The sequence below is a fragment of the Micromys minutus genome (assembly GCF_963924665.1).
Source record: "Micromys minutus genome assembly, chromosome: 7".
Taxonomy (NCBI): Eukaryota; Metazoa; Chordata; class Mammalia; order Rodentia; family Muridae; genus Micromys; species Micromys minutus.
The window spans coordinates 74,184,762-74,328,940 of record NC_137976.1 but is presented as its reverse complement, the minus strand read 5'-3'; the positions used below and the strand labels follow the sequence as shown (position 1 = coordinate 74,328,940).

Sequence of the window (144,179 nt, the reverse complement as noted above, 5' to 3'; positions counted from 1 at the left end):
TTTCCATAGTGATGTTTGTGGACTCTATCCTATAAAACTGGGAGCCCCCAAAGTCAGTGGTTCCATTTGTAAGAAACTTTGATCATGTGTTTTAACATGACAGAAGATTATAAATTAAATCAGAAATGGGCCTAATTATTAAGTAGATGGTGGAAGGGAAATGTTCAAGGGCAGCAGGGAACCAAGACTCAAACCCTCATTGTTATGACCCACTGCACTATGACTGTCACTAGGGCTGGACAGAGTGGTCATGGCAACAGGTACATGATATGGCTAAGGAATAGGATTCTAGACAAAAATTATGAACTTTCACACAGGACCATACATCCAGTGACCGTGTTATGAGGACTATGCAGAGAAAGAAGCTCGGTATGGTAGGCTGGCATACCTCAGGACCAAGCTTCAAGAAGTCATTTTCTATTACAAATAGATACATCGTAGACACAAAATTACTTCAAAAAGTTCTAAAGTAACTTTGTTCCACAGTTTCTTCTTCCATTGATAATTCAAAAATGGTGTTTGCTAGTGTATCAATCTACTGCCACTGATTCCTGTAAACTAAACTTCAGGTATCCTGACAATGCAAACTGAATTGGCCCCAAAGAACTATTTCTAAACAGGTCCACATCCTCCTTTGCCATGTTAATCTTTCCTTTCCAGTACCTATGGTGGATAATAGACTAGAAGGGAGTTTAAAGCATTTAAGTAGATTTATTAAAATGGGTTTTAAAAATATAAGTCTAAACAAAGAGTTCCAGCCCAAAGACAGAGCTGGCTCACCTCCACCAAGACTCACAGATTGCTAGGCAACCAGAAGAGTCACAGGAGCGCTCTCCCTCCTGAGTCCACGGGTGAGTTCATACTTCCTCTCCACTGACAATCCAGAAAGAGACTGCCGGGAACTCTCAAGGTGCAGATAAAGCTGTGCTGACTTAGAAATTACAGTTCCAGCCCAAAGCCAGAGCTGGCCCACTGACATCAGGACTAACAGCATAACCACAGAGAGTTGAATGCCTAGAAGTAATCTCCTTCCTGAGCCCACAGGCCCTTAGACCAACAGGAGAGACAAGCTCCAGACAGAAACAAAGTCACCTAGTATCACAGACAACAAGATGGCAAGAGGCAAGAGCAAGAACCTAAGAAATGGAAACCAAGACAACAGCAAACCCAGTTCTCCCACCACAGCAAATAGTGGACATCCCAAAACAACAGAAAAACAAGATTTGGACTTAATATCATACTTCATGATGATGATGGAGGTGCTCAAGAAGTGCATGAATAACTTCTGTAAAGAAGTACAGGAAAACACAGGTAAACAAGTATAAGCCCATATAGAGGAAACACAAAAAATTACTTAAAGAGTTACAGGAAAATACAACCAAACAGTTGAAGAAACTAAAAATTGAAATAAAGACAATAAAAAAATCACAAAAGGAGACAACCCTGGAGATAAAAACCTAGAAAAAAGATCAGGAGTCACAGATGTATGCATCACCAACAAAATAAAAGAGATGGAAGAGAGAATCGCAGGGGCAGAAGATACCATGGAAAACACTGACACATTAGTCAGAGAAAATGCAAAAATAAAAAAACTTGTAAACCAAAACATCCAGGAAATTCAGGACAAAGTGAGAAGACCAAAACTAAGGATAATAGGTGTAGAAAAAAGGGAAGACTCCCAACTAAAAGGCCCACTAAATATCTACAACAAAATCATAGAAAAAAACGTCCCCAACCTAAAGGAAAAGGTGACCACAAACATATAAAAAGCCTACAGAACTCTAAATAGATTGGACCAGAAAAGACACTCCTCCTGACACATAATAGTCAAAATACCAAACATTCCAAAACAAGAAAGAATACTAAAAGCAGTAAGGGGAAAAAGGACAAGTAGCATATCAAGGCAGATTGTTCACATTTACACTGGATTTCTCAACAAGATTATTGAAAGCTAAAAGATACTGAACAGACGTCATGAAGACCCTAAGAGAACAAAAGAAAAGGGGGGGGGCAGGTTAATATATCCAGCAAAACTTTCAATTACCATAGTTGAAAAACCCAAGATATTCCCATACAAAACAAATTTACAGAATATCTGTCCACAAAACCAGCCCTACAAATGATAATAGATAGAAAACTTCAACACAACGATTGAAACTACATCATAGGAAAAATAAAATAAAATAATCCTCTTGCAACAATCGCAAAGAAAGAAAAGCACACAAACAAAATTCTACCTCTAACAAAAAAAAAAAAAATAACAGGAAACAATAATCACTATTCCTTGATATCTTTTAAAATCAATGGGCTCAATTCCTCATTAAATATATATAGACTATCAAAGTGGATAGGTAAACAGGATCCAGATTTTTGCTGCATACAGGAATCTCATTGACACAGACAGACAAAACCTCAGAATAAAAGGCTGAAAAAAAATGTCCAAGTAATAGTCCCAAGAAACAAGCTGGAATAGCCTTTCTAATATTGAATAAAATAAATTTTCAACCAAAAGATACCAAAAAAAAAAAAAAATAAGGAAGAACACTTTTTACTCATTACAGGAAAAATCTATCAAGACAAGCAATCAATCAAGAACATCTATCCTCCAAATACAAGGGCACCCAAATTCAGAAGAAAAAAAAAAACTCTACTAAAGTTCCAAGAATTTATTGCACCACATGCAAAATAGTGGCAGAGTTCAACACCCCACTCTAATCAATGGAAGCAGAAACTAAACAGAGATATTGTGATACTAACAAAAGTTATGAGCCAAATGGATTTAACAGATACTATAGATCATTTTATTCTAAAACAAAAGAATATACCCTCTTCTCAGCGCCTTTGATAACTTCTCCAAAATGGACCATAAAGTAAATCACAAAACAGGCCTCAACAAATAAAAGAAGGATAAAATTATCTCATGCATTTTAACAGATAAAGATTAAGGTTGGTCTTCAATAACAAGAAAAACAACAAAGAGAGCACATACATGGAAGTTGAACAAACCTCTACTCAATAATAACATGGTCAAAAAATAATAAAAAAAGAAATTAAGGAAATTTTAGAATTTAATGAAAATGAAGGCACAACAGACTCAAACTTATAGGACACAATGAAAGCAATACTAAGAGGAAAAAGCATACCTCTGAGTGCCTCCAAAAAGAAACTGGAGAGAGCATACACTAGCAGCTTAACAGCACACCTGAAAGCTCTAGAACAAAGGGAAGCATATACAATGAAAAGGAGAAGAGGAAAGGAAGTAATCAAACTCAAAGCAGAAAACAATCAAGTAGAAACAAAAGGAACTATACAAAATATCAACAAAACAAAGAGTTGGTTCTTTGAGATAAATCAACAAGACTGATAAATCCTTTGCCAGACTAATCAGAGAGCACAGAGAGATTATCCAAATTAACAAAATCAGAAATGAAAGAGGATATATAACAACAGAAACTGAGAAAATTCAAGAAATCATCAGATCTTATTACAAAAGCCTATACTCAACAAAACTAGGAAATCTAGAAGAAATGGATGGTTTTCTAGACAGATACCAGGTACCAAAGTTAAATGAGGATCAAATAAACCATCTAAACAGCCCCATAACACCTAAAGAAATAGAAGCAGTCATCAAAAACCTGCCAACCAAAAGAAGGCCAGGAACTGATGGGTTTAGGGAAGAATTCTAACAGATTTATAGACAACTAATAATAGCAATAGTCTCCAAAATATTCCACAAAATAGAAACAGAGGGATCACTACCCATCTAATTCCTCAAAGCCACAATTATGCTCATTCCTAAACCACACAAAAATCCTACAAAGAAAGAGAATTTTAGACCAATTTTGCTCATGAACATTGATGCAAAAATACTCAGTAAAATTCTTGCAAACTTAATCCAAGAACACATCAAAATGATCATTCACTATGATCAAGTAGGCTTCATCCCAGTGATGCAAGGATGGTTCAATATACAGAAATCTATCAGTGTTATTCACTATATAAACTAGCTCAAAGAAAAAAAAACCACATGATCATATCTCTAGACAGTGGGAAAGCATTTAACAAAATGCAACACTCCTTCATGTTAAAAGTCTTGGAAAGGTATTCAAGACAAATACTTGAACATAATAAAATCAATATACAGAAAACCAATAGTCACCATTAAACTAAATGGTGAGACTTGAAGCAATCCCACTAAAATCAGGGAAAGATAAAGCTGTCCATTCTCTCCCTACCTATTCAATATAGTACTTGAAGTACAAGCCAGAGCAATAAGACAACAAAAAGAGGTCAAAGGGATATAAATTGGAAAGGAAGAAGTTGAAATATTACTATTCGCAGATGATATGATAGTATACTTAAGTTACACCAAAAATTTTACCAGGTAACTTTTGTCGCTGATAAACACCTTCATCAAAGTGGCTAGATATAAAATTAACTCAAGAAAATCAATATCCTTGCTCTACTCAAAAGACAAACAGGCTGAGTAAGAAATTAGAGAATCAACACCCTTCACAATAGGCACAAAGAATATAAAATACTTTGGTGTGATCATAACCAAGCAAGTGAAGGATCTGTATGACAAGGACTTCAAGTCTCTGAAGAAGGAAATTGAAGACCTCAGAAGATGAAATGATCTCCCATGCTTGTGGATTGGCAGGATCAACATTATAAAAATGGCCATCTTGCCTAAGGCAATCTACAAATTCAATGCAATCCCCATCAAAATTCCAACTCAAGGAGCACAGAACAGAGCCCGGCCCATCTCCACACGAACCTCCAGACCCTAAAGGGTGAAAAACTGGTGAGTAGGAGATCTGGGCAGCCAGGGAGCAGAGAGATCTCTGCGGAGTGCGCACACAGGGTGCACCCTCCGACCTGCCTGATCCAGGGACCAGGAACAGAACTTTGGAACTTCTGTTTCCACCCGGCGACTCTGAAGCATAGAACAGGGCTCCGCCCATCTGCCACCTGGACCAGTGGAGATCCAGAGACACAGACCAGATACAAGGGAAAGGCAAGAACATATCACTGACAACAAAATGGCAAGAGGAAAGAGAAAGAGTATATCCCAAGGAAACCAAGACAAACTGGCAACACCAGAACCCAGCTCTCCCATAACAGCAAACATCAGAATTCCAAACACTCCAGAAAAAGAAGACACAGACCTGAAATCATACCTCAAAATGCTGATAGAGATACTTAAACAAGAACGGGAGGAAAAGCAAAAAGATTCAGAAGCTTTTAAAGAGGAAGCAAGAAAAACACTCAAAAAACTCAAAGAACTAGAGGAAAACAGAACCAAAGAGACGAAGGAATGGAAGAGGGAATTTAAAATGGAAATTGACACAATAAAGAAAACACTAAAAGAGATAACCCTAGAGGTAGAACACCTAAAAAAGAAATCAGGAGTCACAGAAGCAAGCATTTCCAATAGATTACAAGAGATGGAAGAGAGAATCTGGGGGCAGAAGACAACATTGTAAACATAGACAAAACAGTCAGAGAAGATGCAAAAAACAAAAAGCTCCTAACCCAAAATGTCCAGGAAATCCAGGACACAATGAGAAGACCGAACCTAAGGATAATAGGAATAGAAGAGGGAGAAGAGTATCAACTAAGAGGCACAGTAAATATCTTCAACAGAAATCGTAGAAGAAAACTTCCCTATCCTCAAGAATGAGATGACCAGGAGCATAAAAGAAGCCTTCAGAACTCCAAATAGGTTGGACCAGAAAAGAAATACCTCCCGACACATAATAGTCAAAACACCAAGTGCCCAAAGCAAAGAAAGAATACTAAAAGCAGTAAGGGGAAAAGGTCAGGTAACATATAAAGGCAGGCCAATCAGAATCACACCCAGTTTCTCAACAGAGACTATGAAAGCTAGAAGAGCCTGGACAGACATCATGCACACCCTAAGAGAGCACAAGTGCCAGCCCAAGCTGCTATATGGAGCAAAACTATCAATCACCATAGATGGAGAGATGAAGATATTTCAAGACAAATCAAAATTTACACAATATCTGACCACAAACCCAGCACTAAAACGAATTATAGGTGGAAAACCCAATACAATGAGGGAAAATGCAGCCTAGTAAAAACAAGAAAACTCCTAAACAGAAAACTAAAAGAAGAAAAAGACACAGACACAACTCAACCCACAAAAGCAATAATGGCAGGAAACAGAAACAACTATTCCTTGATATCTATTAACATAAATGTACTCAACTCCCCAATAAAGAGACATAGGCTATCAGACTGGATACATAAACAAAAGCCAGCCTTTTGCTACATACAGGAAACTCATCTCAGAGACAAAGACAGACACTATCTCAGAGTAGAAGGGTGGGAAAAAAAACTTCCAAGCAAACAGCCCCAAGAAGCAAGCTGGAGTGGCTATTCTAATATTGAATAAAGTAAATTTTCAACCAAAAGTTATCAAAAAAGATAAGGAAGGACACTTTTTACTCATTACCAGGGAAATCTGCCAAGAGGAACTCTCAATTCTTAACATATATGCTCCAAATAAAAAGGCACCCACATCCATAAAAGAAACCCTACTAAAGCTCAAAAAATACATTTCACCCCACACAATAATAATGGGAGACTTTAATACCCCACTCTCACCAATGGACAGATCAGGGAAACAGAAACTGAACAAGGACACTACAAAACTAGCAGAGACTTTGAACCAACTAGAATTAATAGATATATACAGAACATATCATCCTAAAGTAAAAGAATACAACTTCTTCTCAGCACCCCATGGCACCTTCTCGAAAATTGACCACATAATTGGACAAAGAACGCGCCTCAATCGATATAAGAAGATTGAAATACACCCATGCATCCTCTCAGATCACCATGGTCTATGGCTGGTCTTTAACAACAACAAAGACAACAAAAAGCCCACATACACATGGAAACTAAACAACGCTCTGTTAAATGATATCAGGGTCAAAGAAGAAATAAAGAAAGAAATTAAAGATTTTCTAGAATTCAATGAAAATGAAAACACAACATACACAAACCTATGGGATGCAATGAAAGCAGTATTGAGAGGAAAACTCATAGCCCTAAGTGCTTCCAAAAATAAACTGGAGAGAGCCTACATCAGCAACCTGACAGCACAGCTAAAAGCCCTAGAACGAAAGGAAGCAAATATACCCAAAAAGAGTAGACGGCAAGAAATAATCAAAATTAGTGCAGAAATAGACCAAATAGAAACAAAAAGAACCATTGAAAAAATCAACAAAACCAAGAGTTGGTTCTTTGAGAAAATCAACAAGATTGATAAACCCCTAGCCAGACTAACTAGAGGGCAAAAAGAGAGTATCCAAATTAACAAAATCAGAAAGAAAAGTGGAGACATAACAACTGAAACTGAGGAAATTCAAGAAATCATCAGATCCTACTACAAAAACTTATACTCCACAAAATTGGAAAATCTGGAGGAAATGGACGAATTCCTAGACAGATACAAGATCCCAAAGTTAAACCAGGACCAAGTAAACCATCTAAATAACCCTATAACACCTAAAGAAATAGAAGAACTCATCAAAAGCCTCCCAACCAAAAAAAAGCCCAGGTCCAGACGGGTTCAGTGCAGAATTTTATCAGACATTTATTGGGGATATAACACCAATACTCGCCAAATGATTCCAAAAGATAGAATCAGATGGTATATTACCCAACTCATTTTTTTTGAGGCTACAATAACCCTCGTACCTAAACCACACAAAGACCCTACAAGGAAAGAGAAATTCAGACCAATCTCACTTATGAACATTGATGCGAAAATACTCAACAAAATTTTTGCAAACCGAATCCAAGAACACATAAAAACGATCATTCATCATGACCAAGTAGGCTTCATCCCTGGGATGCAAGGATGGTTTAACATAAGGAAATCCATCAACGTAATCCACCATATAAACAAACTCAAAGACCAAAATCACATGGTCATCTCACTAGACGCTGAGAAAGCATTCGACAAAATCCAGCACCCCTTCATGTTAAAAGTCCTGGAAAGAACAGGAATCCAAGGCCCGTACTTAAACATAATAAAAGGAATATAAAGCAAACCAATAGCCAACATCAAACTTAATGGCGAGAAACTTGAAGCAATCCCACTAAAATCAGGGACTGGACAAGGCTGCCCACTCTCCCCCTACCTATTCAACATAGTACTGGAAGTCCTGGCTGAAGCAATTAGACAGCAAAAGGAGATCAAGGGGATACAAATCGGAAAGGAAGAGATAAAAACATCACTCTTTGCCGATGACATGATAGTGTACTTGAGTGACCCCAAAAATTCCACCAGAGAACTCCTACAGCTGATAAACAAGTTCAGCAAAGTGGCTGGATACAAAATTAACTCAAACAAATCAGTAGCCTTCCTGTACTCAAAGGACAAACATGTGGAGAAAGAAATTAGGGAAAACGTACCCTTCACAATCATTACAAAAACTATGAAATACCTTGGTGTGACTCTAACTAAGCAAGTGAAGGACCTGTATGACAAGAACTTCAAACCTCTAAAGAAAGAAATTGAGGAGGATCTCAGAAAATGTAAAGATCTCCCATGCTCATGGATTGGAAAAATCAACATCTTAAAAATGGCCATCCTACCAAAAGCAATCTACAGATTCAATGCAATCCCCATCAAAATTCCAACCCAGTTCTTCATGGAATTGGAAAGATCAATGTGCAATTTCATATGGAATAACAAAAGACCTAGAATAGCGAAATCCATCCTCAACAACAAAAAAACATCTGTGGGAATCACTATCCCTGACCTCAAGCTATATTACAAGGCAATTGTGCTGAAAACTGCATGGTACTGGTACAGAAATAGGCATGTGGATCAATGGAATAGAATAGAAGATCCAGAAATGAGCCCTCATGTATATTGTCACCTGATTTTTGACAAAGGAGCTGTAAACATTCAATGGAAAAAGGACAGCCTATTCAACAAATGGTGCTGGTCCAACTGGCACTCAGCATGCAGAAGAATGAAAATAGACCCTTTCTTATCTCCTTGTACAAAGCTCAAGTGTAAGTGGATCAAAGATCTCCACATTAAACCAGACACACTGAAACTATTAGATGAGAAAGTAGGAAAAACTTTAGAACATATAGGCACAGGAGAAAATTTTCTGAACAAAACACCAATGGCTCAAGCTCTAAGGTCAAAGATTAACAAATGGGACTTAATGAGATTGCAAAGTTTCTGTAAGGCTAAGGACATTGTCAAGAAAACAAAACAGCAGCCAACAGAATGGGAAAAGATCTTTACCAACTCCACATCAGATAGAGGCCTAATATCTAAGGTATACAAAGAACTCAAAAAGCTAGACACCAGAGAATCAAATAACCCTATTAAAAAATGGGGTACAGAGCTAAACAAAACGTTCTCAGTTGAGGAATATTGAATGGCTGAGAAATATCTGAGGAAGTGCTCGACATCCTTAGCCATCAGGGAAATGCAAATCAAAACAACCCTGAGATTCCACCTCACACCAGTCAGATTGGCCAAGATCCAAAACTCAGATGACAACAGATGCTGGCGAGGTTGCGGAGAAAGAGGAACACTTCTCCACTGTTGGTGGGGTTGCAAACTAATTCAACCACTCTGGAAATCAGTCTGGCGATACCTCAGAAAATTGGACATAATACTACCTGAAGACCCAGCTATTCCACTTCTGGGCATATACCCCAGAGACACTTTAATACACAACAAAGATATATGCACCACGATGTTCAAAGCAGCTCTATTTATAATAGCCAGAAGCTGGAAAGAACCCAGATGTCCTTCAGAAGATGAATGGATACAAAAATTGTGGTACATTTACACAATGGAATACTACTCAGCCACCAGAAACAATGACTTGACCAAATTCTTAAGAAAATGGCTGCATCTAGAGAATATCATTCTGAGTGAGATAACCCAGTCACAAAAAACAGACATAATATGCAGTCACTGATAGTGGGATGCTAACCCCCAGAGGCTCGCACTGCCCCAGAAACAACTCACAGACTGTATGAAGTCCAAGAAATAAAGAAAACAAAACAAAACAAAACAAAAAAATCTTTACACAACAAGAAACCTTTGATAATTTCCATGTTACATTTTGTTTTACATGTACTTTTTGGTCATTGTAACTATTAAGTTTTCAATGCATACTATCAAACCTTTAAAAAAAATGAAGTACTGACTAAAAAATATATTCATATAGTTTTATGTAAAAATTATTTTAAAATCTGAAAAAAAAGTACTGACAAAAATGTATTGTATAATTTTATGCAAAAAATGCTTAAAATCTGTACATTTATCTTTGTTTTGTAAAATAAAGTTGTTTGAAAAAAAATTCTAACTCAAGTCTTCAAAGAGTTAGAAAGAGAAATGTGCAAATTCATTCAAAATAATAATAATTTTTAAAAAATGGATAGCAAAAACCATTCTCAACAATAAAAAAAACTTCTGGGAGAATCACCATCTCTGACCTCAAGCTGTATTATAGATCAATTGTGATAAAAACTGCCTGGTATTGGTATAGAGGCAGGCAGGTAGACAAATGGAACAGAATTGAGGACCCAGAAATGAACCCACACACCTATGGTCACTTGATCATCGAGAAATAAGCTAAAAACTTGCTTTTTTGAGATATGAATATATTTATTGTGATGTCTAAACTCAGACACATGGAAGGTATGTTTAATAAGCATCATCATTACGTGATTTAAGAATTTTTTTATCTCTCTTACAACTTTATTTAAAAGAAAAAAAAGGGGTACATATACAAATTTTTAAAGGCATTTTGGCATAACACTGTATGAATATTTTTGTCAGTACTTAATTCTTTTAGAGGTTTGATAGCATGCATTGAAATCCCACTAGTTACCATAAGCATAAAGTACATGTAGGACAGAACATAACATGGAAACAGATTTCTTGGTGAGTAAGATAAAAAACTTTCAATGGAAAAAAAAGCTTTTTCAATAAATGGTGCTGGTTCAACTGGGAGTCAGCATGTGGAAGAATGCAAATTGATCCTTTCTCATCTCCTTGTAAAAAGCTCAAGTCCAAATAGATCAAATATCTCCACATAAAACCAGGTACACTGTAACTAATAGAACAGAAAGTGGGGAAGAGCTTAGAACACATAGGCACAGGGGAAATTTTCCTGAACAGAGAACAGCAATGGCTTGTGCTCTACGATTGAGAATTGACAAATGGGACCTCGTAAAATTCCAAAGCTTCTGTAAGGCTAAGGACACTGTCAAAAGGTCAAAACAGCAATCAAAAGATTAGAAAAAGATTTTTACCAATCTTACATCTGATAGAGGGTTCATATACAATATATACAAAGAACTCAAGAAGTAATACCCTAAAGAATCAAAGAATTCTATTAAAATTGGGGTAGAGAGCTACACAGAGACTTCTCAACTGAGGAATATTGAATGGCTGGCTGAGAAGCACCTAAAGAAATGCTCAGCATCCCTAGTCATCAGGGAAATGCAAATCCAAACAACCCTATGATTCCACCTCACACCACTCAGAATGGCTAATATCAAAAACTCAGGTAACAGCAGATGCTGGCAAGGATGTGGATAAAGAGAAACACTACTTCACTGCTGGTGGAATTGTAAACTCGTTCAACCACTCTTGAAATCAGTCTGGTGGTTCCTCAGAAATTCAGACCTCATACTACCTGAAAATGCAGCTCTTCAACTCCTAGGCATATAACAAGAACACATGTTCTACTATGTTCATAGCAGCCTTATTTATAATAGCCAGAAGCTGGAAAGAACCTAGATGTTTATCAACAGATGAAAGGATACAGAAAGTATGGTACATTTACACAATGAAGTACTACTCAGCTATTAGAAACAATGACTTCATGAAATTTGTAGGCAAATGGGTGGAACTAGAGACTATCATCCTGAGTGAGGTAACACAGTCACATAAGAACATACATAGTATACACTCACTAACCCTAGAAATCTCTGAATACCCAATACCCAAGAAACAATTCACAGACATTATGAAACTCAAAAAGAAGGAAGACCAAAATGGGATTCCTCAGTTCTTAGAAGAGAGAACAAAATTCTCATGGGAGGAAATGCAATGTCAAATAGAGGAACGGGGATTGAAGAAAAGATCACTCACAAGCTAACTCACCTGGGGATCCACCACATATGCAGTCACCAAATCCAAGCTCTACAGCTGATCCCAAAAAGTACTTACTGGCAGGATCCAGAATGAGATGTCTCCTCATGGACTATGCTAGAGTCATATAGATACAGCTGAGCATGCTTGCAGCTAACCATCGATCTGAACTTGAGATCCCAATGAGGTTGCCAAAGAAAGGACCTAAGGAGCTGAAAGGTGTTGCAAACTCATGGGAAGAACAACATTATCAACCAACCAAACCCTCCAAAACTCCCATGGACTAAAATACCAACCTCTGTGCACACATTGAGAGACCTATTGATCCAGTTGCATATGTAGCTGAAGATAGCAGTGTCTGGCATTAATATGAGAAGAGTCTTTTGGTCCAGGGAGGGCATGTTTTCCCAATGTAGGGGAATGACAAGGCAATGTGGTGGAGAGGGGGATCAGAAGGGAGTGCACCTTTGTGAAGGCAAATTGAGGGGGAGGAAAATGTGAGGGGGTGGGGAAAAGGAATAATATCTCAAATGTAAATACAGAGTATCTAATTAAAAAAGAAAATAGAATGGTATCAGAAAAGGAAGGAAAAAATGTCTAAAGTATTCTCGGTCCTGGACTAGCCTTGTATGAGTGGCAGTGCTGACAACCTTGGAATTTACCTGGGTTTTAATATCCTTCTACCCAGCCAAAGAAGACAGGGTGATGTAGAGCTTGTGAATTTCTAGGCTTTCGTCAGAGTAAACTTCAGAAATCATTCTCTCTTATCCCAAATAAACAGTCCATTACTGCAAAAAAAAAAAAAAAAAAAAAAGACCCCAAACTTCATCCACTGTTTGCCTGTTGTAAGCTTCTATCTGAGTCTGCTGCTAGGTGGAGCCTTTCAGAGAACAGTCATGATAAACTCCTCTCTGAAAGTATGACAGAGCATCATTAATGGTGTCAGAAATTGGTGTTTGCCCATGGGATTTGACTCAGATTCAGCCAGTTATTGTAGGTCATTCCCTCGGTCTTTTTTCTATCCACAATCCCTGCATTTCTTATAGACTTGGTGTCTTTCTCAGCTTGATTATACTTTGAGTAGAGAAAGGCTACTGATTTATTTGAGTTAATTTTATATCCAGCCACTTTGCTGAAGTTGTTTATCAGTTTTAGGAGTTCTCTAGTGGAATTTTGTGGTCAGTTAAGTTTACTATCATATCATCTGCAAATACTGATATTTTGACTTTTTCCTTTCCAATTTGTATCTGTTTGACTACTTTTTGCTCTCTGATTGCTCTAGCTAGGACTTCCAGTACTATATTGAATACATAGTGGGAGAGTGGGAAGTCTTCTATAGTCCCTGATTTTAGTGGGATTACTTCAAGCTTCTTACCATTTACTTTGATGTTGGCTACCAGTTTTCTGTATGTCCCGACCCACAAGACAGTCAACATGAACCCGGGATCATCTAGGAGATAATGGGGGACAAGAGATGCAAAAGCACAGACAGAAAGAGAAGAGGTCTGATCAAGCTGACAAATTTTTATTTTTCACATGCTAGTTTTATACAGGTAGAAGAAGGAAGCAGGGTACAGGGCTAAGAGACTTTCCACAATACTCTTTGCTCTGTGTACCAGGATGTTAGCTAGGTAAAAAGATCAGCAGGAAAAACAGAGCAGGATATGTTACTTAGCAACCTGACATCATGATCTAAATCTAGCAGTTCTAGCTAACTGATAAGTTTCCATACTGGTGGCCTGAGGGGCCTGGTGATTTCCCACACAAGCTAGATTATTGAAGCTGAAGTAACCTACTAATCTAAACTTAATTGTGTTTTATAATGGATAAACATCTCCCCCTTATTTCTTTACTTAGCAGACAGTAGGTCTGAGTACAACAGCCACAAGAATTGGAGCCTCAGTCTCAAGTTTTAAGTGGTACCTGTCTTAGGATCGACCTGGGGGTCTCTATCATCCTTACCCATCTCTGGGGTCCACTACTAGTCACCAGAGCCCCTGTCTTAGGTGGGCATGGGCCCAGGAAGTTGTTTGTCATCAAATGACCACTTGTCATTGTGAGGAAGTTACTTGTAGAGCCTTTTGCTGGGTCTCTCAACTTAGCTACTGACTGCAATGTAAATTTGGACCCTATTTTTTGGTCCATGGAACAAAGTCCCATCTTTTGGGTTGGGTGGAGATGGTTGATAGGAGCCCCAGCTCTGAAGCTTCTTCATCTATACCTAATTGATCTTGCATTGCTAGCCTATGATAATGTGCTTGAATTGGTTTTTCTGCAAACTTATCTATTTGATGCTTTATAAAGTTGGTTCATCTATTAAAGACCCAGGGGCCAATAAAAATAAGCAAAAGTAATCCTACAAGGGGACCTAAAATGCTAGGCAAGAGTGTGGACAGCCAAGGTGAGGTTGAGAACCAATTTTTATACCAATGCTTTTCTTTCTCTCTTTCTCTCTTTCTTTTTTCTAGGCCTTCTCTGACCTTTTGAATGCTTTCTTTAACCACTACTGCTTTATCTATGTAAAAACAGCACTCTTCCCTGAGGTCAGCACAAAGACCTTCCTGTTGGAGGAACAGGAGGTCAAGTTCTTACCTGATTTGTAAACCAAAGAAGAGAGGGAATCAGATAGGTCATTGATCTCCTGCTGGAGACGCTGGGTGTCCTCATTAATGGTCATCTGTAGTTCTCTGTATCTGGAATGTGAAAGTATGAGAGGGGAAATACTGCTCTGGTCCCTACGGCCCCTAGGCCAAAGAGAACAGATATAGTAATAGCCAAAATGGGTTCTCTCCTTTGTCTAAGCAGGGTAGGAGAGGTGTCTGAAGACTGGTCTCATAGATGGAAAAATTTATCAGAGTGGTAGTAAGTTAATTGGGGCACCATCTTAATGAGAATGCAAAAATCAGGGTCATCCTCATAGAAAGTAGAGGTGGTCAGGCCATCCAGGCAAATCCACCACATATCATTAGGAGGAATGACATAGGTGTGAATCTTGTCAGGGGTAAAGGTTTAATTGCAGAGGCGGGAATAGTCGGGAGGCGGCAGAAGGCAACACAGACCCTGAGGCCTGACACCTGTGATAGGGATATATTTTGCATCTTTGAGGGTTGCCACCGACATGCTTGGGAACTATTGGTATAAACAGAGTCACTGAAGACAAAAACAGCTTTATAAAAGGGTGGCTAACAGAGCCAGCAATCGTCTACCACATCAGGTGAAGTACCATTAAGGATCAGGTACTTCTGATTCACTAAGGTTATGATAAGGTTTTTGTGGGAGCTGAGAAAGGGGAAGGTAAGGGATAGTGGAAAAGTCAGTGGAAGGGATAGGTGAGCCTTGATAGATCTGGGGAAGGCTAAAAGTGAAATGACAGCAATCTTCAGGATATACGGGCATAGTAAAGAAGCAGTCTTTCAAATCAATAACAACCTTGAAGAAGTTATCGGGGATAGTGGCCAGAGATGGAAGCCTAAGTTGTAGGGCTCCTATGGGGATCATTGTCTTATTTGTTATCTTAAAGAAGTCTCCATTTGCCCAATTTTTTTTATGACAAAAATAGGAGTATTCCATGGGGAGGAAGAAAGTTCTATGTGTCCTTCAGTGAGCTGTCCCTGCCCTAACTCTCTGACTGCAGAAAGTTTCTCTTGAGTTATCGGACAGTGATGGGGGAAGGGCATCCTTCCAAGTGATTTTTTCAGCATAAGCCTGGGGGGCAGGAATGACAGTGGTCGCTAGGATAAATTTAGTCTGAGTAGCCTAGACCTTTTTAATCTAATTTTTGGTTGATTTGAAAGGGCTTTCAAATGCCCTGTGCCTGTCTACCCAATATTTGTCCAGGCAGGAATCCCTGGGACAGCATCTGTCTGGCAACTGCTTCATATGGGCTGGAACATAATAACGTCCATCTGGGACAGAACATCTATTCCCCACAGGCTGATAGGTAGGTCTGGGATAACATAGGGGGTGACTGTTCCAGAGTTGCCTTTTTGATCTGTCCAAGTCAGGGCCTGGGAGATAACCTTAGGGTTATTAGACTGACCAATACTCTGAAGGTTGGTGGTCGAGGCAGTAAGAGGCCAGGCCTTCAGCCAAAGTCTGGAGAAAATGACTGTGGCATCAGCCCCAGAGTCAGGCAGACCATTGAAGATTTTGCCATTTAATCTTAGAGTGAGCATGAGCTGGGAGGAGGGCATTTTTTGAGCCCAAAAGACATCTGTTATGCCTGTCTCACCAGGGTCTCTAGAATCTTTATGGTAGGGGTTCTGTAACTTGGGCCTGGGCTGGAGGAGGAGTTGGGCAATGGGTTGCTGAGGAGAGAGGTTTATAGCACCCTCTAATACTCTAGCTATTATTGTAATCTCCCCAGGATGTTCTGGGTCAATAGGAGTAGGTATCCCTTGAAATCTTTTGAGGGAGAAGGAAGCTATTCCAAGTATTAGTCCAAAAGTATTGTGGGGTAGGGGACCAAAAGTTCCTGTTGCCAGGGTATGAACTCCATCTTTGGGTCTCAATATTGTGCAGGAAGAGGAACAGAGGTTCAATCCTGGGCTTCCCTTAGTAGCAGGTCATAATTGGGTGCTTGGGTTTGGTTTTGGAGGTGGGACTGCTAGGGCAGAGGATACTGTGGCTGTTGCAGAGGCTGTTATTGTTGAAAGACAAACTTAAGTAGCCTGGGGACTGTCCAAGAGGTGGGGAGTGGGAAGTTTCCTGATTGGTGGGGTAGGGAAAGTGAATGACCCTGGTCTTGAATCTGCACTCATTTGTCCAATGATGTTCCCCATGACAACAAGGGCATAGGGTAGTCAGGGTAGTGCTACCCAATGGTCGTTGTCCCTGTGGCTCGGTCACGGGCTCTCTGTTAGGTCTGGGATAGGGACATTCTCATTGGAAATGTCCAGGGTGCTTACAACTGTAACAGGTCTTAGAGGAACTACCAACGCCAGCTTTCTGTAAGGCTGTGTTGATTGCAAGTCCTATGGCAAAATGTGGACCCACTCCTGCACAAAGGCAGACGTATTCAGCCAGGAATTTTGAACGGTGGTGTTTAAGGACTTTCTGGCAAGTGGGGTTAGCATTTTCAAAGGCAAGTTCTTTAATGAAGGGATTTTCTGGGTCTAGAGTGCCAAACTAGTGATCTGCTGCCTCAGTTAGGCAGTCGATGAAAGCACTATAAGGCTCACTCTCTCCTTGACAAATTTTGGTCACAGCCACAGAGGGTCCTGAATTAGGTGGCAGTTTTTTCCAGGCTTCCAGGCAGATCTGGCAAATTTGAGCCAACAAGACTGGGAAACATTTTATCTGATCCTCTATGGTATTGTAAGACTTGCTGAAGAGGGAGAACCTCACTCGAGTCCTAAGAATCGACGTGCACCCCACAAACCACTGAAGTCGGGACTTGATGCAATACAGCAGAAGGTTTTATTCAGGAACCAGCTAGCTGGGGCTCAATTTGTGCCTCACGCAGGAGGAGAGGAGAAGAGCCCCGAGCCTAAAATTACACAATCTAATAAAGGCAAAAATCACAAAACCTGGGGGGAGGGGGGGAGTAGGGGCTTTCCAAGGGGAGCACTTCTCTCGGGCTATTTCCAGGTGGTCAGGATATGGCACATCAGTAACTGGATTTATGTCCTTTATCTGGCACACACACACAGCTGCACTTCTCAGAGATATCTTGCAGGTTTCTACCCTCAGGGTCCATAAGTTTAGGTTCTCAGGCCCAAGTGAAGAAGGGCCAACTTAAAATTTTCCATCTTTACATTCCCCACTTTTTCTTTTAGTAAGTTCTAATCATTGAACTTCTGATTCTTCTCTAGACTTTAAGACCTGGTACTGTTGGTGGATCATCATTATCTGGACAGCACTTTTTCTCTCTGACAAAGCTAATGAGATGATTTAAAATGCAAGGTCCTAAAGTGAGGAGCAACAGAAGGATAATGAGGGGCCCCATGAGGGAGGAGAGAAGGGTGGTAAACCAAGGAGATTTGGGTTACCAACTCTCAAACCAACTCTGCCCTGTATCTCGGTCTCGATGTCTTCTGTCTAGTCCCTCTCTGAGTTTGTTCATGGAGTCTTTTATTACTGCTGAATCGTCTGCATAAAAGCAACATTCTTCTTAAAGAGCAGCACATAATCCTCCCTCTTTGAGGAATAGCAAGTCAAGTCCTCTCTTGTTTTGGAGCAACACTTCTGACAAAGAGGTCAAAGATTCTTCTAATTTGGAGATGGAGTGTTCGATGGCTCTGAGATCTTCAGTCATGGCTGTTCTAAGACTTTCATAGGAGTGGGGGATCTGTATCAAAGCTTCAGTGCCGGTTCCTACACCAGCCACTACCCCTATTCCTAGGAGGACTGCTAGGATCAGAGTAACAGGCTCTCATTTATATCTGGTCCAATGGTCAAACTCATCTACAAAGGAACTGTCATCATGATAAAGGAGTCTCGGCACCAGATGAACTAACACACAGAAATCTCGAGAGTGGTTAAAGACAGATGTAATACACAAGGGATGAGGCCTGTGTTACAGGCCCACCAGGCTTCAACTGGGGGTACCAAGTAGTAGTTAGACTCAGAACTATTGATAGTAGCTGTGTGATTACAAAGATGAGTCTTATCAGGGGAGCCTTACCTATACAAAGTCCAGACCCAGATACAGCAGACAAGGTCAACCTCTTACCATTTTGTCAGCTGCAAGAAATATCCATGACAATATTGTAGGACCTCGTAATACCTATCCCCTCATAGTAAGGGGAGAGGGGTTAGAGGCAAAACACAGCCAACAAGACTGGGTGGCCCCTGGATTGGAGGAATTTAGAAGCTGAAATGTTCCTTGTATCAGATTGAACATATGTTGGCTCATCCTTGGAAGGGGTGGAGATGTGGGATGTAGGGTGGCAGGACTAAGGGTAGGTGAAGAGGTGGCTAGGAGAGGTTTGGGAGCAGGTGGATGTCATGTGACTATATCAGTAGGCCCTAAGACAGGATTTGGGCCCACCACCACTGGAGTAGGGGTCTCAACCTTAAAGTCTACGGGAGAAAGGGATCCCAGGGTCCTGGCCAGAGACATAAAACCGGAGTCCCCACATATATCCTCTTGGCCATTCTTTTAATTCTTTTTACTTGTTTGTGAAGAGGATAACTATAGGGTTGAATGAGCCACTGTTGCAGGTACTCTGTTAGGTAGGAACATATCTCCTCCACTGAGGGCAGTGAGGGGGTTCAGAATGATTTTGGATACGGTTATTAAATCCCAAGAGGAGGTAGGCTTCCAATAGGTGGTTCCTGATATCTCGCAACCCCAAGCCTGGCAGTAATAACCTCTCTCTCTCTTCGGTGCTGAAGAGAGCCTGGAGGAGTTGCTGACAGTCGTCCCATGTGGGCTGATGAGAGAACATCAGAGACTCCACGAGACCTGTAAGTATTTGGGGGTCTCCTGATAAAGGTGGGTGGTTAGTTTTCCAGTTATACAGATCAGATGATGGAAAGGGCCAACATTGGAGTGGCTGCAGGGCAGGACCCTGGCCATCCTCTCCTGGCACTGGCAGGGTCCATAAGCCCACAGTGGCAGGGTCACAACCGGGTCAGAGATGGAATCAGGGGTGGCCGTCCGGTGGCTGCGAGTCCCCTGAGTGGGACCGTGAGCCGAGGGTTCCGGCTGCACTGTAGGGGGAGGTGCGGGAGGATACAGGGGCAGAGGATAGAGAAGGAGAAAATCCTCCTAAACCTCAGGATAGATTTTCTTCAGAGGAGCTTGTCGGGAGAGCTCCTCTGTGGAACTCTGGACCACCAAGACTTGGAAGCTTCACCCAGGGAGGAGGATTCTGTGATAAATCCTCCCAGACCATAATATAAGGATGCTGATCCGGATGTCCGTGTGGTCCCGCCTGAAAAACAATATCTTTGGCCAAATGGATGATGTCTAGGTCAAAAGTTCTGGTGGCCAGCCTGCATCAAAGTAGGCCATTCTGAGGCACAGTGTGTCTGCCATGGCCCTTTGTGGATTTCAGTGAAGATATTATGGGCCCTACGCTTAACTTCAGTCCAATGTTCAAGAGTCAAACTAAGGTGTCACAGTCCCATCGTCACTTGGAAAGTCAGATACAGAGAGAGAAATAAGAATATGAAAACAACACCAAACAGACAAAAGCGACTGCACTTGCTAATCCACAGAAAACCAAATGTTTCAGACGGCACGAGCAGACCAGCAGGGCAGAGCCCCAAATCAGAAGAACCCAGTCCGATCCTCTTCAGAGGAGACCACCAAGTGTCCTTGGCTCTCTCTGTTCCTCCTGGGGCGTCTTCCAGGCAGCCTGGGGGTCTTCCTGGCATGTCTACCGACCACGGCTCGAGCGTTCTCACAAATGGTCAGGCGGCTGCAAATCAAACCTAAAGTATCCAAGGCAGAATGAACAAACAGGAAGAACTGACACACACATACACACACAGAAGGCGCCTTTCTTACCTCCAAGGTCGAGTTTGTGGGCAGAGAGTGGTCATCAGATCCCGGATGAGCCCCCAAATGTAAGATTCCCTGAAAAGGGAGAGCCTCACTTGAGTCATAAAAATCGACGTCCACCCCACAAATCACTGAAGTCGGAACTTGTTGCAATACAGCAGGAGGTTTTATTCAGGAACCAGCTGGCTGGGGCTCAACTCACACCTCATACAGGAGGACAGGAGAAGAGCCCTGAGCCTAAAATTACACAGGCTTATAAAGGCAAAAACCACAAAATCCGGGAGGGGAGGGGGAGTAGGAGCTTTCCAAGGGGAGCACTTCTCTCAAGCTATTTTCAGGTAGACAGGATATGGTCCACAAAACCCTGGAGGGCAGGGAAAGTAGGGACTTTCCAGGGGGAGCACTTCTCACGGGCTATTTCCCATGAAATAGGTGGTCAGGATATGGTCTATCAGTAACCAAATTTATGTCCTTTATCTGGCACACACACACACACACACACACACACACACACACACACACAGCTGCACTTCTCAGGGATGTCTTGCAGGTTTTCACCCTGGAGGCATTCCCTCAGGGTCCATAAGTTCAGGTTCTCAGGCCCAAGCGGAGAAGGGCCAACTTAAAATTTTCCATCTTTACAGTATTATAAGGGGACTCTCTCAAAATCTTTTTTGCTGTCCAAGACCGAGTCTCAGCATGCAAATGGTTTTTGACTTCGATTTCATTAGCCGCTATAGCCATCTCAGATTTCCATATTACATAATTGCCTCCCAATAAGGCCACTCTGGTGAGCTGAGGACACTCTTTTGGCATGAGCCAGACTTCTGTAAGTGACTCTGGGAGAGTGAGAGTAAAGGGAGCCACAGGGTCACAGGTCACCACTGATTTCAGTTTCTCTAGGACTTTAATGTCTAGAGATTATATAAATATATGGAGACTGGCGGGCCAGACAAGCAGCTTGGGGGTTATCCATTGTGCTCTGCTCGGGTGGGTTATCTGGTGCAGCAGCCTCTGTGGTAGTTTCTAAGTCCTGACTATTGGGTGAGGTTTCTTTTGTCTCTTCTTCCTCATCACATGTCTCTAGGTTCTGCGCTTCTAGAGGGGCAGTTGTCTCAGGAAGAAATGTAGCCCTGCTACTGAGGGTTAGAAGGAAGGCAAAACATTTGGGTTTTTCTTTTTAAGTTTTTTTTTTTTTTTCTCTCCTGTTCTCAAAGGGGAACCTGGGAGGGAGATCAGATCATCTAATTGTGAGTCTAACTCTTTGAGAGCCATGAGAAGTTGGATCTGTTCTTGCCTGGTGGCAACCATGCAGCAAAGTAAAACCAAATTTGTTGTTAGTTGCCAGCAAGTGGCAGAAATTGGCAGGGATTCACATAGTATTAAAAGTTCCATATTGGGGAGGTGGATTGAACGGTGGGAAGAATAAATCATCCCTGACTAGAGAGGCTGTAACAAAGGCAATTGTAGCCACCTTGGGCTGTAGCAATCAAACTCATAGACAGAAGCCTCTTCCTCTAGGCCTGCCTCATCTCTAGGAGAAAGAACATTGAGCCCTAGACCCAGTGTGATGTCTCTAATGTAGGGGTACAATCGTCTGATAGATGGCTTGGATTGATTAGTCAAGTGAGTGGGGGCTGTGCGGGGTCTGTCAGGCTGTGTAGCTAATGTTCCCTCCTCTATGTCAATAATCACAGAGGCGTGAGGAGACCCGGGCAGGTTGCCATTTTTTCTTTGTTACTAAAGGGGGACAGGAAGCAGTCTCCCTGAGGGACTTCATCCCTCTGACACAAACTGTTGTAAGTCTGGCCACTCTGGGGTAGTCCTAAGTATGTCATTAATAAGATTGCAATAACTGAAGGCAGTGACTGGGGTCTTTGGGGGGCCAAAAGTGGAATAGTAATCTTTAAAACAGTTGCCAGCTCTCTGCCAGGTTCTCTCATCAATGGTCCCTTCTTGAGGGAACCAAAGACATATGTCGCCAACAACATCTAAAAATTTCTTAAAGTCTTTTTTCTTAACCTAGTTCCTTGGGTCTTGGGAGACTCCTTAAGTCCCAAAATGAAAAGGGCCTTTTGAGAGAATGCTTGTCCCATCACTTTACCTTTGAGGATCTGCACCACAAATGTGTTCTCCGAGCCAAACTACCAAACTCGTGTAGTCGTGCACTTTCTTTCTGGAACAATGCAGAAGGTCCTCCTCACTGGATTGTGGCATTCTCTCCAGAGAGACCCCAGACAGCCCCACATTGGGCACAAATTGTCCCGACCTGCAGGACAGTCAACGGGAACCTGGGACCATCTAGGAGAGAATGAGAGACAAGAGATGCAAAAGAACAGACAGAAAGACAGGTCTGATCAAGCTGACAAATTTTTATTTTTCACATACTAGTTTAACACAGGTAGAAGAAAGTAGGGCAAGGGGCTAAGAGACTTTCCACAATATGCTTTGTTCTGTGTAGCGGGATGTTGGCTAGGGAAAAACAAAGGTCAGCAGGAAAAACAGAGCAGGATATGTTACTCAGCAACCTGACCTCATGATCTAAATCTAGCAGTTCTAGCTAACTGGTAAGTTCCCATACAGGCGGCCTGAGGGGCCTGGTGGTTTTTCACACAAGCTAGATCATTGAAGCTGAAGTAACCTACTAATCTAACTTAATTCTATTTTTATAATGAATGACTCACTGCAGATTTATTATGCTTTTACTATGGTTAAGTATGGGCCTTGAGTTCCTTATTTTTAAGACTTTTAACATGAAGGGGTGTTGAATTTGTCAAATGCTTTCTCAGCATCTAATGAGATGATCATACGTTGTTGTTGGTTTGTTTTGTTTTTTTTTTAGTTTGTTTATATAGTGGATTACATTTATGGATTTTTCATATATTGAACCATCCTACATCCTTTCCATGTGGTCCACTAGGCGGCTAGTTACCATGCCTGACACACACACATCTCAATCCTTTGGCCTCACACCAGATCTGCAGGCTTCAGCTTCCTCTCAGCCTTTGCTTTCACACACTGTCCTCCACAACCCAGGAAAATCATGACTCAATAATCAATAATCTAGCATTAAAATTTATGTTAAATTCTCAGTTCACAATAAATCCACACAATAAGCTTACATCCAGCTGACAAAGATATAAACCACCCACCTAGATAAGATAAATTGACCTATTGAAATCTATCTCTTAGGGAGTATACTTAACTACCTATGGTTACTCAGAGTTGAGTGAACGAATAGGTCATCTTTGTCTTCCATGTTGGGTCTCCCTTCTCCTTCTCCTCTCCTCCCTAGACATTTTCCCCACCTACTCTTTCTTCTTATGTAAAGATAGGCTTCACCTTATCTTGGACCTGCCTTGTACCATAATGACATCATCCTACAATCCCATGTATCCTATAAGATTATCATGGACTAAGACTGGTCTTCAATAACAATAAAAACAACAGAAAGCCTACATACACATGGAAGGTGAACAATGCTTAACTCAATGATAATTTGGTCAAAGAAGAAAAAAAAGAAAGAAATTGAAGACTTTTTAGAATTTAATGAAAATGAAGGCACAACATAACGAAATTTATGGATCACAATGAGAGCAGTGCTAAAAGGAAAACTCATAGCTCTGAGCACCTCCAAATATAAACTGGAGAGAGCATACACTATCAGCTTGACAGCACACCTAAAAGCTTTAGAACAAAAAGGAGTAAATACACCCAGGAGGAATAGACAGCAGGAAATAATCAAACTAAGGGATGAAATTATCCAAATAGAAAAAAAAAATGAACTATACAAAGAACCAGCAAAACCAGGAGCTGGTTCTTTGAGAAAATCAGCAAGATGGATAAACTCTTACCTAGACTAACCAGAGAATATAGAGACAGTATTCAAATTAACAAAATAAGAAATGAAAAGGAAGACATGGCAACAGACACTAAAGAAACTCAAAAAATCCCTTCCCTCTCCCATTTGATTCCATGAAGGTGATCCCTCTCTCAACTACTCCCTCCCACCTCAGCACCTTGGCTTTCCTCTACACTGGGTAAACAAGCCTTCCCTGGACCAAAGACCTCTCCTCCCATCTATGTCAGAAAATGCTATTCTCTGCATAATATGAAACTGGGGCCATGGGTCTCTCCATTGGGAACTCATTGCTTGGTGTTTTAGGCCCTAGGAGCTGTGGTGGGTTTGGTTAGTTGATCATTTTGTTTTTCCCATGGGGCTGAAGACCCTTTCGGTTCCTTCAGTCCTGTCTCTAGCTCCCTCAATGGGGTCCTCGTGTTCAGTCTGATGGTTAGCTGGAAGCATCCTCCTCTGTATCAGTATGGCTCTGGCAGAGCCTTGAGAAGGCATCCATGTCAGGTTCTTGCCAGTAAACACTACTTGGAATTAGCAATAGTGTTTGGGTTTATTGGCTGGATATAGGGTGGATCCCCAAATGAGGCAGTCTCTTTTCTTCAATCCCTGCTCATCTATTTTGGAATCTCATTATGTCCCTTTATTTTCTCCCAAGAACATTCTGTTCTTGCTTCTAAGAAGAACTGAGGCATCCATATTCTGGCCTTCCTTCTCTTTGAGCTTTATAAAATCTGTGGATGGTTTCTTGGATATTCTAAGCTTTTGAAGCTAGTACCCACTTATAAGTAATATGATGAGTGTTCTTTGTGAGTAGAATACCTCACTCTGGATGATAGCTTCAAGTTCCATCCATTTTCCTAGGAATTTCGTGAAATCGTTGTTTTTAATAGCTGAATATTACTCCAATGTTTATATGTACCATATTTCTGTATCCATTCTTCGGTTGAAGGACATCTGGATTCTATCCAGCTTCTGGCTATTATAAATAAGGCTGCTATGAACATGATTCAAGTGTTCTTTTCAAATGTTGCAGCATCTTTGGGGTATATGCCCAAGAGTGTAATTCCTGGGTCTTCAGGTAGTACTATGTCCAATTTTCTGAGAAACCGCCAGAATAATTTCCAGAGTGGTTGTACCAGCATGCAACCCCACCAAGAGTGGAGGAATGTTTCTCTTTCTCCGCATCCTCACCAGCATCTGCTGTCATCTGAGTTTTTGAACTTAGCCATTCTGACTGGTGTGAAGTAGAATCTCAGGGTTGTTTTGATTTGCACTTCCCTGATGACTAGGGATGTTGAGCATTTTTTAGGTGCTTCTCAGCCATCAATATTCCTCAGCTGAGAATTCTTTGTTTATCTCTGTACCCCATTTTTAATAGGATTATTTGATTCTCTAGAGTCTAGCTTCTTGATTTTTTATATGTATTGGATACTAACTCTCTATCAGATGTAGGATTGGTAAAGATCCTTTCCCAATCTGGTCGCTGCCATTTTGTTTTCTTGACAGTTTCCTTAGCCTACAAAAAACATTGCAATTTTTTTTGTCAGTGCTTGGCTTTTTTATTTTCCCAAAGGATTGATAGTGTGCATTAAGGTCTTACAGTTACAATGAGCAAAAACTACATGTAAAACAGAGTGTAACTCAGAATTAGTCAAAGTTTTCTTGGTGTATAAGGATTGAGCATAATGTTTTGTTTTTGTTTTTTTTTTCTCAAACTTCACGCAGTCTATGAGTTATTTCTGAGGTGTTCAGAGCTTTCTGGGGTTAGTATGCCATTATCAGTGACTGCATATTATGTCTGTTTTTTGTGACTGAGTTATCTCACTCAGGATGATATTCTCTAGATGCAGCCATTTTCTTAAGAATTTGGTTAAGTCATTGTTTCTGGTAGCTGAGTAGTACTCCATTGTGTAAATGTACCACAATTTTTGTATCCATTTATCTACTGAAGGACATCTGGGTTCTTTACAGCTTCTGGCTATTATAAATAGAACTGCTATGAACATTGTGGTGCATGCATCTTTGTTGTATATTGGAGTGTCTCTGGGGTATATGCCCAGAAGAGGAATAGCTGGATCTTCAGGTAGTATTATGTCCAATTTTCTGAGTAATAGATCAACTGATTTCTGGAGTGGTTGTATCAGTTTACAATCCCACAAACAGTGGAGGAGGGTTCCTCTTTCTCCACAACCTCGCCAGCATCTGCTGTCATCTGAGTTTTGGATCTTGGCCAATCTGACTGGTGTGAGGTGGAATCTCAGGGTTGTTTTGATTTGCCTTTCCCTGGTGGCTAAAAATTTTGAGCCCTTCTTTAGATGTTTCTCACCCATTCTATATTCCTCAATTGAGAATGTTTTGTTTAGCTCTGTACCCCATTTTTTAATAGGGTTGTTTGATTCTCTGGTGTCTAGCTTTTTGAGTTCTTTGATTACCTTGGATATTAGGCCTCTATCTGATGTGGGGTTGGTAAAGATTTTTTCCTAATCTGTTGGCTGCCATTTTGTTTTCTTGACAATGTCCTTAACCCTACAGAAACTTTGCAATTTCATTAAGTCCCATTTGTTAATCTTTGACCTTAGAGGACGAGCCTTTGGTGTTTTCTTCAGGAAATTTTCCCTGTGCCTATGTGTTCTAAGGTTTTCCCTACTTTCTCATCTAATAGTTTCAGTGTACCTGGTTTAATGTGGAGATCTTTGATCCACTTACACTTGAGCTTTGTACAAGGAGATAAGAAAGGGTCTATTTTCATTCTTCTGCATGCTGAGTGCCAGTTGGACCAACACTTTTTTGAATAGGCTGTCCTTTTTCCATTAAATGTTTACAGCTCCTTTGTCAAAAATCAGGTGCCCATATACATGAGGGCTCATTTCTGGATCTTCTATTCTATTTTATTATTCCACGTGCCTATTTTTGTACCAGTACCATGTAGTTTTTAGCACAATTGCCTTGTAATATAGCTTGAGGTCAAAGATAGTGATTCCCGCAGATGTTTTCTTGTTGTTGAGGATAAATTTTGCTATTCTAGGTCTTTTGTTATTCCAAATGAAAATTCACATTGCTCTTTCCAACTCAATGAAGAACTGGCTTGGAATTTTGATGGGGATTGCATTGAATCTGTAGATTGCCTTGGTAAGATGGCCATTTTTAAAATGTTGATCTTTCCAATCCATGAGCATGGGAGATCTTTCCATTTTCTGAGATCTTCCTCAATTTCCTTTTTTAGAGGTTTGAAGTTCTTTGTCATACAGGTTCTTCACTTGCTTGGTTAGAGTCACACCAAGGTATTTCATAGTTTTTGTGACTATTGTGAAGGGTATCTTTTCACTAATTTCTTTCTCCACATGTTTGTCCTTTGAGTAGAGGAAGGCTACTGATTTGTTTGAGTTAATTTTGTATCCAGCCACTTTGCTGAACTTGTTTATCAGCTGTTGAAGTTCTCTGGTGGAATTTGTGAGGTCGCTTAAGTACACTATCATGTCATCTGCAAATAGTGATGTTTTTACTTCTTCCTTTCCAATTTGTATCCCTTTGATTTCCTTTTGCTGTCTAATTGCTCTGGCCAGGACTTCCAGTACTATGTTGAATAGGTAGGGTGAGACCAGGAACAGCAGTGAGCCAGCAGTGGTCCAGCAGACATCCAGGGACAAAGGGCTGGAACAGCAGTGAGCCAGCAGTGGTCCAGCAGACATCCAGGGACACAGGACTGGAACAGCAGTGAGCCAGCAGTAGTCCAGCAGACATCCAGGGACACAGGACTGGCAAGGAGGCATTCTGACTAGCTGGGGTTTAGAGAGAACTCTGCCGAGCGCGCAAAAAGTGTGGTTCCCCCGGTTCCCCCTCCCTGCCCCAGCTTGGTTCAGGGAACCAGTAACCTGGCTTCAGGCTATTCCCAGCTGGACAACACTGAGTACAGAATGCGCACTCAGACCATCTGCCACCAGGAACAGCAGAGACCCACCGGTGAGCCAGAGGTGAGCCAGCGGTGATCCAGGGACATAAGACTGACAACAAGATGGCAAGAGGAAAGGGAAAAAACGTACCACAGAAAAACCAAGACAACCTGGCAACCCCAGTACCCAGCTCTCCCATCAGAGCAAATAACGGAATGTCAAACACACCTGAAAAAAAAAAGACAGAGACCTAAAATCATACCTCAAGATGATGATAGAGATCCTTAAACAAGAACGGGGGGGGGGGGACATAATGAATTAGAAGCTTTTAAAGAAGAAACAAGAAAACACTCAAAAAACTCAAAGAACTAGAGGAAAACAGAACCAAAGAGATGAAGGAATGGAAGAAGGAATTTAAAACCGAAATTGACACAATAAAGAAAACACTAAAAGAGATAACCCTACAGGTAGAACACCTAAAAAAGAAATCAGGAGTCACAGATGCAAGCATTTCCAATAGACTACAAGAGATGGAGGAGAGAATTTCGGTGGCCGAAGACAACATTGAAAACATAGACAAAACAGTCAGAGAAAATGCAAAAACCAAAAAGCTCCTAACCCAAAATGTCCAGGAGATCCAGGACACAATGAGAAGACCAAACCTAAGGATAATAGGAATAGAAGAGGGAGAAGAATATCAACTAAGAGGCACAGTAAATATCTTCAACAAAATCCTGGAAGAAAATTCCCTACCCTTAAGAATGAGATGACCACGAGCATAAAAGAAGCCTACAGAACTCCAAACAGGTTGGACCAGAAAAGAAATTCCTCCAGACACATAATAGTCAAAACACCAAGTGCCCAAAGCAAAGAAAGAATACTAAAAGCAGTAAGGGAAAAAAGTCATGTAACATATAAAGGCAGACCAATCAGAATCACACCCGATTTCTCAACAGAGACTATGAAAGCTAGAAGAGCCTGGACAGACATCATGCAGACTCCAAGAGAGCACAAGTGCCAGCCCAAGCTGCTATACCCAGCAAAACTATCAATCACCATAGATGGAGAGATGATAATATTTCAACACAAAACTAAATTTACACAATATCTGACTACAAAACCAGCACTACAACGAATTATAGGTAGAAAACCCAATACAATGAGAAGAACTACATCCTACTAAAACAAGACAACTCCCAAGCAAGGAAAACAAAAGGAGAAAGAGACACAGGCACAATTCAATCTACAAAAGCAATAATAGCAGGAAACAGCAACCACTATACCTGGATATCTATTAACATAAATTGACTCAACTCCCCAATAAAAAGATATAAGTTATCAGACTGGATACATAAACAAAACCCAGCATTTTTCTGCATACAAGAAACTCATCCCAGAGACAAAGACAGACACTATCTCAGAGTAAAAGGTTGGGGAAAAAAACTTCAAAGCAAATGGTCCCAAGAAGCAAGCTAGAATGGCTATTCTAATATCGAATAAAGTAAATTTCCAACCAAAAGTTATCAAAAAATAAATAAATAAGGAAGGACACTTTTTGCTCATTACAGGGGAAATCTGTCAGGAGGAACTCTCAAACCTTAACATATATGCTCTGAATACAAAAGCACCCACATTCATAAAAGAAACCCTACTAAAGCTCAAAAATACATTTCACCCCACACAATAATAGTGGGAGACTTTAATACCCCACTCTCACCAATGGACAGATCATGGAAACAGGAACTGAAGAGGACACTGCAAACTAGCAGAGACTATGAACCAACTGGAATTAATAGACATCTACAGAACATATCATCCTAAAACATAAGAATACACCTTGTTCTCAGAACCTCATGGCACCTTCTCGAAAATTGACCACATAATTGGACACAGAACAAGCCTCAATCGATATAAGAAGATTGAAATACTCCCATGCATCCTCTCAGATCACCATGGTCTAAGGCTGGTCTTTAACAACAACAAAGACAACAAAAAGCCCATATACACATGGAAACTAAACACTGCTCTATTAAACGATAGCAGGGTCAAAGAAGAAATAAAGAAAGAAATTAAAGATTTTCTAGAATTCAATGAAAATGAAAACACGACATACCCAAACCTATGGGATGCAATGAAAGCAGTACTGAGAGGAAAACTCATAGTTCTGAGTGCTTCCAAAAAGGAGAGAGCATACACTAGCATCCTGACAGCACAGTTGAAAGCTCTAGAACAATAGGAAGAAGATACACCAAAGAGGAGTAGATGGCAAGATATAATCAAACTTAGGGCAGAAATAGACTAAATAGAAACACAATTCACCATCCAAAGAATCAACAAAACCAAGAGCTGGTTCTTTGAGACAATTAACAAGATTGATAAACCCTTAGCCAGACTAACTTGAGGGCAAAGAGAGAGTATCCAAATTAACAAAATCAGAAAGAAAAGTGGAGAAATAATGAGTAAAACTGAGGAAATTCAAGAAATCATCAGATCCTACTACAAAAGCCTATACTCAACAAAGCTGGAAAATCTGGAGGAAATGGATGAATTCCTAGACAGATACAAGATACTAAAGTTAAACCAGGACCAGGTAAACCATCTAAATAAACCCATTACACCTATAGAAATAGAAGCAGTTATCAAAAGCCTCCCAACCAAAAAAAGCCCAGGTCCAGATGGGTTCAGTGCAGAATTTTATCAGACATTTATTGATGGTATAATACCAATACTCGCCAAACTATTCCACAAAATAGAATCAGATGGAACACTACCTAACTCATTTTCTGAGGCTACAATAACCCTTGTTCCTAAACCACACAAAGACCCTAGAAGGATAGAAAACTTCAGACCTATCTCACTTATGAACATTGATGCAAAAATACTCAACAAAATTCTTGCAAACAGAATCCAAGAACACATCAAAATGATCATTCATCATGACCAAGTAGGCTTCATCCCTGGGATGCAGGGATGGTTTAATATAAGGAAATCCATCAATGTAATCCACCATATAAACAAACTCAAAGAACAAAACCATGGTTATCTCACTAGATGCTGAGAAAGCATTGGACAAAATCCAATACCACTTCATGTTAAAAGTCTTGGGAAGAACAGGAATCCAACGCCCATACGTAAAAATAATAAAAGCAATATACAGCAAACCAACAGCCAACATCAAAATAAATGATGGGAAACTTGAAGCAATTCCACTAAAATCAGGGACTCAGCAAGGCTGTCCACTCTCCCCCTACTTATTCAAGAAAGTACTGGAAGTCCTGGCCGGAGCAATTAGACAGCAAAAGGAAATCAAAGGGATACAAATTAGAAAGGAAGAAGTAAATACATCACTATTTGCAGATGACATGATATTGTACTTAAGCGACCTCTCAAATTCCACCAGAGAACTTCAACAGCTGATAAACAAGTTCAGCAAAGTGGCTGGATATAAAATTAACTCAAACAAATCAGTAGCCTTCCTCTACTCAAAGGACAAACATGTGGAGAAAGAAATTAGTGAAAAGATACCCTTCTGGATTTTTGTATTGTTTGGAATAAATTTCACTAAGGTGAATGTAGAACAGACTTTACATTTTTTCCTTTTAAAGTTCTCAGGAGATAATGACTAGGATTAGGAGCTCTCAACAGCCAGAAAACGTTATTGCTACATCCAATCCAAGAGATAGCTGAACAGAGGACAGAAAGGACAAAGTACCTAGTGAATACCCCTCTGAAGTCATCGTGAAAAAGTGAAGTCATTTTCTAGTGTTTCAGCATTTTCACTAAATGGTGTGAGCACTTCCTGGCAGATGGAAGATATAAAGGAAAGGCGAGTTTGCCAGAACGAAGAAAACATAAAAAACTAGTAGGTAGAAACTGAGATGAAAGACTGCGTGGTTTAAAGGAAAGTATATGGAAACTTTTAATCCTCATTGCTTTCCACATGACATGCTTTATGGAATCTTTTGAACTGATTAAAAACGATGAATGGGAAAAGAAAACCTGCTAAAGTCCTTTGGAATTTACACGTTTCTTATTCTACTACAAGGAAGCATTATTGGGTACAAATGTGTTTGTGGGTGCACGTGAACAGTATATATATATATATATATATATCCGGATCATGTTGTGCTGTGTACAGGTCTTTACAATTCTTCCTGAAGGTTAAAACAGTTCATTAGAATTCAAAGTGTATAATCATCTGTAAGTTGGCACTTGTTAGGTTCTTGGCAGCATTAATGACTGGCATGTTTTATTGCAGCCCAGTCCCAGTCAGAGTTTGCCAACTTGTTACAACAGAAGTCCAGCCATAGGTGGGTAGAGTGTAGGAAAAACAGTGCCGTGTTTCTCAATTGGAGACCCTCAAATAAGTGAAGTTACTAGCTATTGGATAAACATCACTCAAAAGCAGTTTCTTGGCTTCCACAGCAGGCAACTTTCCTTTTAAATTCTCTGTTTCTGTCTTCCCTCCACCCTTTCGCAGCATCTACATTTGCAGGTGAGTCTGCATTAGGATCTGCCAGCATAGAAATGACACTAATCATGATGGTTTCCACAGTATGGATAGGCAGCCAGCGTTCCTCTGGCTTCTCATAACCATATTTATCCTCCCCGGGCTCATGACGAATAGAAATGCAAACATCACCATTTTTACCAACATTTGGGTGACAAATCTCTGTAATGAATTTTATCTTAGGAGGCCGGAGGAGTCAATCTTTAGGGAAAGTGAGATGAGCCTTAAAAACACCACCTTTATAAAGTACATCTGGAGGACCAGTAATAAGGACTTCCCAATGATAGAGATCGTTGTCGTCTCTTAACAGCTGCTGAAGAGCATTCCACCTGGTTTCTGTTGAGTTCTGCCAGCTGTCTTCGCAGTAGCAGCGCCTACTGCAGCTCCCGCATCTTCCCAACAAGAGCCCGGGCTGCTACCGGGACTTCGACAGACTGGGGACACGCTCTGGCCGTGGCTGGAGCTAGGTGTGTTGGAGAACCCGGGGCCCCGCGCCTGGAGTGCCTGGATCACCTGGAGCATCTGGAGCGCCTGGATCACCTGGAGCACCTGAAGCGCCTGGATCACCTGGAGCACCTGAAGCGCCTGGATCACCTGGAGCACCTGAAGCGCCTGGATCACCTGGAGCACCTGAAGCGCCAGGATCACCTGGAGCACCTGGAGTGCCTGGATCACCTGGAGCACCTGGAGCGCCTGGATCACCTGGAGCACCTGAAGCGCCTGGATCACCTGGAGCACCTGAAGCGCCTGGATCACCTGGAGCACCTGGAGCGCCTGGAGCACCGAAGTCGCCGGAGGCCGGTCCTGGGAGACCCGAGAAGCACCTCACCACTCCGCTCTCTTCTCAGCGCCTCACGCCCGAAAGGAGGGACAGTTTAGAATTTTAAGTATAAAATGTGAATAAGAAAAAAGGAAGGGACGTTTGGATTACATGATACCCTCCAGGCTTCAAGCAACCGCTTTGTATTTATTTACCAAATGTGTCCTATGAACAAAATTGAATACTGTAGAAACTAAGTGGACACGCTAAGAGTGGAAGATCTTGAATGCAGTCACTTTTGGAAAGAAGAGAACTGACTTATGCACTCTTTAAGCCTCTGTTCTATCCATGGATGACGACTAAAAATAAGATACTGTTGAACTCGTAGTTATTGAACTTAAGTTAAAACAACCATATTTTCTGGTACCCTTTTCTCTAGCTGGCATGTTTTTGGGTTTTTTGTTGTTGTTTTTTTGTTTTGTTTTTTGTTGTTGTTTTTTTGTTTTTGTTGTTGTTGTTGTTTTAGATATGGAAGGCTGGAGACTCACGTTTCTGGGACACTACTGCCATCATGCGGAAAGAACTTCAAAACTGGCATCTTTAAGCCTCTTTCCCATGATTCCTAGCAAGAAGTACCTGAGCTTATTATCAAGGCTTTCGTGACTTCGCTCAAAGACTAAGGAGAGACATGGAACTGGTGTGACTTCTCATTTTACACCTAGAAAGTGAGTTACATAGAGTAGACAGGCCCTTGCCAGGACACTCAGGAAGTTGCGTAGTGGGACCTGCGGTCTTCCCACTGTGAGTCTTGAGGACTCCTGTTAAACACTAGCACTGACACTCTGGGGCTCCTGTTTCCTGTCCCGGTCTCGTGGAACAAGAATTAGAGAGGGCTTTGGATTAATTATCACTATGCTAAGCACTTTGGTCCCCTCATGGCTTCTGAGTCCACTTCACCGGGCTGTGCCTTCAGTGCCTTCTCTTTTAAAGAAGGCACTAATAGCCCGATGGCCAGGTCTTCCATTTGCCTCCCTCAGCCCGTAGCCATCTCACTCCAAGGCTTCCTCATGATGTCTCATTGTCTTCTGAATGTGGGACTCGGAATCCATCCTATGTGCAGACACCAAATCCCAGCACTACCGCTGATGGCATGCGCTCCCGGACAGGAGCCTACCCTGGCTGTCCTCTAGAGGCTCTGCTGACCTGACTCTAGAAGTCTGCCCAACACTGGGAAAGCTGCAGGCGCAAGGTGTACTGTCTCCTTTGTGTTTTTATTAAGAGACTGTGTTGCAGTTTGGTCTGAGCTATGTATTGTAATGCTAAATTCTGTATAGCAAAGTCCGGCTTCCTCGAGACACCTTATACTCAAGGGTGCCCGCTTTTATTGTGCAAATCTGGCTCTTTAACTTACAGCTATTGGTTGAACAAAGATATGGATTTGGAGACCTTGAGTCACTGTGCCTATGAAAAGCCTAGGCACTGGCAAAATAGTACACGCCTTGGATTCCAAGACAGTGAAGGAAGCGGATCTCAGAGCTCAAGGTCACTGTGTGATAAAGCAAGTTTTAGATCTAGGGGTGGTGGTACACCTTTAATCTGAGCCCCACCTTCTGCTGGAGGCCTATATAAGGACATTGCAAGAAGGAAGACTCTCATCTTCAACCACTTGCACTTCCTTGCCAGCACATCTGTTGAAACACATTTTTACAGAAGGCGGACAAAAAATCCTGAAAGCAATGCTGAGCAGAAAACTGATAAAGGGATTCCCATTTTATTCTTTATGTTGTGTTAATAAAATCAATATGATATGGCATAAAACAAACATAGGGACCAGTGGAAGATCCAAACGTAAGTACACACAACTTGAGCCATCTAAAATTTGACAAAGAGACCAAAAACATACACTGACAAAAAAGAAAAAAAAAAGAAAGCATCTTAAACAGATGGCTCTGAGAAAACTGGATGTGCACATGTGGAAGAATGAAATTAGAACTGTGTCTATCGCCTTACACAGAAGCTAACCCCTCAATGAATCTGCTGGGAGAACCCGTGGACAGACCCTGCATGACTGAGTTGTACGGCAGGACTTTCTGAATAGGGTGCACTTGCCTAAGAATTGAGGCCAAACATTGGTAAGTAGGAAGCCATAAAACTGGGAAGCCTGTGCACAGCTGAAGGAACAACTGGGCAAATAGAAGGACACACAGTGACATCTGGCAAAGGATTAATTTCCAAAATATACAAATAGCTCAAAAAAGAATTTAAAACAAATTATTTTAAAATGGGATAGATGTGTGTGTGTGTGTGTGTGTGTGTGTGTGTGTGTGTGTGTGTACAGATTTCTCAAAGAAAAGTAAAAGTGGCTAAGTAATATTACAAAACAAGCTCCTTAGCGATGGAAGCTGCTCACTCCCTCTGCTCACGTTTTCTTTATTGCTTCTATTTCTGTTTTAAGGTCTTGAACAGTCTTTTTGTGTGTGTGTGTGTGTGTTTTTTTTTTTTTTCAGTTTTCTTCAACTGTATTTTTTCTTGTATTTTTTTCTCCAATTGTTGGTTTGTATTTCCTTAGTTTTCTTTGAGGAATTTATTCATTTTCTCTATAAGGACTCGATCATCTTCATATTGTTGATTTTCAGGCCTTTTGCCTGTGTTTCAGCTCTGCTGCTGCTGTGGTAAGGTAGCTGGTCTCCAGGGGAGACGTAGAGTCTTGGCTGTTGATTGTGCACTTCCCCCTGGAGGCTAGGCATCTGGGTTTGGGCATTTGGGTGGTTATGGGTCTAGGTTCTAATGTCAACAAAACAACCAACAACAAATGCCATCAAGGCTATGAAAAAAAAGAAGCACCCGTTAATGAAAATGTGGTATATATACTGTGCTGTGGTTTGTATATGCTTGGCCCCAGGAGTGGCACTATTAGAGGGTGTGGTCCTGTTGGGGGTGTCACTGTGGGTGTGGTTTTAAGACCCTCATCCTAGCTGTCTGGAAGCCAGTATTCTGCTAGCAGCCTTCATTTGAAGATGTAGAACTCTCAGCTCCTCCTGCACCATGCCTGTCTGACGTTGCCAAGTTCCCACCTTGATGATAATGGACGGAACCTCTGAACCTGTGAGCAGCCCCAATTAACTGTTGTCCTTATAAGAGTTGCTGTGGTCACGTTTATCTGTTCACAGCAGTAAAGCCCTAAGACACACAGGCTGCCTTAAGTTGTAAAGTAATTGCCTCTTGTCTATATCAAACAAACAAGAGGCATAATAAAATCTCAAACCAACAAAAGTCAAACATTTTTTATTTATTTTATTGTTTCTGTAAGCATGTGTTTGTGTGTGCATGTATGTGTGTGTGTGTGTGTGTGTGTGTACACATGGGTGTGTTGGTCAGAGATTGACTTTTGGGAATCAGTTCTTTCTTTTTACCTAAGGCTCCTGAGACTGAACTCAGATCTTCTAGGTTTCGTAGCAGATGCCTTTACCCCATTGAACCAACCCACCAATCTCCAAAGTCAAACTTTAAATGTTCTAATTAGTGTAACAAGGTTTGTGCTCATAAGAACCGTTTGAGTTTTCTACTCTTGTCACCCAGATTTCTAGAGTCTGCATAGGAAGAATTACTATTTAGAACAGTAGGTTCCCTCAACTCTGAACCATCTCTCCAACCTCAGATGGTAGCATTATAAACAACTCCCCCTAAGTAAGAGCAACAGTAGTGACAGAGTCTCCACTGCCACAGAGATTGCTGTCTTTACTGATCTGATTAAAGGACGGGCTATTGTAGCAAAGATCAGTCCCCTCATCTATTCACTTACTTACTTATTTTCTGTGTCACCTCAATCAATCCTTATTAACACTGTCATAGACATCTGGGGGAGACATGGGGCTCTGTGCCCCACTCTAGATATTCGTTCTTCTCTCCTTTACTCATATCCCTCCCTTTTCTGAGCCCCATCGCATTGAGAGCACACCCACTTATTAGGGCTGAACAGCCACAGTCATGACTTGAAGGGTCTAGTTTTGCCATGTAAACTCAGTTTAAATATTTTCTCTCAGCTGCCTTCCTCTGTCTATCTATCTATGTATCTCTGTATCTAGCTATGGACCTTTAGAGCCTTTTGCCATTTGATACAGTACATTTCAAATTCATACACCAAAGTTCAGTCTCCAGGTACCCTAGTCTCCGAGTACTCCAAGGATCCTGCATCTGGATTCCAGGAGTCCTCTGGTTTTCTGCCTCTGGTTTTCTCGCTCTGGCTTGGTCTTCCAGGCTGCCAGAAATGTTGAGCCCTAGGGGTTCTTCAAGCATCCTGCCTTCTACTTTGCCTGCTGTGTCAGTGCAGTGGAGGACACCAATTCGAGCTGTCTGCTCACTCATTTCCAACCACTTTCATTTTACTACCAGAAAATGAGCCTCATTCTTACCTTGCCATAGATAGGGTCCAAGACTTCCATTCCCACACAAACTTGAAAGCATTCGTAGGCCCGCCAACTGAGGTCTGGATCCAATACAAATTGAGCAATGCTTTTGAATTTCAACGTCTCACTGATTCCAATAACTTCAAAAGACAGGAGAACTAGCTGAGACAGGTTTTACTAGCCTGGACTGGAGTGGGCTTTTGAAATTTCAAAGCTTATATGCAATAACACACCTCATCCAACAATGCAAACACTTCCACTCTCTAGGATGAAGCATTCAAACATATGAGCCTATGGTGTCTGTGGTGGTTTGTATAGGTTTAGCCCCCATAGACTCATGTATTTAAATGTTTGACCCACAAGGAGTGACACTATTAGGAAGTGTGTCCTTCTTTGAATAGGTGTGGCCTTGTCGAAAGAAATGTGTCACAGTTGGGGTGGCCTTTGAGGTCCAATGCTCAAGCCCCACCCAATACAGAAGAAAGGGTCTCCTGGATGCCTTTAGATCAATATGATGTTTTGAGCAGAAAGAAAACCCCTGTATAAGATAGTATATCATCTGAGAAGTATTGATATTAGGTCTTCTTTGAAGGGCTGAAAGAATTCTGCACTAAAACAAACTGGTCCTAGACTTTTTTTGGGGGGGGGGGACTTTTAATGACTGCTTCTATTTCCTTAGCGGTTATAGGACTGTTTGGATAGCTTATCTGGTCCTTATTTAACTTTGGTACCTGGGATCTGTCTAGAAAAATAATTCATTTCATCTAAATTTTCCAATTTTGTTCAGTATAGGCTATTGTAGTAGGATCTGATTTTTTTTAATTTCCTCAGTTTCTGTTGTTATGCCTCCTTTTCATTTCTGATTTTGTTGATATCAGTATTGTCTCTATGCTCTTTAGTTAGTTTGGCTAAGTATTTTCTATCTTGTTGATTTTCTAGAAGAACTAGTTCTTAGTTTTGTTGATTCTTTGCTCTGCTTCTATTGTGTCCCACAGATTTCAGACCAAATTTAAAGAATATCTTTACACTAATCCAGTCCTACATAGGATTCTAGAATAAAAACTCCAACATAAGGAGAGATACTACACACAAGAAAGAAATTAATCGTCTTACGACAAATGCAAAAGAAGAGAACCGCAAACATATAATACCACCTCTAACGACATAAATAACAGGAAGCAATAATCATTTGTCTGTCATGTCTCTCAACATCAATGGATTCAATTCCCCAATAAAAAGAATCAGACTGACAGACTGGATACATAAACAGGACCCAGCATTTTGCTGCATACAGGAAACTCATCTCAGTGACTACCTCAGAGTAAAAAGCTGCGAACAAAAATTTCCAAGCAAATGGTCCCAAGAAACAAGCTGGAGTAGCCATCCTAACATCGAACAAAATTGACTTTCAACCAAAAGTTATCAAAAAAGGTAAGGAAGAACATTTCATACTCATTAAAGGAAAAATCTACCAAGATGAACTCTCAATTCTGAACATCTATGCTCCAAATGCAAGTGCACCCAAATTCATAAAAGAAACTTTACTAAATCTCAAAGAATATATAGCACCACACACAATAATAGTGGAAGACTTCAACACCCCACTCTCATCAATGGACAGATCATGGAAACATAAGTCAAACAGAGACACAGTGAAACTAACAGAAGTTATGAACCAAATGGATTTGACAGACATCTATAGGACATTTCATCCTAAAACAAAATGATACACCTTCTTCTCAGCAACTCACAATACCTTCTGCAAAACTGACCATATAATCTGTCACAAAATTGGCCTCAACAGATACAAGAAGATTGAAATAATTCCATGCATCTTATCAGGTCACCAAGAGCTAAAACTGGTCTTCAATACCAACAAAAACATCAGGAAGTCCACATATACATGGAATTTGAACAGTGTTCTACTCAATGATAACTTGGTCAAGGAAAAAATAAAGACATATATTAAAGACTTTTAGAATTTAATGAAAATAAAGGCACAACAAACCCAAACTTAGGGGATACAATGAAAGCAGTACTAAGAGGAAAACTCATAGCTCTGAGTGCCTCCAAAAAGAAACTGAAGAGAGCATACACTAGCAGCTTGACAGCACACCTTAAAGCTCTAGAATAAAAATAATCAAACACACCCAAGAGGAGTAGAAGACAGAAAATAATCAAATGCAGGGCTGAAATTAACCAGGTAGAAAAATAGAGCTATACAAAGAATCAACAAAACCAGGAGCTGGTTCTTTGAGAAAATCAACAAAATAGATAAACCCCTAGCCAGACTAACCAGGTTGCACAGGGAGAGTATTCAAATTAACAACATCAGAAATGAAAAAGGAGACATAACAACAGAAACTGAGGAAATTCAAAAAATTATCAGCTCCTACTACAAAAGCCTATACTCAACAAAACTGAAAAATTGGGAGAAAGTAAACAATTTTTAACAGATACCAGGTACCAAAGTTAAATCAGAATCAGATAAACCATCTAAACAGTTCCCTGACCTCTAAAGAAATAGAAGCAGCGATTAAAAGTCTCCCAACCAAAAAAAAAAAAAAAAAAAAAAAAAAAAAAGCTCAGGACCAGATGGTTTCAGTGCAGAATTCTATCAAACCTTCAAAGATGGCCTAATACCAATACTTCTAAAGCTATCCCACAAAATAGAAATAGGGGGAATACTCCCTAATTCATTCTATGAAGCCACTTTACTCAGATACCTAAACCACACAAAGGCCCAACAAAGAAAAAACTTCAGACCAATTTTGCTCATAAATATTGATGTAAAATAAATAAAATTCTCGCAAACTAAAACCAAGAACACATCAAAACAATCATTCACCATGATCTAGTAGGCTTCATCCACTGGATACAGGGATGCTTCAATATATGAAAATCCATCAATGTAATCTACCACATAAACAAACTCAAAGAAAAAAAATCACCTTATCATCTCATTAGATGCTGAAAAAGCCTTCAACAAAATACAGCTCTCCTTCATGTTAAAAGTATTGGAGAGATCAGAAATTCAAGGCACATACCTAAACATAATAAAAAGCAATATAGAAAACAACAACAACTAACTTCAAATTAAATGGAGAGAAACTTGAAGCAATCGTACTAAAATCAGGGACAAGACAAGGCTGCTTGCTCTCTCCCTTTTTATTCAATATAGCACTCAAAATTCTAGTCAAAGCAATTAGACAACAAAAGGAGGTCAAAGAGATACAAGTAAGAAAGGAAGAATTCAAGGTGTCACTACTTGCAGATGATATGATAGATAGTAAACGTAATCTATCCCAAAAATTTTACCAAAAAGCGCCTACTTCAGCAAAGTGGCTGGATATAAAATTAATTCAAACAAATCAGTAGTCTTTCTTTACAAAGAAAAAAGGGGCTGAGAAAAAAAAATGAAGAAAACACCACCCTTCACAATAGTCACAAATAATATAAAATACCTTGGTGTGACTCTAACCAAGCAAGTGAAAGATGGTAAGAACTTCAAGTCTCTGAAGAAAGAAATCAAAGACCTCAGAAGATGGAAAGATCTCCCATGCTCTTGAATCAGTAACAAAGTAAAAATGGCCATCTTACTAAAATCAATCTACAGAGTCAGTACAATCCTTACCAAAATTTCAACTCAATTCTTCACAGATATAGAGAGACAAATTCTCAAGTTCATATGGAATAATTAAAAACCCAGGATAGCTAAAACAATTATCAACAATAAAAGAGCTTCTGGGGGGGAATCACCATCTCTGACCTCAAGTTGTATTACAAAGAAATAGTTATAAAAAATGTATAGTGTTGGTACAGAGACAGGCAGTTAGAACAATGGAATAGAATTGAAGACCCAGAAATAAACCCACACATCTATGGACACTTGATCTTTGACAAAAAAGCCAAAATCACACAGTGGGATAAAGAAAGAATCTTCAACAACTGGCAGTCAGCATGTAGAATAATGCAAATTGATCCATTCTTATCTCCTTGTACAAAGCTCAAGTCCAAGTGGATCACAAACTTCCACATAAAACCAGATATGCTGACTCTAACTTACATGCTTTTTATATACCTCTAACAAATATGCTTTCTCTAGAAGAGAAAGTTGGAAAGAACCTCAAACACATTGGCACAGGTTAAAAATTCCTGAGCAGAACAGCAATGGCTTAGGCTCTATAATCAACCATAGATTAATGGGACCTCATGAAACTGACAAACTTCTTTAAGGCAAAGGACACTGTCAATATGACAAAATGGGAACATACAAATTTGGAAAAGACCTTTACCAACCCAACATCTGATAGAGGGCTAATATCCAAGATATACAAAGAATTCAAGAAGTTAGACTCCAGAGAATCTAATAACAGTATTAAAAAATGGGGTACAGAGCTAAACAAAATTCTCAACTGAGGGATCTCAGATGGCCATGAAGCACCTAAAGAACTGTTCAACATCCTTAGCTATCCGGTAAATGCAAATGAAAATGACCCTGAGATTTTTCCTTACACCAATCAGAATGGCTGATATCAAAAACGCAGGTGACATCAGATTCTGGTGAGGATGTGGAGAAAGAGCAACACTCCTCCTTTGCTGATGCCTCAATCCCACTTAGAATGGGAAACAAAATAATCACTGGAGGCAGAGGGAGGGAAGGATCTTGGAGAGTGGAAAGGAAGGGAAAGGGGGAACAGGATCATGTATGGGAAGAGACAGAAGTCCAGAGGGTCAGGAGAATGAAGAGAAGAAATGAGTAGCAGTGGGGGTGGGGAACAAGAGGAACCACTAGAAAGTCCCAGACACCAGGGGTGCTAGAGGACTTCAGGACTCAATGGAGATGACATTAGCTGAAACATCCGACAGTGGGGAGATAGAACCTGAAGAGATTACCTCCAGTAGACAGGCACTACCCCCAGTTGAGGGATGGGGCTACCTGCTCCTTTCAAAGTCTTTAACATAGAATTGCTCTTGTCTAAAGGAAATGCAGGGACAAAAAATGGAGCAAAGACTGAAGGAGAGGCCAACCAGAAACTCCAATGGAAGAGTTAGGGGAAAGACTGAAGGAGCTGAAAGGGATTGCACTCCCAGAGGAACAACAATATCAACTGACGGTATCCCTCAGAGCTCCCAGAGACTAAACCACCAGTCAGAGTTCGCATGGATGGGCCCGTGTTTCCTGCTCTATGTGTAAGAGAGGATGGCCTTATCTGGCATCAGTTGGATAGGAAGTACTTGGTCCCTGTGGATTCTTGTTCCCCAGTGAAGAGGGATGTGATGGGAGTGGGTGAGTGGTTGGAGGAGCACCCTCATAGAGGCAAAGGGGAGGGGGGGGCTGTTTCCAGAGTGGAGACTGGAAAGTGGGATAACATTTAAACTGTGAATAAATAAAAGGATAAAAAGAATCATTGTGATGGTTGCACTAAATTGAAAACAAACAGTAGCCCTAACATCTCCAGATGGAATGGAGCTGTATCTTTATAAAGCGACTGCTGGCTCGTGTCCTTAGCAGTGAGTGCCATTTTGGCACTACTCCCTTCATTTTAAAGAGCTTTAGCACGTATCTCTATGACTTGGTTCATTTTCAGCCTGATTAAGATCCGTTTGCTATGCTCATTTTATCTGCCAGCTATCTGTATCTTTTCTAAAATACTCATGTTTAAAATAATAAAAGATGTGGTAAAAAATCAAAATTAAAAACTTGGATGAGTACACAACCACAACTATTGAAAACATTTGCCATGTACATGAGATGTGTACTCATTGTGTGCACACTTAACTTCCCTCAACACCCAGCTACTGTGTGCCACAGCCTGAACTACTCATGTGGGATCTGGTACTGCCTGCTAGGAGGTATCCAAGGGTATCGGACAGAACTGAGAAGCAGTCTTCTCAGGAAGATAAGAGCCTCCACGGACTTGCCTGAAAACAAATTCTAGGCCATCTATAGGAACAGGGACTGGGAATCAACAGAGAAGACATGGGAATGGCCATTAGCTGTACAAAAGATAGGAACACAGCACCAGATGGTAACACAGCACCAGATAGGAACACAGCACCAGATAGGAACACAGCACCAGATGGTAACACAGCACCAGATAGAAACACAGCACCAGATGGGAACACAGCACCAGATGGGAACACAGCACCAGATAGGAACACAGCACCAGATAGGAACACAGCACCAGATAGGAACACAGCACCAGATAGGAACACAGCACCAGATAGGAACACAGCACCAGATGGTAACACAGCACCAGATAGAAACACAGCACCAGATGGGAACACAGCACCAGATGGGAACACAGCACCAGATAGGAACACAGCACCAGATGGTAACACAGCACCAGATGGTAACACACTGCCAGATGGGAACACAGCTTGATGGAGACAGAGAGACAGCTAGAGAGGGAGGGCAAGTGTCATTTCTTGAAGTATTTTTCTCTCCATCTCCTCTTCCTTGATGACTTCAGTGCCTTGTAGATTCAGTTAATTATTGTTGTTCTTGGCTTTGTGATGTTGGCCTTGTTTTTGTTGATGATGACTTCTCTCTCTCTTTCTTTCTTTTAACATGTCAATAGTTGCTGTTTCAATATCTAACATGCCACAAAACTATTTCAAACATTTTTATCTGGCAATCGTTTGCTTGTCCCGTTCTATTTACAAGTTATGGTTGATTGTGTGTGTGTGTGTGTGTGTGTGTGTGTGTGTGTGTGTGTGTGTGTTCTCGCATACACACATGTAATTATGCAAATGTGGAGAGCAGATACTCGTTTTAGGGAATCAATTCTCACATTCTATGAGACTTGAAAATCCAACTTGGACCTTCAGGTTCACACAGAAAGCACTTTGACCCAGCATCCCCTTGCCAGCCAAGGCTTTGAGGTTCTGCTTGGCTTTTGTTATTGTGATGCTCAACCTCTCTTCTGTTGTAGGATATTTTATCACACTGTGAACCCCAAGACTGTGTCTTTTACTGGAGAAAAAAAAACAGAGAATGAGAAGGAACCGAGAAGATTAGAACATATTGCCAAAGTAAGCATGCGGGCAAGCAGAGGACAGTTTGGTTAGACGGAGTAAGTTAGTGGAGAAGAGTTTGAGCCAGAGTTCAGGAGGAACCATGAACGGGTAAGTTTATTCAGCAGTAAGTCTCAGAGGCAGAAAACAATCTAGGGCTAGAGTGGACTGTAGGGAGCTTCCAGGACTAGGCCTAGGTTAGCAAACTGAGGCAATGAGTCTCAAAAACAAAGTTTACTTCAGGTAACTGAGATACATTTATTCCCTTGCCTTCCTGTCTGTCTCTGTCTCTCTCAGATAGGGTCTCACCACCAACCTGGATTGGCCTTGAACCCGAGATCCTCCAGCCTCACTTCCCAGCCTCTGAAATTTTTGAAACGCAAATATGTGCCACCACATATTCTGTGACATTTCCTGGCCAGATATTGACAAATCTACTCATCCCAAGTAGGGAACTAATAACAGAGCAAAGCAAGAATGCCACCAAAGTCCAACTTAGTGGAATCAAGGAGTTTTAGTGGGTTTACTTTATAGGAGCAGAAACAACTCAGAACAACTGCATCATCAAAGCCTACCCCAGCATAGATAGGAGCGCACAAAAACCGGAAACCTGAGGCACACTGACCACACAACCGACAGACAGCTGATCTGGTCTGAGAGTGCCTTTCAGCTGTCCTTACTATTTCTGTAAGTTTGGGCTGGGGTTATCGCATCCAGTCAGTTTCAGAAATTTCTGGAAGCTCTTGAGTTGTTCAGTTCCTCAGTTTAACAGCTTCCCTCCACGATTTATCTATTTTATTTATTTCAGAGGAATTTGCTACACATCACATGGCAGGCCTTCCTTCCTTCCTTTCTTTCTTTCTTTCTTTATTTTTGCTTTGTTTTTCCGTATTTTCTTTTGAGACGGGGCTCTCCTGAAGCTCAGGCTGTCCTCGCAGGGGCTGTAGCCAAGATGCCCATGATCACCTGGTCCCCTTGCCTCTATCTCCCATGCACTAGAATCACAGGTTCGTGCCACTCTGTCCAGTTTGCATGGTGCCAGGAAGTGTTGTTGTTCATGCCAGACAAACATTCTACCAACTCAACTGCATCCCCACCTTCTTGAATAAAAATGTATTATAACTACCTTGATATTTTCTCTGACAGCTCCATAGTGATGCAAGTTCTAGGCCAGTAGGGGTTGTGAAATTATTTTGTCTTTTCAGAGCATCTTTCTGCATCTTTTCTAGTTGTCATGTGGCCTTGGTCTAATTGCATTTCTAGTCCTCTTGAAATTTGCTTTAGATCCTTTCCAGTCCTTCTTCTTTTTTTTTTTTTTTTTATGTTTACTGATTATCTGGTGAGGATTTCATCCTAACATAAATGTGTCTACTTTGGTTTAAGGAAAAGTAGACATTACAGAGCTAATTGGCGAGCAGAGGGAATGTTCTCATTACTCCTGCATTTGCTCTTTTCCTTTTGCATTTTTATTGGTTATTTTCTGTATTTACATATCAAATGTTATCCACTTTCCCTAGTCCCCCCTCTACCACTCACATCTCTCTCCCCCTGCTTCTATGAGGATGCTTCCCCACCCACCCACCCACTCCCACATTACCACCCTGGCATTCCCCTACACCGGGGAATCAAGCCTTCACAGGACCAAGGGCTTCTTCTCCTATTTATGGAAGACAATGCCATCCTCAGCTACATATACGGTTGAAGCCAAGGGTCCTTCCTGTGTACTCTTTGGTTGGTGCCCTAGTCCCCAGAAGTCTGACTGGTTGATATTGTTGTTCTTATATGGATTGCAACCCCCTTCAGTTCTTTCAGTCATTTCTCTAACTCCTCCATTGGGGTCCCCATGCTCAGTCAGATGATTAGCAGCAAGCATCCTTATATTTATTAGTAAGAATCTGGCAGAACCTCTCAAAAGACATCCATATCGGGCTCCTGTCAGCAAGCTCTTCTTGGCATCAGCAATAGTGACTAGGTTTGAAGGCTGCATATGGGATGGATTCCCCAGGTGGGGCAGTCAATGAATAACCATTCCTTCATTCTTTGCTCCACTCTTTGTCCCTGTATTTCCTCCTGGGAGTATTTTGTTCATCCATGCTTAGGTCTTCCTTCTTCTTAAGCTCCATGTGGATTGTGAAAAATATCTTAAAGTAATACGAGCTTTTGGGTTAATACCCATTTATCAACAAGTAAATAAAATGTGTGTTCTTTTGTGACTGGGTTAGTCACTCGGGACAATATTTTCTAGTTCCACCAATTTGCCTATGAATTTCATATAGCCATTGTTTTTAATACCTGAATAGTACTCCATTGTGTAAATGTACTACATTTTCTGTATCCATTCTTCTGTTGAAGAACATCTGGGTTCTTCATAGCTTCTGGTTATTATAAATAAGGCTGCTATGAATATAGTAGAGCATGTGTCCTTGTTATATGTTGGAGCATCATTTGGGTATATGCCCAGGAGTGGTACAGCTGGTAGATATGTCAAATTTTCTGAGGAACTGCCAGACTGATTTCCAGAGTGGTCCTACCAGCTTGCAATCCCACCAACAATCCACATCCTCGCCAGCATCTGCTGTCAGCTGAGTTTTTGATCTTAGCCATTCTGACTGGTGTGAGATAGAATCTCAAGGTTGTTTTGATTTGCATTTCCTGATGACTAAGAATATTGAGCATTTCTTTAGGTGCTTCATGGAGATTCAAGATTCCTGTCGAGAATTCTTTGTTTAGCAATGTACCACATTTTGTAATAGGATTATTTGGTTTCCTGTAGTCTAACTTCTTGAGTCCTTTGTACATATAAGATACCAGCTATCAGATGTAAAATTGGTAAAGATCTTTTCTCAATCTGCTGGTAGCCATTTTGTCCTACTGACAGTGTCCTTCACCTTACAGAAGCTTTGCAATTTTATAAGGTCCCATTTGTCAATTGTTGGTCTTAGAACATAAGCGATGGGTGTTCTGTTCAGGAAATTTTCCCCTGTGCCTATGTTCAAGGCTCTTTCCCACTTTCTCTTCTGTTAGTTTCATTGTACCTGGTTTTATGTGGAGGTCTTTGATCCACTTGCACTTGAGCTTTGTACAAGGAGATAAGAATAAATCAATTTTCATTGTTCAACAAGCTGACCTAAAGTTAAATCAGCACCATTTGTTGAAGATGCTGACTTTATTCTGCTTAATGGTTTTAGCACCTTTGTCAAAGATCAAGTGAACATAGGTGTGTGGGCTCATTTCTGGGTCTTCAGTTCTATTCCATTGATCTACCAGTCTGTCCTCATACCATGAAGTTTTTAATCACAATTGCTTGGTACTACAGCTTGATGCCAGGGATCGTGATTCCCCTTGAAGTTCTTTTATTGTTAAGAATAGTTATCCCTATCCTGGGCTTTTTGTCATTCAAAATGAATTTTGCAAATTGCTCTTTCTAACTCCATGAAGAATTGAGTTAGAATTTTGATGGGGATTGCATTGAATCTGTAGATTGTTTTGGACAAAGATGACCATTTTTACTATGTTGATCCTGCCAATCCATGAGCATGGGAGATCTTTCCATATTCTGAGATCTTCTCAATTTCTTTCTTCAGAGACTCAAAGTTCTTGTCATACAGATCTTTTACTTGCTTGAAAAGAGTCGCACCAAGGTATTTTATATTGTTTGTTAGTGTTGTGAAGGGTGTCGTTTCCCTAATTTCTTTCTCAGCCTGTTTATCCTTTTAGTAGAGGAAGGTTACTGATTTGTTTGAGTTAATTTTATATCCAGCCACTTTGCTTAAGTTAGCAGCAGTAGGAGTTCTCTGGAGTCACTTTAGTATACAATCATATCATCTGCAAAGAGTGATATTTTGACTTCTTCCTTTCCAATTTGTATCCTTTTGACCTTTTGTTGTCTAATTGCTCTGGCTAGGACTTCCAGTACTATATTGAATAGGTAGGGAGAGAGAGTGGGCAGTCTTTTGTCTAGTCCTTTTGTCTGGGCTTGCTTCAAGTTTCTCTCCATTTAGTTTGATATTGACTACTGGTTTGTTATATATTGCTTTTAGTGTGTATATGCATGTGCCTTGAAATCCTGTAGAATTTTGTCAAATGCTTTCTCAGCATCTAAAAATCATGTTCTTTTTCTTTGAGTTTGTTTATATAGTGAATTACCTTGATGGATTTCTGTATTTTGAACTATCCCTGCATCCCTTGAATGAAGCCTATTTGATCACGCTGAATGATCATTTTGATATGTTCTAGGATTTGGTTTTCAAGAATTTTATTGAGCATTTTTGCATTAATATTCATAAGGAAAATTGGTCTGAAGTGTCTCTTCTTTTTTGGGTCTTGAGTGCTTTAGGTATAAGTGTAATTGTAGGTTCATAGAAGAAATTGGGTAGTTCCTTTTGTTTCTATTTTGTAGAATAGTTTGCAGAGTGTTGGTATAAAGGCTTTTTTGAAGGTCTGTTAGAATTCTGCACTAAACCCATCTGGACCTGGGAATTTTTTTGGTTGGGAGACTTTTATGACTGATTCTATTTCTTTATGAGTTACGGGATTGTTTAAATGGTTTATCTGATTCTGATTTACCTTTGGTAACTGGTATCTATCTAGAAAATTGTCCATTTCCTCCAGATTTTTCAGTTTTGTTGAGTATAAGTTTTTATTATAGGGTCTGATGTCTTCTTGAATTTCTTCAGTTTCTGTTGTTATGTCTCCAATTTCATTTCTGATTTTGTTAATTTGGATACTCTTTGTGCCCTCTGGTTAGTCTGGCTACGTGTTTATCTATCTTGTTGATTTTCTCAAAGAACCAGCTCCTGGTTTTGTTGATTCTTTGCTTACTTCTTTTTGTTCCTACTTGATTGATTTCAGCTTTGAGTTTGATTATTTCCTGCCATGCACTCCTCTTGAATGTATTTGCTTCTTTTTGCTCTAGAGCGTTCAGTTGTGCTGTCAAACTGCTAGTGTATGTTCTCTGCAATTTCTTTTTGGAGACACTAAGAGCTATGAGTTTTCCTCTTAGCACTGCTTCCATTGTGTCCCATAAGTTTGGTATTCAGTGCCTTCATTTTCATTAAATTCCAAAAAGTCTTTAATTTCTTCATTTCTTCCTTGACCTAGTTATCATTGAGTAGAGCATTGTTCAGTTTCCATGGGTATGTGGACTTTCTGTTGTTTTTGTTGGTATTGACGACCAGCCTTAGTTTGTGGTGATCTGATTGAACACCTGGGATTATTTCAATCTCCTTGTATCTGTTGAGGCCTGTTTTATTACCGATTATATGGTTAATTTTGGAGAAGGTACTATGAGGTGCTGAGAAGATATATTCTTTTGTTTTAAAATGAAATGTTCTATAGATATGTTTAAACCATTTGGTTCATAACTTCTGTTAGTCTTATTGTGTCTCTGTTTAGTTTGTTTCCATAATCTTTTTACTGATAAGAGTAGGGGTGTTGAAGTCTCCCACTATTATTGTGTGAGGTGCAATGTGTGCTTTGAGCTTTAGTAACGTTTCCTTTATGAATTTGGGTGCCCTTGTATTTGGATCATAGATGTTCAGAACTGAGAGTTCATCTTGGTAGATTTTTTTTCCTCTAATGAATATGAAATGTTCTTTCTCATCTTTTTTTGATAACTTTTGGTTGAAAGTCAATTTTATTCGATATTAGGATAGCTACTCCAGCTTGTTTCTTGGGACCTTTTGCTTGGAAAATTTTTTCCAGTCTTTTACTATGAGTTATCATGTCTTTGTCACTGAGATGTGTTTCCTTTATGCAGCAAAATACTGGGTCCTTTTTTGTATCTAGTCTGTTAGTCTGTATCTTTTTATTGGGGAATTGATCCCATTAATGTTAAGAGATATTAGGAAATAGTGATTGTTGTTTCCTGTTATTTTTATTGTTAGAGGTAGAATTATGTTTGTGTGGCTTCTTTTGGGTTTGTTGTAAGATTACATTCTTGCTTTTTCTAGAGTGTAGTTTTCCCCCTTGTGTTGTTTTCCATCTATTATACTTTGTAGGGCTGGATTTATGAGATATCGTGTAAATTTGGTTTTGTTATGGAATATCTTGGTTTCTCCATCTTTAGTAATTGAGAGTTTTGGCGGATATAGTAGCCTGGGCTGGCATTTACATTCTCTGAAGTTCTGTATGACCGCTGCCCAGATTCTTCTGGCTTTTAGAGTCTTTGTTAAGAAGTCTGGTATAATTCTGATAGGTCTACCTTTATATGTTACTTGACCTTTTTCCATTAACTACTTTTAATATTCTTTCCTTGCTTTATGCATTTGGTGTTTTGACTATTATGTGATGGGAGAAATTTCTTTTCTGGTCCAATCTATTTGGAGTTCTTTAGGCTTCTTTCATGTTCAAGGGAATTTCTTTAAGTTAGAAAAGTTTTCTTCTATTATACTACTAATATTTACTGGCCCTATAAGTTGGGAATCTTGGCTCTCTTCACCTATTATCCTTAGGTTTGGTCTTCTCATTGTGTCCTGGATTTCCTAGATGTTTTAGGTTAGGAGCTTTTTGCTTTTTGTATTTTCTTTAACTATTGTGTCAATGATTTCTATGATATCTTCTGCACCTGAAATTCTCTATCTCTTCTATTCTGTTGGTGACACTTGCATCAATGACTTCTGATCTCTTTCCTAGGTTTTTCATCTCCAGGCTTGTGTCTCTTTGTGATTTCTTTATTGTGTCTAGTTCCATTTTTAGATCCTGGATTATTTTGTTCAATTACGTCACCTGTTTATGTTTTTCTATACCTCTTTTCAGGGACTTTTGTGTTTCCTCTGTAAGGGCTTCTACTTGTTTGCCTGTGCTCTCCTGTGTTTCTTTAAGAAATTTATGTTACTTATGTCCTTCTTAAAGTCCTCTATAATCATCATGAGCTGCAATTTTAAATCCAAATCTTGCTTTTCTGGTGTGTTGGGGTATCCAGGACTTGCTATGGTGGGAGAACTGGGTTCCTATGATGCCAAGTAGCCTTGGTTTCTGTTGCTTAGGTTCTTGTGCTTGCCTCTTGCCATCTGGTTATCTCTGATGTTAGTTGGTCTTACTGTCTCTGACTGGAGCTTGTCCCTCCTGTGGGCCTGTGAGCCTGTGATCTCAAGAGTTAGAGCACTCCTGAGAGACCAGCTCTTTGAGGGGTGGGGTGGGGGGATTTGGGTAAGGAGGACTTAGCTCTGGAAGCAGATGGAGACAGGAAAGATATTGTCCCAGACTGCTGAGTTTTCTGTGCCCTATGCGCTGTGTGTTCCTGGCGGATCCCTCTTTGGACAATTATTGTAGCAAAAATAACCTGTGGGCTTAGTAATGAAAGCACTCCTGAGAGACCAGCACTCTCTGGACAGGATTCGGGTATGGAGCCCGGTCGTTTTTAATTGGCTTAAGTGTTCCAATAATTTACCAATACTCTGGCATGTCTTCTGAGTAGCTACTCCAAGCCTGTGAGGTACAGGTTTTAGCCTGTTGGCTAGGACCAGGCACTTTTCCCAACTGAGAGTCTGGCAGTTTTCACTTTCCTCCCACAGATCTTTCCTTGTTACAGTGGTCTTCCCATGTAGGAGCTTCCTCACATGTATGTACTAGGTGGTATTCAGCTAGACAAATGCTCAAGGGATGCCTGAACTCTCCAGCTCTTCATGCAGCTCTCTCTTGTTCTGTTCCTTTAAGTCTGTCTCTTCTCTCCACGGTATTTCCTCAATTTAGGCAGTCCATGTTCCTTGCTACACACCACAGGAAGTCTCTCCCCATCTTTACTCTCTCCATGTAAGTTCAGCACTTTGGGGCTCAACATTTCTGATCTTCTATGTACATAATGGTTAATATCAACTCACAGTCTTGCATTACCAGATGCACACTCCAGCCCCCATCTTTTTCTTATACTCAGTGTCTTGAAGTCATTGCCTTATGAATTTTGACTGGTTTATTGCTTTTCTCTTGCAGGAGGGTAAATTCTGTCTGTGTTATTCTGTCTTGACTAAAAACAACAATCCCTAGCCTCTATCAACTGCAAACAGTGATAGTAGAAATAGGTTTGCTAAACTGTGGCAGGGTAACTGCTACCAAGCCTGATAACCAGTGTCCAACCCCCAAAGCTCACACAGTGGAGATAACACCCAAAGTTGTCCTCTAACCTCCAGAAGCATCATACTATACATACCCACAGACACACAAGTAAACATAAAAACAACAGAAATAATTGCTAATGTTTCCTCTGAACAAGTAGTTTCCAGTTGCCAGGACTTTTCCATGACTCAGGTCCTCATAACCACACAGACTATCTTATCTTCACCTCTGCTTGAGAGCTGCTTTAGAAAAGGGAAGGCTACAGTAACACTGGGTTGCATCTCAGACAGGCCTGCTAGTCCCAAAGACTTCTTGGTGAAAATCTCACTGCAGCAAAGGGGAGCTGCCTGATTGACACTCCTTGGCCATTTACTTTGAGTTAAAGCCCCTACTTACAGACTGGCTCTTCACGCTGTCTCTGTGCCATATGCGTGCGTTCCAGGGTCTTATCAGGTATGAGGCACAAAAAGACAAGTGGGAAGCAAGGTAGGCAGACAGGTCGGTTTCTCAAGCCTTTGGATTCCTAGTACAGGGCTCCTGGCACTCAGAGTTCCAGGACGGTCCAGGAAGAACAGGGCCATGTGTGCTCACTCTGTGCCTGTACTTCTTGATCAACTTCTTATTTTGAGAAAATTACAGCTTCCTGATAGGCCTATTACAACTTTTCACTCAAACCTCTTGCCTCAGTCTCCCAAACACTAATATTAGGGACATTTGTCACCACACTAGGCTTTTGATAATTCTTCAGGATTCTAAGTCTGTGTCCTTCAGCTGAAGCTGAAAATGACAATAGCTGAGGCACCGACAATCACCTGGGGGAATGACATGTGTGGCCTGTTTGCTGCCCCCAGCCAGCCTGAGGTGCTGCTGTATGACAGATAAGTGGTTCCCACAAATCAAAGATAAACTTCTACAGGGGAAAGGCAGCAGGAATCAGATGATTCCAGAAGACCCTTTCAGATTACAATGCTGTCACTGCCACAGCAGAGAAAAGACTCAGAGTGAGGGGGGAGAGGATATCAGACTGAGGATGAGGAAGGGAAGAGAGGACATTAGATTGAGGGTGGGGGGGAGAGGACATTAGACTGAGGGTGAGGGGGGAGAGGACATTAGACTGAGGGTGAAGGGGGAGAGGACATCAGAATGAGGGTGAGGAAGGGAAGAGAGGACATTAGATTGAGGGTGAGGGGGGAGAAGTTATTAGACTGAGGGTGAGGGGGGAGAGGACATTAGATTGAGGGTGAGGGGGGAGAGGACATTAGACTGAGGGTGAGGGGGGAGAGGACATTAGATTGAGGGTGAGGGGGGAGAGGACATTAGACTGAGGGTGAGGGGGGAGAGGACATTAGATTGAGGGTGAGGGGGGAGAGGACATTAGACTGAGGGTGAGGGGGGAGAGGTCATTAGACTGAGGGTGAGGGGGGAGAGGACATTAGATTGAGGGTGAGGGGGGAGAGGTCATTAGACTGAGGGTGAGGGGGGAGAGGTCATTAGACTGAGGGTAAGGGGGGAGAGGACATTAGATTGAGGGTGAGGGGGGAGAGGACATTAGATTGAGGGTGAGAGGTCATTAGATTAAGGGTGAGGGGGAGAGGTCATTAGATTGAGGGGGAGGGGGAGAGGTCATTAGATTGAGGGGGAGGGGGAGAGGTCATTAGATTGAGGGGGAAGGGTCATTAGATTGAGGGTGAGGGGGAGAGGTCATTAGATTGAGGGTGAGGGGGAGAGGTCATTAGATTGAGGGTGAGGGGGAGAGGTCATTAGATTGAGGGGGAAGGGTCATTAGATTGAGGGTGAGGGGGAGAGGTCATTAGATTGAGGGTGAGGGGGAGAGGTCATTAGATTGAGGGGGAAGGGTCATTAGATTGAGGGTGAGGGGGAGAGGTCATTAGATTGAGGGTGAGGGGGAGAGGTCATTAGATTGAGGGGGAGGGGGAGAGGTCATTAGATTGAGGGGGAGAGGACATTAGATTGAGGGGGAGGGGGAGAGGTCATTAGATTGAGGGGGAGGGGGAGAGGTCATTAGATTGAGGGGGAGGGGAGAGGACATTAGATTGAGGGGGAGGGGGAGAGGTCATTAGATTGAGGGGGAGGGGGAGAGGACAACAGACTGGGAAGGCAATGATTTGGTATCCAATGCATGTTCATTTATTTTACACTTAGAAAAGAAATTGCCCTCCCCTTTGTCCCACCCCACACCCACACAAAGTGTCTCTTTTTACAAACATTTAAAAATTAAACCAAATGAAGATAGACAAGTTAATTTCAGTACAATTATTTTTTCAGTGTAGCTGTCATAATTAGAGTTTAAATTTCCTACAAGTGACCAATGTCCAAGTAACTTATAGGGATATCCTGATCGACCAAAAGAAACTCCATATTCCAAGTTAGCAAATTCTAGTACAAAAATAGTCCATGTGTCAGAACAGCTTTGCTTTTACACAGGCTTCAGGTCCATCTGCTGACTGCACAATTCCTATCGATCCCAGGCTCGAGCTCTCACAAAATGGCTCATTCATTATAGCTGAAGCAACACAGCACCTGCAGTGGCAGGGGCCAGTGTCTACCTTGGGGCCAAGCTGGAGACAGGCTCAAGAGATCCCTGCTGGCCCCACGGCAGCAAGGAAGAGCCCCAGTCCCAGGTACAGAGTTGGGCCTGTATGGAGGGACAAGCTGCCTCCTTTTGGAGTCATCGAGGCCTGGGATATAGGCCATGTCCACCCAGGGAACTGGGCTAGTGCTGGTGCAGGACAACACATCTTCTGCCAAGGTCTCTCTTCCTAGTACTGCCATGGCAGGTGGGGCTAGCCCCAGGTACCTGCCAGTGGCAACAGTGTGGCCCTGCCCTTGCAGCAGCTGGGGCAAGCCAGGGCAGGCTACTTGTCTCTCAGGATGTCCAGTTGTTCCTGGCACTCAGTGAAGAGGCGCTGGAAGCGAAGATTCTGCCCAATGACTGGCAGCAGTTCCTTCAGTAGCTCTCTTTTCCGAAGACCCTGTGGACACAAGAGTAACAGTTGTGGGATGTATCCGAGGAGGTTCACACTCTGGGGCACTGCTGGCTTGTCAGAGACTGTGCAACTGAATACAGAGCTCAGAGGCAGAACCAGGTGAGTGTACATGAAGAAAGGGTGGACAGAAGGAACAATGTAGTGCAGGGAAGGAGAAGAGACCAGGCTCTGCCCAGACCTACATTTGCTAAGACAGTCACCACAAACCTTGTACTTCCTACGTAGGAATCTTAGAGATTTAACCTTGTAGGGTGGGGAAGAAGGCAGAGAAAGATTGAGTACAGCTAGGCTAGCCCTCAGACCAATATTTTCCTATTCCAGGCAGGGTAATCCTGGGTTAATAAGGCACATAGGGACAGTGGTGGCTTCTGGTGTCCTGTATTTCTTCCCTGCTCTTGCTGGCAGGCTCCCTGCCAAATAGGCCATAAAGTATGTCTAAACAAGAGTATCAAATGGAATGGTCAAGCAGAAGGCATGTACCAAGGGCAGAGAGGGTTCAGAACTTAGGCAGAGAATGGGAACTGCCAGAGGCCAGGTCAGCTCAGGACTCACCCCAGCTGATGGGGCAAAGGGAGAAGTTGCATGAATAATGGCGGGGGTGAGTGAAGGACACACCACAGAGTATTGAAGACCTAGACTGAACCCCCACCACATACATATCAAAAAAAATTCCATAAAATATCCTAAGTTTTATTTTTGAAACATGGTCTCATGCAGCCAAACCAGCCTTAAACTTAAACAAGACCTTAAACATCTTGTCCTCTGGCCTTTCACCCAATCACTGGGATTTACCATGACACCAGAGCTATAGCCTCAACCCTATAATATAGATTTGTTTAAATATGCCAAAAATTCTATTTAAAATGGGTGTTATATAGGAAAGACTCTTAGAATCAGGAATCAAGCTCAACTGAAGAACATTTGCTTTGAATGTACAAGACTTCAGGCTACAAACTCAGCAGTCTGCCCCCCCCCCAAAAAAAAAAAAAAAAAACACATGGACATAGGAAGTTGAAAGAAAATGCCTCCATGAGATCCAGCTGTAAGGCATTTTCTCAACTAGTGATCAAGGGGGGAGGCCCAGCCCATTGTGGGTGGTGCCATCCCTAGGCTGGTAGACCTGGGTTCTATAAGAAAGCAGGCTGAGCAAGCCAGGGGAAGCAAGCCAGTAAGTAACATCCCTCCATGGCCTCTGCATCAGCTCCTGCTTCCTGACCTGTTTGAGTTCCAGTCCTGACTTCCTCTGATGATGAACAACAATGTGGAAGTGTAAGCAGAATAAACCCTTTCCTCCCCAACTTGCTTCCTGGTCATGATGTTTGTGCAAGAATAGAAACCCTGACTAAGACAAAGGAACACCCAATGATCAAGATTTGTCCTCATTGTCCAACCTCAAACAAACTTAGAGAACAAAAAATAAAGAACACCAACTCTATCTCTTTTGCAAATAACTCAGGCTAGACCTAAACCAAACAAGGCCAGTGTAGAAATGAAATTGATTCTAGACGGATGGATGTCACCATGGAACCATATGCCCAACAAATCCCTTATAAATTATTAGCAATATTTTCTAATGGAACTATAACCAAGTTGGTTTAATACAGAAAAGGGGAGTTGATCAAAAATGTATAATTTATTATATTAAAAGATTTCAAAACTATGCTGAAGTGCTTAGCAAAACCAGTAAGACAGGTGAGAAAGGTAGAACTGGAAAAGAGAAAATGCTTATTTAAAAGATGATTTGCGGGCTGGAGAGATGGCTCAGTGCTCTTCTGCTCTTCCAGAGGTCCTGAGTTCAAATCCCAGCAACCACATGGTGGCTCACAACCATCTGTAATGAGATCTGATGCCCTTTTCTGGTGTATATCTGAAGACAGATACAGTGTATGAATATAAAACAAATAAATCTTCTTTAAAAAAAAAAAAAGTCATCTAGCCAAAAAAAGCCCAAGAGCAGATGAATTTAGTGCAGAATTCTATTAGACATTCATAGAAGACTTAATACCAATACTCTCCAAACTATTCCACAAAATAGAAACAGAAGGAACACTACCCAATTCCTTCTAAAAACCCATAATTACAATCATACCTAAACCACACAAAGACCCAACAAAGAAAGAAAATTTCAGACCAATTTTCGTATGAATAGCGATGCAAAAGTACTCCATAAATTTCTCCCAAACTAAATCCAAGAACACATAAAAATGATTGTTCATCATGATCAAGTAGGCTTCATCCAAGGGATGCAGGGATGGTTCAATATACAGCAAACCAGTAGCCAATATCAAACTAAATGGAAAGAAACTTGAAGCAAGCCCAGTAAAATCACAGACTAGACAAGGCTGCCCACTCTCTCCCTACCTATTCAACATAATACTTGAAGTTCTAGCCAGAGCAATTAGACAACAAAAGGAGGTCAAAGGGATACAAATTGGAAAGGAAGAAATCAAAATATCAGTCTTTGCAGATGATATGATTGTATTCTTAAGTGACTCCAGAGAACTTCTACTACTGCTGATAACTTCAGCAAAGTGGCTGAATATAAAATTAACTCAAACAAATCAGTAACCTTCCTCTACTCAAAGGTTAAACAGGCTGAGAAAGAAATTAGAGAATAGACACCCTTCACAATAGTCAACAAATAATATAAAATACCTTGGTGTGACTCTTTCCAAGCAAGTGAAAGATCTATATGATAAGAACTTCAAGTTTCTGAAGAAAGAAATGGAAGAAGATCTCAGAAGATGAAGAGATGATATCATGGATTGGCAGGATTAATACAGTGAAAATGGCCGTCTTGCCAAAAGCAGTCTACAGGTTCAATGCAATCCCCATCAAAATTCCAACTCAATTCTTCACAGAGTTAGAAAGAGCAATTTGTAAATTCATTTGGAATAACAAAAAACCCAGAATAGCAAAAACTATTCTCAATAAAAGAACTTCTGGGAGAATCTCCATCCTTGACCTCAAGCTGTATTACAGAGTAATCATGACAAAAAGTGCATGCATGGTATTGGTACAGAGACAGGCCAATGGAACAGAACTGAAGACCCAGAAATGAACCCACACACCTATGTTCACTTGATCTTTGACAGAAAAGCTAAAACCATTACGTGGCATAAAGACAGCATCTTCAACAAATGGTGCTGGTTTAACTTTAGATCCGCAGGTAGAAGAATGAAAATAATATAATAAACTAGTCCAGTGCCAGAAACAAGTAGGCCACCAATGACCCTACTACAAGGACAAAGGACACAAGAAAAATGAGTGCTGTCATAGGAAGAAAACCAGTGGTTCGGCCCAAGTGCCTATGCTTTCACCCCCTAGGAGCCTAGGTTAACACTTAAAGTTGGGGGTAGGAAGGTTTAAGTGGGACTGGGATGCATGATGTGCAACTCACAAGGAACCAATCGAAAGTTAAAAAAGAAGAAAGAAAAAACATTACCCATCACCTACACTAAACTACAACCATGTGCCCTTTTCTACAAGAAAACCCTCAAGACTGGATCCCAAAAGTATGCACAAAGCCATGAAAACCACATTATACCAGATTTTCTAACACCAACCCTTGATGCTAGAGGTCTGAAGAAGAATATTGCCAACAGGGCCCTTAGAAGGAAGATTCTGAACCCAGAAGTTCATCCCCCAACTGAAAGCACTGCAATGAGAATAACAAATGGGACAGAATTGGCCACTGTGCACAGGAATGCCTTCAAAGCCTTCAGTACCTTCCAAGCTTTGCATCTCACTTCCTGTTGCCTTTTGATCACTACTCTCCACAGCTGTTCCTTAACACTCTGAGTACTCCCACCTCAGGTCCTCTGCACAAGCTAGTCTCTCCCTGGACATTTTTCCTACAAATATATGTGTGACTTTGTCCCTCTCCTTTTTGGTTTCTTCTTCTCAGGAAGTCTGGCCTTTCAAATCACTCAGGACAGAGTGACATCCCACCAATGCTCTGTAACTATCTAACTTCTTTATCTTTCTTTTTTTCAAACACCCAAGATACTACACACTCCAAGTCTGCCCCTCTCCACAAGAAGCGATCTAGGTCAGCCTTGTACACTGAAGCTGCACCATGCTTGGAATGTACCTGGTCAGAGCAGATGCCACTTGTGAGCTAATTCTTGGATCCAACAGTTTCTCCTATCCTCTGCCAACTAGTTCCTTTTCCAACTCACTCAATAGCACCCATCTACCTTTGCCAGGCCCGAAACTATGAAGTGAGAGGCTTATTATCCCCTTTCCTCGCACATAACTCACTTGTTGATCAAATATTGTTGGTTCTGCTACATTACATACTGGATCTGTCTCTTTGTTCCTCTCTATGGCCACGATACTGATCCAATTTACCATCACCTCTAGGCCCTCAGGAGACCTTAAAGGTCTAATTTCTATATGTGTCTCTCCCCATCATCCCACACCACCTTCTCATCTGCTTCCTGTGTGTCAATCAAAATAACCTCATGTATGTAGCATGCCTTTTCTGCCTTCCTCATTACTTCCAACAAAATGTTGGTCCATGGCCGCAAGGCTGCCTCATCCTTGGATTTCATCTACAATGTCCTTCTCTGTAATTTTGCCACCCCTCTGGACCGATTCAATCCCAGAGCAGCTTGTTAATCTTCCAGCCTAAGTGTGCCAACTTAACAGAGATACTGGTCCTCACAAAGACAGGCCATGACTCTTTTCTTTTTAGAGGTAGCTCTTACTATGTAACCATGGCTGCTCTGGCTGGAACTTTATGTGTAGGCCAGGCTGGTCTCTAACTGAGATCTGCCTGCATCTGCCTCTTCAGTACTGGGGTCAAAGGCATGTGCCACTATGTCTAGCACAACCCTTCACTCTTACTACTGCACTTACAGGAGTGCTGGTGAGCCATTTCCCTCAGCACAGGCATGTCTAGTGCCAGCATGCCACTGATAGCACACCGTCCATGATAGCAGTTGGATCCTCATGACAAGAACTCTCAAAGCATTGTTGTGAGACAGGCAGAGACTGTCTTATTTCTAAAATCCTACTTTCATGATTCTGATATGATCCTCACGGCAAGAATGAAGAAAGCACCTACCACTACCGTTGATTCCCACTGACTTCCAGTGGAGCAGTGAACTGGACCCAGCAAGTCCTTGCATATTTCTCGGAGGCGGTATTCAAACCCTGTCATATAAAAACCAAAAAACAGAAAGATATTATTAAAGGACATGAAAATCAAGAATATACTAAGTTGTATACACATTCAAGCTAAATGAACAAATATGTTATTGCCTACTATGGGCAAAACATGTCTGTTTTTCTCTGTTTGAGGCCTAGAGACCATGAATTGTTTCTCACTCATTCATCAGCCTCTAGACAATAGGCAGCATCCTCCCTGTCTGCTGGGCACATGTAAATAAGACACAGAAGCTCTATGATGAAATAGTGGGAACATGGGGACCTGCAGCTGGTGTGACAGATCAGAAGCACGGAGGCAACTTCCAAAGGAAGGGAGCTGACTGGGAATCGAGCAACAGAATTACAGCTGAATATGGCAAGATCAAGGGACACAGGCACCACAGCATGGGGGTGCCACCAGAAAAACTAGACACAGAGATCTGGGCAGTGCTTGGACAGCTAACATCACAGGGACTGGACAAAATGAAAAGGATGAAGCTAGAGTGTGAGGACAGTGAGAAGCGAGCAGTGTCTCAGGTGCTTAACTCGGGGCTGCTCCTCTCAGACAGCAAAACAATGTACTGTCCAGGGACAATGAATAGATACATGGAAGTGAAGAGTCCAGATGAGGCAGAGCCTCTGCGATATGTAAGGGTGGGTTCTGCTCACCACTCAGGAAGGGGCAAAGCAGGTCTGAGGACCTGGAGGTGAGCCTGTTAAGGAAGGTCAGTGACCATAAACTAAGTGCAGAAAGAGTCAAAGAGCAAAGAGAGTAAAATCTACTGGGATTATAGGGCTTTACTAACAGTCAGAGATGAGCATCAAAGACCAGCTCTGCAAGTCACCTTGTAGATACTTGGGACACCTCTCTATCGTTAAATACTTAGATTTGTTTCCGTTAAATCATATCAAAATGGGAAAGGTAATAAAGGACAAAGCAAAGGACAGGCAAGGCTGTGGAGAAGCTCTGGGAGCACAGCTGGGGCTGTGTGGGTCACAGGAGAGCTTTGGATGGACCAGTCCTGTGCCATACACTGGGAACCAAGTCAGGAGGTAGGAAAGGCTACTAAAACAGAATGAGATTTTGCCCATCAAGGACTGAGAGGTGCTGGAGGTCACAGCACAGTTCTCTTCCAGAATACCTTGCCCCCTGTTGGGGGAAATGCTAAGAGCACAGGTACTCTGAGAGCCCTGATGGGGCAGGGGTGAACTGGGGTGCCCAGGGAAGCAGTGGAGAGCATGCATAATCTTCTAGCAAAAGGGGCTCAGAGAACAGAAAAAAATACTGTCAACAGACACCCTTCTTTGGAGGACTCTTACCTTCATTCACAAGGTACCGGGCATAGAGGAGGAGCCAGTGACGATACTCGTGACTTGACTGCAGGGTAAGTGCCGCAGCAACCTGGTTCTCTAGGTAGGCCAGTGTGGTCTCCTGCTGTACCACATGAGGCACGGAGAAGAGCCGGGCAGCTTGCCTTCCAGAGCTACAGAGACCAGCAAGGCAGGCACGATAAGACAGGGTGTGCTACACTGGCGTATGGGGCTACACTGTGTGCCCCAGTGTATCAAAGAGGAGATGGAAGGGTGGAGGGCAAATAAGCTGTCCAAGGCCTCCTAACCATCAGCTGATTAAGCTACTATCAAGCTCTGTATTCCTCATCAAAAGGCGGGCTACATGGGAGCATCCATGCTCAGTACCTGCTGTCTGGGGTCCTGAAATAACAGCCTTATCCACTCCCAAACTCTATGCCATACGGGTATCTATGACCCTCAGGACCCTCACTGACTGTGACCTGGGCCTTTGAAATGATGGGGCCAGGGTTCTAGCTGTCCCCAAAACACACTTGATGAAGATCAAAACTGACAACTCCTATGCACTGAGCAGCAGTTATGACACAGGAAACAAGCAGAGGCCAGACCCAGTATGGCACTGCTAACAGTACTGCTCACGTACTTGGAGGTGCGGCCCTGAATTATGGCTAATGGTCCTGAACAGAGCATGGCATCCTGGGATGGCAGGCTGTTCCTGAAGTCTGCACACTGGGCCAGTGAATCTTGCTTGTCAGAAACCAGGTTCCTGAGAAAGCAAAGAAAAAAGCAAATGTCAGAAAAAAACAAAGAAAAAAGGTCAGGGGAGCAAACCCTGCCCACCACACTGCAGCACACCAGTGGAAACTGAGAGCCACTGTCCTCCAAGACAGGTGCCCATTACTGGCAGGCTTTCTAGTCACAAGTCTGACAAATGAGAGGAATGTCACTGAACATTTTAGCTACATAGTCTTGGTTCTTAATATCTAGGTGACCCCTGTATGCAATGCTTTCTGAATGCCTGGCTCACACGATGCTGTGGCTGCCCATGGCCCTGTGCGATCTAGCCACGCTCCATCTGCTGGGTAACACGAGGCCTCCAATTTTCCTGATGAGGCAGTTCTCTCACCATTTCAGGACCCTCTCTACATAACTGTTAAGAAAATATTTTCCATAAAATAGAGGGGTGTCTTTATGAATGTGTCCAAACAAAGAGTTGATGTCTTTTCTTTTTTCTGAGTCTCTGAAAAGTTGAACTAGGGATCCTCTGATCTGTTTCTTAAGTAAATGCTATTATTACAAGCATGGAACGCCATGCCTGCCTTGTCTTTTCGTAAATGATCAATGTGTTTGCCATACTATAACCACACATTAATACATAATTATTTGCAAATTGAAAGGTAGCAGAAATTTGCTTTTTTAACAGAAAAATAAATCTCAGAATTGAATATGAGCTTATGCCTGGCAACTAACAGAAAAGGACCTAGAAGGCAGCATGCTTTGGCTCTGAAGGAGTGGCTGGCATACAGCTCATATACTGCACACATCTGGGTTAGAATCCCTAACGTGGGCTAGGAAGATGACTCAAACAGATAAAACACTCGCTGCAAAAGCATGAGGACTGACATTTGGATCTCTAGCGCCCACATAAAAGCCACATAGGTATGACAACCTGATCATAATCCCAGTGTTCAAGAGAAGACACAAGAACAGGGACAGGGAGGGGACTAGCTAGACTAGCCAAATCAGTAAGTGCCAGGTTCAGTGAGCAACCCTGTCTTGATAAAGAGGGAGAGCAATAGAGGAGACACCAGACATCAACATATACCTATACAAGTATCCACCCCCCCACATTCTGATATACATATGCGTACATACACACACACACACACACACACACACACACACACACTTTTCTTTTTTTTTAATCTAATGTATACAGAAATTTTACAAATACAGGGAGTGGCTCCAAATTCCAAACTAGTCAAAGAAAATACAGAAATCCTATTAGCAGCTTGATTTTCTCAGTAAGTGGGAAAGACCATTTTGGTACAGTTAAGCCCACAGAATGGACTACTGACAAGGTTACCATGTTGGTGGTGGTTAAGGAGACCAGTCTATCAAGAACCACAAGTGTTTCAGAATCTGTTCTGATAAAAACTGGCTCCAGGAAATAATTTAGAAGGCCAATGCCCTCACCCACGAACATTGAAGAGAGAAAAGCCCAGATTCTCAGAACCCTACTGTATGGCAGTGCACATACAGGGGCTAGTGAGAGTTCAAAAGAAGCAAGGCCAAGCAGGAACGACCACCTATGGCCCATGTCCAATGTAGAAACACTCCCAGAGAACAAGACAGAGGGATACCTTCTTACCATGTGGACAGGGATGGATTAAAGCAGTATGCTTTCCCGTCAGACAAATTCATCACTGGGATTCCATGCTGTGTTAGCAAGATCTGTGACACCGTCATATCACTTCCTGAAGGATACCACAAGAATAAGTTCTAATCAGTAACTATGAATGAATGTTCACTAATAGGAAAATCTGAACCCTGCCTCTGAATTACTGATATATAATCTATATACTGCCGCTTAGTGCTTTAGCCAAGCCATTGTGATAACCACCAGGATCTCTGTCACCCATTTTAGGGACCCATTTAATCATCCGCCCAGAAAGCATGTCTCCCTGCTATGTAAGTACAGCTCTAGCTCACTGTAAGCTGTGCCCTAAACCTGGTTCTCTATATGGGCTAAGGAGCCATAGACCACAGCTGTACCAAACCCGGGCCTCTGCCCCCAGGGAAAGAGGAGTGCCCACCCATAGGTGTTACCTGACAAGATGGAGTGTAGAGATTCTTCTTTCACCACAACCACCTGTCTGTGAACATCCCTAAAGAGACAGGAAACAGCTTACTCTATACCCAAGTCAGAAGCATCAGAATGTCTTTGCTACTCAACATCCTGGTCCCTGCCTATTTCCCCAACCTATTCTGCCCAAATCTACAGAAGAAATTCCAGGCAGCAGATCTACTGAGCAATTCCCAACACCCATACCCACCCTGAGAAAAACACCACCCTCTGCTAACGGACATCTATCTCATTACCAGTGAACACTAACTGCTTAGGCCCACTGGCTACTTCTCTGTGGGATCCCCACCCAATTCCTATGTAGACCGGAGGCCCCAGCCTGTGCCTGCCTCTCACCAGACAGACAGTGTGGCTGCAGCGGTGAGTGCCATGACGTAGGGGCCCGTGCAGTGCAAAGTAGAAATTGGAGATGGAAGGAGGATGGGAGGGAGGAGACGGCGACCACAGGTAGAGAACACCGACAGCATCCTCTTTTCACAGGCAACACATACCACATCACTGCAAGGGAAGAGGAGGGGAAGGCGTCACAGGGGCCAGATGAATGATGCAGAGCCCGCCTTCCTCCAGGGCCTTCAGGGGCCTCATACATTTGCACTGAGCAGGTGCTGCTATTGGGATGGCAAGGAAAGGGTTATGCAAGGACCAGGGCGGGGGGACAACAAGGCAGACAGCCTGCTTGAGCACTTACAAAGGGACTTCTGTTTTTCCCTGTTCACACTGCTCACTGATACTGCTCACACTGATACTGACCAAGGGGTGCAGATACTTCACAAAGCTACTCACCATGATGCTCACCCAAAATATGTGCCTAAGTCATGAGACCAGAGTGCCCAGGTGACAGACTCCTGGCTACAACTAGTCAGGAAAGTCCAGACAAGGTCTCAGGGAATAGGTTGGAGAAGGGTAGAGCACTAGTACCAGCTGCTACAGGAACACCAGCTGAGCACTCCAGGCTGTCAAGGCTAGGACAGGAGAGGTGTGCCACTCCAGGAGCAAGGAATTCTTCAGAAGAGCACCCCTGATTGAGATGTGGTCCTCAAGGAAGCCTACTACAAGAAGGCCACTGCCTTTCAAGTATAGCTTCCGAGGCCAGGCCACTGGTGTATGGGTTACTAACACCCTAGCAAGACACATGGAGCCCCCTTCATTATATCTAACCCAATGAGTCAGGGTACATAGTCTGTATGAGCAATTTCCCCCTGCTTAAGAGTACTCCTAAGTACTCCATTCTAAGGACAGAGTTTAAGCAAGACACGTGTTTACAAAAGTCTATTTCAAAGCATGAATGGAAGGAGACTTTGAATAGGACCTAGTTGCAGAGGGATCTCTCTGATGTGACTACAGTCTGTCTGGTTATTTTTATGATCAGGGCCTTCCTTAGCCAGTTCCCAGTAATGAATCTATGACATGGGCTGCAACACTGGACAAGGATCTTTGTAGGCCTGGCCTGTATAGGAAAGGCTCTGTTCCTGAAGCTATATTGCTACAGGAGAGTCTGTGCTGACATCCTTGGACTCCTGCTGGAACATGCCACTTGCCTTAGGACCCGAGACATAAAATTGGTACTAATAACAGTACCAAACGCACAGGAAACTAGGACTTAAAACTCAGTGATCTTGTGCCAAGGGAAAATCCCAAGGAAAAACAGAAGTGTGGGATCTTTCAGAACTAATACTATAAACTCATTTGGGTCCAAGGGAATCTGAAGACCTACCTAGCCAGTTGGGTGAAAGGCATTCACACATGACCTGAAGGCAGACAACTAAGGATCTAATCAAAATAGTTTTCTGAGCAATTACTGTTGCAAGGCCCTAGTAGAAATATCTGCTATATGGATGGCCACGAGAAATTATCAGAAAGAACCCAGTTACATTATTAAAGAGAGCTCCCTCCCTGCTACTAGCTCCCATTCAAAGTTTTCTTGTATTCATACTTTGAAAATAGTTGTAAATAGGAGAGCACTGGGTACCTGAGAAAGTGCTGATTATCTTTTTCCAGTAAGCCAAGAAGGATAGAACCCTTGTGCTGTTATAAGAAGGCACTGGGTGCCTGCACTGAACTAAGACAAGCTCCCACTAGCCAGCAGGGCCAAGACTTGCAGCACCATCAGTCCATCCTGTCCAGGATGCTGAATGAAAATCCAGGGTACAGGGAAAGCACCTGCCGAGGTCAGGGAGAGGCAGGCAGACCTCAGTCTACCAGGCCCCTCAGGGGGGCCTGGTAGACTGAGTCACTCAAGGCTTAAATCCTGCGTGTGACAATGGAGGGCAAGGACACTGACACGGGAGGGACTGGGACGGTGAATCCATGTTCAGAAGGCCCCAGGAGCCCGGCCTGGAGCTGTTCTCTCCTCACAGGTATGCTCTGTAACCATGCTGCTGCTGTCCATCATGGCTCTTACCAGCTGCCAGCAGCAGTGAGGACGCGACTGCTGAGCACTGTCTCCCACTCCTTCCCTTCACGGTTGCACTTCAGGCGACTCAGCCTTATCCCCCCAACAGCGGTCACTTCATTCTCCACCTCTATGTACATGGAGGGGTCAGAGCTCACCTGGACAGAGGAAAGCAACACATAACTTCAGGTAGCAGTGGTGGTTCCTGGAGGTGAGGGACACTCAAGGACTGTAGGACAACCTGGGCTGAGATGGGGCAAAGACGACAAAGAAGCAGACTAGCTGACTGGCCACCAGGGAAGGGAAACAGGAAAAGGGGGATGCCATCTCACAGAAGTGCAACTTGCCCAAGACTACATACAGCCCTGGACCTGGGAGTAAGCCTCAGACTGGAAGGATCACCAAAGACTGCAATGTTTGATAAGAGAGAAAAATATAAAAAAAACCCAATGTGCTCTCCACATTGACAAACTTCCCTGTGTAATACTATGGCATTACATAACCCATATTATCATGGTCTAGTTCAATGCCTGGCATGAAATGGATTCAGCCTTGAACATATCTACAGATCTGATCTGTAGACACTGCGTTTCTGTATGCACACCCAGGCAGAACAGTTGACAAATTTACATGAGTGCAAGTGGGTAAACTGGAGTGGAGGCTGGTTAAAGGAAGGAGCTACACTCTCTCTGTAACACCAGAAACCAAGGATGGTTCCATGTGGTACTGAGAGTTAAAGACATCTGAGAAAGATCTAATAGAACTTGAGAGTTTTGAGATGCTGCCCCATGAAAATACCTAACACACACACACACACACACACACACACACACACACACACACACGCACGCACGCACGCACGCACGCACGCACGCATGATGCACACACACCTACTGCTGGAAGAGATGGTGCCTATTCTCAAGCACCACAAAATCAGCTCAGACCTCTCATGCCATGAGGCCAAAGGAAAATGACATATATACAGAGCCCAAGTTTATCTAAGGAGATGCACCAAACTAGAGGCAGAGGCGTACAGTGAAACAATAGGTAAGTGGAAAGCCCCCATAATGGGAGAGGCATAGACACAGATGCTGGGCCAAAGGATGAGACTCCTTTGCATATGAAAGACTATTTAGTTTACACTGTTTGAATAACTTCATGGTTGAAAGACTCTCTACTCTTGGGACTACAGAAATGGACCAGTGGTTTAAAGCACGTGCTGCTCTTGCAGTGGACCTGGCTCAACTCCCAGCACCCGCATGGCAGCTCACAAACATCTGTAACTCTAATTCCGAAGGACCCAATGCTTCTTCTGACCTCTGGGGGCAACAAGCATACATGTGGTACACATACATAGGTGCAGGCAAAATATTCACACACATAAAATGAAAATAAAATAAACCTAAAAGCATAAGAATCTATTATTATAAGCCAGGTCTTGAGAACCAGCTAAGAACAGCGAGGCTACGGCAGAACACAGGCACATGTGCCACGGGCACCCAGCCTCACACAGTCACGGGGGGTGGAAGGCTTGCAAAAGGACGCACGAGTCAGGTCTTAAAAGGGTTGATATCCAGATTTGATGGTAAGAGCACGCCTGGCCACTGAGACTTAAAAGCAAAGCTTGAAAGAGGAAGAGACATGAGGGTAGGAACAGAAGGTCTACCACAGTCAGCTAGTATCCCTCCAGAAGATAGAGAGCCACTGGAAATGAGTCCCCAAGGTGTGACAAAATGGGCCTATAATAGGGGAGAGAGAATGTACATTCTTGTGAGGGAGTGGTAAGGGTCCCAGTCCTCACCTGGAGGGTGAACGCCCTCTGCGGACCCGGAATTGGCAGCTTCAGTGCAAGTGCTGGTGCGGACAGACACATGGCCTCCTTCTCTGCAGACAGGGCAGCTGGAGACTAAAAGAGCCAGAAATATCCCTGAGCTCCACCTAAACACTACAGGGGTAGCATTAGGGAAAGTAAGTTACCCAGAGGTAAGGACCTAAGGTGAGGCTGGGCCTGTTCCCAAGGCATGTCCACCTACTCTGGACGGCAGAAAGCACAAGGGAATGCTACAAGGATCCCCACCTGACAGATGAGGGGGCTGACATCAGGGGACCAGTTGTGGTGTAGCTATTTCCTCTGAGTGCCATCTCGCCATCATGGAGCAGAGACTGCTGTGGTGACCTACAGAATATGTTGGCCCCACGTCATGGCAACGAAATAAGCAATACAACACAGTGATAGCTGGGTCTACAGTAAAAAATGGGGCTCTTAACATTCCCTCAATGAAGCTGGGGGAAGGATGTTACTAGACTCTCACCTGACTTTCCGGACAACATTCCCTCCCACCACCAGGCTACACATGGTCTTAAGAAGTGGGTTAGAGTACTAAGGCAGAAGCTTGACTGAGGGCGGGACTCCAGGAACACAGTTTATATGAGCTGTCACCGGTGCTTGGGCTGGGACTGTTCAGTGGAGTACTTTTAAATATATACACTCTTTGCTCATGCTTCTTAAGTAACCCAAGCTGGACTTAGATGGAATCGTTTCTCTGAGCTGTTGGTACCCTGTATGATGTGAATGGGCACTTCTTTTTTTTGTCTCCCAGAAAGTCTTAACAGGCTACTCAAGGTCTCTATGAGTGGTGGGCAGGTCAAAAGGAACATGGCCTACAAGGTACAATGAATGGTGTGTCTAAGTCCTCACACTAATAAGACACCCTCCACGCACAAGGGCCTCCCAATGAGGCAGGGTGGGACAGGCAAGGCAGTCTATAGTCCTCACCTGGACGGACAGAGACATGGGCAAAAGACGAGAATCCTTCCTAGGGCGACCTTTCTTCTTCTTTTCCACTGTCTCTACCTCAAGCTCAAGTTTGCGCTTGGACAGTGAGGAAGGCTTGGCCAGGTGGACCTTCTCGTCACTGTCACTACTGCTCTCCAGTTCCCGGGACCTCAGCTCCTTGATGAGGTTCTGCTCTTTCAACCTGAAATCAAAGATATCTGTAATTCTGTCTACAAAGCCATTCGTTCTATGAATTTCTCATATATATATATATATATACATATATATATATATATATGTATATATATATAGTTTTATGTGTATGGGTATTTTGCCTACGTGTGGATCTAAGTATCATGTGTGCCTGATGCCCTCCAGATCCGAAAAGGATGCCAAACTCCCTGGAACTGGAGTTATAAACAGTTGTACATCCTATAGGTGCTGGGAATTGAACACAGGTCTTATATAATAATAACAAGAGCTCTTAACCCCAAACCATCTCTCTAAACCCTATACTTTTAAAAAATCAATCTTAAGAGTTTATAAACAGTGTAAAGAGAGCTTTCAGTTTCTACTCCAACAGGAGCTCGACAGGCGATGCTAAATGACAACAGACAGCTGAAAGACTGAAGAGCAGGAGCTCTTCCCAGTCCCATCAAAGGATCAAGGTGCTGGTTATATGCTAGGCACTGAGTGTGGGCAAGCGTGAGTTAAAACTGCTGGAGTGTGGGACAGAAGGGATCACTCACTCCGTTCTCACTCCCAAGGACTATGTTTCCAGTCACAGATGGAGAAAATTCTCCATGGCTTAGGGGAAACATGGCCCTTTCGTTCTACTCTCAGGGCCTTGCTCACTGCCCAGAGGACCAGAGAGTGACCATCCCCAGACCCTAGCCTGCTCCCCAGACTATGGAGCTCATTTAAAGGACAAAGTGAGTCACAAGGTTATAGAAGGACACAGAAATAAGACAGCTGCCCATTAGACAGAATGATAAGATTGCCCATCTTTGTCTGGAATATCCAATCCCATGAAATAGCCCAAACCAGCCACTTCTGAGAAAGAAAGGGAACCAATCCTACCACTAAACACATAGGTCTTATTTTCCAGACCAAGGTGGACTCCATCTCTGGGTCTTGCACTAGGGAATCTGTCTCTGTGCTTTGCTGTATGTGAGTCCTTCCAGTTTTAGTAAAACCTGGCTAAATGCTTCTCCCATTCTTTAGAGCAGCAGAAAATAATTCCTTCATGAAACCCCAGACATCACCATGTGGCGTCACTACTGAACAATGGGCTTCTGCAGTGGACGACAACTGAGGGACTGCTTCTGGGACATGCAAAGACAACTGGGCAGAGAAAATAAAGTTGTACAAAATTATGTTTCTGATGACTTCAGTTACTGGAATCATAAAACACAGCCTAACTTCTAGCCTATAACAAAAGATACCAACTTTCATTATAAAATATTAAGTCATGATGAAAAACATAAATAAAACCTAATAAGAATAGAGCAAATGACAAAAGTAGATGGAGAAAAAGTACAGCTTTGAAAACTCTGGGCATGGTGGCATGGTCCCAGCACATGGAAGCAGAGACAGGTAGATCCTGGTGACTTCAAGGCTAGCCTAGTATATAGAGCAAGTTCTGGCCAACTGGACCTGCATAAAGAGACACTGTCTCAAAAAAACCAATCAGACAAGAAGACTATCAGATCACCACAGATGTAGGCTGGTCTTCAATAACAACAAAAGCAACAGAAAGCCCACATACTTGTGGAAACTGAACAACTCTCTGCTCAGTGATAATGCTCAGGGAAGAAATAAAGAAAGAAATCAAAGATTTTCTAGAATGTAAAAAAATAAAGAAACAGCATACCCAAACCTATGTAACACAATGAAAGCAGTGCTAAGAAGAAAATTCAAAGCATTAAGTGCCTTCATAAAGATGTTGGAGAGATCCTACACTAGCAGCTTAACAGCATATCCAAAAGCTCTAGAACAAAAAGAAGCAATTATATCTAACAGGAGTAGAAGGCAAGAAATAATCAAATTCAGAATTGAAATCAACCAACTAGCAAAAAAAGAGAACTATACAAAGAATCAACAAAACCAGGAGCTGGTTCTTTGAGAAAATCAACAAGATTAATAAACCCTTAGCCAGATTAACCAGAGAGCACAGAGACGGTGTCCAAATTAACGAAGTCAGGAATTAAAGGGGAGACATAACAACAGAAACTAAGGAAATTAAAAAAAAAAAAAAAAAAAAAAAACCAGATCCTACTACAAAAGCCTTTAATCAACAAAACTGGAAATTCTAGATGATCTTCTAGACAGATCCCAGGTGCCAAAGTTAAATCAGGACCAAGTAAACCATCTAAATAGTCCCATAACCCTAAGAAAATAGAATCAGTCATAAAAAGTATCCCCAAAAAAGGCCAAAGTCAGATGGTTTTGGTGCAGAATTCTATTAGAAACTCCAAAGAAGACTGAATACAAATATGCCTCAAATTAATCCACAAAATAGAAACAGAAGGAATGCTACTTAATTCATTCTATCCCTGACCTCAGGCTATATTACAGAGCAATAATAATAAAAACTGCATGGTATTGGCACAGAGACAAGAAGGTATATCAATGGAACAGAATTAAAGACCCAGAAATAAACCCACACACTTGTGGTCACTTGACCTCTGACAAAGAAGCCAGAACCATACAGTGGGGGGGGGGGGGGGCATCTTCAACAAATGGTGCTGGTCTAACTGGTGGTCTGCAATAGAAGAATGAAAACTGATCCATTTTATCTCCTTGTACAAAGCTCAAGTCCAATGGGATCAAGGACCTCCACATAAAACCAGGTACACTGAAACTAACAAAGCAGAAAGTAGGGAAGAGCTTAGAACACATAGGCACAGGGGAAATTTTCCTGAACAGAACACCAAAGATTCAGATACTTACAGCCCAGGGACCCCAGTGAAATAGTTAGGGGAAGGACTTGGGGACTGCAACCCCATAGGAAGTAACAGGGTCCCTCAGGGCTCCCAGGAATTAAGCAGCAAACCAAAGAGCATACATTGGTTGATTCCTGGTCCCTGCTACATATGTAGCAGAGGACTGCCTTATCTTGCTTCAGTGGGAGGAAATACAATTGGGATGCCCCAGAGAAGGAGGACACTAGAGCGGTGAGGTGGGAGTGAGTGGGTGGGGGACCACCCTCTTAGGGGTGAAGGGGAGGGAGATGGGGTGGAGGTTTAGTGGAGGGGGGACTGAGAAGGGGGGATAACATTTGACATGTAAATAAATAAAATAATTAATTTACAAAAAAGCAAGAATCCCACTTAGATATTATAGAAGTTCCAAAACTATCAGATTACAGTTGTAATGAAGCTCATTAACATACTAATGGATGTAGCAGCCATTAGTTAAAGTGACAGTAATGTCAACGACTATAGCAACAACAGAGTAATAATAGCAAAAAACTTTCAAAACCAAGGAAAAATAGCGAACTGCAGATCCAGGCTGTTAAGAGAAGACTCAATAACAAATATTCATGCCTAGACATAATATATCAAACCACAAAAAAAAAAAAAAAAAAAAAAAAAAAGTCATAGAAAGGTGGCAGGGTGCAGAACTATGAAGTGTCTTTTCTTTCTACCTGTCATACCAGGAGCTACTCTTTGTGAAGAGTTTTTCCTGTCAAAGGTTGCTAACCCACCCAGGATCAATGTTCTACAAACCTTCCCAACTTTTGATTTGCTTCTTTGCCCAAATCCTGGACTCTTTCACAACTGTACCCTTCATGCCAATCAAACAATTACATTAGATTATGAGGTTAAGTTCCCAGAAATAGGATGAGACAGTCACCACCTATCTTACAAAATAAAAGCCAAGTGAAGCTCCTACCTGTGAGCTTGCTAGGTCTGTTGGGTTGAATGGTGCATTAGGTCTCAAACCCAAACAATCAAGGTGGACCTGGCTACCAGGTTCTCCCAGCATCCCTTAGTCCCTCAGTCCCTACCTATTACAAGTCCTACTGGGTGCCCTAAACTGCTTCTGCCCAGATATTGGGCTGGGCTTCCCTCCCCAAAACTGTCCTTCTCTATATAATGTAGCCATATTGGTTACCTGCCAGTCTTTGGGATCATGTCCACTCTGGACTCTCCCAGATGTTTCTACCTTTAGTCATGCTTTGAGCAACAGTAAATCTTCTCCTCCTCCACCATACCTAGAAACAACCATGTCTTTTCCTTCTTATTTTTTTCATTCATCTGGTACCAAGACCCAACTGAGGACAAATTGCTAGATAAGGTTTCCATTAACATGGCATATCCTTTTTCAAATAGAAATTGCCATGCCAGATTACCTTTGCTTTGTTCTTGTTAGCAACACCAGAATAATTTTTTTTTTTCCATCTCCTTCCAGGCCACTCCAGCACAGTTCAGTGAGAACTCTGCAACTGTGAATCCAAATAAATCTTTCCTCTCTTAAAAAGCAGCTCCTATCAAAAACTCATCTCACTGATAAGAGAAAAAGACATTACCCGTCCTACTGAACTTCTTGGGTAAATGGAAATACTTAAAGTATTCAAAACAAGATAAACAAACAAACAAAAACAGGTGCTGTGGTTTCAGCAATTTGGGTTGAGCGGAAGTATTGCATGAATCTAGGAGTATGGAACCAATCTGGAAAATAAAGTAACATGCCATCTAAAACAAACAATATACATCTAGGAATCCGTAGAGCTGTATATGGTAGCATTTATCTGTGATGCCAACCTTCGAGAGGCTGAGGCAAGAGGACAGAGAGTTCCAGACCAGCTAGACACCATTCCACAAGACAAAAAAGAAAGTCAATATTTTCTCAGGTAAACACAAGAGGGCTGGAGAGATCAACCAGTACATTTTACTATGCAAATAGGAAACCCTGGGCTCCCTGGGGAGATAGTTCAGAAAATAGGAGTGCTTTCTGTGTAAGCACAAGACCTGATCTGAATCCTCAGAACCCACATCAGATGCCTAGCACTTGGCTGGAGGACAGGAGTTGAAAACAGAAGGATCCTGAGAGTTCTCTGGTCAGTCAGCCTATCCAAAACACTGTGTAAAAGAAGATTCAGGATTCCCATGGAGACTGAAGACAGGCAGTTCTCAAGAGTCCTCCAAGACTCCAGCACCAGACCTCTAATCTCATGAACAGAGCTACCAGATTCTTGACATGAGACATACATGGTAATAGACACATATATCTACTCATTATATCAGATCTGTTCTTAGAATCCTGAATACAATAAGTATTTTTTTTTAATTTAATAACAAAAGGAGCAGTGGAAAGCCTCACTAACAGAAGGAATTATTAGGAATATAGTATCAGAATTTTAAAAGGAATGCATGCTCACTCAGACCTAGATAAAAATGTCCAATGGAATACACAAGATGTTTGGACACTGTGAAGATGCCAAATTATAAGCATAGAATTCCATGCCAGAGGCATTAAAAAAAATTTTCAATTTACTCATAGCAGAAAAGTCACCATACGCTAAGAGATACCTATCCAGATACATGAGACATGGAGAACACCAAACAGACCAGAGCAGACAAGAAAATCCCACACTACATTATAACTGAAACACAGCACAAAGACCACAGAAAGTGTGCTGAAAGCTGAAAAAGGAGGAGTGCTAAGTCACATGCAAATGCAGGCAGGCCCACATTCATAACTATCTTAACAGAAACTTTAAATGGCAAAAGCTCTTGAAAAGATGTTTTCCAGTTCTAAAAGAAAAGCATACCAACCAAGATTATTATATCCAGATAAACTGTCACAACCAAGGGAGAAAGAAAATCTTTCCATGATTAAAGCTTAAAGAATTTTTGAGCACTAAGCCCTATAGATATAGAGGACACTGGAAAGAATTTTGCAAACTAAAGAAAATGATAAATATATCCAAAAAGCTGTAGAAAAACAATTAATGAAGCTAAAGCAGTAGTCAAGAAAAACAGGATTAGGAAAACATCAAATACTAAAAAGTCAGCAAAAGAACAAGAATTAATTAACATATACCTTTTGATAATAACAGTATTAAATTATGGTCTCAATTCCCCAAAAGACACAAACAGACTGGGTTAAAAACAGGGCCCACGTACTTGCTGCCTCTGAGAAACACACTTCATCCTCACTACCTTGGATGAAAGGATAGAAAAAGTGATTCCAAAAAAATGGAGCTAGACAACACAGGTATCACTACTCTAACATCTGACAAAACAGACTTCAAATGCACGTTGGCAGGAGGCTGTCCTAAGTGTGTGGACTACTGCATGCACTGGGGTGAAGGGCAGCATGACTAGGCAGGACTGAGTGAGAAAAGAAAAGCTAACAAGGAGCAAACAAGGATGGGTGTTTCTTCTCTTTCTGTTCTTAACTGGGAAGCACTAACTTAGTTTCCTGCACTGTAACCTAGAATTCCAGTCAGTCAGATGAATGTTCTCCCTCAACTGTATCCTTGGAGCATTTGTTACACTTTTAGTTCTTTGATCCATATTGACTTTAAGTGTATTTATTTTATAATCTCCTTCTAACAACTCTTTAATCAGATTTATCAAGGCCTAAACTTTACATTCTTTATATCCCTGACATTTCTACACAATAGACTCCTTCCCTACCTCTCCTTACATAACCCCTTTCTATCCCACCCACATGGTCCTTCTGTCTCAGATCCTAGCATGCTGTGATTTCAAGTGTGTACAACTATGCCAAGCTGGACTACTTTCTCCAGTGCTTTATTAAGTCTACCCAGGTACTGATTTGTTGGTGTAAATACTTTATACTTTGGGAACAGAAGAAATGTCTCCACATTTATGTCTTTTTCAAGTGCCTCTATATATTACCAAGAGCAAAATCCTCTTTTGTGCTCATTTCCGGGTATAGTGACTTGTAGCTGACACAAGCAATGTTACATTGACTCCAAGGAAACCTAACCCTGGGATAAGCTCAGACATGCCAACTTCTCTGCCATGTTTCTGAGACACCAGTTGAGTTTTTTGCTAGCATTCAACTCTCAATGAAGCCAAACTTTTCCAAGTGGTTTGACTTCAAAAATGACTCAGTTACAATATCTAAATGTCTCAGAACAAAGACTTTTTGTCTTGAACTGATGTGGCCACCAGAACTCAAGGTCCTTTGCTAGCCTGTCACCTAATATTTACAGTATAAGCCCACTGCTCTGGATCTTTTGGTTCACTCAGATTTTAAACCATGGGTGCTAGGAAATATCACATATTTTAGAGGTCTGGGTTTGTTTGCTTGGTTGCTTTAGTTTGTTTGGAGACAGGGGTAGTCCTCTGTGGCCCTGGCTGGCCTAGTGTCTACTGTAAATGTTAAGAAATTAGATAATAGATAAGTCACACCAAGCCTGCAGACGTTAGAGGGCCATGTGTCCTAAAAAAGACCTAACGCAAATCCCTGTGTCTTCTCAGTCACCCTGAGCAGACCTTGCCTTGCTCCATGTGACAACAGCAGAACCTCCTATTTCCAACCACACATTTGCTCCATTTCCCAGCACACTCTGGAACCATTCAAGGGCATTCTGGGCAGGTGGCTAGAACACCTGGCTCTTGTGCCTCTTCCCTTTCTAACCTTAGGACACAGTGTCCTCCCCAACAGTGCCTTCCAGCCACCTCCCCACTTTTAGCGGGCACTGCTTTTTGCTCAGAGGCCTCTGGAGTCTTGCTCTCCTAAAGGAGACGGGATGCACGGTGGAAGCCCTGAGGAGGTATAGCATCTACCACCTACCTTTCAACAGCTGTTGGAATCACACTGGTCAAGGAAGGAGCACCTGGTGTGGCTTTGGACCGCTCTGTAAACCGGGAATCAAAGGCTTTCATGGGTTCAATCTTGGATGGGGTTGTTAACACAGAGGGTGACAACGCAGCAGAAGCAGAGGTAGCATTCACACTGAGGAAAGATGGGAGATGCATCAAACACAAGCACAGAACTTGGAGCTCATCAAAAGAAGCTAAGTATCAGCCTTCTTTCTACAAATACAAGAAAACTCCAAAATATAGTCTGCTGTTTTCATTTTGGGTTTTTGTTTTGTTTTTGGTTTTTTTTTTAATGTTCACATATTAAGATTCTGGAAGTCTATCTGACAAGTTCAAGGACAAATCACATTTTCCCTTTTGTGTTTTTCTAACAATTTTGGGGTTTAGACAATATACTGGTCTCCACAATCTCCATACACCATGTCCATCGCAAGTGATTCAACCACGGGTTTGCCACATCATAGTAACTAGAGTTACTAGACTCACGAGGGTCTTGAAGTCATGGCCTAATCCTGCCCTTTACCTTCAGCCTTGTCCCCTTGGTCCTAAGTAGGCTCACCCACTGCTTACTGGAATCATGGCCAAGCCTTCGCACTTTGTGGAAAAGGCTGTCCAGCTTTCCTCTTGCTGAAAGCTACCCCAATTCCTGAGCAAAGCTACTAAGCCTTGGTTTACCTCACACAGATTGCTCTTCCATCTGCTTATTTCACATTCCCATACCAGATGCCTAGCAATCATACCCAATGGCACTGTCTTCCACTTCCATGATCTCTAGTTCCAAGTCACAAAACACAGTTCAGCTCTAGTGGCACCTGTCCTTCCCCTTGCTTGCTTCCTGAATTCCATGTTGCACTGTCTCCTCTATGGTGTGCTCTAATTGTTTGATGAGACCAGAAGGAGGAGGGTGCAGTAACCCACGATTTGTTCCACTGACAGAGAAGCACGTGGCCTTATCAGTTATAATACTTATATTTGGGCCCCATTGTCCTAGTGGAACCATCTTCCTAAATTGAAAGTCCCAAAGCCTGTCTCCCCTGAGAAAAACCCAGGGCACCTAGCTTAGACCAGAAACCCGGCCTTTCCTCCACTTTTCCCAATCCACCTAAGGGACTTGAAGCTCTGCTTTTGCCACTGCCCCGGCTCTCAGCTTTCCCTTGATTGTCCTGCATGGGCTCTCAGAGAAGCACTTCCTATAGTATTGATGAAACCTGCTTGCTAAGCCTCCCAATGGACAAATACACCTTTCTGCAAAAAGACCCTAAGAGCTACCCTGCATCCATGTAAACACCTCTTCCTTATTGGAGGACAAGGACCTGCCAATCAAAACCTTGTATATACCTGGTTCTTACAGTGTACAGTCCAGAGTAGGGATGTGGGCCATGTTCACTCTTACCTATGCTCTCCAAGTCCTGACTAGATGTGACAGACAGTGAAAACATGGACTCAGTAAATTTGACTCAAAGTGTGAGGGAATCTACAAGCTCACACAATCACCCTGGCAGGGATGAAGCATGAAACTCACAGCATAGTAGAGGCCAGAGCCAGAAACGTGAGGCCATCTCTGGAACAAGTCTACCAGAAAGTAGGTTGATCCTGTTGCAGAAAGTATTTCACTGGCAGGTCCCTAAATCTTGTAGCTTTACTCTCAGCCAGTTTCTGTCAGATTGACACAGCCTCCAGCCTCAGAGACTAACTTAAACAAATCCTCCCATTTAAAGAAGATTCTCATTTTAAGCATTTCTTCTCCTTTTAAATAATGTGTCCTCGAACTAATAAGAGAATAAAACTTCTTTTATTTCAAAGATTTATTTTTATTTTATGTGCATTGGTGTTTCGCTTGCCTGTGTGTGTGCAGGTGTCAAATCACTTGGAGCTGGATTTCAAACAGTTAGCTGTGAGCTGTAATGTGGGTGCTGGGAACTGAACCCAGATCCTCTGGAAGAGCAACCAAAACTTTCAACTCCTGAGCCACCTCTCCAGCCCCTAGAATGAAACTCTCATCCCTGGAACCTAAATTTTCCCCAAGGACATGGCTGATCCTTGGTGTTTACTAACCTGTCCTTACTGACAGACTCGCCTGTAGGCCTGGCACTGGTGGCTGCCACTGGTTCTGTGCAAGGCTTTGAGGCGCCGAAGGAAGGGGTACTGGAGTCCAGTGGCAGTAGCTGCTGACCACTAGGAGAGGAGAGCATGGTGCCTGCTAGGGAGCTGGAGAGTGGGATGCTGTTGAAGAATGCCGTGGAGAAGTCCCTGTCATTAACAAGGAAAAGTAAATCAGCACAAAAATGTCACATGTAGTATAACATTTTTCTGGGTCTTGAGGCATAGGTAATTTGCAGAGTTAAGAGTTTAAAAATGAAACACTTAATACCCTATTTAATTGACTCTAAAGTAAACTAGTAATGCACATACAACGACAGAAGACAACCAGGCTGCGATCTGTTACTGTCACATGCTACTGAGCCTACCATGCACCCTGCAGCATCTACAGGCCTCCCTTTTGAGGGACTTTCCTACTGGATGGGCATGTCATTTACGTAACAGCCTCCTTGCTCCTGTGACCTAGGACCCCAAGAGGAGGTAAATGTGAGTATTGGAGCTGAGGGACTTGGGGTAGAACAGCCAGGGCAACTCCCTGGCCAATTGCAAGCTCCCACACTTAGGCATCTCAGTCACGTTCATTGTGCCTCAAGTTCTCACCTGCCAATGAATTAGGATTAAATCCTGATTAAAGAATACTGTGTAATACATATCTAGAGCACACAGCAGCCGCTCACACATATATGGAATTATATTGTTTTGTACTAACCAATTCCTGTGCAATGTGGGATATATTCAGAGATACGTAGAGTAGCAAATGTAATATTTGTTTGTATATGGTTCTGATAAACATTTCTAAAGCTCCCTTAGTGGTTAAGTCACAAGCCACTTAGGGAATACCTATTCCACCACAACCTAAAAGGCTTTCTGGGTTTTGTACTCCTCCTCCTCTTGCTGTTGCTGCTGCTGGTGGTGGTGGTATTTGTTGGTTAGATTTGTGGTACTAGGATAGAATCTGAGCCTTACATGTGTAGAGCAACTGTAATACCACTGAATCATGTACCCATACTTGCTTTTATTTTGATAAAATAAAAGCTTTTAATCATGTAAAAAGGTTTTACAGTAACTTACACAAGTGGGCAATGAACTCATTGTGCAGCCTAGATAGGCCTCCTAAATGGCTAGGATTACAGGTCTGCCCTGCAAAGATCACCCCTACAGTTTTATCAAATTTCTCGCTGTGAGTCAATTTGATGGATAATAAATAGTATTTTACTACAGTTTTGCTCCAAGGGAACAAATGAGAAAAATAAAGGGTTTTGTTACTATAGATTTTAGCATGGCTAAAACAATGTCATTTTGGTATGATTTGAATTTTATGTCATTTATGGAAAACATCTTTTTTCTTATAAAACTATAAACAAAAATGTTTTAAGACCAGGCATGGTAGCTCACACCTTTAACACCAGCAATCAGGAGGTAAAGGAAAATGGATCTCTATGAGTTCAAAGCCAGCTGGGTCCTGGCCAGCCACAGCTACATAGTAAGACCTTATCTTTCAAAAGTTTTAAGTGACAGCAAAAGAAATAAAACAAAAAGCTGCTAAGCTTGTTGAGGTTTCTACTGTTAAATTGACAGAGTGTGATCCAATATGGTTTCTAGAGAGACAAGTCATCCTGTTTCTCATTTGCTAGATAGGCCAATGGCTCATCACTAATTGAGACATTACCTTTAAAACTGCTACGGCAGGCATGGTAGTGCACACCTTTGATACCAGCAACCAGAAGGTAGAGGCAGGTGGAGCTCTGTGCTGGCAGGGGCTACATAGTGAACCTTTTTAGAACTTCCTTGAATGGGGTAGTGAGGTGACTCAGTTGATAAACTACATCCCACAAAACCCTGAGAACCTGAGTTTTGATCTCTAACAATCACATAAAAAGCCAAACACAATGCCATGTGCCTATAGTCCCAGTGCTAGGAAGGTGAAGACAGAAAAGCTGGTGCTTGTTGACTAGCAAGTCTAGCTGAATTAGTAAACACCGGGACAAAGAGAGTCTATCTCAAAAAAAGAGTAGAGCCAATTGAGGAAGACACCCTATAACAACTTCTGCCTCCACACACATGCACACACATTTGCACATGTACACACACACACACACACACACACACACACACACACACACACACACTTTCTTGAATATTTGAGCCTTTTGTGAAAATTCTATTATATGCCATTGGCCTGCCTACTTATCTTTAGTACCTCTCTGCTTAAAACTTGTTTATATCTTATTTTCTGGTAGAGTTAGTTGTCCTAATCAACCCCTTTTCTTTTCCTATGCTTCTGAAATATCTCAAATATTGCTATTTCTCCATATAACTTAAGAATTACCTTTCTAATTCTGAAAATTATGACTACTCTTCTTGGTCCATATTAAATTTGTTTAGGAATAACTGGTATTCTGAATATGAACACCTTAGCTAATATGTAGCACGTCTTTTGACTTTTGTTGAATTTTCTTTAGGGCTCTCATACACATGTAGAGGCCAAGGTCCACATAGTTATCTATTACTCTCCATTTTTTTTTTTTTTGTTGTTGTTGTTTTTAAATACCAGCTTTCTCATTGAACCTAGAGCTCACCAATTCAGCTAGAATAGTCAGCAAGTAAGCCCCAAAGATCTGGCTATCTACATGCGTGCGCATGCACGCGCACACACACACACACCAGTACCTGGGTTTTAATCTGATGTTTGGGATAGGAACTCGGATCCTCATGTTTGGGCAGCAAGTATTCTACCCACCAAGCCATCTCCTCAACCTAAGCAGACTCCTTGAATTTTTCTTCACAAATTTACATTACTTAGTTCAACCTGGTAAGTAAGCCCTGCTACTCAAGAGGATAAAAAAGAAAAGCTTACTTGTACCTCCAAGTTCAAGGTCAGCCTGGATAACACAATAAAATGCTGTCTTTAAAAAAAGTAAATCGTTTGTGAATGTGGTTTCCTCCTTTATATTTTCTAAAGGAACTGCTGCTAAAGTTATTTGATCTCGTTTGTACCCGCATACGCTTTCACTCAGTTTGTAGCCCAAACTGCCACAAGCACATAAACCTCCTGCCTCTACATTCTAAATGGGGAATGAGCAGCACGTGGTGGATTAACTACAAAGAGCCTCAAAGAGGAACATTAAATTATAATCAGGGGAGTAAATTGTCATTTTATTTCTAAATGTGATATGAAAGAAGGTATTTTATTTCTAAATGTAATTTGAAAAAAATTGTAAATTACTAGCTAAAGAAACCTCTATCTATTTTCATTTCATTGATTTTGAAGTCAGAACAAGTTGAATACCCCTTAAGCAACTATGGAGCCCAGATACTGGTGTGTGTGTGTGTGTGTGTGTGTGTGTGTGTATGTGTGTGTGTGTGTTGTGTGTTGTGTGTCTATACCATTTACTTGTTTTGATCAGGTGGCATGTAGCTTAAATTATATTCTATAATTTTGAACATTTTTACTTACCTAAAATAAACCTTATTTGATTGTGAAATTAATTTTGGGGGGTTTTTTTAGTTTGGTTTGGGTTGGTTGGTTTTTTGGGGGTTTTGAGTATGCTGTCCTGACTGGCTTGGAACCCCCTATGTAGATAACATAGGCCTAAAACTCACAGATTTCTGCCTTCTTCTGCCTCTCAAGTGCTGGAATCAAACAAACGCATCACCATGCCCAGCCGTTACACCAGCACCTCAACATGCTATGAGGTTCTCCAAATGACTGTACTATTTAGGAGTTTGCACTGATATCCAGAAACTACACAGGTCTGAGATGTATTGTGTCCTTTGTGGTGATGAAGTCTATGTTGTCCAGACTTGAGCTCAGACGCTCATCCTGCCTCAGTCTCCTGAATAGACAGCTGGGACTATGCAACACAGTGAACCGCCATCATTTAGATTTAAGTTTCCTTCTTCTCTAGGTTCTAGAACATGCAAACATGTTATTACAATTTCCCTGTGAAGGCTTCCTGATCTGGGCGCTTTAAGGAAAGCAAACCCAATTTCTTATCCAGCGATACATCACTTTTAGTAATTGTGTGTGTGTTTGTCTCATACTTTTCATTCATTTTTTATCTGTGAATATCTCCCACTTATAATTACCTTACACATTTGTTTTTCTTTCTTGATTAGCTAATAATCTGATATATAGCTATTTGGTTCAACACAGGACCCAGGAGGGTAAACATAATATAAATATTTATTAACATAAATAATCAAGCTCTGATATCAGAATTAAGTACCCAGTAGTAGAAAGCTGACTCAAGACCAGCCTCTTCACTAGATAAAGCATGGGAAGATCCAATGGATCACTGTGCACCAACACCACCTCCTTTCCTACTACAGGCCTGCAGTGCTCAGAGCACATGTCCACACCTGATTCTAATAAAAGTTAGGAAGTGGCCTTACCCTATAATGGAGGAAAACATAAGATGAAATCACCTGTCTGAGAAGAGGCAAGCAGGTTCTGAACATGTGTCTAGGACACCTAGTGGAAAAGTGAGGTTAGCACATTCTTATTCATGAAGCCTCTTTAGTGTTCAAGAAGACCTGGAATAGCTCATGAATGAGCAACTAAAAAAATGTAAAGAACTGTTTTATAGTCTCTGTGAAAGGCTTCCTGATGCCCTGAGCTGATAGTGTGTGGATCTAAAACACACCTAGCACACCTAGCAATGGTGAATTCTTTGATTCAGTCTATCCTAGAGAACAATACTACAAACACACATCTTGACTGCAGATATGCAGATAACAGAAAATGTAAAGAGGTCATCCTCCCCTTCCCTGACTCTACAGAGTGAATAATGCATCTCAGAGTCCTACTGTCTGTCCAGCAGTTCCACTTCAGGAACTGCCCAAGAGGACAGCCAAGTGTGTGTTCAAAGACTAACATTCACAAAACTGGACACAAAATAAAAGTCCACAGTTAAGGAGCAGGTTCATTGACTCATGGTGCATTCAGACACAGGAATCTGGATAATCAGCAAGCAATGCTTCAGAGGACTATTTATTTAGTGGATGAAAGTCAAGATACAGTAGCAAGCAGGGAACGAATAGAAATACAGATATCAAAATGATAACAGAGGCTGGACTATGAATGATATTTATCCTCTTCTTTGGATTTTTACTATCTTTCTAAATTTTCAACTATATGTCTTTCATAATCAGGGGGAAACTGTTACAAAAGGAAGAAAGCATAACTTCCTTTCTTGCCCTACAGTACCTTGCCAGCAACTAGGCAGAGTACAGGGCCAGCAAGTGGGGACATTCTGGCCTTGGGCCACTCAGTTCCTACCCTTCCACATGTGTGGAGAGCATATGGAGAGCCCTATGGGACCACAGGCTTTTAGAGTATGGGAGTTGGCCCCAGAGTCTTCCAAGATCCTAACTGGCTAACTGACAAAAGAAGAAAAAAAGGCCTCCCCAGACAAGGTCACAGAAAGCTTGGTGAATGAATGAGTACCCAGTGTCCAGCTGTGCTATGCAGAGAGGCGTGATTCTCCTCCGACCATCTGCTGTCCGTGTTTCCACTTGTTTCTTCAAAAGATTCTGGCAACGTAGAGTCAAATAGGTGAATACAAAAATTTCAGCTAACCACATCCAAATGTCAAAAAAATAGAGCTGTCCTTTCTTTTCCCTTTATGATGAGGACATTTAGCTCTTCTAGGAAACCAACATGAACTAGCACTGGTGGGCGCAGTCTTCACGCTGCACAAGAGAACTCCAGGGCCTGGTGCTCATGTTGCCTTCCAAGCCCCTGGCACCCACTCTCCTCTCTGCTCCTATGAATCTGACTATGTCTCTGCTCATCACGCTTCTGTGCTTCTGTCTGTCTCATGATTAGGGTGTGAGCATTAAATGTGGCTCCGTCACATAGATCTCACTACAGTGATGCAAAATAAAGACTTCTAAGGAAACGCATTCTAATTCTCCTTTCCATAGCCTTGTTGGTACAAAGAAAGTCAAGCAGCTGCCAAACTTAGACACGTCAGCAGGGCGTGTGTTTTACTGATGCATACAGAGAAGCAAAGGTCAGTCACAGGTCTAAGAGCCTTCTTCCCTGTCATCAGTACAAGGCACGACCAAATTTAGGCTGTAAGCACAGGATATCTAACAGCCGTTAGGTAATTCCAGTGCGTTAAGATTAAGTTATAAACTTGTGAGCCACACTCTTGTCACAAAGTAGTGACCTGCAAACCAACTCTATTTACAATAAATAATAAAAAAAAAAACCAAACATGTCACTCTGTACCACAGGCTGAACAAGAACATATTCTATACAGCCCAGGCTGGGTTCACACTTGCAGTAATCATCCTGCCTCAGCCTTCCAAGTGTTCAATTTATAAATATGACCCATAATGCCTGGCATCCTTCCTCAAAAAAGGCTTAACTGTGATTTCCAATCATACATTCTGTCAGATTGACCTGGAGAGGCCTGTTGGCCTGAACAAGCTCCTGAACATGATTACTTTCTCGGTTCTCAGTAAGCTCCAGGTCTCTGACACTGCCCTGCCCCATTATCCCTGTCCACCAACAAAGTATAGGCTTCCAGAAGAAGGGGAACCCAAGCATCTACAATTTCCTAGAGATGAGTGGGTGAAGACTTTGTAGTTTCTGAAAGAACAACCTCTTCTACTGCTCCCTGGGGAATAGAGACCTATGATAAAGATTTAAAGCCATCATCAGCATGGGCCCCAGCTGGCTAGGGTCCCACCTAATACTTACCACATACTCTCTTCACCATCCATCACTCATGCCCTAGCCCTATCTCTGTGTCCTGTACAGACCTCCTGTTTCATGTTCTATCTGTTCACCCCCTTTGCCCTGTCTCTGGGCATCTGCTCATGTCTCTTAGTGCCACTGGACCATGCCCTCACCTTTCTGATATCTTCTAGACTTTCCCCATTGACCACACCCGTGACTGAGGATGCTGAGCTTGTCTCCCTAGTCGTTGCATTCTTCTGATCCAGCTGCTGCTGTTGCTGTCTCCGTTGGTACTTGAGCATCTCAGGGTTCTCAATAACAGCTGTGGAAAGCTGGGCCTCAGTCATTATTGCCAGGCTTTTGCCATAGGTGGACTGGTGAATCCGGCTCTGTAGGAAGCAGGGAGAGGTTTAACACATGGGTTTGAGATCACCATGGCTGAAGTTGCCAACCAGCAGGTGCAGTATAGTGCTGACTCTCCTGCTTCTAAAAGCAGAACAGCCCAGGAAGCCAGCTCACCATCAGTTCCCAGCCTGTCACTGACTAGACATGCTGTTTACAACCTCCTGTACATCTACAGCAGGGAAGACAGTGAGATACTGACAATAAATCACCTTTTACATCCACTAGTACAAAACATGGCTGTGAATACTGTCTCAACCAAAATGCAGACTCCCAAACTGGTAACTTACAGTTTTTATGTTATACCAAGAACCCTAAGCACTCTCACAGAACCAAGATGGTCTCTCTGCTCTTATGGATACCAGACACCGCGGCAGGAGGCCCCATGCAACTAGCATTGTCTCTAACGGGCACTGCAGGCTTCTCAGCTCCTCCATCATGGTCCTTCTCAGCAGGATCTCCTCCCAACCCCAGGCCTTGTTAACTAATCCTCTGCTATAACAAGCTAGACAAGAACCTCAAGAGAAGAGGGGCAGCAGCATCCCACAACACCATATTAAGCAGTTTTCATAAAACCATGCCAAGAAGTAGATCCACAAAAAGATGTGCAAATGACAGTCCTGCCCAGGAACAGGACTAGAGTTAATCGGTATCTGGCTCATACCAGATGATGTCTAGTTAGAGTTAGCAGGCAGCCTTCTACAACAAGGGCATTGAGACTCATGTTAGGACCTACATAGCCCCAGGAACTTTCCGCTTCTACTGTCCTGTCTCTGGTCCCCTCTCCCAAACCTAACCTCTGTAATCTCAAACCAAATTTCGATCTTGGTCAAGATTTTTCTAGAGTTCTTTAAACACCAGAGTCAATGTCAATGATCTGGGAAATGGTAAAATACATGGGGCACTTCCATAGCTCTTACAATGACTCTTCAAGAGGCACAGAAGGGCCCAATGATCCTTGATGACAGGGATAAGGAAGAATGAAGATTCTAGGTCACTCAGGAACTTATTCCTTCTTTAAAAAAAAAAAAACCTGACAGGCTGCCCCCCATTCCAAGCACAGTGCATAAGGTAGACTCCACCCCAAGGCATTTACATCTTAGTTGAGGGTGGTTGTGTCGCACAGTAGATTAAGAGGTAGCTTACCCCCAGCAACAGCATCACTAAGAGGATAGCTGCTGACCTGCTCTGGGCTTCCACAGAGCTCCATTCAGACAAATGGATATAATACCCCATTAACGGTTGGCAAAAGTCTGTCGGTAGAAAGAACAGTTTCTGTGTCTACAGCAGGTAAAGCAGAGCCTTTCCCAAAGCCCATACAGAAGTATAGGAGGCCCCATGCTAAGAAGAGACGTAGATGAGGGAGCCTGACTCAAAGGCAGCAAGCCTAGTTCACACATCCACTTTCTACTTAAAGTCAGAGTGGTCCTGACAAAAGACCATGCTATTTTCTCGGGCTTGGATACCTCACTAATGAAATAGATGAGACCTGCTTTATAAATGTTAATGTTATAAAATACCTCAAGTCCTTTCTTATGGCATCTAGGGAGAAAAGGGTGGCAGAGAAACTGAAGGAAGAAAGAAAACAAAAATATAAACCATGAAAGAGGGCACAGGTCAAACACAGAGCTAAGAAGCAGTGACAAGCAGACGTCCCTGGAGCTTAGTCCAGTAACTTTGGCAACTGGGTTTGGTCTCTTGGTACAAAGACTCTTGGCAAGTTTTCTACCAAGTTTTCAACTTTATCTTATTTTTTTAAAAAACATTCTTTAAAAAATAAAAATGCCTGGACAGTGGTGGTACACACCTTTAATCCCAGCATTAAGAAGGCAGAGGCAAGAGAATCTCTATGAGTTTGAGGTCAGCCTAGTCTGTGAATTACATAATAGCAAGGGCTACACAGAAAAACTCTTGACTTGAAAAAAAGACAAAAAACAAGAACTGGTTCTCCTTTGATGAGAACATGAACCATGAATCACTGAGTGACCACAGCATTTGCTCATTATGTGGAAAGAAGGTCCCAGGTTTGAGTCTCAGCATCTGCAAGCCTTACTTTGCAGATGATTATTCTATTTTGTTAATTTATTCATTTTAAAACAATTTTACTATGTAGCCCAGGCTGGCCCTAAACTCTCTTAAGCCTCTTTGGGATTAAAGGTATATGCCACTGTACCCAGTAATCATACTCAGTTTATATGATAAATACATGAAAAACCCATCTTTGGGCAAGAACCTGACATAGATGCTAACAGTGACCACTATTAACTGTCACATAACTGCTGCTATGCCAACATAAAACAAGAAGATGAAGGACATGACATAAACAAGAACCCCATGGAAGTGACTCCAACTCTCTCCCACAGGTAAAAGTTTCCTTATAGCCACTGCTCTCTCAGCTTAAGCACAGATGCCCAATTTAGTCTTTGCTCCAATACTTATTTCTGACATGAGTATTTATTATTAATCTATTCTTTTTCAAAAAGGATTAACATAACCTATAAAAAGCAAACATTTTAGAATAGTTAAAAAACACCATGTCTTCCATGAGAAGGACCCAATTGAAGAGGTCTCAGAGCCAGTATCGCAGCACATAGGCCACAAACCTACCTTTTCCTCCTCACTCAGGGGGTCTCCAAGTTCATCCTGAGAGAAGTCAAGGAATGCCACAGAGCCGTCCATGGAGCACACCAGGATTCCCAACCCATTCAGAGTCCTGAAAGAGACAGCTATCAGCAGCCCAGGGGGACAATGTACCTAAAGTTGCCACAAAAGGATGCTCAAAGAATGCTCTGATGAATGCTAAGAGAGACCCTAAGGCTCTCTTCTGTGACCTAAGGATAGGGGCAGCCAAAGAGGGGCAATAATCACAGCCTTTGGTGCCCTTTAGGACTAGGTACCAACGCAGAGAATCTCTTACCATATCTTCTACAGGTTTTCAATTTCTATTATCTGCTACAAACCTACAGGATGCCCAGTTTGTTCAAGCAGACATGTCCCTTGTGGTGACACCGTCAGGAGTGGGCAGAGATGCTGTTACTTGAGTAGAGTGCAAACTACACCTTGGGGGCTGCACTGTCAGAGGAAGGTGACCAAGCTGCCTGACCGTAAAGTAGCCCAGAGGTCACAGGCTGGAGTAACCAATGTACTGTAGAAAGAATCCATCTTACCAGGAAATATCCATGATAGACTTGTCAAACAGCTCATGGATGACAACCAGAGGCCGTTTCAAACATGTGAGCTACAGGGAGAAAAAAGTTACAATTAATGAAATCACTGAGAACCACCCTGCACACTCAGTGTAACCATCTTTATGAGCCCAGGAGCTTTGGTGACTTCCACTAACATACATGACATAGTCAATTCAATCAAGATACAACTGCCAAAACCACAAGCTGGGGTACCAAGGCCTGACAGAAATGTACACACTGAAGCTACAGTCTATCAGGGGAACAGCTTGGTATTCATTCAGCAATAGCAAAATCAAAGATCTACGGAGCAGGATGAGATGGTCTCTGAAAGAACCCAGCTTACCTTCTCTGGGCAATGAGTTCTGGTCCACATTACTCAAGGCTCCAAAAATAGTTCTGTAAGACACTCCTGTGTGTCAGATAGCTCCCAAACACACACCAGTATAAACTTCCCTTAGTCCAAACACAAACTGTTAAAGTCTAATGGAAGCTGGAGAGACGACTCAGCATTTACTGCTCTCACCCAGGACCTGAGCTCAGCTCTAGTGCCCACACTAGGTAGTTCACAGCCTCCTTTAACTCCAGCTCCCAGGAGATCCAACACCTTCTTCTGGCATTGTGTGCCCACACTTGCTCGTGTACGCGTGCACACATACACAGAGATACACAAAGGGGGAAGGGGTCTGGAGAAATGGTTCAGTGGTTAAGATCAATTAATGTCTTACAGAGCACATAGGACTGGTTTCCAGCACCCACATAGAAGCTAACAACTATAATTTCAGTTCCAGGGGATAGACACCTCTTCTGGACTTCACATAGTACATATACATACATACATACATACATACACACACATACATACATACACACACACATACATACATGTATTCAAAAAACTCATATACATAAAATAAAAATAAGCCTTTGTTTTAAAACTGGTGAACTTGTAAGTATTTAAGAATGCACTTATTCATATGATGGGGTCTCCCTTGCGCTGTGGCAGGTTATGGGAAGCTGACCTACTCTGCCTTGCACCTGTAGCCTAGAATGTGAGTACAGAGGGATACAGCCACATGAGACTGGGGGAGAAAAATCAGACTCTGAAGTAACTGGGTCCTACATTAAGTATCTTGGCCCAACATAATTCTATTCCCAGAAAACAACCACTTTGTTGGCCTAATGTTATTGTACATCATGTAAAGATCATCCTTGTGTTAGTCAAATGCCAATTTCCATCTGGTTGCAATTCGGACATAGCATTGTAATGTATATTCTAAGAATCTTCTGTCTCAAAATTGTGTAAATATTGCTCCCCAATTATCTCTGATTGGCTAATAAAAAAGCAGACTAGCCAATGACTGGGCAGAGGAGATAATAAGGCTGAACTTCTGATGCCAGCCAGGAGAAGGAAAAAGAGTTTTCACCATGAGGTGAGTAAACCAGGAGCCACCATGGAGAGCGCCAAATACTGACCAGAGAGAATCAAATCAATGGTTAAAATGCAAGTATTTGAGGATTTGGGCTGGAAATTAACTAGATTAGCTTAGAGAATTAGAATAGATCAATATCTGTTCAGTTATTGTGTCTTAAAGCTCATTCAATAAATCAAATAGTCTCTGTCTCAATTATCTGGGAGCTAGCCAGGTTAGCCACTTTTAAATTTGCACTAACACAACTTTATCCATTTTCCCATGAAAATCTGGAGTACGTACACCCACCTGATCTCAAAATTTTATCAAACTAAGATAGCACCCTTAATGGTCTAGGGGTTGAGGGAGACTCCAAAAAGAGCATGCCATGAACTGCTGTGAGAAAAGACCTGAGTGAGTGTGAAGGAAGTGCCACCTGGTTCCTTCCAGCAACATATTTCTCTGTACAATTATAATGCATGTAACCAAACACATAACCTTAAATATATTCTGCTTTTGAAGAAACAGATTTTTTTTGAACTCCTCTCTCCTGCCCTCTCTATCCCCCCACCCGTGTGTGTGTGTGTGTGTGTGTGTGTGTGTGTGTGTGTGTGTGTGTGACTTTCAGCATGCTGGCATGCACCTAGTAGTAGCTAGGACTACAGTCTGCAATGCATGTGGAATTTTCTCAGGTCACAAAAACATCAGCCCTAACTTAGAAAACTGTGACAGTTCGCTCTTAATCCATTATTGAATATAATACATGCTGAGAATCTGCACAGTGGACATTGAGTTAGGTCCAAAGAGCCTTAAAACAGTACCTCCCCTCCTCCCCTCCAGCACTGCTGTTTAGCAAGGAGAGCAAGATACACAGCCTTAACCAGTGTTACCCAAACTGTCAAATGGAAAAATAAGTGCAGGTACCAACTAATTTCATAAACAAGTCAACATGGGCAGCCAGGATGGCAGGTGGAACTCAACCTGGGCCTCACAAAAAGACCCTGTCTCAACTAAAACAACCTTAGTATCAGTTCATGATATGTTCATAAAGTTAAACCCTACCCAACAATGGAGGGGGAGGATCATTGGTAAATACAACACTCAAGATTTTTAAAACCCAATATGTTAAATGAAAGAAATAGCAACAACATAAGGGGGGGGGGGAGTTTAGCAACTGCTTTCCATGAAGTTCAAGAACAGGTCAAACTCATCAGTTAGAGGCTTTTAGTGCAACTGCTTTCGTGAGTGTTCCAGGTGGTAGTGAGCCAGCACAAACATACACAGCAGACAATTCACAGCATCTATGTATACACAGACACAAAGAACTTCCTAGCAGAAAGCAGCGCAGCATGCCAGCTCTGACACTGACCGCCAAAGGACATGGTCTAGGTGGGTCAGGGGCCATCTCTTGGCCAGGCCCAGTCTCGGTGCTTCCTCCTAAACAGCAGGAAAACCTGCATGCTTCTAAAAAGTAGCTGGCCCGAGGCACAAGATGAAGAATACACTGTGCACCATCAAAAACAGTGGCTCTCTCTTTCCTCGAAGTCCTCCAGACTCACTGTCTTCCCAGTTCTTAATCTACCCTGCAAAGCTCAGGACTTACCCAGACGGAGAGTGAGCGGTCCTTACTGCCAACAGCACAGCAGCAGTATGGGCAACTGGGCTTTGCAGAACTCCCATTCTTCTGCTTCTTCTTGAAGATTTTTGGGTTGAATTTCTAAAGCCAAATAACCACAGTTAAAATAAGTAATTAAATACCAAAATGTCCTACAAATAAATACAAGTACCCAGGTGTATGGGGTAGTTTTCATCAAGTTGACACAAACTAGAATCTGCTGGGAAGAAGCAATCTTAGTAAGAAACTGCCTCCATCACACTGGCCTTTAGATGTGTCTGTGAGGCATTTTCTTAATAATTAATCGATGTGAGTGGGTCCACACCTGGGCAAATGGACCTGAGCTGTGTAAGAAAGAAACCCAGTAAGCACCGTCCTTCATGGTTCTTGCCCTGACTTTGATCAATGATGGACTATAATCAAGATGTGTAATCCAAATAAATTCTTTCCTACCCAAGTTGCTTCTAGTCAAGTTGTTTATTAGAGCAATAGAAAGCAAACTAGAACACGAAGCAACAGAAACACCAAATCTTCACCCACAGATAGAGGACTCCCTCAGGCTCCAAGATCAGCACTGAGCACACATGGCTCAGTCTGGAAAAGGTCAATGAGACAATTTGCTGATGATACAAATGAAAGCTCAAGAAGGTCAGAAAATAAATGCATAGAATGGAAAAGTGAAGACTGGAGAGAGCACTACCACATCCTCTGTTTATTTATGAAGACAGCAGACAAGTCAAGGGAATAAAAGTTACTGGAACTGGCCTTTTCAGTTCATCCTTGCCTGGCAGAGTCAGCCCCAGAAACTGAGGACAAGTTGAGCTTGCTAGGAGATTTCAGACACCATAGCCTGCTCTCTGCACCCCTTTTTTTTTTTAAAATAAATGTTCTGTCTGTTATGTGTGTTGCTACACAACTTGCAGTGCCTGTGAGGGCCAAAAGATGGTGTTGGAGCCCCTAGGACTGGAGTGAACTGCCACATAAGGGAAACCAAGGAAACTAGCAGGAGGTTCTCTTATTCTTTCTCCCCTGGCTCTGTCTGTCGGTCTTACTGATGGACAACTGCCTTCACTATCTGCTGGCATGGAGAGCTGGTTCCCTGAGGTGCCTCACTGATGCTTTAAGAAAGACGAGGCACACAAACAGATCAAGAAGGCAGAGACCTTAGAATCACAGAGTACATCTACAAGTAGAGAAAGGGCTCCTGAGAACCTGGTGTCAGATGCACAGAGAGGTTTTCCCTCCAGAGGAATGGCTGGAGTGACCAGATACTGGACAAGATGGCAAGTGAATGTGTGTGCTCTGAGCTCGATCTCCTACTACGACTAGTTAGGCTTGCAAAGTTTTGTGGGTCCTGATAAGATGAGTGCTACTTTCCTTCAGAGCAGTTGAGGACCACATAAGAGAGACACAGAACCACTGTACTAAATATGAATCGGTGATTTCAAACATTTATCAAGGAGGCCCTTTGTCTCAACAAAATCAACATGGACTCCCAACACAAAACAATTTTAAAGAAGCAGTATTTTATTTTATTCCTAAAAACAATTTAAGGTACAATGTATTACACATGTTTATGATCAATTTAAAAAACAGGTAATCAAAAGCCCATTTCAATCAGGTTCTGAATGATCCTTCACTATCATCAACCTAACCAATCTCTTATATTTGGTTATTCTACATTAAGAAAAAAGTCCAGATTCTCAGAGATTATTTATAGCTCCTTAACAGCCTGCCTTGGACAGTCTCATGACATTCTAATTAAAGTCACCCAGTGTGGAGCCCATTCTCTCAAGTCTAAAAGATGAGTAATAACCTTCTGGATACATTGGTTAGCTATAAGTTGGTGATAGAGTAATTGCCTAACATGAACAAAGCTCGGGGCTCCAACACCATAAAACAACAAAGACTGGATGCACACACCAGTACTCTCAGAATAGGCTGCTGCTGGATGTAGGGAGAAGCACACCATTCGAAGGGTACCCAGAATGCTCTTTGTTCACAGAAACTGGGCAAGGGAGAACTTATGTGCAGACATAAAGGCCAGCACTTGCTCCAATATCCCTAAGACTGATCCAGAAGACATTTACCATTTTAGAATTTAACAAATATAAAACAATCCTACATACATATCCCATTTTACAAAAATAGCCCTAATATTTAAGCTTGCTTAAAATGAAAGACGCACCATAATGTGCTGACTCCTAGAGTCCAGCACTCTGTCTCTATGAGACACTGTTAGAAAGATGCCTTTGGGAAGCTGACACTCAAAGTTCCGAACACACATAGAGGTCACTACAGACAGCTCAGGATGGTAGAATTTCTGACAGCTAGAATTTCTGAGGTAAGGGACACTCACCACAACAGTCACAGCTTTCCGGTGACCCACGAAGTCCATGTTGGTCTTCCAGCCCTCTCTTTCGATGATCTGAGCAGTGGGGCCAGAATTATTCATGGCATGGGCAGATACTAGGTAATGGCCATCAGGTGACCAGCTAAGCCGGAGCACATGCGTTGTTCCTCCACACTGCAAATAAAACCTAAGCTTGAAAGGGGTTCAAGAAAACTCTCACCTCAAGGATAAACTGAACTGTGATTTACAAATGTACATTCACTTCTGCTTCTGTACAGGACCTGCTATCCCCAACAGAGAGTATCTACAAAGCATCCTAAGAAAAAGAAAAAGAAAGAAAAAAGAAGAAAGAAAGAAAGAAAACTACAATAAAAAAATGAAAAAAGAAAAACGAAATTAAAAAGTACCACAAACACCCACCAACAAGCAAAAGCAAAGCAGGAACCCATGCCTGTAGCACAGCAGGTGCCTTCTCTGTGCTCCCACTCCCTTCAAGGTGTCGCTACACTTCTAACTGGTAAGGACACCTGTGAAGAGGAAGTCTATTTGTCCTAATATACTATAAAAAGGCACAGCAGAAAGGAACTAGTCCTATATTGGCTTGAAGGTTGACACAGGTATCCCTTTATAGAGCCCTCCTGAGAGAGAGAGAGAGAGAGAGAGACAGACAGAGACAGAGAGAGACAGAGACAGAGACAGAAACACAGAGAGACAGATGGGGGGGGGAGGAGAACACCAAGAAATAGGTCCAAAGCCAAACTCAAGATCAGCTTGGGTCAGCATTCAAGACCAGGGTTAAGAGCTGGCTCAGCAGTTAAGAGCACTGACTGCTCTTCCAGAGGTCCTGAGTTCAAGGTGGCTCACAACCATCTGTAATGGGATCCCATGCTTTCTTCTGGTGCATCTGAAGATAGCTACAGTGTACCATATAAATAAAATAAATAAATCTTAAAAAAAAAAAAAAAAAAAGACCAGGGTTAAGATCTTATTTCATGGTCCCAGAGTAGCAGAGTAAAACCCAGTGCTGTGGGAGCACATCTTCACCTCTGTGTGGGAGAGCCCCAGGACCCTCCTACAGCCTGTGTAAGAACCCTGTGCCTGGCAGTCAAGGCCTCTACACAGATATAATAGGTATGATAGACACATCCCCTATACCAGATAGCTGTGGGCAAAAAAAGGTAGGTAAGGTAAAATCTGGCCTTAGTCCTAGACCTAGCTTAGCTGGCGTTGGTCTGGGAGAGCTGAATACATGATTTTAAGTCTCATATGGCAACTGAGCATGGCCAGTAAGCAAACACTTAATTGTCTCTGAAAATATCCACTCCTGTGTCCCATGCTTTTCAAAGCCCTCTCTGACATAACCCCTTACCTAGCCTCTGTAGTCTAGACACTACCTTCACTATATGTACAATTCATGTGAATGTATGTATTTCCCACTGGGCAAAGAGTATCAAAGAACACGTCACAATACCATTTTTTGTGGGGGGGGGGTCTGATTTTTGCTTTACATAACAAAAGATACTTAACAGATGTCTAATCAACAACCATCAACTCTGATCTCCATATGAAATCAGAGCAAGAGTAGATAGTAAAATACTGCAGAAACTCCTGCAGTCTGATTTCCCTCCATGTTGTATAAACTGTATTCTTCCCAACAGAGAGATTAGCTGGCCTATAGCAGGACTGTCAATAAACAAAGCAAAAGGCCATTCTAGAAGGCAACTGGTGGAAATTCTCCAAGGTAAGAAAGCAGTCCTCCCCAAGTCAGGCACAGAATGCTACAGGAACAAATCAGGTTTTTCTTTAGCTTTAGTATCTATCAACAAATACTCTAACAAGACAGGAAATGGCATTAAGAAGCTAATGCAAAGGAAACCAACAGCACAACAAAAGGCAGCTTCAGAATGGGAGTGTCTGCCACCTATTATTCAAACAGGATGTTAATATCTAGAGTGTAAAAAGAACTGCAAATAACTGCTGGAGGAAGGGGAGCCATTTCCTCAGGGATATTGCCACTGGTACCCAGCAGACAGTAAAAAGACCCAACACCCACATGCATGAAAACAACTCAAATTAAACTCAGAGGTCAATGGATGAATGGATGGAAGGAAGGAAGGAAGGAAGGAAACAGGAAAAGGGAAAGAGAATGTTAGAAAGAAGGGCTTCAGAGAATGTAGGAGATAAGTGAATATGAATAAAATATACATGTATATAGAGCTGTCAAAGAATAAATCTAAAAAAAGTTTTTAGAAGAAACAGTTAAAGTTAAATATCCCCCAAAAGTAAAGCCAACAATAAATGGGCTAACAAAAATGAAAGACTTCCCACCCACAACTTGTACTGACTAGGCATTGCACAAAAGCATCCCATAATACTAGTGTTATTTCCATACTTGCATGACAATATTTTCGGTTTTTTGATGTTAAAATGTTAAGCTAAGAATTTGGTTTTAAGAGTACTTCTGTGCCAATTAAAAAATTATCTCTCTTTAAAAGAAAAAAGAAAAAAAGAAAGATCTCGGGGGCTGGAAAGATGGCTCAAGCTTTAAGAGCACTGACAATTTTACAAACTTTTAAGTGTTTGCTATCCTAATCATGTGGAAAATGCAAATTAAAACAACTCAGAGATTCTATCTCATCCCAGTTAGAATGTCAATCAAAATCAAAGATAGTAACAAATGCTGATAAGGATGTGGGGAAAAGGAACAATGACAAGGGTGTAAATAGTTCAGCCAGTATAGAAATCAGTATCTTAAATGTACCACCATATGATCCACCTTTATCACTCCCGGGCAGGTACCCAACTCTATACCCTGCCAGAGATGCCTACACATCCATGTTTATTATAGCTGCATTACTTAATCCCCAGATGTCCATGAACAAAAACATGGATAATAAAAATATGGTATACCTACACAAAGAGGAACTTTATTCAGCCATACAGAAAAAAATCAAATTATGAAATTATCAGAAAAATTGCTAGGTCTAGAAATTATTATCTTAACTAAGATAATATACACTCAGAAAATTACACATTTTCTCTCTTGGCTTGTGTGTGTGTGTGTGTGTGTGTGTGTGTGTGTGTGTGTGTGTGTGTGTGTGTGTGTGTAGACTAGAAAGGAACCACAAGTTAAGTCCACAAGTTAAGTGCAGCACTCAACAAAGCATAGCAAATGGGAAGTGGAAAGGAAGCTCCTAACAGAAGAGGATTCGAGAGAGGGAATGAAGTCAGGGATGATACAGAAGGAGGATCAACAATGATAAATTATGCTCCAAAATGTATAATGAATCCTAAAATACTGCATGCTAATTAAAAATACTAAAAATAAAAATATTTCTCATTTCAAAGCTGGCCATTGAACACTTCATCAGAAAGAAAAGATTTTTATCACCTAACTCATCAAACTAAAGCTCAGACTAGACTGCACACACTACATGGCCTGCACCAAGGCCAGCTCCCTCTCTGTTCAAGAAGTATGGCAGGGGTCAAGGCCAAGCTCTAGAATGTTTCCAGTTACCTCATCAAAAGGTTTGGTGATGCTAGTCTCTAGCTGCCAGTCCAGCGTCCTCCATACCTTCAAACTTCGATCATCAGCTTGAGAGGCAATGTATTTACCAACAGGGTCCCAAGTCAAACCTTTCACTAAGCCAGAATGACCTCTCAGAGTCGCAAGAATTTCTGTGAGGAGAGGAAAAAAAAAAAAAAAAAAAAAAGATAAAATATGAACAGGTGTTATCTATAAATAAAAGAAAATAACCATCACATAGGAATGTAAGTTGGGATGGTCGATGGAATGGACCTGAAGTGACCTGAGCAGTCTATCACGACCAAGCCCACCCTAAATGCAAGTAGAAGACCCCCTTGTTTCAACTCCAAGGCAAAAAAGCAAACTGAAGAAATGGCTGCATCATGCAGGCCAGCATAAGCTAACACATATGGGGGCCACACAAGACCCAGAGTCACAGTAATGAGTGCGGAAGCTGGAGCCACAGCTGCCAATTCCGACCCCAAATCTAATCTGCAGCAGGCTCAGATATTCGTAACCTGGAAGGTCCCTCAGCAATTCTGATGTGAGCTTCCTAGACAGCATCCAGAAGCAGCAAGTCTATGAGCTTAAGAAGGCCAACATCTTTTAAGTGATTATATGAAAGGCAATGCTAAAGACACAATGTGCCTAAGACACCTCATTCAGATCTGTAGTCAAATGTTATACCCGTCTCTAAAACTGCCCCTCCTAAGGCCAAAGTAAGTGTACCCATACATGCCAGTAGTAGCTTCATAAGGAATTAAAATTAGTTAATTCCATTCAATGAATGATATGTGTTAGCCCATGAGAAAAAAATGGGCTCAAGAACCACATAGGATGTATAGGCCCCTGGCCGTCCTGGAACTCCCGTTGTGGACTAGGCTGGCTTCAAACCCAGAGATCCACCTGCCTCTGCCTCTTAATGCTAGGATTAAAGGCATATGCCACGGCACCCAGCTACGACAAATATTTTACCAGTTATTAACTGTAACACTATACCAAACTGCACAATCTCAACCGCATTTGTGGTATCCCATATCTGCTGGATGGTTTCAGAGATGGCCACTGAGCTGAGGCCAGAGCCCAAAAGCAGAAGGTACACACGGTGTCTGTGGAATACCAGCATCTCTCAGTGCCAACTGTCCACTTGCCACCTTCACGAACTATGAAACACTCAAGCTAGTGCTCAGCTAGTTTTTCTTTAGCATAAATCTCTTTTTAAACCTTAAACAAATATAGTTGATAAGGAACAGCAAAACTGGGTTGCTGATAAGACACTCAAGTACTTGACCACTTAACTTTCTGTGACCAAGATTAAGAAAACGGACAGCCCGTTCTCATTCCCCTTCCCCATCCTGTTCCACATTGACCAGCAATACTGTTGGCAGCAGCCCTTTCCAGTTGCTACACAGTAAAGGGAACCCCAGACCTGGGAACTTCACGGCATTCCAAATGACGACAGTGTTATCCACGCTGCATGAGGCCAGCCAGGCGTCGTGAGGAGACCATGCTACATCCATCACATCTGGAAAAAGACAGGGTGCGATGGTAAGATCTCTTACCTGGTGTGCACTTGGGTGATGTAGGGCACGCAGCAGCAACCTTTTTTGCAGGCCAGGTCAACTGACTCTGCAGCTTTTACTCATGAGTACACCCAGTGTGAAACCCTAACAACTACTTTCATTTGTCAAGCTGAAAGAGATTACTACTTAACATTTTCCAGTGAACACTAAATTTCAAGCAGGAAATTGGCCACAGTGCCTCACGATGTTTACAAACAAAGAAACTGAGATCTTACAGGCCATGTGGCTTCAAGCCCACATATTAGAACCACAGCCTGGGGTTTCCTGCTTCTGTGGCCTGCTACCCAGCCCCTGCTGGGCCTTCTCCAGACCTTCTCACCACTAGATGAGACAGTAGAAAGCATGCAGCAGAATACACAGGCAAATCAAGAGCATGACTCTCTGAGTGTCATGGAGCCCTGCCCCCTACTAATCTTCAGGAACATCCATTCTCTGTCGAACCCCCACAAAAGCAAGTACCATTTGCTTCTTACTTTCCTTTCCCTTCTCTCCTCTCCTTCCTTCCTTCCTGGTTTTTGAGATAAGGTGTCAAATAGCTCAAGTTGACCTAGACATACAGCCTATGATGACATGACCTTGAATTCCTGCTCCCTCTGCCTCCACCTCCCGTAGCCAGCGTACTAACCCTCACTTGTTTGTGACTCTGTTATACTGTAAGGAAGAAACGTGAGAAGCTGCAGTACAACACTACCAGGTAGGTCAAGGCCCTAACAACAGCTGTGTTAGTGACAATGACCACTCTTGCTCTGCTGTAAGAAATGTAGTTTCACATATTTTTCTAACACTGATACCTGGTACAGCTCATTGTCACCTAGTCTTTTTTTTGCAGGAACTTTTTTTTAAGATAGAAGAAAGATATTCAAAGTTAAACTGAAACTTTTTCCAGATTTTTTTAATGACAGCCTGCTGGATCTTCCTTCCCTTAACTGCAGTGTTTGATAACACACAATTCATATATACCAACATGCTTCATTTCATACTGTCTAGGCCATCTTCATAGCTTCCTTTGTTTTACTCTATATTCTATACAGAAACATCACCTATTATAAATAAACTATTACAAATTAATACTGAAAACTACCAGAGTTCTATGGTTTTGTTGAGATGGGGTCTTGCTTTGTAACCCACACTGGTATCGACTCAATATGCTGCTAGAATAACAGACGTGTGTTACTGCCCATTGCAGTATAGACTACTTTTCAAAGACCTCTATGAGCTGGGCATAGTGGGTACAGCAAGACTGGGCTACATAACAAGACCCTATCTCAAGATAAGGAAAAAAAAAGACTTCTGTGCCTTTACATTTCTACATATATTTACTTCAAATCTCCCTTATTAGCGATAAGGGTTGTGACTACTTTTCCTTCTAGCCAATTAGGCACAATTTTCAATATAAGCTTTAATTAGATTACTAGTAAAAGAAAATCTAAAGTAGTCTTTTTAAACTAATTTGCTCATGTTTTTTTGACTGTCTACTGAAATCATTCTGAACAGTAGATGTTATTAACATTAACTAAATTCATTGTCTACTTAATGAAGAAAACAAGAGCTCAGAGTTCTGTAGGAGTAGGCACATAAGTTCCAAAATTTGTAAAGCCAAGTCTACAGCAGAAAAGATGAAGTCAGCAGTCAGGCATGGTAGTGTACCTCCTAATTCCAGCACTCAAGAGGCAGAGGCAGGCAGATCTATGTGAGTTCAAGAACAGCCTGGTCTAGAAACTGATGAGGTCAAATTGAACCCAGGAAATAGACATATTTTTTTTTTTAGCAATTTCTAGACTATTATCAATACATTATTCATTAACATAAACTAGTCAGTTTCCATACTGTAGAAGCTTAATGAAGTAGACTGTCTACTTCATCATAATGTCTTCTATTCCTACAAGCTAAATACAATACCCGTTAACCTTGAAAACACCACCTTTGGCTAGAGAGCCAATACTCACTTCTATCTTCAACCTTAAGTATCTGGTATTTACTTCCTGTTTATTTGGGTGTATGTTGTGTTTATTAAGACTTGAAATTAACTTCATAAACAGCTTAATGGTTACTATGGTGCATGTGAAGAGAATCCATTGATGAGTCCATGTTGTACACCAAGTTCTTCAATACAGTGTAGCCTTTAGTTCTGTTTTACCCCCCCCAAAGCTTACAATGTGTCAGACACCACAGATACTATGGATATTCACTGTAACAGTGCTTATCCACTGGACAGTCTAACATCTGGCTTCTCAGAGAATCCACACCTGTAATAATTTTCTCTGAACTCCAGACATGGAGCTTGTCTTTAAACTGTTACACCGCTCCATGCCCTCTGGCTAAGATCAGCATCTTGAGCTACCACCCCTAACCCCACCCTTCACGATACAATTTCTGGTTGTTATTATTCCCATTATCATTCTAGAAATTCCAAAAAGACAATTCTTCAAAAACATGGGGTTCTAGGTTGCTTAAACTCCTTGGTCTGCTTAGTTTCTGCCATAGCCATACCCACAGCCATTCAGAGAAACTCTCCAAATCAGAAATACCCCTGGTCTCACTTCTAGCCTTCCAATTCCGATCAGCAACACCAGGTCATTCTCAACTCATAAGAGTAGTATACACTGCTGTCTCCCAGGGAGAATGCATTCCATCTACTAGTTTCCAGTTTTCCCACTGTCTTCACAAGTATCCAACAAGTCAGCCTGCTTCAATCCAGATCTGTTCTTTCTTGAGCTCAACCAACAAGACTTAAAATTGCCAAGACCACCAGTAGCTTCCATGTTGTTAGATCCAAATCAATCCTCACTTAATCTAAGTTAAAAGTCTGCTCAATTGTTCCTCTATACATACAGACACAGACACAGACAGACAGACAGACAGACAGACACACACACACACACACACACACACACACACACACACCCTTTTTTCTTAGAGGTCAAAGCATCTTTATTTACAGATTATATTATTCTATATATGAGATTTTAAATTCTTTACCAGTAAACTTTAAGATCTGATTACTTTCAGCAAAGTGGCAGGATACAAAAATAAACATCCTACATCAGTAGTCTTCCTATATAACAATAACAAATATGTTAAGGAATAAATTAGAAAACAATCCCATTTACAATTGCCACAAATATGTAAACAACAAAACCCTGATAACAAACCCAAGGATGGAAAAGATCTATACGATAAAAACCTTACAATATTGAAGGAAAAAAAAATCAAAGATATTTCTCCTACTTGTGAATTAGAAGAATATTATAAAAAAGTCACATTGCCAAGAGCCTATAGATTCAATGTTTACCTGGATCAAAATTCCAGTGTCATTCTTTTTGTTGTTGTTGTTGTTGTTGTTGGTTTGTTTTTGAAAACGGTTTTCATGTAGACTTAGCTGTTCTGAAACTCACTCTGAAAACCAGGTTGGCCTCTAACTCAGAGACCTGCCTGCCTCTGCCTCTGCCTCCCAAGGGCTAGGACTGAAGCTGTACACTACCATGTTCAGCTACCAATTTCATTCTTTGCAGAAATAGAATGACTATAAAATTCATATAAAAGTACAAAATCTGAAGATCGCCACTGCTTTTTAAAAATGAACTGAATTTGCACTGTACAAAAAGGCATTCTGATGACTTACATTATTAAAGCATTCATAACTCCCATTATCCTGAAGAGTCATCTGCAATGTCCAAACTGATTCCTCCTGAATTTACACTTTTATGTTGCCACTGGGAAGATATTTTATATGTTACTTCATATGATTTAGAAAAATACATAAAAATATGAGTTTAGGTATTACCACGGTAACTCAGGAGTGTGAAACTTCCAGAGAAGCTCTTCCAGCCACCACACAGCAGACCTGGGTTTAATATAGCACCCTTTGTAACTTGGGGGTCTCAAAATATTGGTTGATTGATTGGTTGTTTGATTGATTGACTAGTTGAATTATTGATTGATTATAGGTATTTACATGTGCCTAAGTGTATCTAGGGATATTACATGCATAAAAAGCCTGAAGAGGTCAGAAAAGGGTATCAGATGCCTTGAAGCTGAAGTTACAGATAGCTGTGAGCCACTGTGTGGGTGCTGGGAACTGAACCAGTGCTCCCTGGAAGAGCAGTAAACATTTTTAGTCACTGAACCATCTCTCCAGCCCCGCAATACAGCCTAGACTCGAACTTGAAGTTTGACCTTCCTTCCTCAGCCTCCTACGAATTACAGTTCTGTGTTGCTAGGTCTAGCCAGGTATGTTCTTTCTACAAGCACTCATTGAGGAAAGTACCAGGCCTGGAAGACAACATGTGATCAGGTAACTGTTACGTTTGAGTGATTAAACTGAGAATAAACAAATCTTGTTTATGAATTATATAACTCTCAAAAAATGATTGTGAAGCCAAGCATAATGGTTTGTGCCTATAATAGCAATATTCAGGAAGCTATGGCAGGAGGATCAAAATTGAGCCTAGACTTGGGGATATACCAAGTTCCAGATCACCATGAGCTACGTGGCAAGAGTTTGTGGTGATGATATATACCTGTTTTTTCCTACTCAACTGTTTAGAGAGCTGAAGTAGGACTTGGGTCTAGGCAATCAAGGCAAGACTCAATTTCCTCTAAAAAGAGGAGTTGGAGTTGGAGTTCAAGGACAGGGTGCTTATCTAATATGCAAGACCATGAGACAAAGCTCAGCATTGTAAACATTTTTTAAATAAGTCTGTAGTTTAAGTCAGATGTCACATAGTTCTTGGTACTATTATCCCTAGGTATTCACAATTTTTATGTTATTGGCATGAGGCTTCTTTCATAATCATTAGATATTCTATTTGGCTAGTAACAATAAAAGATACATGCTTTCATATGAGGCTAACTGAATGGCTTACTTTAGCATTTCTAAGTGTTTTCTTTAGTGCTTTGCTATTGCTTTGCTTTTGCTGGATATGATACAAAGCTTCACTTCTGTCTTTCCAGTATGTCTACCCTCTTCTGTATTCTATATAACTATACTGCTAAACCTTCAGAGCAACAAAATACACAGCTGAATTCATTCTATCTTTTCTCAGTATAAAAGAAAATTAGATTTAACTATGAACTGTATTATTTGCATACTCATTGTCTTTCTTTGAGTTTCGTTTCATTGTGTATATATATATATGTTGTTGTTTTACAACATATATATATATATATACACATGTGTGTATATATGTGTATACACACACACACACACACACACACACACATATTAAACACTACATAGCTTTGGCTGTTCTGAAACTCAGTGTGCTGGCCTCAAACTCCCAGAGATATAAGATCTGCCTCTGACTCTAAAATGCTGCGGTTAAAGGTATGCACCACCACTACCTGGCTATACACTCCCAACTGACCTCAAACTCACAATCCTACTGGCTGCAGCTTTCAAAATACTAGAAATAAGAATGTGTCACCAAACTCAGTTTGTCATTAGCTTTAAAGACACAGGATTCTGCCATGTTAAAGAAAAACTTCTCTGTTAACATCTTTTTAAAGGCAAAATTATTAGAGAGTAATTACTAATTAGCTAGTATTTTTGTTAGAATACCTAAGATGGCTGTGCAGCATATGTCATTGAAATCTGCTAGTAGGTTATAATAGACTTCCATTTATTCAAATTCTTCTGCATGGATCAAATTTAATTATTATGAGTTAACTTTTTGAATATTTTATTCTCTAGTGTTGCTATTAATGTTTCTATTTTTATTCTGGTTATTTATGTTTTCCTATTATTTTTTATTGAGATTTTGAAGCCAAGGCTTCTATCTTGCTTTGAAGAATAAATATTTCTATATTCTGTAGAATGTTTCTCGAAACTTGAAATAATATAACAATAAATAATTTAGAGCTGAGACTACTGAGTGGTCTAATAATCCCAGATACTTGGAAGACTAAGGCAGAAAGACAGTATGTTAAAGGCTGGTCTAAATTAATGCACTCATGTCCAGTGTGGGAACCACTATGAGATCCTGTCTCAAAATTAGAAGTTAAAAGGCTAGGGAATACAACATGAGGGACTATGTCTGAGGCCATAGGTCAGAAGCTACTACAGGGGATCAGAACCAGGACCCATTTTAGAGCTTCCTGGTTTCCAACTTTCTCAAAGTTTCCTTTAGCATCAATTAACAACTTGGAGTTTGTTTCGTGATTTTGTTTTTGTTTTTAGCTTAATGCTTAAATATTTTTCTAGATCATCACTTCTAATTCTGTCCCCCTTTTTCCCCCTTTCCACCTCTAGCTAAATCTGTCAGATATATTTCTTTCACCTTTTGCTTTTCAAAGACCCAGCGGCTTCTTACTTACCCATCTGCTTCTCACTAACATTCCTTCATGGACAGTTGTACACAGACCTGCTACCAGAACCAGTGAACTGAAGTATGAAGTCTGCCACTTGAAAGCAGCCAGCCAACTTACCTGGTAAGGGACTCCCAGGGGAGGTGACACAGGAACGAATCTCACATTATAAGCTCAGCCCGAGTCTCTGGCTAAGGGTCCCATAAGATTCCTCACTTGACACCCTACCTAATAATGAACACCCTCTTAGATACTTGTGTCAAGCTCCAGTGAGGCCCAACTAGACTCCCTGTAAGTTGCTATGAAAGTGAAAAGGGCAAATTACACATACTTCTTGTTGTCAAGCATCAACACAAGGTTCCTGCTTTAGCTTTCTCAATGAGGTTTTCACTAAGGTTCTACCTTTGGTTCTTAAGATATATATTTAGCCTGCATGGTGATATATACCTTTAATCCCAGAACACAGGAAGCAGAGGCCAATAGAGCTCTGAGTCCGAGGCCAACCTCAGACTACATAGTAAGTTCCAGGGCAGCCAGGCTACATAGGAAGGCCCTGTCTCAAAAGAAAATAAAACAAAAAAACCTTTTGGAGGCTGATGAGATGACCCAATAGTCATCCATCTAGACAGCTCTTACACAGGACCCAAATACAGTTCCAGCATCACATAGGGCAGCTCACAACTGCCCTATAAGTCCATATACAGAGGATCTGATGCCCTCTTCTGACACTTCCAAGGGCATCTGCACTCACATACATATACCAACACAGACACATTATTTTATTTTGGGTTTGTTGTTGTTATTGTTATTGTTTGGTTTAATCTAATTGGTTGAGTAGATATTGTTTTTTGTTTTTGGTTTTGTTTTGGGGGACAAGGTCTCACTGTATAGCCTTGGCTAGCCTGGAATTCATTATGTGGACCAAGCTGGCCTTAAACTGATCAAGAGATCTGCCTGCTTCTACTTCCTGAGTACTAAGATTAAAAGCATGCACTATCTGCCTAACCAGAACATATAACTTATAACAAAGTATCTTTTAGAGTGGGGGCAAAGGTCCGCAGTTAAAAACACTGGCTGCAATTACAAAGAACTCTGGTTCAGTTTCCAGCACCTATATTGTGGTTAACAATCATCTCAGAGACCAGTCCCTATTCTGGCCTCCACAGGTACCACGTACATGTAGTGCACAGACATATACCAAACATTTGCACATACAACAATATAAAGATAATGTCCAAAAATATTTTTAAGAAATTAGTTTATGGACGGTGGGGGCACTGTCTCCCACCAGCCCACCAGCAGAGCATGTTGGGGTGGTTTTGGGGGTGAGGCAGAGAGTTTTTTTTCCTTCCTCTGTCCCCTCCCCTCACCCCATTCCACAGGAACCAGGGTAGACCAGTATTTTCAATGGCACTTGGGTTGGTTTGTTTTGTTTTTCCCTTCTCTGGCTAGGTTCTCAGAGGTCAACCAGATGTCTGAATTCCCTCCACACAAGTCTGCATCCACCCCCCCCCTCCTGCTTGGTCAACCAGTTGTCCCTTTTGAAACCTGTTAAAGATGCAAGCCATAAAGATGGATCTTCTTTTGTTTTTGTGGTTTTTTTTCCCTTTTTAAAACAAGGTTGACCAGTTGTCCTTTTCATTAAAAAAACAAATACTAAAGGATGAATAAGTGTCAAGCTATACAAATATAGGTCTGCCAGCAGACCTTTTTAAAAAAAGTTAGTTTATTTACTAAAAAGAATCTGTTAAGCAGATATTATTAGTAAATTGTAACCTATCCCTATGACTTTGTTCCAGGCTCAAACCTAAGATGTTTCTGTTGTTCTTGTTTTATTTCTTTTTAAGGAGCTTCTTCCCTGCTGCACCACAGCCTTCTCCAAAGCATACACGTGGATCTGGGTATTTGGTAACTAACGTGCACGAGCTTTATACAGACCAGCCATCTTCCTCTTCAGCTTAAATCTGTAAATGTGACTCTTTCCAAACTAAGCCTATTTGAACCACTTTACAAACATAGTCAAGGTTAAGTTAAGAAACTTTCCAATAGGACCAGTGAAATGGCTCAGTGGGTAAAGATGTTTGCTATCAAACCTGACAACCTAACTTTGATCTTCAGAACCAACACGGTAGAGCAAGGGAACTGACTCAGGCATGTGTCTTCTCACTTCTACATATTCATGTGGTATACATGCTCACACAGACAATTTATGTATGACATGCATGTATATATGTATATATGTAAAAAGAATGAAAAAAAAGAAAGGAAGGAAGAAAGAGAAAGAAACTTTTCAGTGGGTACCTACAGGTTTGTTTCTCAGGAGTAAATAGAATGTGTTTATGAACCTGGTGATTTAAGAATGGAAGTATACATTCCAAAATAAGAAACAGAAGGCTGGGAGCTCCATACTAAGTACTTACATGCTCTGAGAGTATGTGCTGGTAACTGAACGAGGGTGATGGTAGGTAGAGCCAGTAACTGCATAGACCTTAAAGGACAAGTGCTGATGGAAAAAACCCCACATAGTACTTTAAAGACCAAACAGAGGTACTAATGATTATCTACAGAGACCAAAAGGGATCCAACTCACCCAAAAAAATAACCCACTTACCGCCTGAGTGACTCCGGAGGATAGAGACACACCGCCATTGCTCTACATTGGCAAGCTTACCACTGGAGCCAAACACAGTGCTGGGCCCAATGTACCTGTGTGAAAGAGGCATGAGATATGCACTCATGGAGTGTTCCAGACACTATTCAGAGATGCTCCCTGTAGCACAGCTTACCATAACAAACAGAAAAAGCAAAACCAGACAGCAGCTAAAAGCACCAGGTTGTTAAACAAAAAATGTGGCAAAAGTAGTAACTTATGATCAATTCATGCACTTGTGAAATAATACTTAGCCACTGCAAATCTTCAACAGGAAAATTTTCAAGACAAAGTGAGAGAAGCAGACTATAGGACATCATCTACAGTATAATACCATTTACATGACTTAAGAACTACATGTAGCAAACACATTCTACATATGTAATAGAGCAAAAAAATACACATCAGAAAAAAAACAAAAGCTTCACCATGGCTTTCTTTAGGTTGTAAGACTATGAGCTATTTTTACATTTCTAAACTTCATACTGAACATATGACTTGTGTTGGTTATTTAAAGTAGAATATCACAAATAAGTAAGTAAGTAAATATAAGCACCCAGGCATATGATGCACACTGGTAATCTCAGCACTCAGGAGGTAGACAGTAGGATCAAAGTTCAAGGTCATCCATAGGTCTGGGCTACATGAGACCCCAGTCTTTTTTAATTTAAAAAAATAAAAACAATATCAACTGCATTTTATTTGAAGGCAAGGTCTCACCCAATATAATACCCAGAATAATCTCAAACTCCTGGGTAGGAGCCCCTATGCCAGACACAGAAAAAAAAATTTTTATTTACATATATATATATCCCTTTATAATGGATTCAATATTCCCGCTTTAAAAAGTAAGGAAGAAAAATACAAGAGTCACAAGTACTAACTCCTTCCAGGTAGAGTTACATGGAAGAAGGCACCATGTCCAGAGCCTCTGCAAACACCTTTTGCTCATGTAAAGCTATACACTTTGCCAGAGAGCTCCTGAGGCAGCCAAGTGGGCAGAGAAGACAGCATGAGTGTTCATGGTTACCTTGGCTAAACAATGATGCCATGTCTGGGACACAATGTGGCCCAGAGTCTCATAAAAAGCTTATTGTGGGACACAGTATCAGAACCCATTATGCTCAAGGGTAAAGAAAAAAACTTCCACAAATGATCCTTAGTTTACTGCAAGGCAAAGCTGCCACAAAATAAGGCAAGGAAGGTGGGCTCTGGATTCCCAGCCCTGATTCAGATCTTAGTCATTTTGTATGTGAAGGTTCCATGTGAAATTTTATTTGAATAACAAAGAAAGCCACAAAGTCAGTGGCTTTAAGGATTAACCCTTCCTTCTCAGCTAAGTCCTGTGTTCTACAAGAGGGTAGCTGACCTGCTCAGCAGGCAGGACGGAAGTCACTTGTCAGGCTTCATCCACTTCTGACTATGACAACTTCTTGCTACTTATGAAGTTAGGACTTCAATGCCAGGGTAGGAAAGGTGACTTTTATAAAGACCAGCAAAAAAGCTTCTAAAACTTAAATGTGAAAAAGGAAAATGATGCTTACGTAGCCCGCTTCCACACCATAATCAGTTTGTCATCTCCCCCAGAAGCTAAATACATCCCACTGTTTGACCACCGCACACAGTTCACACATGCTGGGAAGAAAAAAAAAATAAGGTGATGAAAATCCAATAGGCATGCCCATTTGCATTATGTAGAATCTGGCAAGAAGTAAAAAGTTATAAAACTACCTAATCTATTTAAAGCATTTACAATGGAAGAGTCCCAGAGAAACAATTCAATTAAACACTAATCTTGTGCTATAACAAATGACCAGAATAGTCTAAATATGCATAATCTGAGAATTGTGCTGAATAAGACATTAGGAAGCATATTCCTGTGAACAGTAATAAACTTAATTATTTCTAAAAGGCTGTCTGTTGATGAGATGAATTTCAATAGGGATTATTCTCAAAATGAAACGTACTAGGAAGGCCAGGATGTCTTTTCCAGAACTTTTCAAGAACTTGCTGGGTAGAACACATAGCTCTGAATAACCTTGATTACACAGAGGCATCCCGGTTTTTTTTAAGACTTCCCAAACTCATCAGCATAGGAGACTGACAGATTCTGTGTGTAGTTAAGCTTAGTCCAGAAAAAAGCCGCCCCACCCCCACCCCCGGGCTTCTGCTAGATTACAGCCTCCAGGAGCACACAGCTCTGTCTTGAAAGATTTGAAATATGATACACCCTAACAATGTAGAAGTTGATGCATGGCCCATGAGCAACTTATGCTCTAGACCCAGTGACACCGAGAGGTTTGTAAGAACATACAAAGCAGAGAAAGAGACTAATACCAAACACCAGAAACTGCCAATGGTCACTAAGGCATTACATATAACAGGGAAGGAAACCCTGAAATTGTTCCACATTCTAAAGGGTTCTGGCAGAGACTCTCACTGACACAGCACCAAAATGAGAAACCTGGTGAGCTGTCTCTTATTTACCCTTCCCCAGAACCCTACTGTGTCCAGGTCACTGGTCCCAAAGCCCCATGGAATCAGGCAGTAACGACTCATGAGCAGGAAATCACCAGAGGTACCTGCAGACTGTCCAAAGATGGTTCTGTGAGCGGGCCGAGTCTTCTGCCGAATAACTCACCCAGGTGTGCAGCCAACATCTGTGCCTTCAGAGAGCAGGCCGAGGGGAGTTAACGCCGCACGGGGCCTTATCTTTCTAATTACAAACACATGTGCTAACCTTGGGCACTCTGCCAACACGCAAAGCCTGCAAAGGGCCACTCTGTAATACCTAAGTGATTGTCCATCTGGCAAAGCATCTTGGGAATATTTTCATCCTTCTCGTCATCCTCCTGGAGGACTGGAGACATATTCCAGATCACAACCTTCCCAGAATCCTGCCCTGGAATGAAGGAGCAAGAAAAGCTCAATATGAAAGAAGTGGAAACTTGATATTGATAACAATAACTATAAAAAAATGCTCATTTAGTTTCTATAAATCATACTTGGCTAGATCTAAGCAGACTTATCTTGAATTATTAATTTAAATGACACAAAAGGTGAGGGGGAAAAAAATAACAGGGACCCAAAAGAGTGAATTTAATAGTAGTTGAGGCCAGCCTGTCTTTATAAAAAGAATACTGACTGAACTATAAATTAGGAACAGACAGAGCCTCTGCCTGGCCTCTGAGGTCCTCATTCCTATCCAGAACACACAGACTCTTCATCTATAAAACAAAGAAGAAGGAAAGTCACTGCCAGGCCCCTTCAGGTCTGCATGTGCACTGAGGAAAAGGAGAAAAGTGCAGTCCCTACCAGGGTTTCCCTCCCCTTCAAGGTGCTGCCTGGATCCGGTGGCTGTTTCCAGAATTGACTGGACGCTTTGAGACCCAAATTTGAAATGTGCCCTGAACACAGGAAAAAGGGCTCATTACCTTCTTATCTGCCCTTTGCAGTCACCTATAGATGGAGATCAACCAAAAGAGGGAATTTAGGAGGGTCATAAGTTGATGCCAGCTGCACTGAAAAGTCTATCCATACATTTTACTAATTATTTTTGTTTGCTTGCTTGCTTTCCATTACTATAATTAACACAAGTTATGAAAAAAATATAATGAATGTCTGAAATGGACGTTCCAAAGTAATGACAAAATGCTTTAACTCTTCTTCGGCCAATGTGTAAAAATGCTTCCTAATTAACCCTCTTAGACCAGAGGTAAAAGCTTTTTCAACCACAACTGCCTTGACACCTGCCTCTGTGCAGATTGCCTACTGTGAGCCCACCCTGTAGCACCTGGAAGGTGAGGGAGGGGGTCTTGAGCAAATGCTACTGCTTGGTTTTCTGGCATTTAAAAAAAAATGCTTGTTGTCTTCCAAACAGAACTCTTATCTCAATACCACAGTAGATGCTGAATGAAGCATGCTGATAATGCTTCGATGCCATTTTCAAATGCTCTAGACATTCTCATTTTTATCACTAACTAAAGTCACATCCCTTTGTACAGAAAAATGGCAGTCTAGCTATCCATTCAAGTGAAAATACTGACAGAATCCTTGCCTCTCTGTAACCAGACTTTGGGGGGGGGGGGTGGTTCCTGCCGATTTATATCTAATTACCAGGGATGTAGAGATGCATTTTCATTCTAGCTTCACCTAATAAAAAGCTTTAGTTAGAATGATAAGCCAGCTTATCATTCTATTTATATTTATAAGACCGTCCTACAGACCCCCAAAAATGTTCATCTTCAAGTAGGACTTACACTTTGTAGTCCAGGCTGCCTAGAATTTCTATCTTCCTGTCTTCTAATATCCAGATCCAAAAAAAAAAAAAAAAAAAAGTCTGTAATATAACCTGTGCAAACTGTGCACTTTAAACTGAGTCAGTCATATTACAAAGCAACAAGCCGTCTCATCACAGTTAGCCATGGATCCAGGAGAAGCATAGTACAGCATCAGGAAAGTGATATTTACTCTACAAACATACCTTGTCCTCCAGTTGCAAACTTGGTCCCATCAGGGTGAATATCAACTGAAAAAATCGGCTTCCCTGGAAAAAGAAAAACACATCTAAGTTGACTTTTATTCACTAGAAAACAATAAATTTTCATTTTAAAAATATTGATTACTCAAATAACATCCCTAAATTGACATCTAGGACAAAACATCAGGCTGTAGATAAAATTACCTGTGAGTAAGAATGGGGAGATCTAACAGCTTTAGTTAGCCAAAACTGTTAGACTCACCAAGCAACATTGAATAGCTGAAAACCCAACAGAGATTAAGCATGTCATCACTGAAAACAAAAGACTACAGCACTTCTGGGTATTTCCTGGGGACCTGAATATATAAAGGCGATAAGCTGTCTGCAACAAAAGCTTGTCACAAGTTCCTATGAAAGGACTCACATCTATGTATGACATCTCCCAGTCACATGAGTCCATGCTTGGCTGACAGCTTGGAAAGGCACTCTCCATCCGTTCTGACTGGCTGACTATCATAATAAGCAGGTCTAATGACTAATAAACAACAAAGGGCACTTTTGCACCCAGGCCTGGCTGAGGCAATTGGCTTGCAGGGCAGACCAAATCAGGCAAGTCTGTGGAAGGTAATCTAAAGATTTTGTGCCTAGTAGGTATCTGTCCATCTCCCTGGTCTGTTTCCAAGGCCAAAGGGACAAAAGCTGTGGGTGTCATATTAGTTGCTACTGAATTCAAAATGTCAGCCTGTGAAAGGTTAGAAGTATGACAGTCAACTGAGCACCAGCAACTACTGTTGTAGACAAGGGATGAAAAGTCATCAGCTCTAGAATTTCACAAGTGATAAGGTGGGAGGTCCTGGTGACTACCTGAAGGAGAGCTGTAAACCCTGCTAGGGTCCTCAGGCCAGTGTGGGAAATCCAATTCGGGTATTAGCCAAAGGCAGGAACCAATATGGGTCCTTGGTGATGCGCGTTGGCATCATCTCCCAGAATCTTATCTGTGTGATCAAATCAAGCATAACAGGGAAATATCTTTTCATTCTTACAGGTCACCTCAGTGGGAGACCACTATGAAACAGGTGTGCCAAATACAAATAAGAACCTTTAGAAAGTTTGGCAATCACACTACATGTCCCATGGTCTCCTGCCTTTCAAATTAACAAAAGCTAGCACTTTAGAGCCCGTCATCATACTGACAGCCTTTTCCTAGTTCCCAAGTCTGTTCAGTGATCTCCAGACTATTCAATTACCAACTCTAACAGAAACTGCTCAAGTCTAGACAAGCAGCTGCAAAACCATCTTGGATATTGGACATATAACAGACTAGGTTATCCTTTTATTCCTGGGCTTCAAGAGATAAGCCCCAACACAACTCACATTCTAGATAGCTCTGAAGGAACAGACCTAGTAGTGGGTACACTTAAGATATGAGAGACATGAGACAGCCAAGTCCATCTTCCCCCAGATTCCGAACACAGCAGATCTTAATCAGTTTTTTCTTAGTCATCAAGAACTGGCAAGATGGCTCACATAAGTGTTTTCCACCAAGCCTGACACCCAAAATTCAACTTCCAGAACTCACATAGTAAAGAACCAACTCTTACAAGTTGTCCTCTGACCTCCACAGATATACTGTGGTAAAGGAGAGCGTGCATACAAACAAACACACACACACACACACACACACACACACACACACACACACACACAGTTAAAAAAATTAAAAAGAAAAGGGATCCAGAAATTACACAGTGGCATAAAGGAAGTACATCCTCAAAGATCATTGAAAATGAGCAGAAGGCTCAGCCTGGCACCTTCTTGTTGCTGCTCCCACTCAGGACCACACTAGCATGCCCATGCTCTTTTGGCATCACACTTACCCAAAGGCTAAAGTACATGAGAGAAAGAACTCCAAGACAGTAGTTTTCTTGCCCAGCCAATCTAAGAATAGTCCTCACAAAAAAAAAAAAAAAAAAAAAAAAGGTTTGAGAAATCAGGAAGGACATGTAGGCCCAGCCTCAAGTCATGCAGGTACTTGCTTCCAACAGCCGTGGCAGTCACCACTAAGCCAAGACCACTTGCCAGATACAAAGGAACAGTGACAAATTCAGCACCAGTAAATCCTGTGGTATTCAAGACAGAAGACTTCTCCCCTGTATGGTAAGGAAAGTAACAGCTACCTCTATTGAAAGGCTTTCTGGAGATGAAGAGCCAGGGCCATGCTAAGCATACCTCACGAATGCTGCCTAGCATCAAGCCTCAGTAATAGAACATGCTTTTGTTCATCTGATCTGCCCCCTCAAACTCTGTAAGGGAGCTCAACCCAGGCATTTTCTAAATCTTATATTGTTTTCTGTAAGAAATACTTCCCACATTTCTCATTTTACAGTAGGAAGACATGAAGGTACACAGAAAGGTTCAGAAAGTTGTTCTGAGACATACCCAGATTGAAAGCCTGAAGTTGTTAATACCGTACCCAGCTAAGCAACATAATCTACCATGACTATGACTAGGAAGGAAGCAAAGAAAGGTAGGAGACTGTGTCCTCATGACATAATGTGAGCCTTACACCTGCTACACTGGATATATTACTTCAGGCCTTTGGGCTACTTCACGAGACCCCAGTAAAACACATCTCCTTAGGCCTACTGCTCCTATGTGCCTTCTTTACCTTGAGGTGGGGCCGGCCTGTTACCTGCTTTAACCAACAAGTTCCTGTGCTAGGCTGAACCTTACAAAGGTTGAGCATCTCAGCTTTTGGTGTCTGGAGAAATCTGGTTCCCAGTTCAACTACCATGCTTTGAAGAGGCCTCAGCTGTCCACAGAAAAACAAATGTTAAGGACACAGAACAGTGAGAATCAAGGCTTTGAGCATAGAGACTGGGGTATTTTAGCTGCATGCTGCTAAAGCCATCCCAGCAGACTTAGTAAATCTGAGATAATAGCAACCTGATGAGCCCTGTCAACGTGTGGAATCATAAACAAGGGAGAAAAATGGCTGTTTTACATCACTAAAGCTAGAGGCAGTATATTACATAAGGGATATCTTAAACTGACAATTCATCCAGAGTTCATGAGGTAAGCATGATCAGATAGCTGATGCTCCATCCAGGAACTTAGACCTCATTCAAAAAAGACACTTAAATGGTCACATTCACATTCTGGTCCAACAAGTGCTGTGTGGAAAAGAAGGGGAGATCTCAATGCTCCAAAGGAAGATAAAAATAAAGAGTAGTAAGAGGTTTAGATTTTAATGTCCCTTTTTGGACTGACTCTTCAGTTCTCCTGTCTCTGACATGTTATACAACCTGACTAACTGTTTAATTTTCCCAAACACTAGTGTCTAATCTGCAAAAGTAGTAAGGACAAGCTTACCTTACACACACCTGCTCCTCGTGCACAGATTAAGATACTGTAACACAGTGCTTCTAAAATGCATCTATTTAATTTAGCATTTCTCAGACCAGTTTAGTGAAAGGTCTGACTGGGTTACCTGACAGCACGGTTTCTTCCTGGGTGATACTTAGTGCACAGCAGTTTAGATGAAATATGAGGTGGACCTACAAAGTCAGAGGTGCTAGCTCCCTGTCACCTAAGCCTCTCAAGCCATGAGTGAAGCTAAGCAAAAGATCTTACCAGTTTGGCTGGTTAAAGAACTTTTCCTTTGGTACAGCAAAATAATGATAAATTCCCAACTATCTCCAACTTCAGGTGTTTGTATAGAGACAGAGACAAAAGATGTATCAGTGTAAACCCTGAACTCTAGCAATGCTGGGCAGTATCATTCCTTCACGTCAATCTGAACCAGAACACTCCTGTAAACCCATCATGGGCCATTTCTTCTCTAAGAATTTGCACTTCAGCGCGTATAAGACCCTACTGACTAGCCTGGCATAGATCACACACCTTTCATCCCAGATTGTGGGAGGGAGAGGCATGTAGCTCTCTATAAATTTGAGGCCAGCTGGTCAGCAGACACTTGACTGAACATACACGTAGCTCAGGAGGTAGAGGGCACTTAAACGTGTGATGCTCTGGATTCAATCTCTAGTGTGAATAAGTCACTAAGCACATCCCTCAGGCTCCTTTATCCCATTGTTCTCGGAGTCTGTAACTATGCAGCCAATGCCATGCTGTTTCTACTGCTATAGCTTTGTTTTACTTTTATCGCAAGGTACGGGGTCGCCAACTTTATTCTTTTAAGGTCATTTTGATTAAGAAATCCTTAAGTCTAGAAGGTAGTGGGGCTCGCCTTTAATTCTAGCACTTGGGAGTCAGAGGCAGGCAGATCTCTACTTCAAGGCCAAAAAAAAAAAAAAAAAAAGAAAAGAAAAGAAAAGAAAAGAAAGAAAAAGAAGAAAAAAGGAAGTCCTTAAAATTCTTTCAAAACCTTTAGAAATAACTTTTTCTCCTAGCAGAAAACACTCCAAGTTTTTATAGGAAATTAGACTAAAGTTGCTTTAGGTAGTTTTTTGTTTAGCTGATTAGGTTTTGTTTGTTTGTCTGTTTAGCAGGGTCTCACTATGTAGCTCAGGTGGGCCCGAAACTCTGTGAAGTAGTCTGGCCTTGAACTCACAGAGCTCTGCCTGCCTGTGTGAAAATTACAGGTGCACCACGACTCCTGGCTTACCTTCACCCAACTCTGAATGTCTCAGTATTTACTGAGCCAAACTCTACTGTGCAGTTCCTACAGCAGAGTGCAATGAGTGAAGACCTTAAACTCACCCAAACTCTAGTTGGGAGATCTGCAGCATGTTTTCAGTTAGTCTCCCGGAGAGCTATTAGAGTACAAACCCAGAGGGCTGGGTGTGACAGTGTGAATGAAATTTATATATATATGTATATATGTGAGAAAGTGATGGAGAGTGAGTTGTGTGCTCTAAAGGGAGACTCCTTAAAACTCGGGAAGTAAAAAAAGTCTAAGTTTCAGCAAGTCCCTGAGACTGAACAACTGAACACTACCTACAAATCCTGCCCTCAGTTAGCTTCTGAGAGCTGACACTCATACTAGCACAGGCCTCTGAAAACTCAGTGGTCTTTTGGTCACTCCTGTTCCAAGTACATAACCCTTCATCTACACCCAGTTAAGTAGCACCAATAAACTCACTGATTTACCAAGGCAGACTTTGGTGGAACCTCTACTGTGGTCTGTTGCTGATTCCTGAGCTGGAGTTAAGTAGACATTTGTTCACTTCTCCAAGGAATAGTGTCAAACAGCCACATGATAGAAGAGACCTGAACCCAGTAAGTTATCCTCTGACTCTCAACCCCATGGTAAACATACATACACACCCTTACACACAAAATTGAGATAAAAATAAAACACAAAACAACAAACTAGGCCTCATTAAAAATGTGTGTATGTGCACCAAGGGGTGAAGGAAAAAACATGAGTGAAGCATTTGAAAATGATATAAGAGACTGATATCCAAAATATATACAGAAATCCTAAAAATAAACAAAGAACTCAAAAAAAGAAAAAGGACACAGGAAGGCTGGAAAGGTAGCTTAGTCCTTAAAAGCATTTGTTCCAGAGGACCCAGGTTCAATTCTCAGCACCCACATGACAGCTCACAACTATAACTCTAGTTGCAGGGAATCTGGCACCTTCTGGTTTCTGTGGGCAGCAGGCACACATGTGGTGCACAGACATACATGTAGGCAAAACAACCATACACATAAAAATAAGAAGTAAAACATGTAAGACAAAAAGAAAAAAAAGATGCCTGAAGAAACGACTGTGGTAAAAAGCGTTTGCTATTCTTTGAGAGGACTTGAGTCCACAGCTCACCACCCCAAGGTCACCCACATACCCTTTCACGCAGACACATGCCTACACATAAGTTAAAAACGAACTTTTCAAAAAGTAAATAATAAGCACAGGACTTAAACAATAGCCAGGAAGCAATGAATAGATTCCCTTTCTCTGCAACCCTGAAATCCAAATCCCATCACTTTCGTCATAACGAAAGTTACTAGCCAGCAAACTATAAAGTGACAAATACTGGCAAGAATGTGGAGAAAAGGGAAACTTTGTTGGGATTTCAAAATGTAAAACATGGTATCACCATGACATCAAAGTTTGAGGGCTAATTAGAAACAGACTATTATAATCCAGCAATTCTACTTCTGAGAACCTATCAAAATACACTGAAAACTGAGTCTTGAGAAAAAGCCAGCCTGAATTATAAAGCAAGACTGTCTCTAAATACAAACAAAAGAGAATGCTGGAGCAATGGCTCAGCAGGTAAGAGTACTGGCTGCTCTTCCAGAGGACTGGGGTTAGTGCACAGCACACACAGAGTGCCTCATAGGCATCTATAATTCCATCCTAGAGAAAGAATCCAATGGATGGGAATAAAAGGCCTTAACCGCTCAGTCTGATTTAGAACCATTCAGCTCCATACATACCCACATAAAATCATCTTATCGGGTCAACTTATCAGGTCATTGCCACCTCAATCAGATACAATCATCTCTTGCCTGGATCACCCAGCTATCCCTCCTCACCAGGCCATCTGTGGCTCTTGCTCCACCTCCATTACAGTTCATCATCTGTCTGCACCACTTCTCAAATGTATACTGAGTTACTCCCAAGAGTACCCCCAATAATCCTCCTAGTATTGCTTAGTCCCTATCTGTTGTTCCTCTCCACGATAACCTGCCAGCTCTCTGTTGATGGCTCTTGCTTACCTGCAGTGCTGTTGTCCGTGCCGTTTTCACACTACAACATACTTACTATCATCAAACTTGCCAGGCACACACTGGTGGCTTCCCATCCTTCTCCTAGGTGTCACCTGCTAAGCAATTACTCTAGAAGCTTTTGCCCTACACCACCTCTTTCCTGTGAACAAGATACTCACCCCCAGCCCTCTAGATGGATGGCTTCAGTCTGGGGAGCTGTTTAGTTCCGTACTGTTTCTAGCTTTTAGCACATACCCTGACACATAGCTAGCCCTTGGTATTTTTCAAAGAGGTAGATTTATTGTATTCTCTGCAGTATGGTCTTTGGAAAGTGTCATAGCCCTGAAGCCTGCTCCAACAAAGATCTATCCTTGGTCCTCAAAGGAGACTTGCCACCCACCCCTTCTGTCTACTGCTCATTACCTGCTGTTTTCCAGGGCAAACTTCCTATAAGCTCAGTCTGTCTTATGTTGGTTAATACAACTGGCAGATAGTAGGTTTTCTTTTTGTTGGGGTAAGGGTGTTCGGCAGTTGCTTCCTATCTGTTCTATTTATTCTATTTCCCTTCTTAAAAATAGCAAACTAGGGCTGGAAAGATGGCTCAGTGGTTAAGAGTGCTGAGTGCTCTTCCAGAGGTTCTGAGTTCAAATCCCAGCAACCACATGGTGGCTTACAACCATCTGTAACGGGATCTGATGCCCTCTTCTGTCTCAAGACAGCTACAGTGTACTTATATATAATAAATAAATAAATCTTTTAAAAAAATAGAAAACTATAAGGATATAACCCATCTTCAGGGTCCTTAAACTGTGGGTCACAACCCCATGTGTGAGAGCCACAAAAAAATCAGCAATAAAGGATTTCTGATGTCACAATGACTCAAAATCAACCCTGTAGTGGTTTTACGTGCTTCTGGCAGTTCCTGCCTGTGCTGCACTGCACCTCACTGCACTCTCAGTTCTAAATATACAGCATGCACACTTTCACTGCACATGCAATAGTGCAAGGTAGCAGCACTTGAGACATCTCAGCTCACACTCAAGACTACCCACTTATGAACCATAGTGCTTTTACTGTGCAGAAAGCTTCCAGCTACAGAAACGTGCTGGTTTGAACTGTATTGTGTCAGAATGCTTGACTTTAAAGTTGCTATTTGAGTTTTTCATTTCAGTCTCACAAGAAACAGTCCAAGCAGTTTTGGCTTGGCATTAATGTAGTATTTCCAACAATTCCTGAAATGTCCTTAAACATATTTCTACACTATATATTTTGCCCTATGTATTTATAGAAAGTAGTTTTCAGCATTGGCAATTATAAAATCAAACCATCAACTCTAAAAAAAGTCTAAGATTCTTCACATCACACAATATCAACTATTCACCTGAGTCAACTCTTCATGTAAAAATAAACATAACCATCTCATTAAATTCATTTGTCTTCAACAAATGACAAAATTATTTATCATAAGAATGTTTGAAAATAAAATTATCAGTAAATATCATATACTTATATAGACAATTAAAAAATTGGGTGTAAAGTGGTCAAGAGTGGAAAAGTTGCCAGGTGTGGTGGCAGCACACCTTTGAGCCCAGCATTCAGGAGGCAGAGGCAGGCAGCTCTGAGTTTGAGTTGAGGCCAGCCTGGTCTACAGAGTGAGTTACAGGACGGCCAGGACTACACAGAGAAACCCTGTCTTGAAAAACCAAAAACAAAGGAAGAAAGAAACAAAGAGGGAGGGAGGGAGAAAAGGAAGAAAGAGAAGGAGTGGGGAGAAAGAGGAGAAGAAGGGAGAAGAGGAGGAGGAGAAAGAGAAGGAGAAGAAGAAGAAATTTCAATCCTAATAGGGCTGGTAAGATGGTTCATGTCTATCTTACACTTCCCACAGGCCTGAATTCGATCCTTGATTTCCACAGTGGCAGGAGAAAACTGTCTAAGAGTTTGCCCATAAGCCCTTGCTTTCTCGGCACCCCAACACACACAAACACACACTCACATACACACATACATAAATTTCTCAAATTTAAGAAGCCCTGAGACAAAAATGTTTTGGTATCACTGGAATCTCCAGCAGAATCCACCAAAAACTCTGATCTGTAAGACATAGCTAGGACAAGCAAGAAACAAGTCAAGGGGGCTGAAGGTATGGCTCAGAGGTTAAAATCACTAATAGTTCTTTCAAAGGTCCTGAGTTCAAATCCCAGCAACCATGTGGTGGCTCACAACCAACTGTAGATCTGATGCCCTCTTCTCGTATGTCTGAAGACAGCAACAATGTACCCATATACATAAAAAATAAATATATATATTTAAAAAAGAAAAGAAAAGAAACAAGTCAGGGGTAGTAGTTACCCATCCACCAGGTGCGCTTTATCTCCTCCTTCCAGGATCCAGTACACATAGGTGTTCACTCAGTGCTTAGTATATTCCAGGCACCATTCTCTCTTTGGGAATAAGGCATTAGCAAAGACAAAGCCTCTGTCTTCAGGAGCTACCTTTCTGTAGGCAGGCTCTAATGGGATTCCAATTTTACTTTACTAAAGTATCTGTTCTCGCAAATATAAGCCAATAGGCAACAGGAACCAGTGCAGAAGGCATATAACCTAGATGATCCAATCAGGCTAACAGGGAAGACTCAAGGCCCAAGGCTGGAGTTCAGGTCCCTTTCTCCTGTTCCTCACAGAAAGCAGGGCTTTGATTCCCCCATGACCAGAGAATTCTCAAAAACCAAATACCAGAAGTTTCTCCAAGCAATGCAAATGAAATCTACTAGGTCAGAAGTTCCAAGGTACCAATCTCCAAGCATAATAACACTTCTTATACCAAGTGTCATATGGTTTCTGAAAGCTGTCCTTCTGAAGAAGAGAATGATCCTCTCCAGGAAGACAAGTGGTCAGAGGCAATTCTGAGATCACTATTTGTCAAGTTAGGGGGAAAAAAAATCCCAAGGTGGTCTAGGTACAATTACTACCTAATTTCCTTCATAGCAGGTAACATCTTGGAGAGGGCCATAAACTCAGCCTCAGTTTCCATCAGCGAACTGTACTACTACAGATGTTCTCTCCTGATGTAAATTATACAGAATCTTAAGAGTAGTTCACTAGCTCACAGGAAGAGTCCTGAAATAGGTCTTCTTCTGGGTATATTAATGTAATTTAGCAAGTTAAAAAGCTAAAAACCCTCCATCTTCCTCTTTTATCATCCAGTGTGAGCCTGTCCTTTGATTACAGACTGGCTACCACATTCAGACCCATTTAGTCTTGCAAAACAAACCGGACCCAGAAGCCCCCAGCAAATATCTTGTTAGGTAGAGGTAGTATTACATCTTCAGTAACTTAAAAACTCCTTGGCACTCACATGCAGACCAGGTTAGGAACATTAGCACTCATGCCCCTACCAAGAGATTGCCTACAACAAAAGGTGGACAGAAAAACCAAAGAAACCCTAGGGTTTTGCTAGCAAAAAGGGCAGGCAACCCAAAAAAATCAGCAGTACCTTGCTGATCTTGACAAAAACATAAAATGTGTTTGCTTGAATTTTTAGACCTCCAGATCTGTGTCATTTGCAAAGTCTCTCTTAGCCTATAAACAAATACTAAAGTAATTAGGTTACACCAGCAATATCTGGGTAAACAAATCTGGGTCAATGCAGACAGAGCACGAATCTCTTCCAACGCATACCCATAAGATCCAAGATTGGGACAATAACACCAGGCCCTCCACTTGGCTTCACTGGTCAAAGCCAGAGAATGCCCAGGTGTAACTCCCAGCTGAATAGCACGACTCTCCTTATAAGCTGAAAGTGCATGTTCAACCACTTATTATATTAAAATTCTAAAATGAAAAAAAAATGTGTGTACATGCACACACAAACACAATATATACATATAGATAGATAGATAGATAGATAGATAGATAGATAGATAGATACCTCAAACTCACCGCAGCCCTTCTGCCTCTTGGGTTCTGGGTTTATAGTCATGGGCCATCATGTACAGCTGATTGTTGGGGCGGGGGGGGGGGGCCTCAGTTGGTAAAATGACCAGAATTCTGTCTCTGGCACCTACATAAAAAACCAGGTGTCATACCATACTAGTAATCCCAGCACTTGGGATGCAAAAGACAGGAGTGTCTTGAGTGATCATTGGCCAGTAAGTCTAAACCCAAAGGATAAATTCCAGGTACAGTAAGAACACTGTGTCAAAAAGGGAGAGAACAACAGAAGCCTGACATTCATCTCTGGCACATATACACAGGCACAAACATACAAATAATAAGCCAACAGACAAATATGTGAATGTCTGAGAGAATTCCACTAGGGGCTCAAAAGATGGCTCTGTGAGTAAAGAGCATGCAACACAAGCATGAGAACCATATAAAACCCCAAAACTCTCCTTCCTCAGTTTACCTAATGCAGCATTTACTATGTCTCCCGAATGCTTGGACCTCTTGATACCGGCTGTCCAAGAACACTGTCTCATTTATTAACATTCTTTGCAGAGACACATCTACACTTGGAGACAAGCCCTTTTTAACTCAATCTTTCTGCCTCAGCCTCTCCAAGTACCATAACTATAGGTGTGTGCCAACCACAACTAGCACCTAGTACATAACCTTACTCAGAAGTAAAACTTATTTTGACCATGATTTTTAAAAATGTGTATGCCCAGGTATGATGGGGCAAATGCCTTTAATCTCGGCACTTGAAAGACAGAGGCAGGAGGACCTCTGTGAGTTCCAGGGCAGCCTGGTCTACTGGGAGAGTTCAAGGACAACCAGGGCTAGCCAGTGAGATCTTGTCTCAAAAAATAAATAAGTAAAATACAGTCAACAAGAGTACATCTCAAAACAATCTGTGGAAAGTATACTGCGCATAACATCAATATAAGTAATAGATAATAGTTATACTGCATCATGCTTTAGGACCAATCTTTTATAATAAGCACAAGATGAAGAAATATGTCTTTTTACATGATTTTACCAAGGCCTAAAATTAGTAAAACCCAAGAATCCTTAACTAGGAAATGATGTTATCATGAAATCAGTCTGAATCCACATCCAAGGTAAATTACATTGCAAAATTACAAATGTCAAGACTTAAAAACATGCTGATAACCATAGACATCTCAGGCATCAGTAATGCCCAGATAGTTTTGGTTGGGGTAACTGAACAGTCATAGTGGTAGGTACTGCTGACATTTAAGTAAGGATCACACAATGCACAAGACAGCTCCTAAAACAGTTGTGACTGAAGATGGTTATCATGCTGAGGCTGAAAAATTCTATGTGAAAGGTTTCTCTAGTACTGGGCCAAAATATGAAGACAACAAACACCTCTCTTTCTGCCTTTACCTCTTCTAGCTGCCTACCTTGTGTAAATGGATCCCCTGTTCTCTTTTTCTCCTCTCTCTGAACTCTCAGACCCCAGAGTTCATGCTGCATAATGAGACAGGAAATGCAACTGCTGAGTGAGAAGAGCAGGAAGTACAACCCTCCAAAGCAGTAGGTCTTATATTTACTCATCCAAAGGACACTTGATTCTGTCAGCTACTACCATTCAGGGTCTAGCTAGGAAGCAACTCCCCACTACTCTTTAAAAGTATGCTTAGTGATGATATGTAATAGCATCTCCAAAATAAAGGCAATCTAGAGAAGATTACCTTTAGATTTTTTTTAAATGAAAAAAAAAATTGCTTAAGTCTCAACATCTTTTATCATGAATAATCATCACTTAGAGTTTTTATTTTTAAAATTTCATACAATGTTTTTATTATATTCTTTCCCCTCCCCATCACCTAGATTCCTAATGAACTTTCTGAGCTCCAAACTTAAAAATCTCTGTTCTTAGCTGAACTTCACAATCATACGATGAAGTGCAGAGAACACATATTCAGACTCTGGACCACCATTTAACTTCCTTGTGGACACCCCCCAAAAAAAATGTTTGGCTGTGAATAAAAAGCACCCCGGGGCAATTTAAAAAAAAAAAATTAAAAGGCCACGTGGATTTTTAAAGAGGGAAAAGCATCTACTCGCCTTGCTTTACACGCGCGCGCTCGGACACAACACAAAACTGTAGCTCCCTCTAGATGCACTACAAAGTAGAAAGGAGGAAAGACTCTTCTTCCCCTTTCAGTAGAGGGTGGCTGCTTCCCATTGCGTCCTTCAGGTCCTTCCAGAGACTCAAGTACTAACAGCTGGGGTGCGGGAGGCGCGGGGGGGGGGGGGAGCTCTAGCTCTTCCTTGCTCGCTCGACAGAGCAAAACCGACTCCTGCAGTAGTTCTCGACAAACCTGGATGCCACCGGCTGCTTTGTACCAACCATCTGCACCAGGTTGTAAGAATCTGCTTTTTTGAAGTCATTATCACTTATCCAAAATCGTTCGTCTCCTGTGCACCACCGGCCCTGATCTTAGTTTAGTCATGCTGAAGCCCCGACCCTACATTCGTGGTCTCCGTAGGACCTGAGCCCAGGCCCTTCCCATTCTAGGACCGCAATAGCCCGAGTGGGGGCACTGTCACAAGCTCCAGGCCTCAGAAAGGGCAATACAGCTAGTAAGTATCTCGTGCAGATTCTAGATCTTCACCGAGACCCTGTAAGGCCACAAGGGGGATGTCGCCCCAGTTTCATACTCTCAACAACCATCTGAGCACATACTGGATGGTGAAGCCGGGTGGCAGCACCAGGTCGGTGCCTAAGCCGGTTCACTGGAGCCAGGCATCCCAGACTAAGGGTGGGCGGCGCAGGACTCAGCGCCATTGCCTGGGGCGAAGGCGGACTTCGCTGCCACCAACTCGAAGCACGTGCCCGGTCTCGCCGGTGTCCCAGAGTCGGGGACAAAGTCTGCTGCTGCCTTTCCTGCAGCTCCAGCACCCGGCACCGGTGTCTGTTAGGCGGGCAGGACTTGAGCAGCGCCGTAAGACAACCTCAAACCCCACCCCGATGCAGGCTCGGCCGCCCACAACTCCTGCGTGCACTCACCATTGTGGTTGACCCAGGTTGGCTTCAAGAGCTTCATTGTTCGGCCGCTGCCGGGCTGAAGCCAGAGCCGGGTCCCTCAGCACGCCTGGGCCATGGAGCCGCCGCCGCTTCCTCCCGCTCCGGCCGCCGCCCACCCTTGCCCTCAGCGCCGCCGCGCCATCGCCGGCCCGCGCCCCCAGCCGCCGCCACAGCCGCCTCCTGCGCTCGGCCGCCGCCGCCGCCGCCACAGCCGCATCCCCTGCGCCGCTCCTCCTCCGGCGGCTCCGGGGCAACGCCGGAAGTCACGGCGCGCACCTGCCAAATCGCCCCGGCGGGAAACCGCTCCCTACGCGGACCGGGCCGCCTCGGTTCTTCGGTAGACGGGGAGGGCGGGGATACTCGCGCTGGCACGGACGCGACCGCTGGTGAGGCTTGGTGTGGGCAGACTGTCAAAGTCTTGAGGTCCCGCCCGGAGATGCAGAGCCAGTGTATTGTCCTGGTCTCTAGTTCTACCTCCACGGCTCCGAGTCCAGCTTAGTAACTAGCTTCCGCCATCCATCAACTCGCGCTATTGGGCATCTCGCGAGCGCCAGCCAGGCCGGCGCCAGCTTGCAGCTAGCAGCAGACAGCAGCGGTCCTGGGCTCGACTGCATGCATAAAGCCTGGTGGAGAAGGATAGGGGGCCAGATGGGCGTCTTTATTGGAAGAGCGGGGCGTTTGCATAGACGTAAACACATAAAGGCCAGGCGGAGCAGAGAGCAGCAACGCCGGCACTTGGGCAAGGGCGGCAGGAAAGTAACGTAGCACCCACAGGAGGCGGAACGACCGCAGAAGGGCGCTGCGAAGTCGGCCGCGCTTGCCGGAGGCGGGGCTTCGTCAGGGGCGAGGCCAGCTGTGGGCCCGCCTCTTGGAGTCCGGGACCCACGAGTTCCGGGCAGAGGCCTGACCCGCCCTACGCGGTACCTCAGGTCGGAGCGCCCAGGGGCGCGCTCCCGGAAGCTGCCCGCCCGCGGGTGGCGCGAAGAGCTATGGCTACCTCTGTGCTGCTGTGTGCTGCGCGGGTTCTGCGGCCTCGGAGCTGGTGAGTGTAGCCGCGGGTGGCAGAATACCGAGGGAGCGTGCGCGGGCTCTGCACCGTAGCTGCTCCTAGGCGCTCGCAGATTATTTCTAGAATGGCCCTACCGCATCTGTTGCGGATGAAAATCCGAACTGGGAATGTACTCACTTGACAGGCTACTTGCCTAACAAGTGTGAAGCCTAAGTCTGTGACCACACACACACACACACACACACACACACACACACACACACACACAAAGAAAGGAAGAGAGAAAGATTGGGTGTGGTGGCCTACCCCTGCAACCCCAGCACTGTGGAGGTGGAGGCTAGATCCGAAAGTCAAGGTCAACAACTGCATATCACGTGTAAAACCATGGCTATATTACATCCTATCTTTAAAAAGAAGGGGGAAAATCCTGCCGGAGCGAGTAAAGGCTCTGCCCCAGTGCAAAACGGAGTTTTGAAAAATCCTCACTTTGACCTTGCTGGCCTAGTACAAATGAACTAGGCATGGTGGATCAGCTGAGGCAAGAGAATTGCCTCGAGTTCCAGGATTGCCTTAATTAGGAGACTTTTGTCTGAAAAATGCAAAATAAATATTTACAAACATCCTTCAGGTTTTGGGAAGCCCTATAGTTATGTGTGTGTGCCTTCTCTTTTCCCAAATAGATCTTTTACGTACCCTTTTCCCCTTCAGGATCGCTGGAACCTGCCAGGCACAAGTCAGACACACCCACCAGAGAGCCTCCTTGCTGTCCTTCTGGGAGCTCATCCCCATGAGGTAAAATTCAACATGACCCTTAGTTCTGAGGGTATGAGAAACACATGCATGCATATGACCAAACAAAGCAAGACCGTCCAATCTCTGGTTAGCAAATTTCAGTCTATCAAACTAATAGTTAAAGATTTATTTATTAAATATATGGGAGTACACTGTAGCTGTCTTCAAACACACCAGAAGAGGGCATTAATGGAACTTTGGATCCTCTAGGAACTTTGGATGCGTTCTTGGGACTTAATTTAGTTATTTTAATGCTAAAGGGTTTGCTTAAGTTTTGTTTTGTTTTATGTGTATGTGCCTGGCATATATATATATATATATATATATATATATATATATATATACACATGTGTTTTGGGTACCCTCAAAGGCCAGTCAGGGGTTACAGATCACCTAGAGTTACAAGCAGTTGTGAGCCCCTGATGTGGGTTCTAGGAACTTCAGTCTTTAAGATCTACAAGCACTCTTAACTGCTAAGCCACCTCTCTGGCTTAGGTTTGATGATTCCTAATGACATATTTCGCCTGGGAGATGTGTTCCTAAAAGTAAACCAGATAATTGCCAAAATTTAATATATGGCTATTTTTTTGAATGTGTTATGTCTGCATGTATAGGCATGCATTGCATGCCTGGTACCCACAAAGGCCAGAAGAGGGTCCCAAATCTCTTGGAACCAGAATTAATGATGGTAGTAAGCTACCATGTAAGTGCTGTGAACAAAACCCAGGTCCCCTGAAAGAGCAACAAGTGTTCTTAACCACTGAGCCCAGAAATTGATTTTATTTAATTTGAAAAGGAAATAAAGACATGGCAGTCACTTTTACTGTCCTGTCTCCTTTAGTCTTGAAGCATTTTGTAAATCACAAACTCACTCAAAATGTGAATGAGCTTTTCTTCCATGTTTTTAGCACATTCACTTCTGGGGCAGTTTTTTGTTTTTTGTTTTTGTTAAAGATTTATCTATGTATGTGAGTACACTGTCCCTGTCTTCAGACACTGGAAGAGGATCCCATTACAGAGGGTTATGAGCCACCATGTTGTTGCTGGGAATTGAACTCAGGACCTCTGGAAGAATAGTCAGTGTTCTTAACCACTAAGCCATCTCTCCAGCCCTTAGGGCAGTTTTAAGATGCACCTGAATCACAGACTGACACTTCCAAGCTAAGAATGTAGCTTGGCTTGTTGGACCCTTGCCTAGCATACACAAAGCCTTAAATTAATACCTGGCACTATAGTACTCAGAGTAGTAGAAAATGACTACGATGACTATGCCGGAAGTCTGGGGGTAGAGACTACTGGAGTAGGATCAGAGTTCAAGGACATTCTTGACTATATAGCTAATCCAAGGCAACCCAGGAGTAAGAATCAAAAAGGAAAGTTGTGTGGTGGTTGCACACCCCTTTCATCTCAGCACTTGGGAGGCAGAGACAGTTGGAGGCCAGCCTGGCCTACAGAGTGAGTTCCAGGACAACCAGGACTATACAGAAAAACTCTCTCTCAGAACCCCTCTCCCCCACCCCACCCCCCAAAAAAAAGAAAGAAAAGAAACAAGCAACACTTCCTCCTAGTAAATACCTGCCCTTTTGTGCTGCTGCCTGGAACTGATAGGACCCATACAGTCTTCATGAAGACACTGGGCTAAGCTCATGGAGTTAGGACTGTGTGGACAGTATACATACTCAGATGTGTGAGGCACTTTGTTCAGCATTGGATCTTCCTGACACTGATGTTTGTCCCCACTAGAGCAGAACCTCTGCGGAAGAAGAAGAAGGTAGACCCTAGAAAGGATCAAGCAGCAAAGGATCGCTTGAAAAAGAGGATCCGAAAACTGGAAAAAGCCACCCAAGAACTGATTCCTATTGAAGATTTTATTACCCCTGTGAGGTTCTTGGATAAATCAAGGTAAAGGTTCTCCTCTGGGAAACAATCCTTAATGCAAAGGAATTCCCTCGAGTAGTTCTAACTGAAGTTCATGTCTGTGATAGGAACAGGTGAGTAGGCTTGACTTGGCCCTGCCCTGACTCTTTTTCATCTTGATTGTGCTTTTTGGGATTTGGAGGAAGATCCAGGGAGTTTAGATCAGCTTTGCTCCAAGGTCTGTGGTGTTTATGTCCATGAGTGTAGGCTGTGACCCCAACATAGGCCCTAGTTCTGTAGCCTTCATCCCATCACCACAGTAGAAAACTCAGCTTCGTCTACAGGTGCTCAGTTAGTGTGTTGTAGGTGTGTTGTGTATAAGATTAGCAGCTATGCTTTCCTTAAAAAGTGCAGTTTATAAAACCTTACAAGTTGAGAAGCACCGGTGCTTTTGTGGTGTTCTAGGACCAATTGGTGTTTGTTTCATTTTTCTTCTGTACCTGAGCTCACCAAAAGGAGGATTTGCCTGAAACAGTATAATTCTCTCCTTGTGCTGGAGGAAAGCAGCGCTGCCATGTTCTACGCTGTCATCTTTTCATATGCAGTTGTCTGTTGGGAGTATGTTCATATGAATGCAGGCATCCTTACAGGCAGCAGACGCTCTGTGGTTCAAGTTATAAGTAGTTGTGAGCCACCTAATTCTGGTGCTGAGAAAGAAATTCTGGTCTCTAAGAACAGTAAATGCTCTTAATCTCTGAATCCTCTCTTCAGCCCTGACATTACATTCTTAATATATCCCCATATTTACTATTTTCCTGAGCCCCAGTTATGACTGGCAGTAGGGCACTTAAGTCATGTGCAGTCACAAGGGTCCCTCTGCAACAAGGTCAGTTCTTTGGCCTCACATGTTTGGACGATGTGTTCACAGACAGCGACCTCAGGAGGCGCTTTCTTTTGAGGAGAGTGAGCGGAGAGCTCTTCTGCTGAAGAGGTGGGCACTGCACAAGCAGCAGGAGCATGAGATGGAGAGGGACACCATCAGAGCCATGCTGGAAGCCCAGCAGGAAGCCCTGGAAGAGCTGAAACTTGAGTCTACAGAGCTCTATGCCGAGGCCATAAAGCGGGACGCCGGCCTATTCCCCTTTGAGAAAGAAGGGCCGAATTACACACCACCTATCTCTAACTACCAGGCCCCTGAAGGCAGGTACAATGACATCACCAAGGTGTACACACAAGTAGAATTCAAAAGATAGAACTGAAAACGGCTGTCCTCAGAACATGATGGCCCTAGGATGGACTAGCAATATAAAGTCTACTTTCCACGGATGAGTCATCCCAGGAACAAATAAAGGGTAATCAAAAGTATCTCTGTGTTTATTTTAATCAAAATGATTTCGCCTAAATTTGACTAGGGTTTTCAGATGATGGCAAAACAGTGACAGACAAGAAGAACCTTCCAGAGGGGATGTGGCTGAAAACTAAAGAGTTCAGTTGTATTCTAAACTGTTTGCAGTTTTCACCCAAAGGTAAAAAGCATTCTGGGTAAGTGTGACAGAGGAAGCTGGACCTTTGCTGGGGACAGCTGCAAAGTTTCCTCTTGGGTTATCAAGGTGAGGAGGGGCTTTCAAGAGTGGAACAAGTCAGAAACAGTAGTGAAATCTGCTTTGGAATCTTCCCTCCAGAAGAGGATGAGACAGGCCTAAGACTTGCATTTGCTACAGTTAATTTGAAACAATTCCTGTAAGCCTAGTGCCTGGAAGACTGAAGCAAAAAGACTGCCAAGAGTTTAAGGCTATCCTTAAACTAAGGTACCGTTTGAGACCTTGTCTCTGAAACAAATCCAAAACTCTGAACTAGGGACTGTGGCATTCTGTTCCCACTGCCATAACAAAATACCATAGTGTGGGCATCTTACAGAACAACAGGTTTTCTGCAATGTCCCAAGTTAAGGTCTTAGTATGCTTGAAAGTTTGCTTCTCAGTCTTTGTTTTCTCATCTTATGGCACATTCATGTTAGTGTGCAACAAACTTAGTGGTCTCACTGTTGCCTAATCTCCTTAAACACTCCTTAAAACTTCCAGCTCTTGGATGCTAGGGGTTAGGACGTCAACATGTACATCTTAGTGAAGAGGGTGACAATACAGTGACATTTTCCTAGTGACTTGAGATGCAACTTCAGAAAGTCTTTGGCTTCTTAAGTTCCTTAGTGCAAATAGGCCAGGGGAAATTTTGTCTCACTATGAACTTAGATTATTGAGAGCTGGTGATACGATTTAATGGGAGATGATCTAGCATGTTCGAGCCTCTGGCTTTGACTCTTAGCATCACTTACCAAAAAAAAAATCTCTTTTCATTGTGGCTGAAGACAAATTTTACTCACTTGACCACTTATAACTGAGTGAATGCTATGTGTCTATAGTGTATAATGCATTGAGAGCATATTTAGAATACATTGCTATCACCAGTTTATCTCTAGGACTTCCCACTAAAAACAAAACTATTTATGAAAACTCTGCCAACTATGGCACATGACTGTAGTTCCGGCTACTTGGGAGACTGAGGGCTAACCTGGGCTATATCATGAAACCCTCATTCCTCTATTCTACCAGCAAAACCCCTGCCATTCTCCTTTCTGTCCCATGAATCTGACTCATGTGCCTCAGTAAATGGAGTCAGTGTCGATCTATGCCTAGCCTAATTTCTCCAAGTATCTTGCCTCTATTTATATATTTAATTTTTTAGAACACTAGTCCCAAAGTGAATTCAACTAATCCTCCTGCCTCAACTTCCCAAGTAACTACCTACTGGTATGTGTCACCATGCACACACTGCTAGATTTTCCCCCCTTCTTTGGAGTGTGGGATTGAAACATGGTCTCACTGCTGTAACCCAGGCTGGCCTTAACCCCTTTCTTGTTTTGATTTTCTCTATGATGAATTAGGTGTATGAATAAACCATATTTTGTTTTTCCATTCATCTTGCCATTGCTTCTGTGGTTTAGCTGTCAGAAATGAGGCTGCCCTGATCACAGACCCTGCTTTAAATTTTTTATTTTTTTTTTTTTTTTTAAGAAAAAGCGGTAGAGATGGAAGTACTGGCTTTGAGTATGCTAAGGAAATGTTCTACAACTTAACTATGCCCCCAGCTTGCTGCTTTAATTTTCTTGAGTTTATCCCCAGACAGGAAATTGCTGTTTGTATGGCAGTTCTGTTTTTTTAAGCACACTATGTAGCCAAAGTTGACTGTGAGTTCCTGTTCCTCCTACCTCCCAAGTACTGTACCACTATAACCTGTTTAACTTTTTTACAGAAGCCCATATACTCCTTGAAGACATTCCCACCAACAGTGTACAATAGTTCTGATGTTTCTATTTCCCTACCAACACTTCCTTATCTATAATTATGTGTGGGATTTGGGATAATAGCTTTCTTCATTGGTATGAGGTGGTCTTGTGGTATTGATCTGTATTTCCTAATGGCTACTGACAATTTACAATTGTTTTCTCCCATTCTATGGGTTGCCTTTTTACTGTCAGTAACCTTGTTTGTAATGCATTTAGTATTTTCCCTTCATGTATGTCTGTGTGTCACTACATTCATGCCTAGTGCCTACATCCATAACTCCTCTAAAACTGAAGTTATAAGGGGAAAAATAGTGACCCTGGTTGGTTGTTCCTAGCATCTTTGGATAAATTAACCAAAAAAAAGAATGAGCATTGTGGAAAAAAAATTAACCAATATCTAGACTATCTCAGGATAAGGCAGTGGAGGACAGTAATGAACCCAATGATAAAACTAAGCTCTAGATGCACATAAACAGTCTAAAAGTTTCAAAGTGTGCCCTGGAAGAGAATCTTCTTTCCAGCAAAGAGTTTAAAATTGTGGCAAATCAAACTGAAGCCCTCATTGTAAGATTGAATTACAATGAAAATTCAAGTTCTAAACAGAGTCTGCAGTTAAAATAGTGTCATTAAAGAATTGGTAAAGAATGTAGTGGTTTGAATAAAAATGGTCCTCTTAGGCCCATAGGGAGTGGCTCTATTTAGACTGGTAGCTTAGTTGTAGGTGTGGTGTTGTTGGAGGACACGAGTCACCAGCAGTGAACTTTGAGATCTCAGAAGCTCAAGTCAGGCTTAGTGGCTCACTCTCTTCCTGCTGTTTGCCAATCCAGGTGTAAAACTCTCAGCTTCTTCTCCTGCACCTTATCTGCCTGCACACCATTGTTCTTCCTATGGTGACAATGATGGGCTAAATCTCTGAAACTGTAAGCCAGCCTTAAATAGATGTTTCCCTTGTAAGAGTCACTGTGGTCATGGTGTCACTTCACAGCAATAGAACACTAACAAAGACTAAGTGGATCCTGTAACTCGGGATACAGATGTGTGGGAGGACCCTACTTAGTCTGAGAACTTTGAACCCCAGTTTCTCAAGTGTTTTTACCGATGGAGGACGTCGTCTCTCCACCCTCAGCAGAGGTACCTCTTCCCCCGTTTCCCCCTTTGACTGAGGAAATCACTCCTTTATTGTCTGCTAAACCAGCAGTGACTTTACCTGAAGGAGATTCCAGGCAAGGCAATACTGATATCCCTCAGGAATCACCAGTAACTGACTCCAGACCAGACTTAAGGCAAAGCAAGTTCTAGGAGGGGAGGTAGAAAGTGCAGTCCACAGGAGCACTACACTACTAAAAAGCTTAATGAGTTTGCAAATTCATTCAAGCAGACCTCTAACGAATCTGTGTGGAGATGGATTTTAAGGGTATGGAATAAAGAAAGATGGAAAGAACATGAAACTCAATTGCCAAGGACCAGCAAAAACTTGGCATGTTTGGGGGCCCTGAGGAAGAGGTATTTGGAAGCAGTGAAAGAAGTTAAAGTCAGTGATGGGTGTAGGCTGACAGCTCTGTAGCCTGATGAAGATGGGCCTCTCTTAAGACAGCTCAAGATAGATCTTTAGATAGTTCTTGGGTTTTCTGACCAAAATCAGAAAACCTAGAAAAAAAATTTAAAACTGCTGTAGTAACTCTTTGGATAGCTTTTTTGCTTTCCAAGCAAAATCAGAAAATCTACTAGAAAAATTCTTGGGTTTTCTGACTTTAGTTCACTCTGTCCCAGGCTGACCTTGAACTTGGAAATCTACCTGCCTTTGTAAGAACAAATAAGCTTAGCTGGGTGGGATATTGCCCTAAGATTATTACTCCTTACCTCCTGGTGCCTCTTTATTACTTAAACCATGAGCCTTGTTTTGATAAAAAAAAAATTAGTTAATATTTCTTTCTCTTTATCAACTCAGTTGTGCAGTTGCCTCTGTTCTTTCAGATCCATGAAGCTCCTCATAGAGGCCAGTGCCCTGCTGGTCCTGCTCCAGGGATGAAAATTGTGTCACACTGTCCTTTCTGCAGCCATGCAGGATTCAGCACTCGATCAGGCTGAATGTATTGATATGGACCCATGGAGTAGAAATTCTAGATTTAATATGGAAGCTCACACAGTTAAAAGGAGGGAGCAAAAGTTTGTTTGAATGGTTGGCTGAAACATTTGAAAAAAGGACATGCTGAGAAGGAGCTGATGATACCTGATCCCCCCTTAGCTAACACTAAGGTGTTGATGAAGGGAATTTAAGATTCAGAAAAAATGCAGTGCTAGAGTGGATATACTGTGTAAAACCCAATCGTCCACAAAGGGAAAGCCCAGAAGACATACCCTTCACCAATCCTATAAGACACAGAATGGTAAGAGGACATCAGCAGATCTGAAGAGCTTTGTTATCATCCTTTACCTTGGTCCAGTAGGGTCAGACGTGCTGCTGCTCAGCTGGATGAATTAAATGGGATGAGTTTAATCGGGCCCTGAAGGTGCAGGGCCAGGTGGCATCAGTGAGTCTCCGAAGTCCAAAATAGGCAGCTTGGGAAAACAATGCCCATAATGGCCTGACCCAGAATGAATTTTATGGTAGCATGACCCCTGTGACCTCTGTAACTGGCTAATTGATCATGTTTTTTCCAGCATTCCTGTTTGATCTATATAAGTGAAAAAAATTTCAAACAAATGAAAGAAAGACTACATTGGATCTTGACAAACAGGAATCTTAGCCCATGAACCAATTTCCAGATTTGAACCAGTTTGCATACCCAGAACCCTTTTAATGAAGGATCCTGTTTTACTGTTAGTCTTCCTCTGGTACTTCCCCCAGTAGACCTACAGCCTACAGCCTTTCACAAAGGTAACTGTACACTGGGAGAAGGGAACAATCAGACATTCTGGGGTCTGTTAGATACTGGTTCAGAATTTATACTGATTTCGTGAAACCTGAAGAAGCATTTAACTGGCCCTCCACTTAAAGTAGGGGCTTGTGGAGCTCAAGTGATTAACGGAGTTCTGGCTAAAGTCTAACTCACAGTAGACCCAGTGGGCCCACAAACTCATTCTGTAGTTGAATGTATGATTGGGTACTGAGAAAAAGGCATTTGCCAGATCAGTAGCCGCATACCATATACCAAGAGATATGTTAGTCTGTTCAAGTAATGATACCACATCTGGTACAGCAGCTGCATTTGGGGTCACTACTTAACTAAGTTTTCAATAGTCAACTGTCATTCTCTATGGTCCATCTGTCTGCTGTACTGGCCCGACAGGAGAGTTAAAGCGAGATGTGGTGGGAACCACCATCCCTGCATCTTTCACGTCCTTGCCTTTGATTCACTATTATCCCAAGAAGAGGCAATTCCTTTGGTTTCCATTTGGTCTTTCCAGCCACAATATTACTCTATCCATAGGTTGGGGAACCAGTATGGGAATTCTGCCAACTTATTTAGTTAGGTTTCTCTGTATAACTGTGGCTATCCTGGAACTCATTCTGTAGACCAGGTTGACTCGTAACTCAGAGATCTGCTTCTCTCTCCCAAGTGCTGGGACCTAGAGGCGTGCACTACTACCATGTAGCTTCTGCCAGATTCTAGGTATATTTATCCCAGTTATACATTGTTTCAGAGCACCTACCTGTTGGTTTATAGTCATTCTATGAGATGCTTGCCAGACTGGACACCTCCTCCCTCACCCCTTCACCTGCTCTTATTTTCCCATAAAAACTTGTCCTACAGGGAGTTCAAGGTGGCTTCACCTTTCCTCCCTGTCCTGCGGTGTCAGGGTTGGGTTGGAAGAGTCCAAACCTGAGTTTGTAATAGAGACCCTAGCGCTATTACATTGTAGATGGCTCCTTGGTGGTCTTTTGTAAACTGATGATAGAGTATCTGGCAGCCACTCTCTCTGTCTTTTTTTTTTATTTCAGATAATAAGATTTTATCACAAATTTTAAAATAAATAATTTTAGAAGCTTCTGGAGAAGATGAGGGATTAGAAGACTTACTATTGAAACTCCAAAGAAAATAGTCAAATAATACAAATTAATAAAAAAGTTTAAAAGAAAAGATAGTCAAGATAGCATACAGCAAACTGTAAATCCTGTAAGCAACAAGGTCTGTAAATGGGATGTTACCGTGGGGAGATCTCTGCAGGGAGGCCAGCAGGGAGCTAAGCCATAGAAACTGCAAGGAAAGTAGTGCCTCCCTCCCACACTGGGCCTAAAGGAGCAGAGGAGACCATGCTGCAGGGGATGATGGAACTACTAAGAGAGGACTAAACCCTCCTTCCACATACTCCAAAACCACACAGCACGGGGGCTATAGAGGTCACTGCTTTACTTACCGTGAGTACTTTTCAAAAAACTCAGTATTTATCTCTAGCCTCAGTCACCCCATTTCCCTTCTAAACCTAATCTTAATAACTAAAATCCCAGTATATTTCACTTTTGCTTGTGTTATAAGACACCCCGAGGAGGTCTTAGCTCAAGAGTGTGACACACAGAACACAATTAGATGACAGACCGCTGCAATGGTAAGAGGTTTAATGATTCCATACATAGGGGTTGTTCAACCTCGCAGGGAGAGTCAACCCCGAACGCAGAAGGCATAATCTTTATACCTTTTTCTGTGAGGGGGTAAACTGCTGTATTATGATTAGTCAGCAAAGCAGCATAATTTTCAGAAAGAGGAGAGAGGAAAGAGGAGGAAAGGGGGGAGAGATTTTTTGGCAGCAAGGTTGTTGACAATATACAGGTTTTCAGTACAGGAAGGGGCAGGGGAATTGTTTCAAAAGCAGTTTTTCTACATTTCCCTTTACATTTTTTAACTTTTTTCCCTTACAACTTTATTTTAACCCTTTACATTTTTAAACTTTGTTTTTTACATTTCAGTTGTTGTCTTAAAGTTCATATTGCTTTGAAGAAACACCGTGGCCATGGCAACTTTTATGAAAGGAAAACATTTCATTAGCGCGGGCTCACAGTTCGGAGGTTCAGTCCACCATCATGGCAGAAAACATGGCAGTGTGCAGGCAGACAGTGCTGAAGAAGGAGCTGAGATTTCTACATCTTCTTTTTCTTTATCTATTTTACAAAATATTATTGTAGATCACAAAATTACATAATGATGAATACACATTTTTTTTTCTTTTTCTTTTTTACTAAGAAGGACTGAGGCTTCCACATTTTGGCTTTCCTTCTTTTTGAGCTTCATAAGGTCTGTGAGTTGTTTCAGGGGTATTCATGGGTAGCTTTCTGGGGCTAGTATTCAATTATCAGTGACAGCATATCATGTGTGTTCTTTTGTAACTGAGGTACCTCACTCAGGATGATATTCTCTAGTTCCATCCATTTGCCTAGGAATTTTGTAAAGTCATTGTTTCTAATAGCTGAGTAGTACTCCATTGTGTAAATGTACCATACTTTCTCTATCCATTACTCATTGCTGATGGGAGTGCAAAGTTGTGCAGCTAGTACAGAAGTGAGCATGGCGGTTCCTTAGGAGGAAAAGATCTACCTTGGTAGCCCTACAGCTTTGACTTCTGGTGCAACAAATAGCTGACCGCACAGTTACCTTATCCTTCCACAGAGCTCTGGTTCATGGTTCCGACAGCTGCACCATTACCTTTCACCTTACTAAGCAAAAGTCATGTTAATCATGATGTTGAAAGGTTTTCCTCGTTAGCGTTGTCTCAGCGTTCCCCACAGAGTTGTAATAGAGGAGACTCAATGGCTGACTGAATTTATGCTGGCCAGAGAAAATACCAAAGGCTACCACACCGAGTGGCCTTACGAGTGATCACGGATGACAGTGAAAACATCAGTCTCAGTAACACCTATGACAAAGCCTGGCGTTTCTAAAAATGGTTCATTGTCTATTCTCTTCCTCTGATAAGGACCAAACTGCTTTCTTAACTACCCTATCTATAAGGACTATCAGAACGCCTCTCTCTCAAGTCCAGATTGAGTCAACTTAAACTTCTGCCACAAAGAAAGAATATAATCTTCCATCTTCCCTTCTTTATCAGATGTCACAGTGGGGGGATTCTCTGCCTCCTAGATCTCATGAGCATGCAGGACTATTATGCACCTCACTTAAACAAGTTAGAACTAAGTCATCATTGAAACAATCTTGTAAAGTCATCTCTGAGCTTACCATGCGTGTACAGTTCCTATGTGGCCTCTTTGTTCCAGTCCCTGCCTTCACAGACAGTTCAGCATCTCTACTGCTGCTACAGCAGATAGCAGGCTAGCTCAACTGAGGATGCCTGGCCATTCTAGCAATAAAAAAATAAATTAAAAAAAAAAAAAAGACTCCTTTAGCTTTAGAATAATTTTGGATATAACTTAGAAATATTTGGATGGATATGTTGTTGCTAATGATCTTCAGGCTTTAAAAGCAAACTTAATTATCCAAATCCCTTAAATAAAACAGCTTCAAAACTTAGGCTCAATTACTTTCCAAACTTAGTTGATTAATAGACAATTATGGAGCATTTCAGCACTCTTAAAGTAACTAAGTAAATAAGTAAATAAAATATCTCTGATCTTAAACACTCAATTAACAGACAGAAACCTGCCAAAACTATTACAGAGTCTTAATTGTTCTACAACAAGCTATAAGACAACAGAGAGTGGAGCTGGAGAGATGGCTCAGTGGTTAAGAGCACTGACTGCTCTTCCAGAGGTCCTGAGTTCAATTCCCAGCAACCACATGGTAGCTCACAACCATCTGTAATGAGTTTCAATGCTCTCTTCTGGTGTATGTGAAGACAGGGACACTGTACCCACATACATAAAAATAAATAAATATTTTAAAATAACAAAAAAAAAAAAAAAACAGAGAACAAAGAGATTGCTTCCAATTGTTTTTTTTTTCACTAACTTAGGCCACTAAATGTTTTTAATGTAATTAATAATCAGGCCTTGCTTTTCCCACTAACAGCCTTCCTATTGAAATAGGCAAACTCACCAACAAGTTTCAGCAGGAAAAAACAAACTTAAAACTACCATACTATTACTGCTGACTTTTAAAGATGGGTTTTACTATTCTGTTATGCTCTAATGATTAAGAAAAAAAAAGATTTGTCTTTTTAGTGACTACTTTCAATAATCAAGCCCCCATGTCTCATGGTATTAAGAGGGAAAACCAGTACATTTTTAAAAAACTTAAATGGATGTGAAGATGGAAATATTCAGGTAAAGAAATCTTCCTGTGACAGAAGTTTAAGTAGAATTGAACTGGACTCCATAGAGAAGCAGGGAAATCAAAGAGGTAGAGCAGGGGAGGAGCTTTCCCCACCCCTGCTTGCAAGCCTGACAGTTCTTACTGATAATGTAGTTAAGAAAATAGCTTTGTTGCAGGGAACCATCAGACTGAACATGAGGACCCCAATGAAGGAACTAGAGAAAGAACTGAAGGAGCTGAAAGGGTCTGTAACCCCATGAGAAGAACAAAATGATCAAATAACCAAACCCACAACAGCTCCCAGGGACTAAAACTAAAACCAGTGAGTTCACATGGAGAGACTCATGGCCCCAGGTGCTTATGCAGCAGAGAACATCATTCTCTGGCATCAATGGGAGGAGAGGCCTGTGGTCCAGTGAAAGCTTGTTTTCCCAGTGTAGGGAAATGCTAAGGTGCTGAGGGGGGAGAGGGAGCACCTTCATTGAGGCAGTGGGAGGGGGAGGGAACTGGGGGGAGGGGATAACATCTGAAATGTAAATACAGAGAATATCCAATAAAAAAAATACTAAAAAAGAAAAAAATAATAAAGTAGCTCTGTTCTTAGCAGAGGAAGAGAATAGGCAATACAATATGAATGTGATGTTAAAATGGATGGATATGTCTGGATAAAAAGAAAGCTGAAAAGTTCATACAAGTTGTAAGGATTGTTAAGATAGCTGGGTGTTTACAGAATGGAAAGGAAGAAAGGAAGGTTTGTGCGAGTTGTGAGGGTGTTAGCGAGTAGCTGAAGGTATGTGCAAGAGGAGACTTAAAGGTGATGCTCACATGTGAAGAGTTTGGAGGGTCACAGATCCATGGTGAAACTCTATGTAAACCAATGGATTCCCAAGAATTTAACCTGGGTTTAGCCACTACAGCCTTGCAAAAAACAATAAAATTTATCAGACACAGCCTCAAAAGTCAAATCCCGTTTGGTCATTTAAAACTTGTTTACTTTTACTGCAACTCACACAGTGAGGGTACTGAGCTGCTTGCCAATGGCGACTGCTCTGTCTAGGATGAGGACTTTGACACAGATCAACAGACAACAGTCCTGCTGATGCATCTAAGACTTTTGACTCCTGGTGTCAATTTTGGAAAATTCACATCTCTCATGACATTCCTATAACCCCCAAGGGAATATCAGAACTGAACAAGTCCAATTACTCAAAAATTAAATATGTAAACAAAAAAGAGGGATTAAGAGATTAGCTTCCCAGGAGCAACTTACACTTTAATTTGGTGTTTCTCTGTGTAACCCTGGCTGTCTGGGAACTCACTCTACAGACCAGGCTGGCATCAAACTCAGATCCACCTGCCTCTGCCTCCTGATTGCTGGGCTCCTCAGCTACACTTTAATCAAAAATTGTTTCAGTTTTATACTAGTGTCTACAGAGTAGCATTATTAAAAAGCAAGAAGAGATAGGCATAGCAGCACATACCTTTAACCCCACACTTGTGAGGTAGACTCAGGTGGATCTCTGAGAGTTCAAGCCAAGCCTGGTCTACATAATGAGTTCC

The 144,179-nt window shown here is 41.9% G+C and overlaps 2 protein-coding genes and 1 pseudogene across 4 annotated transcripts; 1 reads left to right on the top strand and 2 right to left on the bottom strand.

Moving 5' to 3' along the window:
- Window positions 1-32,767: 32,767 nt before the first annotated feature.
- On the bottom strand, window positions 32,768-38,085 carry LOC308422941 (ubiquitin-conjugating enzyme E2 G1-like; annotated as a pseudogene). Its single transcript has 3 exons — window positions 38,056-38,085; window positions 33,319-33,687; window positions 32,768-33,257 (listed from the first exon to the last, which is right to left on the bottom strand). The product of its transcript is annotated as a ubiquitin-conjugating enzyme E2 G1-like (transcript).
- Window positions 38,086-55,339: 17,254 nt separating this feature from the next.
- On the bottom strand, window positions 55,340-128,649 carry HIRA (histone cell cycle regulator). 2 transcript variants are annotated; one of them, XM_080918772.1, is made up of 25 exons: window positions 128,399-128,649; window positions 114,743-114,805; window positions 113,051-113,161; window positions 111,804-111,894; window positions 110,221-110,315; window positions 101,150-101,245; window positions 99,712-99,872; window positions 96,201-96,368; window positions 93,830-93,943; window positions 90,797-90,867; window positions 90,237-90,342; window positions 87,401-87,616; window positions 85,986-86,071; window positions 80,492-80,686; window positions 78,408-78,569; window positions 70,629-70,830; window positions 69,654-69,758; window positions 67,862-68,010; window positions 65,797-65,958; window positions 65,424-65,482; window positions 64,966-65,071; window positions 63,238-63,360; window positions 62,604-62,767; window positions 61,201-61,289; window positions 55,340-56,114 (listed from the first exon to the last, which is right to left on the bottom strand). In XM_080918772.1, exons 1-25 carry the CDS (start codon window positions 128,433-128,435, stop codon window positions 55,998-56,000), a joined length of 3,048 nt encoding a protein of 1,015 aa, XP_080774898.1. In that variant the 5' UTR covers window positions 128,436-128,649; the 3' UTR covers window positions 55,340-55,997. The 2 variants fall into 2 exon arrangements, with proteins under 2 accessions (XP_080774898.1, XP_080774899.1); XM_080918773.1 differs by lacking the exon at window positions 128,399-128,649 and adding an exon at window positions 114,519-114,561 and having other exon boundaries at window positions 114,743-114,806.
- Window positions 128,650-129,323: 674 nt separating this feature from the next.
- On the top strand, window positions 129,324-133,518 carry MRPL40 (mitochondrial ribosomal protein L40). Its single transcript, XM_080919413.1, has 4 exons — window positions 129,324-129,458; window positions 130,134-130,217; window positions 131,961-132,119; window positions 133,003-133,518. The coding sequence occupies exons 1-4, from the start codon at window positions 129,406-129,408 to the stop codon at window positions 133,325-133,327; spliced, it is 621 nt and encodes a 206-aa protein (XP_080775539.1). The 5' UTR covers window positions 129,324-129,405; the 3' UTR covers window positions 133,328-133,518.
- Window positions 133,519-144,179: the final 10,661 nt, after the last annotated feature.

Excerpts from the sequence above, each read along its gene's own strand:
- HIRA (XM_080918772.1), bottom strand. The coding sequence starts at position 128,435 with ATGAAGCTCTTGAAGCCAACCTGGGTCAACCACAATG. Across the intron at positions 63,361-64,965 it reads AATCCATCCCTGTCCACATG|GAACCTGGTTTCTGACAAGC; the intron begins GTAAGAAGGTAT and ends TTGCTTTCTCAG. Across the intron at positions 61,290-62,603 it reads CCGGTACCTTGTGAATGAAG|GGTTTGAATACCGCCTCCGA; the intron begins GTAAGAGTCCTC and ends TTTATATGACAG.
- MRPL40 (XM_080919413.1), top strand. The coding sequence starts at position 129,406 with ATGGCTACCTCTGTGCTGCTGTGTGCTGCGCGGGTTCTGCGGCCTCGG. Across the intron at positions 130,218-131,960 it reads TGGGAGCTCATCCCCATGAG|AGCAGAACCTCTGCGGAAGA; the intron begins GTAAAATTCAAC and ends TGTCCCCACTAG. Across the intron at positions 132,120-133,002 it reads AGGTTCTTGGATAAATCAAG|ACAGCGACCTCAGGAGGCGC; the intron begins GTAAAGGTTCTC and ends ATGTGTTCACAG.